This window comes from Leptosomus discolor, chromosome 2 (assembly GCF_034619465.1).
Source record: "Leptosomus discolor isolate bLepDis1 chromosome 2, bLepDis1.hap2, whole genome shotgun sequence".
Classification (NCBI taxonomy): Eukaryota; Metazoa; Chordata; class Aves; order Leptosomiformes; family Leptosomidae; genus Leptosomus; species Leptosomus discolor.
This window is the reverse complement of record NC_141392.1, coordinates 99,997,179-100,141,357: the sequence shown is the minus strand read 5'-3', so window position 1 is coordinate 100,141,357 and position 144,179 is coordinate 99,997,179. Positions and strand designations below refer to the sequence as shown.

The 144,179-nt window shown below is 37.6% G+C and overlaps 1 protein-coding gene across 2 annotated transcripts; it reads right to left on the bottom strand.

Annotated features, from left to right (window-relative positions):
* Positions 1-53,822: 53,822 nt before the first annotated feature.
* Positions 53,823-141,790, bottom strand: COL21A1 (collagen type XXI alpha 1 chain). 2 transcript variants are annotated; one of them, XM_086461514.1, is made up of 29 exons: positions 141,703-141,790; positions 139,715-140,266; positions 135,245-135,413; positions 134,898-135,114; positions 131,809-131,982; positions 129,748-129,825; positions 127,364-127,372; positions 125,788-125,871; positions 123,418-123,480; positions 111,890-111,943; positions 110,927-110,980; positions 108,330-108,383; positions 107,734-107,787; positions 106,044-106,097; positions 105,912-105,965; positions 102,054-102,107; positions 81,020-81,064; positions 80,616-80,669; positions 71,510-71,563; positions 70,129-70,182; positions 69,536-69,607; positions 63,338-63,373; positions 62,598-62,642; positions 60,501-60,533; positions 56,535-56,681; positions 56,383-56,437; positions 55,888-56,088; positions 54,725-54,802; positions 53,823-54,010 (listed from the first exon to the last, which is right to left on the bottom strand). In XM_086461514.1, exons 1-29 carry the CDS (start codon positions 141,788-141,790, stop codon positions 53,823-53,825), a joined length of 2,874 nt encoding a protein of 957 aa, XP_086317640.1. The 2 variants fall into 2 exon arrangements, with proteins under 2 accessions (XP_086317640.1, XP_086317641.1); XM_086461515.1 differs by lacking the exon at positions 127,364-127,372.
* Positions 141,791-144,179: the final 2,389 nt, after the last annotated feature.

Genomic DNA, 144,179 nt, shown 5'->3' with positions numbered 1-144,179 from the left:
ACACCATGATTTACATTTCTGATTTCAGCTCCCATTTACAGCAATGTGAAACACCTGCTATTTTATCTAGATTATTACTAGCTAAATAGAACAATCTGTGAACATTGCTCATGACTTAAACCCTCTCTACTTTCCCGTGGAGGTGGTTAAACAACTGGAAACTGCTCTCTGTTATTTTTTCTTAACTTCACTGATTGTGAAGTGCCCAATTTGGCTTGACAGAAACAACCCAGTTCCCTGATGGTGACTATTAGGGAAGTTTTCAGGACAGACAGCAATGCCCACTGCTTGATCACCTGGGGGAAATGTGATTCTTGTCATTGAACCACAAGTTCTCCAGAGGTGGCCTGGGGTCATATGCATCCTGCCTAACAGCAAGGCTCTTGGTAGTCAAAGGAGAGAAACAGGTATAGCCAGGATACATTTCATGCCTTGGGCATTGTCACTTTCTCAAGAAATTACAAATCCCTAAAATTCTGTGCTTTGTAATTCTCCTAAAAGGACAGCACTGCTCCCCAACACTCTTCAGCTTTTCTTTTTAACAGGAGGTAGGTGTGTGAATGATGATGTAAAAAGAGTTGTGCATGGATTTCTATCATGTGATTCTTCCCTAAGTACAGAGAAAAGTGAACTAACAAAATACACCGTGTCAACAATCTGCAGTAGCACAATGCATCTATCTATCTGACTTTATCCAATACATCTAGAGGTCATTTTCAACACACGTGTGCCGTTTATTGCTCACAGTACAAGTATCAATGCATTGTTCTTAGTTAAAATAACCATGGTACACTTACAAATTGGACACTTCTAGTAGACAGGATAATACTGAAAATTAACAATCTCTCATAAAAGTCACTGACATTTTGATGAAATTAGTTGAAGAAACTATTTACCAAATCTCTCAGTGAATTATTAAACCAAACACATCAAATATTTAAAATCTATAAATACTGCATTTTAAATCTGTCAGAGTACGGGTTAAATATTTATAAGATAAATATTATTGAGCCCTACTAATAAATTTTCTTAAACAATCTTAATCCTACTTGCTGGTGTAATATATGGCAAGCACTGAGTTTTTCCTTAGAGCTTAGTTTTGTGTAATAACAAAACTCACCTTTTTTTGGAGAAACAGAGATTTACTATCAAGGAGACAGCTATATGACAACCTTGATAGAGAAGCTGGTCTTACTGTGGGCAAATTTAATAAAGAAATAAATCAAACATTAAAATAATTCTCTAAGGAAATGTACTTCATTTGAGGGGAGAAATAAAGGTTCACTAGTAACCATAGTGAGTTCATATTATTGCCATTGTTTTTATAAGTTGTTGCCATGACTTTTTTGACTTTTGGGCTAGATTGGACTTAAAACACAACAGATGGCTACAATTATGTGTCTGTAACTTTTTTTTAGAATAACTAAACAGAGCACAATAAAATAAACAGGCTTATATTCCAAAGAGACTCTCACAGTTTAAGACAGCTATACGTGGTTATTAAAAAAAAAATCCAACCAAAACCAACAAAAAACCCAACAAAAACCCAACAAAACTCTCTAGACTCTATACAATAGGAATAATGCATAAATGAGAAATTAGATTCACAAATGTGTGGTATTCAGTAAGTATGTGATTCATTCTTAGTATCTAATTTCTTTGATTAGTGATTTCAGAAGCACCAAATAAAATGAAATCACATTATAATTTTGTGAACATTTGGGGTCCAAGTGTGCATTCCTTTCAGCGTCACAGCTTCCACTGGATTTTGTCTCAAGAAGAAGTGCTAACTTGGGCTTTTTGCAGGGTAGTTAAAAACAAAACAAAACAAAACAAAACCAAAAACAAAAACCAAAAAACTGCCTAATTGTAATATTTATTATCTAGAATGAGTGTTGGAGAAGACTTTGGATCAACCGCTTTTTAGAAAAAGAAATTTATTTAATTACCTCATGGTACTTTGTTTTGTGTATCAGTGGACTTGGTAAAGGGCGAACTTTAATGAGAAGGAAGTAGACGTGGAAAGGAAAAGAGTACTGTGTGAACAACACCCCACTAAATCAACCACACAGTGTGAGGTGAGCATCGTTGTGTCTTTAAGGCTGTGTTACATAACATAGATTACTTTAATACAAGGTACTCTGAAGAGCATAAATGGCCTCAACTATTGCAAAAAGCAGAGTATAACTGCCATGGAACATCAGCTTAACCTTTGAACTTTCTAGCATTGCTTTTTCATGTTTATTTTTAATGAGGCTGTTAATTATTTCTTCTCTACAACTTTTCAAGTTACTAAGGAATTTATAATCATACCTTTTAGACACATGTGTAGGTTACTCAAGACTTCGGATATTATTAGAAATGTCTTGGTCATTCTCTGCCTGTGCAGGTCAGCAAGGAAACATTCACGGCATGGGAATGGCCCTTTCTGCTCCTGTCACACCTCAGGCTGCTAAGTCCAACCCGTACAGCACCATCCCACAGTTCAGTTGCTCATCTATGACTGAAGTAGAAACTATTTTTGCAGAAATCACTTGTAATCTGTTCGGTGACTACACGACCATATCTGCAAGACTGACATGTTGAGCTGAAGTTGTGCAACATAAAGTCAACAGCTTTGCCCTCATTAACAACACAGTCTAGTTAAACTTCATGATCTGTGGATCCTGTAGACAAATGCAGAGCAGCAGAGACTTGGACAGATCAGTCCGATGCACTCATGCTCTGTGCATGTAATCTTCTATTTCTCTTATAAAAGCAGCCATAACTTGCCCAAGAAGTGTCCTGTGGGGCTCTGGATCCCTAATGGTGCAATGTCTTCATTTCTGCATGTTTGTGGAACTCTGTCCTCATCCCTGAGTGTACATTTCCAAAACCATCCAATAAGCTTTGAATGGACCACACCAGATGATAGTTTTTCACATGATGGTGGCAGCACGCTGAAGGATTGAGACAGTTTAGAGTAAAATGCTTCCTTATCTCAGAAGAAGGTGACAAGCACGAGAAACTTAGAAAGCATAATAAAAGCATGATAAATCACAAGACACAAATAAGATGTCCAGTTCAGCAAAGCCCCCCAGCGTACGCTGACCTTTAAACACATGCTGAAATTCACTGAGGCCAATTCCTCTTAAGTACTTTATTGGATCCAGGATAAACTGTAGAACACAGTAAGTAACAAAAAAGTCCAACAGACATGTCATGTATTTCAAGATTTGTTTCTAGGCATTCACTAGACTTCTGTATACAAACAAGGTAATTTTGCCTTCATGGTGTCCACAGCTTTCAATTTATTATGATATCAAGCTCACATTGGCTGTGACACTTTAATTCCAGAGTAAAATTCTTGGCAAATCTAAACATAGACATAGACTTATAGAACAGTTTGGATTGGAAGGGACCGCTAAAGGTCATCTAATCCAGCCCCCTGCAGTGAGCAGGGACACCTTTAGCTGGATCAGGCTGCTCAGAGCCCTGTCCAACCTGACCTTGAATGTTTCCAGGGATGGGGCTTCTACCACTTCTCTGGGCAGCCTGTTCCAGTGCTTTGCCACCCTGTCTTCCTTATATCCAGTCAAAATCTACTCTCCTTTTGTTTAAAACCGTTACCCCTTGTCCTATCACAACAGACCTTGCTAAAAACGTTGCCCCCATCTTCCTTATAGGCTCCCTTTAAATACTGAAAGGCTGCTATAAGGTCTCCCAGAAGCCTTCTCTTTTCCAGGCTAAGCAACCCCAACTCTCTCAGCCTTTCTTCATAGGAGAGGTGTTCCATCCCTCTGATCATTTTTGTGGCCCTCCTCTGGACCTGCTTCAACAGGTCCATGTGTTTCCTGTGCTGAGGACTCCAGAGCTGAACACAGTACTGCAGCTGAGGTCTCACCAGAGCAGAGTAAAGGGGAAGAATCACCTCCCTTGACCTGCTGGCGACACTTTTGATGCAGCCCAGGATATGGCTGGCCTGGACTGTGAGCGTACATTGCCAGCTCATGTCCAGCTTTTCATCCACCAGTACTCCCAAGTCCTTCTCAGCAGGGCTGCTCTCAATCCGTTCATTCCCCAGCCCAAATTGATACTGGGGATTGGCTCAACCCAGGTGCATGACCCTGCACGTGGCCTTGTTGAAGCTCATGAGGTTCACCCAGGCCCGCTTCTTGCGCTTGTCCAAGTCCCTCTGGATGTCATCCTGTTCCTCAGGCGTGTCAACCGCACCACTCAGCTTGGTGTCATCTGCAATCTTGCTGAGGGTGCACTTGATCCCACTGTCATTGAAGAAGATATTAAACAGCGCTAGTCCAAGTACGGAACCCTGAGGGACACCACTTTTCACCAATCTCCATCTGGACATTGAGATGTTGACCACTCACCTCTGGATGTGACCATCCAACCAATTCCTGACCCACCAAACAGTACAGCCATCAAATCCCTCTCATCAGAGAGAACAATGTTGTGGGGGACTGTCAAAGGCCTTACAGAAGTCCGGATAGACAACATCTGTAGCTCTTCCCTTGTCCACTGATGTAGTCACTCCATCATAGAAGGCCACTAGGGTGGTCAGTAGTGAAGCCATGCTGGCTGTCTCGAGTCAACTCTCTGTCCTCCATGTGCCTTAGCATAGCTTCCAGGAGGATCTCTTCCATGCTCTTCGCAGGCACAGAGGTGAGGCCAACAGGTCTATAGTTCCCAGGGTCCTCCCTTCCACCCTTTTTAAAAATGGATGCAATGTTTCCCTTTTTCTGGTCACCAGGGACTTCACCTGACTGCCATGACTTTTCAAATGTCATGGAGAGTGGCTTGACAACTATATCAGCCAATTATGCATCCCATCAGGTCCCATAGACTTATGTGTGTTCAGGCTCCTCAGGTGGTCAAGAACCTGATCTTTTCTTACAGCGGGAGGGATGCTGCTCCCCCAGTCCCTGCCTTGCAGTGCATCCACTCAAGAGGCGTAGGAAGAGAGGCCAGTGAAGACTGAGGCAAAAAATTTGTTGAGTACCTCAGCCTTCTCCTCATCCATTGTAACCAGTTTGACACTCTTGTTCATCAGGGGGGTACTCTTTCTTTCACCTTCTTTTTCTGGCTGACGTACCTGTAGAAGCCCTTATTATTATTCTTTGCACTCCTTGCCAAGTTCAGCTCCAGCTGTGCCTTGGCCTTCCTGACCCCACCCCTACATAACTGGGTACAGTTACTATACTCTTCCCAGGACACCTGTCCCTGCTTCTACTGCCTACGTGTTTCCTTTTTGCCCTTAATTTGACCAGTATGTCTCAGCCATGCTGATCTTTTGTCTTCCTTTCCTGAATTCTTATGCCTGGGGATCGAGAGCTCTTGCACTCTATGGAAAGATTCCTTAAAGATCTGCCAGCTCTGTTCTGCTCCCTTGTCCCTGCGGACAGTTTTGCAGGGAGTCCTATTGACTAATTCTTCAAACAGCTGGAAGTCTGCTTTCCTGAAATTCAGGGTCCTGAATTTAATCTTCACCTGACCCATATCCCTCAGGACTACAAACTCCACCAGTGTCTGATCACTGCAGCCTAGGCTGCCTCCAATCTTTATGTCACCAATTAGCCCACTTGCATTGGTGATCAACAGGTCCAGTATTGCATCCCCTTAGGTAGGGCTGTCTATTACCTGGCTTAAAAAGCTATCCTCGATGCATTCCGGGGGTCTCCTGGGTTGCCTGCAGCTCACCATGTTAATTTTCGTGATGTCAGGGTGGTTGAAGTCCCCCAGCAAGACGAGAGCCTGCGAGTGCGATGCCTCTTGTAGCTGGAGTAAGAAGGCTTCGTCCACAGGCTCCCCTTGATCAGTGGCCTGTAGTAGACACAGACCACAAGGTTCCCTTTGTTGCCTTGGTCTCTAATTCTTACCCATAAGCTTTCAACTTGCTTATGGCTGTTCTTCAGAGACAGCTCTTCACACAATTTGTTTAGTCTGGCTATATGTACATTCAAAAACAGAAAGGAAAATTGCATCAAATTTGCTGGGCCACTGACACTTGTTTCTGCAGTGTCACAGAGAACCGCAAAGGGTGAGAGGAAATAGTACTGTTTAAGGCCAGCTAGACCAAGACTGAAACGGACACTGATTAAGTTCAATCACCAGTAAACACTAGAATTTATAATTTGACTGACATGTTGTGAGCATGATTCATAAAAAAGGCTTGCTGAAGGATATTCACATACAGTGTAGAGAGTCATTTTCTGTATTCAGTGTTCCTTAAATTACGAAAAAGTATAGCTTTTGCTTAGTTTGGTTCATTTTCAGTTTAATACTGATTTCTGATGTATGGAACATGTTTTGTTTTGTACTTCAATAGTTCCTCTAAAGTCATCTCTTCATTTTAATTCTGGCTAGTTAAATGTTTCCTAAGAATCTTTATAAGCGGTTGAGGACTGCATGAAAAAACACCAAGCACACCACATGAAAAGGAAAACTCTACTCCAGTTCTTTCAACCAAATTCCATCAGCTTCTGTTGAAATCATGAACTCACCACTTTCTTTACGAGAGCAGAGCTGACACTCATGAACCCAAACACTCTCCAGAAGTTTGATTTTATAAGATCTGATGAAGGATGAAACAGTGAGGTCTCAGGTTTAATAGGTGGAGAGATATGACCACATCAAAGTGTAAATGGGAATTGCCAGGTTGGTGCAAAGAGTTTGAGTTCAGTCTTGCAGTGCTATTTATATGAGAGTTCTCTCTCTCCTACAAGAAAACTGATGGGTGAGTTTTCTACAACTTGCTCAAACACTTCATGGAAAGGAGATTAGTTTGGCTTTAATTTAACCAACTAAATTGAGTGTTATTACTGGAAACAGCTCTAAGCTTTTCAATTCCCCTAATGAGGTCCAAACTTCTATGGATGCTATCACCTGAGACTACTGTAATATTTTATTTGGATTTAAATCTTTAACTTGGCAGCACTGCTACGTCTCCATGGACACCTCTCATTTTAGTTTTATATTCTCCCAGGTGGTTGATTACTTATCCCCGTAACAGGATTCCTTTTCATATCGAGGAAGCTCTGACCTCTATTCCAGCACCATACTGAAATTTTAGCAGACATGGGATGTTGTTTTTGTTTGGTTTGTTTTGCTATCAAGACCAAACAATCCATTATATTGGATTTATTTGACAGATTTTTCGAGGCACCTTAATTTGCTGAGCTGCTTTGATTCTTAATGTCATTTGGAACTAATCTCTTCTGCTAACATGAAAGCAAATCAAGAGCCAAGATTTTTATGGGAGACAGGAAACGTATATTTAAAGGAGTGCTGTGTTATCTTTTACAGCAACAACAAAGGCAATATAGACCCAAATATACCCCCAAAAGACACAGTCGATTTTTTAACCGGTTTCAAATTTAAGTCTTGGAATATTTATACGGTATCAGCAAAAGCATTAAAACCCACTTAGAACCACAACCACAAAGCAGCGTTACCAGCTACTTTAACCTGCCCAGAGCTCTAGTGGGTCTCAGATCAGTTGGAAATGTCATCAGAAGAAGCTATTTCACAGAAGGAACTATTAAATTCCCTTTGTTTAACAGTTTCTCTCTGTTCTATATTTAAGAAAAGTACTTTTTAGAAAAGTAGAAAAAAAATTATCTAGGCAATCATTTATAAATGTATATATATATACATATATATAAAATTCTTTATATGTATATATAAAACCAACTTTTCATACACAAGAAAGGATATTTCTAGACTGTGATACCATTCTGTGTGACATACTCCACTGGAACTGCTCCCTAAAGCAGTGTAGAGGCATTATACTGTCCAGAGAATCTTCCTCCAATATTGGAATAAAATATGTCTAGTTAGACTAATTGGTCTCTATGAACCGTTGATGACAAGCTGATTTCTACAGTGCTATTGAGATACTGACACAATAATTGTTTCTTGAAATATATAGTTTGTGAAATAGTAGATCTGAAAATGCTAGGTGAGAAAGCAAGGTTGAGCTCACTTAAGAGACAGAGTTAACAGACAGCATATTGCTTCTACAAAAGAAAAGAGACATCAGTTAAAACAAGGGAAACCAATTTCACAATGTTTATATTTTCGGCCTAACAAAAGGATGAAGAAAGGAGAGCATAAAAACACTTAAACATCCGAAATAAGGTGCGAACTCTAATAAGTTAAAAAATAATCTGCTTGCATCAGCACATGGTTTCAGTAAAGCAATACAATGGACTTCTGCAAACTATGCAATAGAGGAAAGAGTGTCCTTTGAAAAACCATTTGTGTTCTGTTCTTCCTTGTGCAAGGTAAGAATTTAGAAGTTTTGGGGTAGCATTAAGGTAGTTTTTTCAGGCTTTATTCTGCATGAGACAATTCTTGCAAGAACACATTCTCCTTCCTAAGGCTCATGACAAGGCACAGAGAAAACAGCTTAGTTAAATTCCAGCAGTGTATCATTGTCCTGTCTTTTGGTAGCTGTTTCCTTTCATCCAAATGAATCCTTAACCCTTTATCTTAACAGAATAAAAGACTTCTTCCATTTTTAAACATTTGTGGTAGTTTAGGAGTTCTTAGGGAACAGTGAATTCTTGTTCAAGGTGGACCAGCATACTCCAAACAAGCCAAGGAAACTGCTTTTTTCAGGAACTGGGGAAAAGGATCGTCACTAAGCTGCAGGAGCTACTCTAGTGACTGTGCCTGATGCCAAAAGTTCAGAGGTGCCTTTGGGTACTGTTAGAGTCTCCTCTGTCAAGCAATCCTCAGTTTATGCCAAGAATATGCACCCTCTTTATGCTCAGCCACCCCTAGTTTCCTTCTCCAGAACTGCATATCCTATTCTCTTGCTGGAGTCATCAGATCAGATTCATCCAGATTAGAAATGCATATATTTCAGCACCCACTGGCAGCAGCTCATCTGAAGAGTTTAAAACAGATGGTATGTATTGTGCCTAAGAAAGCCTATACAGGGAGCAGCACGCAGTGGCTGACACAGATGTAGGCATCTGAAATGAAGAGCGATGAATCCAGCCTGCTCCGTTCCTACCTCTAGCTGCAGTCCTGTGGACTGGCATATGCCCAGTTGCAAAACGTTACACAGACCAACTCGACACATGCAGGAGCAGTGATGGAGGGCAGTGTTCTCATTCATGCTGCACATGCTCCCTGGCATAAGTATGATCTCTGGAGACATTCACTATAAAAACCAAGGGAGATTATAGCGCCTATGTGCAAGGACTGATTTTGCAAAGGCCTGTAACAGATTTTCCCATGAGTAGCAAAGGTCATATTCTGACCCCAAATTGCCTTTTCTTACCCATTCCTCCCCAGCGTAATTTCAAATTCTAACTTCAGAACACCAGACAGCAAGAGTCATTCAAAGAAAAGATCTCAGATTTTTTTTAAAACATGGAATAAAGAACTCATTTTCTCTAGGCTTTCCTGGAAACGGCTGAATCTTCTCAGCCAAAAATTTCCAAAAAGTTCAGCCTGAGGCACAGCCAGAATATAAAATACTATGCTGAAGAAGTGTTACAGTTCAGAAAATCATAAGGGGCTGAAAACTGGGGGTTAGAACTGGCAACATTAAAAGTAGGGGTGATTCTATTAGTCTCAATAACATACAATTTACATAATATCTAGGAGATATTTCAAGTCACAAGGGCAAGTTAACTAAGTATAAGCTAAGGCAAATTGAGTTCCGAGTGTTTTTTTCATTTGGAAACTTTCTATTGATGCTCAGAAGTTCATCTGTTTTGTGGATATAAAACAATAGGGTAAGTTTTGCTAGAGTTAAGGTCTTTGACACCCTTTTGCTTTCCACCTAATGTTTCAGAATATATTCTATCACCCTCCACCTGAGAGGCAGCTGGATTTTTCAGTGTTTCCAGCCTGCAGATGTTATTGCAGACAAACTTGTGTGGAAAACATTCACAGTAAACAATGGCATTAGCAACTGAGGCATTTTCATGCTGGTCAGAGAAGCACTTAGGGAAAAATAAGTCAAAGCATAGATACATATTTACATACACGTGTGTATGCTAGAGAGAGGGGGATTTCTATGTGTATGTGCAGTGCATACTTGCTGCATTATTCAGTGAAGATTCCAGCTGCTGTAACTGCAAATGCTCTAGGAAGAGCTGGCAAAACAAGGATTATTGCTTTGTCACAGTGTTGTACCAAAACCACATTAAATTGAACATCCATGAAAATGTTAGGGAAAACTATTACTGAGTAAAAAGCTTGCCATACGGCAACTCAGTATGCTACCTAATATAAAGCACTTAAAATATATATAGTATATTACATATACAGTATCAAAACATGATACACATTATAATGAAAACATTATAATGATAGTATTTGCATCAGTTTCATTGCACCTTTGCAGCTTTTTTTGGATAAGTCAATTTTTCTATGTATTTATGTCATACAGAAATTTCTATAGCCCATGTATGATTTCAATGCCATGTAAGTACAAGAGAATTCTGTAATCAAACCTTTGTGATGTAATTTTAACATTTATTTGCCAGGAGAGTGGGCCTACATACTCAAAGGAACCTGGGTAATGTATAACCAGATATACTTTTAATAAATAAAATCTCTGTAGTTTTGAGCAGAACCCAGTATTTAAATTTTTTGTACTGTAATTTTTGCTATAAATTGCTGAATATTCTGGTCCAAAGTATCTTCTGCCATCTAGTGAGCAAATTGTCTCATAGGCTGTCTTCAGGCAAAGTTCTTTCACGCTGCTCTGAGAAGATAAAAAATACTTGCACTGATTGGAAAAGCAATTGTAATTGTTATGCAATTAGCAACAAAATAGGTTCACTTCTGAAAACTTCTTTAATACAAGTATTTCTCCAGAAAATTTTTCATCAGTTTTGGATTCTATGAATGAAGACTTTAAACATTGGCTGTGTTTAATATCATAACTTTATCTCTAGAAGTACTTCAGGGTATAATTAATGTTAAGCATATCAGGTACATATCAAAGACCAAAGTGTCATAATATCAGGCAATCTGATGGAGGAAACCAAAGTAATACTTTCAGCTTCAAGTAAAAGCCTGAGGTGGTTTGCTGTCAAAATACAAAGGACTGAAAGACACTGTACGTATATACTGGTTTAAAACCTCTTCCAAATAATGGTACAGTGCTGTCAAAATTCCTCCCAGTTACTTGTAGATTATTACATCCAGGATGCCCAACTTAGAAAATATTTACTCCGGTACATAATGAGATGAGAATCATACAACATTTAGTCCAAATAAAATCAGGAGACATCATAAAAGTACTATAGCTGATCATTAGTTTTCCTTTTAGCTGGACTTCAAAGGAATTTAACATCTCACATGATAAACAAATCAGAACTGTCAGTCCTAAAATGCAATATATGATTGTATTTACAAAGTCACAATCCCAACCTGGGGACTTTGGCTGTGCTGGGCACTTTTGTTGGATGAAAGTGACAGGAATCCAAGAGAGCTCCTGCAATGTTCCTCTACATCCCCACAGTCAAGCAATAAAGGAAGTTACAGCTTAAATCCACAAAGAATGTGCACAGAGAAGGGCCAACACTAGGTTCAGGAGCCCCAAATTCAGCAGAGAAGTCGCTCTGATCCACAACCAAATATGAAAAACCACAGCTCAGGCCCATCCAAATTGGACATTTTATCCTCATTATGCCACTGACTAGGTAGATATTATTCCTCGGAAATCCCTCACTGACCTCAGAACTGGGCCAAATTCTGGCCACAAAGATCACGTTCAGGATCATCGTGTAAGAGACCCTCGTTTCACAGTAATGGTCGTTAGGAAAGGGTTTGTGTGGTATGTTGGCCCTGGCTGTCAACTAAGCTCCCACACAGCCGCTCGCTCATCCCCCACCAGTGAGACCAGGGAGAAAATAGGGCAAACAGGAGTGAGAAAGCTCATGGGTTGAGATGAAGACAGGGAGATCAGTCACCAAGCACTGTCATGGGCAAAACAGACTCAACGTGGGGAATTTAATTTACTTTCAAATAAAATAAATGTTTAATTACTGATCCAGGTATTGGGAAACAAAAAAGTCAAACATCAAAGCACTTAGGGAAAAAAACCACCCCTCCTCCTTTCCCAGACTCAACTTCACTTCAGGCATCTCTCCTCCCCCACATCTGGTCTCCACTCCTTCCCTCCAGTCACTTCTCCTCCCTCCTTGTTCTTGCCACACTCAGTCCCTTTGGTGAGGTGATGGGTGGCACAGGGGATGGGGGTCAGTGCATAGTGGTTCCTCTCTGCCGCTCCTTCCTTCTGTCACTTTTCCTGTGCTTCAGCGTGTGTCCTCCATGGGTGACAGTCCCTCTGGAGGTGTGTCTGCTCTGCCATGGAGCACCTCCTACTCCTCTGACCTTGATGTTCCCTCTGTTGTTCCTTCCTCGGTTCCCTCCTCCTCACTCCCTGTCTTTCTCTGCCCCTGAGTGTCCCCCAGTGCTTTCGCCCTTTCTTAAATACATTTCCCCCGGAACCCCACCACGGTGGCTGTGGGGCCCAGCGGTGCCCTGCGGTGGGTTGGAGCTGGCTGGGACCGTCTGTGTCCGGTGCGGGGCCGCCCTGCAGCCCTGCACAGAGGCTGCCCCACAGCCCCGCCACCAGCCCCTGGGCATCTACATGCAGTATAGCTTGGGGTCTAGCGGAGCTGGCTAATTTTAATCTAGGTTTTAATTAGTAATTTTTTATAATATTGAAAGTAGCAGTAAAGGAAATCATACGTCCTACATTGGAAGATTATTTATTACAGTAAAAATAAAATTAATACTAGAGTAAGGTTAACCACACATGTGTTTGTTGCATTATTTGTTTTCCCTCCACAGGGTCCCTAGTAACTAAAAGCATCAGGGAAATATTTATTTACTGTTCTTGTCTGGCTCAAACCAACATTTTTTCAAGTGACACAATGGTCTAAGCATTTACACTAAATCTAGCAAGCAAATGTAAAAACAACAACAACAAAATCAAATACACTCACTGAACTAATTTCTACTGGGTGATAAAATATGTCTGTCTTGGGTACAAAAGCAATATTCAGCCCTCTCATCTGTGGCCACCTTGTGAACTCTCTCTAATCCTGAAACAGAGACAAGAAATACACCTGAAACTCCCGTTTTGTCTTTATGTCCCTGTATGCACCACAGCTGCTCCTTCCAGGAGCAATCCCATTTCAGGTGGCCAGGTAGGGCTGGTGGACAAGCGGATTCACTAGAGGCACACCAGAAGATGGCTTTGGTTAGCACTGAAAGCTAGCAGTTGACGTTCAGATGAGGAATAGCCAACTGCCCTGCATGTCAAATGGAAAGAAAAGATGAAACAAACTGTTCTATATTCACATCTGAACTTCACATCATATATTTCTCCTAACAGAAAATGAGCAGCAGAGAAAGGAAGGGATAGCCAAAGTTGCATTATCTTAGGCCTCAAAGCTGCCATCCTCTCAAGTCACACAGGAAGGTACACTTTCCACTATGGAGCTTCTCAAGCAATTTACAGTTACTGTCATTCACAGATGTGACATTATAGAAAACACCCAATTTGTTAGTGGGGCTCAAACCTACAGACTTGTTCAGAGCGTACTTACAGCCAAAGGTCAGCACAGAAATATTTGGGAGATTCATCTGACATGTGAATACCTGCTACAGCTGGTACAGCTCATGCTTGATTTAGAGCAGAGACTCAACTGCTGATCTTACAGTGGATGTTTACTACTATTCGCTATTTTTTCACTGGCTGGAAAAAAACTAGACATCAGCTACCTAAGCAGCTGGCCTGAATTAGGATTTTAACTCCAGAAGAAGAAATACAGATGAGGAGAGATCTAGATCTGGCACAAACACAGCAGATTAGAAACAGCACTGCAGTATTAAAGTTCTTAAATATAGACCAAGATGAATTTACAGCTAACTCTACTAGCAAAACACAAAAGGGATTCCAAGTTTAGCATTAAGCCTGCATAACAATTACTATTATTTTCTTTTTAATATTATCAGACTCATTAAGACTTTTATTTGGTTGAAAATCCAAACACAAATGAACTGAACTACCTTGCCATTCAAGGCTGATTACAAATATTTGACAGAGAAGCACAAATAGCCACTATTCACTGGTAATATAGCGAAGTGAGTAGATTGCCCCTCTGAAAAATATGTAGGAACAAAATAATAACAACAACAACAACAAAAAAAAAAAGAGACTGAAAAGAATAAAAACAACTAGTTTATTCCAAGATCTGGAAGCTTTTTCAATTTATGAAACAAGATTCTGGATGTGTAATTTCTGGACATGTAATTTCAATTTTCTATGCCTCTGAGACCGTTGTTAAATGTAGGTGTTGCAACCATGTCTGATACATTGCGAAGCCTCATAAGGTAAGACTTTACAAATTTATTAAAATTGACAAACAAGAAAAGGGTGGAAACAGAAATCAAGACTTCATGGCTTCCAGCCTTTAGCCTCTGTCCCAGATGAAAAGCCAGTTCAGTGAGAAAACAAAATGCATCAGTTTATCCCTTGATTAACTTGCTATGATTGCACGGGTATATTGGAAAAACATAGATTGCTGTCTTATTTAAAAATTATGTGATCATAAAATTAGAGATAATGTTGCAAATCATCCTGATGAGGAAGCAGAAATAAAGGTCTGTACTTGATCTTAAAACTGACATTTTTTCTTGATTCTTTTATCTAATCAGAGCGCTTTAGCTTTTCCTTACTTACATTTGTAATCAAACAACCCTCTAATTTGTAGCATGTTTTTTCCTTATTTTCCTGACTCACCAGCAATCAGGTGCAAAGCATAGTTTAACAGGGATAAGATAGTGTCATAGTGAGATGGGGATCTAGGGAGTCTTCCCTCTTTCATTAGGGGGTGCAAACGTTCACTGTCTTCCCACACTTGTGCAACCACATCTTTATATCCTCATACACAGAAAGGACTAGCTTCCTTTGAAGTATTAGTTATCCCAAAACAGAATGTAGAAAAATCAAAGCAACTCTAGCTTTCTGCAGCATGTGCCAAAACATTTCTCTGTGCTGAAAATTACTGTCTTTTTTAAAGGTCAGCTTTCTACTGAAAGTTTCAACCTGGCTGCAGTGAGCAGCTTCAGGATGAAAAATGGGAAGAGTTTCATAATGCAATTCACTAGAAGTTTACTTTAGACAACAATTTTTTGTAAAGGTACTGTAAGAACTATTTTGTAGTTTTTCACTTGTGCCGTGCCTACTTTAACATACATGTAATAAATAGTAATAACCACACTAAGCAATAGCATAGACTGACCTTTAAGCTCCACAAGAGTCATACTGAACAAGAGCTGGTTATAACTGTATTTTTAACTACATTCTTTTTTTTAATAACCATTTAATCAAACAAATGTCTTTTATAATACTGCCCACGTCCTCTTAAGCAATCAGTGCATTTTTTTTAATATACAACCTTACCAGAAAGGTCACAACACAAATAAGCCATTAAGTTATCACAGATAAGCCTGGAAGTAATTATGTAAAGCCAAACAAATCCTGACAGAGGAATTAAACAAATCAAAGTTCATTGTTAGAAGGACTAGAGACTGACCCAGTAACCTCGTGTGTTTGTTCCTCAGATTCCATGAGAAGAGAAAGAAGTCCTCAGAAACCCAAGATAAGAAAGATTAGTATTAAACATGTTTATTAGCATGGCAGTCCTTCATGACCAAGGAGAGTTGGACCCCATTGTACTAGACACTGCAGAGGCACAGAGCAGCAAGTATACCACCATTGTCAGAAAGTGACTCTAACAGTTGACCTAAAATTCACCCAAGCTAGAAATCATCTGTTAAAAAAAGGCAAGTTTTTAAAAGTTCATTAGAATAATTATAAAAATTCTCTACATGGAAATTCAGAACCAATCTCAAAACTGAGTTTGAAATAGGGACTGCTACATTTCTCATCAGACTGGATGTAACTGTGGGTGGGTATAGAACAGGCTGCGAGGGATGGTGTGGGGTTTTTTTTGCTTTTAAGACACTTTAGATTTTTATTTACACTTCAGAAAAATGTATGCATTTAAGAAGGCCATCGTTGGTTTGGTTTTTTTTCAGATTGCCTGTATTTTTAGCAAGAAAATAATTGTATGATGCCTACCATGTGATAATTGTAATATTTGAGGAGCCAGTTTTACTAGCTTTCATAATACCATGATGACCGTTGATCAACCCTTACAGAATAGTTGAAGACATATTCTAAAGAGCTAATACAAACTCAGAGATGCTTATTATGAGACCAAATGAAAGTAACTATTAAAAATCTGCCACACTTTTAAACTATTTTTAAACTATTTTTAACTATTAAAAATCTTAACCACACATTTTTGGACACAGATGCAGTTTAAGTAGACACTAGGAATCAAACTTTTACTTAGTTTAAACCAGTGAAACATACCCTAAAATCTGCAATCAAGATCTGCCCCTCTATTTTTAAAATTCCCTTTTGCACAAGGTACAACCAGTAAGGATACTGCACCTCAGTGCAGTGTCTGTCTTTATTAATGTAAGCTTAGAGATAAAATAAGAGAGATATTTCAGTTACTCAGAGAACCAATAGACCCTAAATGTAACTAGTCTCTGTAACAATTTAAATGTATTATTTCCATTACGTGAACTCACAAAGCTTCAGAAAGCCTTTACAACACACTTACATTGAAAGGTACAATGAGTTTTCGTTCATTGAGGTCAGTAGGTTGATTCCAGGAAGTTTGTTTTAAGTGATGGAATATTTTCTGCTCAAGGACATTAGATTTTAAATAGTAGAAAAAGATACTCAAAATTTTGTACACCAGATGGCAATGTATTCTTAAAAATGGTTGAATAAACTGTTTCATGGAGATCACTAGATCTTCTTATTTCTGAGTAGTTTATCTGTAGGACTATATTGATTAACCCATCACTGGAAGTGAGACCAGCCCAGAAGACATTGATCCAACTGGTCTGATGAGCAGATCTGACTCTCCACCTGAAACTCTCAGCAGAGACCTTCTTTTCAACAGAGCAGAATTTCAACTTCCTTTTTTAAAGGGCAATTTTTAGTATTATATACTCCAATTGCTTGAGTTGAGATTTCAGATTGACATGAGCAGTTGTATCACAGGCACTTTTTCATTTGAGAATTTTTAAAACTGTCTGATGAAAAATTATGCTCAAAAATAAAAGCTGTATTAAAATAGCATTAGTGTTGATCTGCAAGTCAGAAAGTCTACAGGGGTTCATCTGACAACGTTCAACCTTGTACTAAACCTTGTCATCTCTAAACAGTTGTCAAAGGTGTCTAGCAATGTTCAATAGAAGAAGAGGTCAAGGCATATGTGAAACCCTCAAAATCTCCTTCTATGTAAAAAAAGAAAAAAATCTTGAATGTTTTTCTTAGATTTTTCTTCTCAGCAGTAACATAACTAACAGCTAAGCCACACTGGCACAAACTTTGCGCAGTGATTGTGTGTTTTAAAATCCTAGAAACAGAGGCTTAATTCTAAAAATCATATGAGTACTTAGCATACCACCACAGAAATTAAAACTGTTTCTCACAAAAACTCCTTTCTTCACCTCCATGCAGGGAATTGTTTTTATCCTTGTTCTTCTAGTAGGGAAGAAAACTGAAATGGGTCTTCAAACATAGTAATGAGAACTACACCCTTCCCCATGCAGAGAAATCCAAACAAATGTTTGTTCCAGCAACTGAAGTTTCACCATCCCAGACACAAACATTCCCTTACAGTTCATGTGATCTTTGCCTCTCAGTAGCAGCGACTTATGTGTCATCAGATGTGCAGTGTGAATTCAAGCTCTCTTCCAGGGTCTTGGTCAGATCTCAGCTTTCTACAGCGATGGCTGTGAAACTTCCTCATCGTCTCTTCCAAAGGTCCCATCTTAGTTGCCCAGCTGGACGCCAGTATTAATCCTGCTTATCACAACAGCTCTCTTTCAGTGCAATTTCAGGTTCCTGTCTTCTACCACCTTTTAGCAGCTCCACCCAGCTAGAGCACAGCCCTGCTCACCACAGATTTGCAGCTTATTCTTATATCTAAGAGTGTATGCTTACCTCTTTTCCAAAGCCCCTGAGAAATAGATATCCCAAAAGTAGATAGTCATGGCGGGGGGGGGGGGGGGGGGGGTGAAGGGGGGGTGTTGAGGGGGGTGTTGATCTCCACATTGCCCACACTGTTTAGAAGCTATGTTTCTCCTGACATAACTTTGTGTAGACTTCCAGTTGGTGTAGGAATGCTGCAACAAAGCATGGGTGGGACTCCAGCAGTTCTTTCTGTCTCTGCATGAAATAGTTCTAGATCCATTGAAACTACCCTTCAACAAATAAAAAAAATAGTCAAAAAGTCTGCTGACTTTCAAAATATATCAGGTACCCTACAAATGCAAAATTTTGAGACTAATCTAAGTCATGATTGAGTATGTCATTAAGCCCATCTTCCTTTCAGTAGTAGTCCATTCCAGGAGTAAAATACTAGGAACTATTGTTAGGGTCATGATGTACCTCTCTCACGTTATGACACATTTTTAGGAGTAGCAGTTTACAAAAAAACAACACATACCTTTAAAATGAAAAGCTATGCACAAAAATATCCACTATTTAAAAAACAAACAAACCAACGAACCAACCACACTGCCAAGCAAAACTCTATGTTTTCAAAAACGGTTCATTTTTTTTCCATTTTTGGCACATATTAACTTTTCTTTTATTACTGTTTGTCCATCAAAATATCACTCTCAATTATTAAAAAACTGGGCTCAGAAAGTGAGTTGTATGGGATGCCATCTCAGTTTTGCTAATGCAAGTGCTTATTCTTCCTGCTTACTTTGGTCAATAAACAAATAGCTTTGAGTTTCACTGATATGAGGAATTACATCTTACAATTATTGGCCTAAAAATGCATTTACCAAACAAATTTTATGTGCCTGAACACTGGAAACTACGTGTTGTTTTCAGCTAATGTATACATATGTTGTCCATATGGCTAGAAGTTTTAAGCCTGTCCTGAAAACTTACAAATATTTTCCAATAAATCCTCTGTGTTATTCACCCTCCCTACTCTTCCTAATATAGGGATTTCCTGACTTTTATTTAAAAGCTAAATATTTTTGAAGTGTCAGTTGTACCTACCATTCCCTCTATGCTGCAATATTTTTAAGGGATTTTGGATATAATTTTGTCTTTAGATGTGCAATCAGAACTCTACCAAGCCTCAAGGGGAGTCCAGCTTTTGTTTTCATGGAATAACAAGTTCAGTTGTTCATAGATTTGATTTTAATGGGACAATATGCATTGCAATGTTTATTTATCATCTAGGTTATTTTCCAAAAAGGGAAACAAATATCTATTAACAGAAATTGAAAAACCAAGGTATGTGCAGTGAGCATCGTGTGCAAATTGAATGCAATTCTACTGATTGTGAAGGATGTGCAAAGAGTCTAGGTCAAAGAAATAAAATCTGCAACTATTTTTAACCCAGCTCCAACTCCTTTGTCCTTATATACTTGCAGCAGTCCAAAATAAAATTTGACCTATTACATAAAGGAGCCAGAGCCCAAACCAATGGTATTTTCCTCCCATTTTGCAACGTTTCTGACCCGATAACTTTTTTCATCTAGCCTTAACAAGCATAGCCATTGCTACAGGTATGTTGGTATATTGAGATGAAAATACTGTATAACACGTAGAACACTTTTATTATGCCTACCTTTGCAGCTATAGGTAGGAAATTCCTGAGTCTTAACCTAACCCACTCAGGTAATCATGACAGTCCAACCATAAAGACAGGGAGCTTAACTTAGATGGCAAAACCTGGCTGGGAACCTGCTTAAAAATGTTGGCAGCTGATTCACACTGCCATCTCTGCTGACATCGCTGACATGAATAAGAGGATCCTATATCCTTTTTTTGCTGCATAAGTAAAAAGCCTAAGTTCTAAGCAATTAGCAATTCCAATTAAATCAGCATATCTGGTAAAGATTTTATTACCAAATAAAACATCTTTAGTAACAGAAGTATTGATCTTGATGCGCAGGGGCATGGTTTGACAATGCTATCCTGACTCAGCTGCTAGTTCTGAGCTCTTGGCCAGAAAAAAATTACCCTGAAGTCTGTGGCACATTAAATACATTAAGACAACAATGTTTCTATGTTGCAAACACAAGTGTTTAGCGCATAATATATTAACTGTACATTGTTAAACACAGGGAAATGGAAACTTGCATCTCACCACGTATAGTAAGTTAGAGTTTATATTTCAGTTCATTTGCAAAGTAGGGTAAGAGGAAGGGCCTACAATAAACACTTGTCCACTTTCTTAAACATCATCAATAAATGACTTAGAAGTGCAGTTCCTATTTAAGGGTATAACGTTCTTACATATGAGTCTTATAACAGAACAAAGTCAAATAAACTTGGGGCCACTACACACTTCTGTCCTGTCACTCTTCTCACTGATGTCCACATATAACCACATTGGCCTACTGCTGGGAACACCTATTGTCCAGGGTGCGATTGATTCTCAGCACAGTACAGAAATCAGTGTTATCACTCAGCAGAGAACACACTTTGCCCATAACAAGTATTTAAGAACCAACAAAAGGAAGTACTTTTTCACACAACACGTAATTACATTTTGGAACTCATTGCCACAGGATGCTGTTAAGGCCAAAAGCATAAACAGAGTTAAAGAAAAGACTAGACAAATTCATGGAGAAAGAGTCCACCAGTGGCTATTAAAATACGATGGTCCAGATGCTGCCTCTAGCTCAGGAAATCCCTAAGCCATTGATTGCCAAAAGCAAGGAGAGAGGAATGGACATATAACAGCAAGATAAGGCTCAGTACTGGTGTGTTATTCTTTTGTCTGGATACTTATGAAAAAAAAAAAATAAATCAGTGTTATGTAAGACCTACCCTGTCAGTCCTACCCACAAACTTTTGATCCTAAGTTAACCAAAAGTTAACCAAAGTTGGCAAAGAGCTCATGAAGTTGGTGGAAATAGGCAGATCAACAGAAGACAAATTATTTTTAATGCCTCAAAGCTGCAGCAGCAGCTCAGGTTTTATTAAATATCTATCCAAGACACAAATATGCAGGAGACCTATTGAAACTCTGTTCATAGAGTCTTGTGCTATTATAGTTTATAAATATTGCATAATGTATTAAAATAGTTGCAACTAAATGAAAGCTGTGGTGAAGCACATAATGAATACTTAACACTCAAGGCAGATTTAAGGTCACATAAAATACCCGAAATAATCCAAAACCCAGAGTCAATACAGCTGCTGAAATGCAATCAATACATGTCATGAAATAATGCAAGGAGAGAAACCACCCTTAAAAACAATAAGAAACAAATTTGTTTATATTTGATAGTCAAAATGTACATTTTGCGTTACCATTCATTTTCAGTCACATCTGCACCAAATGTTCTACTCCCTCTCTTTGAACTCCTTTTAAATGTTTCCTTGGTCTTTTTAAAGGAGCATAAAAATGGACTTAGACAACTAAGTCAAGATCTGTTTTGTTTCTTGCCAAGATTTCCTTCCAGATTGTTAAGAGAGCCTCAAAATTTAGCTAAACAAAATAATAGTGTTGGAAAAAAGAATAGTGATTCATTTGAAAAAAACATGCTTCTTGGCAAAAAGGAAAGGAAATTAATTGGAGACAATGGCAATAACTGAAGTACTTCCTTATAGAAATAAGAATGCATAAATGTCAACACCGATTCCTTATAGTCAGCACACTTGATGTGAAATTGTATTAACTCTTTGTGTGTTGTACAGTATACATGGCAGACCACTACAGACAAAATCATTTGAAAAAAATCAGCGCTGGTTCACGACTTAACCTTTTATCCAGCAAAACATCTTCACGGCATTCCTGAGAGAGCTACAGAGTCTATAAAAGACAGGAATAAAAATCTGTCTTGTTAGAAGTTATTGCCCATTGGGGAAACTAAACCTGAACACAAAGCGTCAGTATAGAAAGACTACAATGCTTGGCCGGAAAACAAACATGCCTATGGGATTGCTTTTTGGATTGACTCTGACTTCAGTATATTTATTTCTGAATCTAAAAATTTCTAGTCCAAAACCACAATTTCATCTTTTAATGTTACATCAGAAGTGTTTTATATACTGCCCAACTTACAGCGCGTTATAAACAGAAATAAATCAGCTAGAAATCCCTGAAGACCAAACTTACTACAAATGGCTCAGTCCTAAAGCTTTTACTTGTAGTCTCACTGATTTCAATAAGGCAGTTCGTACGTTCAAGCGCGAAGGCTCAGAACACCTTGGGGAAAATAAAGAATGGATAATTGTTTCTAACTTATCATTCATATGTTGTGAGCTATTCCCAGATGGCCACAGGGAAGTCTGCACTAATTCATGGCTTCAGACACAGAGAGGTGAGGAGTCTGGATACTAACCTTGCATTCACGGAATACAGAATGCTAAGACTTGCTCCAGATCATAAATTTTGAAAATTTTTTTACAAAGTAATGAAAATTACATCTGCAATTGTCTATGTCAGACAATCAATTTGTCAATACAAAGAAACTCTTTTAGAGGAAATGCAATGCTGAAAATATTTTAGGAAAATAAGGGGTCAGTGAGCATATCACTGTGTGTGCAGTACCAGCCAGTACCAGCACGCCAGTACCAGCTCCCTCATACTTCTACACTGCAAAGTTTGCATCCCTGCCTGACTCAGAAGGAAATATTTGATTAAACCTCGAGCCTATTCACTCCTTAATATTCAGCAATGGCAGTACTTCTGGGAAACTGCACATATGTCACTAAGATGAATATCTTCTAAGATACTCCTGTATCATTTTACACTGATTTCAAAAGAACTTCTACTTAAAGTAAAACCTCATCAATTTACAGTCCTCCAGCAATCATATAATTGCCTGATGTAAGCCTGTTGGAGTCTACTGGAGTCTTTCCAAGTGCTTTAATATGTCTAGGGATCAAATATATCAACTGAACTGACTAGGTAGTAATGCTAGGGCAGATTGCCTAGGACTCCAGATGAGCTTCCCATCAGTTTCCCACAGCTCTTCTCCCCAAACAGCTCTCTGATCAGGAAATAGCAACAGCTATACTCCACTGACTTTGGATAAGGCAATAAGGCTCGTGACTACTGTGCTTACACTGTGAGATGAAGGCTTCCTCTTGATAAGTGTTTGAAGGATAGCAGCTTAATTATTTTCCAAGGGCTTATCTTAAGAGATGAAGACATGGGAATAAAATAAGTAAAAAAGTAAACATGTTTTACGTGATTCTGTTTCTGAAATAAGACATGTCTCTAAAATAAACAAAAACATTTTCATTCTTTTCACTAGTACAAATGGTTCAATTCACTTGTCTTCACACAGGCATTTAGTGCCATTTGGGATATTCAAAAGTCATTGTGTGGTCTTGGAAGCAGAGGAGTATTCTTCCTTTTGGAATAAATAATGCATTTACAATAATCAAATTCTGAATTACAAAGAACAAATGTCAGAGTAAAGTTTAAGTAAGTAACATCATCATAAATAGGTAATCTCATCATAAGTACCATTCATTTGACACTGACATTCCTGCGACACATGCTGGAGAATAACTGAAGTACCGACCATCTGTACTTTCCAGCATATTAGTGCTGAACCTGAAAGATAATTTCAGCGGAGGTTATTTGTAAACTGTATTCTAGAGAACAGAAAATTTCTCTCACTGCTGAGCTTACCTGGTCAATTATAAAATTTTACCCAAGTAGTCTCTGTGGATTCCTACTTGGACAAATCCCATGGGTTAGGGCTTTAGAAGGGGGGGGGGCGGGGAACACCAAGAGAGCTGGTTAATATTCAAGCACCACTTCCTCAAAGCTCACGATCGGTGAATCCCTATGACAAAGATATCAAGCAAAGGAGACAGGAGATCTGCATGGATGAGCAAGGAGCTTCTGGAAAAACTCAAATGGAACAAGGCAGTTTAGAGCACGTGGAAAAAGGGACTGACCACTTGGGAGGAATATAGGAATGTTGTCAGAGTATGCAGAGATGCAACAGAGAAAGCTAAGGCCGACTTGGAATTATGGCAAGGGATGTCAAGGACAAGTCTTCAAAAAGGCGAAGAAGGAGGACCCAGAAACCACAGGCCAGTCAGCCTCACCTCCATCCCTGGAAAGGTGGTGGAACAGCTCATTCTGGATGTCAACTCTAAGCATGTGGAGGAAAAGAAGATTATCAGGAGTGGTCAGCATGGATTCACCAAGAGGAAATCATGCTTGACCAATCTGAGAACCTTCTATAATGGCACAGCTGGCTGGGTAGATGAGAGAAGAGCAGTGGATGATGTCTACCTTGACTTCAGCAAGGCTTTTGACGCCGTCTCTATGCTATCCTCATAGGTAAGCTTAGGAAGTGTGGGTTAGATGAGTGGACAGTGAGGTGGGTTGAGAACTGGCTCAAGGACAGAGCTCAGAGAGTTGTAATCAGCAGCACAAAGTCCACCTGGAGGCCTGTGGCTAGTGGTGTTCCCCAGGGGTCAGTACTGGGTCCAGTCTTGTTCAACATATTCATCAACGACCTGCATGAAGGGACAGAGTGTACCCTCAGCAAGTTTGCTGATGATACAAAACTGGGAGGAGTGGCCAACACACCAGCAGGCTGTGCTGCCATTCAGTGAGACCCGGACAGCCTAGAGAGCTGAGTGGAGAGGAACCTCATGAGTTTCAACAAGGGCAAGTGTAGGGTTCTGCACCTGGGGATGAATAACCCCATGCACCAGTACAGGCTGGGAGTTGACCTGCTGGAGAGCAGCTCTACAGAGAAGGACATGGGAGTCCTGGTGGACAACAGCAATGTGCCTTTGTGGCCAAGAAGGTCAATGGTATCCTGTGGTGGATTAAGAAGAGTGTGGCCAGCAGGTCGAGGAAGGTTCTCCTCCCCCTCTACTCTGCCCTGGCAAGGCCACATCTGGAGTGCTGTGTCCAGTTCTGGCCTCCCCAGTTCAAGAGGGACAGGGAACTACTAGAGAGAGGCCAGCAGAGGGCTACTAAGATGATTAGGGGACTGAAGCGTCCCTCCTACAAGGAAAGACCAACAGACCTTGGTCTTTTTAGCCTGGAGAAGATAAAACAAAGGGAATCTTATCAACGCTTATAAATAACTAAAGGGTGGGTGGATGTCAAGAAGATGGGGCCAGGCTCTTTTCAGTGGTGCCCAGTGACAGGACAAGGGTCAACGGGCACAAACCAAATCACAGGAAGTTCCCTCTAAACATGAGGAAAAACTTGACTTTGAGAGTGACAGAGCACTGGAACAGGCTGCCCAGAGAGGATGTGAAATCTCCTTCTCTGGAGATATTCAAAACCCACCTGAACATGGTCCTGTGCAACCTGCTGTAGGTGAACCTGCTTTGGCAGTGGGGTTGGACTAGATGATCTCCAGAGGCCCCTTCCAACCCCTATCGTTCTGTGATTCACATAAACCAGCAGATTAGGTAACGCCTTCAACAATTACAATGCATTTTAATTGCACCCTCAAGAAATCGTCAGTTAGTTTCTGAGGGCCCAGTTGAGGCAAAGTCATCTAATGTACAGTTTGGGTGTGAACAGGTGAATAACAAGGTAAAGTCATCTCCACTAATGGGGAAAAAATGTAAATGATTAATTTTTTTCATCCTGATGGGACTCCATACAAATATTCAAGCCTATATGGACCCCTGTATGCATCTGTAAACCTCTTTCCAAATTTTCACTAAGATTAAGTGCCATTGAATTTTAGGCTTCTAAAAGCTTATGTCCCTTTTGTAAGGAAAGGGTTAATTTAAAATGTTGTAATAGTTCATTTCAACTGTGCTTGTATTCATTTTTTTTTAGTTTGCATCCCAAAGATTGACTTTAAATAAATGCTATAGAATATTGATTGAAAGCATTTATTAATTACAATCCCAAAGCCTCAAAATCCTATTATATAAGATATTTTCAAAGAAACAGACCCGTCATCCTCTGAATTTAAACTGAAGCAGCTGTTAATATCACACACTGTAATCATTCTTGCAAAAGCCATTGACCAACATTAATTTTACAAAACTACTGAATAGGTATTGCATCTACATCTGAGAAAACAAATTTTTGCAGGCTACTTACAAAGCAAACTGAGAGATAAAATTTGCATTTAAAAAAGAATTTGAGACATTTTCATTGTCTTAAGTCTGTTTCTGAATTAAACTGTGCTAAATCAAAGAAGCCTGATCTTGCAAACTGACTTATACTGGTAGACAAGAATTAAATTATCATTTACGTCTATACTACCTTCTTAACCCTTTATGCATGTTTTGGACCAGACAATGTCTTCCCTCTACACTAGCAGCACCCTCTGGTGTCTACTGGCCCCAGCTCCACAAGTCATTGTATCTGCTCACATCCAAGCCTCTTCATCTTGCTTACACTAGGCATACCATGGGCTTTTAGACTACAGACTACATTTCAGACTTCCAAGATCTATTTGTTATTTCAGGAACTGTTTTCAGGCTGAGCTGAAAATCTCCAGTGAGAAGCCACCCAGCAACATACCCATAGGTGACAAAATTGTGGACTTCCGCAATTGTACACCCTCCCTCAGATGTAGGCCTTCAGCCATACTGTCTGTGGCTGGGCTGTGTGACCTCTCTCTAAGCAAGAAACATTTTAACATGAAAGAGGTAAACCATTCCAAATGCTGCGTGTGAGAGAACTACATGTTCCACTCCAAAATAGATCTCACGTGGTTTCTAGCATGTGTGCTACATTATTTCTAGATAATGTAGAAGGATCATGGAGAGATTCATACTGGCAGGGTAGGTGTACAATACATATGTTTGCCCCTATAGACACAGAAAATTTTAAGATCACAGTGTGATCCTATTAGAACATCATCTCAGTTTGCCAGAAAACGATTATATTGCAACAGATCCCTGAACCTTGTTGATTTTACAATGGAAGAAAATTACTCATCTTACTCTGCTTCACAGAAATAGGCAAAACCAGCTAGTACTTTTAGTTAGGCTAAGCATTTTTTTTTCCATAAGCACTCATCAGCATCAGATTCCAGTTACACAGATCTATTCAAATAGGATATAAAACTAGAAATACATCTCATACAAATCCATCAAATTCTGGCTGAATCAAAGTAAGTTTTATATAAATATTGTCCCAAACTATAAATTATTTTAAGGTTTGAACCAAGTCCAGTTTCCAGATTACTTAAAGCTTGGCCCTAACTTGATGGAACCAAGAAGACTGGCAAAAACTTGCGAACCTGGCCTGAGAATATAGTAAAAGCCAAAGCCCAGAGAGGTTCACATTGACAAGGCATCAGTGCATTTTAATGTCACTGAGCCAGTGACTGCCCCCAAATACCTGCTTTCTTTATCATATTGTAACTGCACACCTGAAAAACATTAATGGAAAAGGATTGCTGAATGTTATCATAAAATACAATGCATAATCAAAACAGGGTAAAGGCATTCGTCTCATAAAAATGGGAGGGGGTGCATTTATAATTATTTTCGTTACAAATGAAAGTGCCATGTTTAGAAATACAAGAAAACACAGCACACCTGGGATCTGAGTTACTTCTCTGTACACAGCAATTTTAATAGAAGTTCTGGTTCCGTTGATTCCCACAACTCCTTCTGCACAGGCCTCTGACTGACAGCAATACCCAAAGCAGCTGCAAATCAGATGACTCTGACATCTTTGTTGTGTCACACAAAGCAGCTGGACATAGAAATCTCATTTCTGTATGTGTGAATTCTGATAACCAGGTACTTGCATTACTAACCTATTAACATCTAAGAGGTCAGGAAGACATAGCATAGCTTTAGTAGTGACTGGGTCAGACGATGTCTAGAATTTCTAGCAATTAAATGGCAGGTTTTAATTCTTAGATTAGAAAAAATCATAAATAAGTACACTGATTTTAGACTGAAGAGAGGAAAGTAAAGGTGACAGAGTAATTCCAGAGTGGAAATTTAACCAGAATATCTGAAATTAAAGTCATGCACTAGTCATGGAAATTGCCTCGTTAAGGACATGTTGTGTACATATAAGTACAGACTCGCTTTAAACTAGCCCAGTAGCCAGAAGGACTGGCTAGCCAGAAGTCCCACTAATTTGGAAAAGGAATAGAGCCATAGTAATTTTAGTGTGAGCTATTATCATAAAGAGCATCATCACCTTCACCGTTCCATCATTACATATTCATGCACATCTTTGAAGAAAGATATGAAGTCATTTTAATGCAAGATGAGATTACATAGTCTCTTCAGTTTGGACAGATATAAGAAAAGGGAGATGTACTAGAGGTCTACAAAAACATGAAATATGTGGAGAAATTGCATAGAGGAGCACTATTGACTCTTTTTCTTAGTATAATAATCAGAGAGTACCCAATTTATTTACCAGGCAGAAAGTTTAAAACAAACAAAGGAAGTCATTTTTCACACATAATTAAATCTCATGCAAAATTAAATTGTAGAACTTATTATCACAGGATGTTGTGAGGTCAAAAGTCCAAAAGGCATTAAAAAATTCTCATGGAGAATAGATCCATCAAAGGCTACATAGCATAATAGTCCAGATGAGACCCACAGTTCAGGAAATGCTTACAACTGCTGATTGTCATAAACAAAGAACTCATTCTAGGGAAGTGAGCAGGTTAAGCATACTCTATTTCTATCAAATTTATATTCAGTGTCTGCTACCGGTCACTGTGAGGCACAAAATTAACAGGCATGATGGACAGATGATCTGATTCAATATGGCATTACTAATGTTCTTTTCTGCTTGTTATTTATATGAATGAAAAGGAAATACGGAGTGACTGCCATTTTGACATGGTAGAATCTTAAAAATAAATCAAATTGGATAAAAGGCAAGGTGCATAGTAATGATCAGTTGTTCCCTGGAGCACCATGACTAGAAGAATGCAGAGTTCCAGTTTTGCTCTTGGTTACAGTTTTCCTGTTGATTAAGAATTCAAGAGATAAAGCTATGTTCCTTTGATGCTCCTCAAAAGCAGCACATTCTGAATTACCTATGTATTTCTCTGCTTAATTCCACATGATCAGCTTCCAAAAGTATTGCATGTATTTTTCACTCTACTAGTAAGGATTTGACAAATTATCTATATTATTATGGATTGCATCATCCAAATAATTTTCTTTAAAAGCAAATTTTCCTCAAAGATCCTGATGATATTTATGAAATACTGACGCATGTTGGAGAGCACCAAAAAATCAAAAATACAGACTTTGCTGCATATTGTCATTATTGTAGAGAGTGTTTCAATTGCAAAGCAGTATATTTATAATTACATGTTTAAAAAAAAAAAACAGTATACATGAGAGCACATCATGTGAAAATATAGCCCAAGGCTATAATAATGTGTCTTAGTAAGGAAATTTCCAGTTCTTCTTACCATGTTTACAGAAAGAAGTGCTATGTTTTAACATTAGGCTGAAAAGCAAGTTTCCATAGGCAATGACAGCAGCAAGTAACAAGATGCATTTTGGTAGCCAACACATGTGGTAGTTCTATTAGCTCGGTGTTTTCAAGTCAGAATCCCCAAAGATCAGCTGCACACGGGAGCTGCTTAATTTTGTGTCAGCTACATGCACTTTTTTCCAACTCAGCAAACTGGGCAGATAATTTGGCTAGAAATTAGATGGTTCCTGGCAATTTTAAGTGTCTGGAAGAACATATGCTAACTTTCTAGTTTGTTTTACCATCAATGTATTTGAACAATTAAAGAAAAAGAAAAAAAAAAAAAGAGGAAAAGTATCGAAGAGTAGAACACATTACAATAAAACAATCTTCAGTGTAATAGCTAATAACCAATTCTGATAAGTAAGGTTATTTACAAGTTCCGAGGACTTGGATGACTATAATGTTGTTCTGAGATCACCTTTTGATTACGATAGACTTACGATATTTATGTTCCTTCATAGTTAATTTGGAATATTCTAGGATGGAACTACACTACAACGTAAATTCTTGCAAATTGAGTAGGATTCACTTTGGTTAATAGAGGTACGAAAAGAAAACCAGAGCTTTTTGCTGCTATGTCACATTGCTTTGAACAGCAGCTATCAGTTTCAGAAGCAGATCTGAGTATCCACTATATTTTCATTTGATGTCCTGATCTGACAACAACAAAGATGAAGTAGAAGGGAACTAGCTGTACAGCATTCAGTGCAACCAAAAGCATAACTGGTTCAACCAGCATCAAACATGAGCATGCTCCAAATGAGTTTGTACAAGCTCACAAAATACAGATGTTTGTAGCAGTTCACATACCCCATGGCTGTTTTGATGTACATTTTGTACAGGAATGTGTGTTGTGTATGGAACCCTTCTAGTTTATTTATTACTTGCCCAGGGCTAGGCTCAGTCTAGCCCTTCCTATTTTCTTCTTCTCTCCCCTCCTCAAGAATAACACAGCTAGAAAATTAGATTTGTGTGAAGGAACTGTGCCCTCCAACAATGCAAAAGGTTAATAAAGGGAAACTTTCCCAATCCATTATTTCCATTACTTCTGCCTTTATTGGTGTGCTGGTGATGAGTGGGTTTATGGCAGTAACAGCTTTTCAGTTCCTACCCTTGTCTGTGCTCCTGGCCATCTTTTCTGCTTTTGTTTCTGGTCCCTTCTACATCAATGCCTTTAACATATCCAGCATTGTAGCCTCTTCATCAAATGACAGGAATCTATAAAACATCTATAAAAATATACTGTTTGGGTACAGAAGATTAATAGAAAATAATAGCTTCTGTCATCACATGAAACAGGAAGAATTGTCCATCACCAAAGGGCCCTAATAAAACTCCTCATCTTAGGGATCAGAAACTTAATCTAACTTCAAAGTTGAATTTAACTTCAAAGTTGGCCCTTCTTTGAGCAGAGAGACCAGATGACTTTCAGTGGTCCTTTCTAATTTCAATTTTTCTGTATTTCTCTGTACTGCAAAGAGATTCTGGCTGCTAACATTCACTAAAACTCCCAAAGGAGAGATCCATTTATAAACACCACTTATTTGTATGCATGTCCATAATCACTGTCTTGTAGGAACATACTCTAGAATCCAATAAGTGTTTCCCTCTCTGTACCCACCTAAAGAAAACCATGGAAAAAAGGAAAGTGAAGAGTTACTTGCAGAGGAGTTTCCCATCAGAGTTACAGAACAGGAATATGAAGATCACAATAATATGCAAGGACAAAAATGATGCACCCTCAATGTTTCATTACAGGCATCTCCTTGGCAGATCTTTCACTGCTTCTGTGAAAGCTGTATGCAAACAGGGATTCCAATAAATATAAGCATGTACTGATCTGGATTTTTTAAAGACTGTGTCTTATATCCACTGGAAGTCAAAAAAAAAAAAAGGAAAAGAAAAAAAGTCCATTACAAGAGTTGCTGTTAGTAGACCCTTTCAAGAACAGCTGGAAAGCTTGAGAAGGAGGTGGGCAGACTGAAATATGAGACATATATATTTGCATGAAGCAGAAGATCTGGAAGTGTGAAATCTCTAGGTTATCTAGGGAATCTGAAGGAACTCCACCAGGAAAGAAGGAATGTGGCTGCTCCTTGGGCAGGAAATGCTGCTTGCTCAGCCCCAGCAGCCAAGGCCAATAACCGATTGCTATCTTGGTTGGAATGTACCGTACTGATTAAAAAAAAAAAAAAAAAAAGTCGTAACGACTCTGCTTCTTCTTTGTAGTGCTGCTTATACATTTCAAAGAGCAGTGCTTCTGGGACTCAGCACTGAGGAAGCTGGAAGAATGGATCTACTGACTTGTGAATTACCCAAAAGTGCTGCTGCAAAGGGCCCCAAATCCACTACAGAAAACCTGCCAGGGCTCATCTGAATCACAGACTACTCTCCCACATTACTAACCCACATATGCACTGATGGTTCCTCTGGGACTAAAAGTGAGCAGATCAGAAATTACTAGAGCCAGAGGCTCAGATTATATTCTCCTCAACATTTTCACATGCGTGAAAAAGATAGACAATGACTGACCTCTTTTGGATAATATGATATATACACGCACTTTCAGGGATAGAAGGACAAAATAAAAGTGGTTAGCAGAGGGAAAAGGAAATATGCTCTCTTTATGGGCATACTTATTCTGGCAGCATTTCGGCTTCTTTCTCCATGCTGCAAAGAGACTGCTGCGTAGAGAAGGTCATCCAAAAAGAAAGGAAAGAAACTTTTTGGATACAGCCATCTGAAACTCTTGAAGAAATTTCAGTCATTGAGGATTATTGATTAAGGCAGCATGAGAATTGGGGGGACAAAAAAAAAAAAAAGGTAATTTGTCAACCTGCTGAAGATAAAGCGGAAATTAACACTTCTATACTATTAAACTATGATTTATTAACTTTCTGAGGCAAATGAGTTAGTGACTTCCCCAGACAGCGAGGTCAACTGGTAAGGAGTTGACTATGTCTACACCAACGAACTCATTTGTTGTCTAAAAAAATGGTGCCTACATGAGCATGGCTTAGTGAGAAGGTCTCTGGAATTCTAAGCTGTATCTGGCAATTATTTGGGACAACATCAGTCATCATGTCAGGGAGTTTTCCAGCAATTCACTGACACAAAAACATTCACTGGCAGTGCTTCACTTTCTAGTACAGATTCAGCCAGAGAGAAGGATCCATCTTGCCTGTTTTTAATATACCTCCAATGTAGATGCTACTCTCAACATAGTAATCTTTGGTATTCAGTAGAAGAAAAGAGGCATTTTTAGAAAGGATTTAATCTAGCCTAATTTGGATGTTTACTTTAAAATCATAAAAAATCACAGCCTACTTCTCTCTCCTGACTATGGATTACAAGTTGAAATACAAATGCATGCAATGTTTATGTCTACATATGATGATGAGATGAATTTCACACAGAGGAGAAACGATCAAAGTGTAATGAATAATTACTGGATACAAAAAAGAATTACTATTCTGTTATATTTGATTCCTAAAATAGGCAGAAGTGAGTCAAGGCTGAGAAGGTCAAAAGCAATTCATGTTAAAGTGACCGTGAAGTTACTACATCATCACTCATTGTATTGATTTCAGACTACTGCAATTTAGCAATGCTGTTGCAGTCATGTTTTCTCTAACCTCTGCTAGTTGGCTGTCTTCTGCAAATATCTTGGTTTTCTTCAGTGCCAAGTACAGGTCACACATGAAAACTCAGAGGGGCAGTAGCTGCAGAAGAGGCTGGTTTCACCTCACCGATATGCCACTTTAAAAGCCATCTACCAGAAACACTTTTTTGACTATAGGTCTCCATACAGTTTTGTGTCCATCTCAGTCAATTATACTTCCTAATTTGCTCATGACAGTCCCATGTGGGACAGAACAAAAGCCTACATAAGATAAGTTGTATCATAAATGCTATTTCCCTTTGTCCATTAAACTACTTGGTCTATTACGGAAGGATATTAAATTTGTTTGAGAAGACGTTTTATTGACAAGCAATTATTTGCATTTTTATCAATTTACTATTTTGTCAGCAAACACACCCCACTCAAAAATACTCTTCCTTCTATGTTAAATATAATTTCTTTGCCTTTTGCCGGTTCTCAAGGATTCCGTAGTCCTTCATGAGTTCCCCAAGAAGAGCACAATTATTCAAAAATTGTTTCATCATGTTCTCTAAGTAAACTCTATAGTCTCATATCATGCTATACTAACTTACCTAAATATTCAGAAACTGAGCTTTCTCCTTTCATGTTCCATATTCTTATTAACATTAATGATAATAAGAATTTTAATAAAACATTTAGTTTTAGCCAAACTTTCTATTAACCTAAGTTTTCTTTTTCATCTCTTGATAATTTTAACTCTATTTGAATCTTCACCTTTCCAATTTTACACCTGCACACTTATGCCTCACACTTATGCCCCTTCTTAGAGCATATAAATATGCCTTTTCCTGCTTTCAGTGGGATTTCTTCAGTTTTCCAGTCATTGAGAAATGCTTTGTATTTATTGTAATCTTACTATAGTTCCCTTTTTCCTCTGCATCAGAATATTATTAGGCATATCTTAAAAGCACAGAGAAAAATTCTTATATTCACAGATAAAACTGACACACCTTAAATGTATCATTTAAGGTGTTTCATGCTGCACATTGAAATACATAAGAAATATGAAGTGTTACTTGTTTAAAGATGTTCTCCGAGACACTCACAATGTATTTGACTTGGATGATAAATTAATACTTTATAGTACATGTGGACTGTGTAACACAGAGGTCTCAAAGTACTCCACGGAGAAAATCTTGTTTACTATTTTCATGCTTCCAACAACTTTATATAACTTAAAGCACATTTTTGGGAGGAAACAGAAAAAATACAAAATTTCAGGCAAAACAAGATATGACTATTTGACTGCCAAAATCTAGGCAAAAAAATCCATAAAAAGTAACTATAGAGTTTCATGAGTAATTAATAGGAAAAAAATCAAAACACAGGTACAGAAAAATGGAACAAGTACAGTGTATATTCAGCATCCTTACAGAATGGAAAAATCCCTCTCCCCTTCCTTCAGATCTCCTTCTACTTTAACTTTATTGAGGAGAACAATTAAACAGGAGGACTCATTAAAAAAATAAAATAAATAGCTAAAAAGGCTTGCAGGCATGATGGAGACATTTTAAGCAGCAAGTTAGGAACTTACGAAAAGAAAGAAAAAATAAGTATATATAAATAGCAGAAAAGGAGAAAATATAAATAATCAAAGTAAGAAAACGGTTTAAATAACTAAATCAACAACCAACCAGAGGGAAAAATATTAAAACTGTAAATGTAAAACTAGAGCAAGACAACCAGAAATCATTACTAAGAATACAGATAAGGATGATCATTGGAATGTACTATGCCTGATTTTTCAAATCTTCTCAGCAAAATCTCTTGCTAAGCTGAAGAAAAGAAACTATCACACACTAAGAGAAAAAGTCTTCTAGGAGATTAGTAACTGGTTAAAAGACAGAAAGCTAGGCAGAAATAAATAAATACATTGACATGGGAAGAATCTGCTCTCATGTCTTTTTTGCTGCTCCACTTTTTCAGAAATTATGTGGAAAATGGAACAGATAACAACTTCACTAATGTGCCAAGATCACAGATGACACAGATGTACTTGGGATCATCAAATCTAAAACTGGCTGAACAGAGCAATAAAACGTTTTCACTAGAAAGAGTTACCAGGCAATTAAATTGTCTGAAGACGAAAGCCATTATCTAGTAAGTGAAAAACTGTGTATGTAGGGGGGAAAAAATTCCTAAGCACAGGTACAGAAAGGTGTGTCTGCATTGCTTACTGCTTCTCAAAGACCTCAGTTATTTTGAATATACTTGTGAAAACATTAACTCAAAGCTCAGCCACAGTCAAAAGTCAAATATGATTTGGAATTACTAAAATAAAAGAAGAAAACATATCAGAAAACAATAAACATAATACAGAAAACATTAAACTGCATCATGCCACGACATCATGCCTTTCAGGATATCACACAACTGGGAAAATCTCAGGGAAAGCAGCAGTGATGATATGGAAAGACTCCTGTAGAAAAGACCATTAAGCATATTAGAACCTGAAAAAGAGATATTTTAAGAAGGATGTGGTAGTGATCTAGAAAATCATGAGGAGTATGGAAAAGTTGAGCATTTTAAATCACAGATTTTAGAAAAGATAAGTTCATTGAGGAATCCATATCCAGTTTGAAGAAAATCTGGGAACTGGATAAGGGAATGAAACAGCTGAGTGAGAAATTGGGCACAAGTAAAACACTCTGCAGTTTCCATCACAGAAATTATGTGTTTCATTGTCATATATCTATTACTTTGCCAAAAAAAAAGAAGAAAAAATTAAAAAAGACAGAAGAAAATAGCAATCGCCTCCAACTACTAAATCCATTTTTCATTTCATGTAGGCTGTCTCATAATTACAAGTAATAATTAAGTATTTATCTATGTAGTTAGTTTTTTGTGCTATGTAAATAACAAAAGTTTTGGCTGAAGCAGAGAATAAGGCTTTGAGCCTTCTGACTGCCTGTTTTAATATCTCCCATTTGTATACGCATATGCATTTTATTTGTTTGATTGTAATGGGTTTATCTGCATTGTTGGCTTCCTCACCCCCTTTTTCTTTCATATCTTTTTTTCTCCAAAAGCTTTGTTTAACTTTTCAGGAATGAAAAAACATACTAGGTTGTGAAACAAAGGAAACATAACAATTTAATAGTCCTTCAGGATGGAATTGTAGGAAGAACTTTATAGGAGGACAATTATAAACCTCAGGGTGGAGGTTTTTGTCTTTTATGTGTATAGAAATTTAGCTCATTTGGGCCCAGGACCAAGACTGGAACTGGCCAAACCCACAAAACAATTAATTGAATGTTTCAGTCAAAACTCACAATCCTGAAACCCCCCTTAGCCAGCCACTGACTGATGCAGAGAACATCCCAGCCTCAGCACTGCCACACCTTCTCCTTTGAAGTTACTCAAACATTTAGCCAGCAGCAGGACCACTTCTTAAAAGCAGATGTGAAGTTGATCTGGTGCCCAAATTCAAGCCCCATCTTCACCGTCCATGCGTACCAATAAGAAGGTTTTGACACAAAACAGCCTTGCTGGCCCTGCGGCAGTGTCTGCCTCACATACCTACCTCCAAACACCTCAGGTGCCCCTAGGAGGGGTATCATGCTCTCAGAGCTCCCCACTCTGCCCCAGGATGGGGACAGAAACTGCCTCCTGCTTGACTGCACATGCTGTCAGTTCAAACTGGTTATCTGGGAGGGGGAATGAATGCAGCAGGCTCAGCCTGAAGGACTCAGCAGTCTCCAAGATGCAGGGTAGCAGTGGCAGGGGACATGCCAGGAGCCCTCTGACACCAAAAAAGCAGAGAAACAAGGCATATGGATTATTTCTCATGTAAGAGAGAAATTGGGGCAGGATTCCTGGGCTAGGTTGTCCTCTGCAGAAATCCTACCCCAACCCTCAGTCCAGGATCCCCACTGCAGCCAGGTCTCCCACTCATAATCTCTTCCAAAGTGTAGCAGCCCACCTGCAAGAGGACTGCAGCAGCATCCATCATGGCTCAGGCACTAGAGGAAACATCTAGAAATCAGGAAGGAGTTTCAACCCTCTTGGCTTGAAGACACTCAAGTTCCCAGCCAAAACACCATCTTAAAGACTATTCAGGAGCTCTGTCACTTCTTGTTTAACTCATGCCACTCTGTCACTGCTTGTTTAACTCTTCCCACTCTGTAAACATTTGCACCAGGGTGGGAGCACAACACTGTGGTCTGACTTTTAAGACATTTAACTGCTAGTACTGCAGCTGGGTCTCTTTTCAAAACCTGTTTCTGTAGGCAATGGGCATCCAAATATGTGTAAACTTCTCTGGGAGCAGGAGTAGGATTTCCTCATTTCCACACACAAAATCTGGGTAGGTGCCCTATCGTCTGGGCTGTGCAGTAATTCTCTCCCTCCTGCTCTTTCTTACAGCCCAACCAAACCCTTCAGTCTTGAGCAGGAATCAAATGCTCTCACCTGTATTTGGGATGAGTGCTTTCAAAACTAGACCACTTTATAGGAAAGGGAAATTATAGTCATATTGGTAGGTACCAAGAGAAAAATCTTCACATGCCTAACTTAGATGTGGTTAACAGGATGGATGCTTTGCTCCCCTCCTTCAGCACAGAGAGAGGTGCCTCCAGGACAGAATCCAAGGCTGATCCCTTCCTAAACCTTTCCCTCTCAGCTCACTCTCAACAGCTACTTACTTGTTCAGGAAATCCAGGAACCTCACCCAGGGGTCTGAAGCCAGCTTTAGGGGCCACTGGCTATACTGGATCTGGCTCAATTCCCTTCCGCCCCTTAAACCCCTTCTCGTCAGCTCCCTGAGCAATTATACGGACCCTGAGTGGTGCAGTGAGTGAGTCCAGAGAATTTTCACTTCTTGGACGAGCCGTTTTACTGAGTGTTCAGTGTCACGATGAGGGGAATTTCAAGTCTTGTCTTCAGCCAGTTTGGAAGAAATCTCTCTTCCAAATTAAAGCCAATGCCTGCTTTCTTTTACCTATAGCATTAATTAGGGACTGAGGATTATACATCTACTCACAGCATGCAAAGATTAATTCTTATTCCAAAGAATTAGGATATACTTGGTTATTGATTCGTATCCTCATGTAATTCGAAGAAAAATCAGTTAGAAAACGAGCACAATAGCTTCATCTAGAAAGACAAGTACCCCTTCAGACCTGGAATTTACTCTTTCCTTACTGGACAGACACATGTTCTAATGAGGAACAGGGGAACTACAGATCTGCAGTATTCCTTCAGCTGTAACTCTAGGAACACTTGAAGCTCTGTTGTTTCTGAATAGCTTTTAGCATGTGCCTTTCCTCTCCAAATTCTGCATTATTTTTTAATATGAAAGAATGCACTCAGTCCTAAACAACATGGAATGGCAAGTTGCTACTGTCTTTCAGCCAACATGACTTCACATGCATTGATTTGGTTATCATCTTGTGTTAAATAAGCTTTCAAATAAGTCAGATATTGCAGAGAGAACTTGATCGTGCACATTAGCACTGAATATATACTTTTTAGAGCTGAACTGCTCAGAAATGTTTGCACTTTAAATTAATGAGCTGCATCTGTTTTCTCTTCTGAATTAAATGAAAACTTAGATAAAGCACAAACACTAGATAGTGTCTTTGACTTTGTGCAGGACCGAACTTCAATCACCTTAAACAGTTTGAAAAGTGAATTTCATGGCAAAATATGTAATTCACTTTCAATAGAGTTGAAGCTGAGCTATTCATTCCCTAGTTTGAGCACAGTAAAGAGGAGACAGAGATGAGGTCCACCTCATCAAATAGTATTTTCAAGAAATGTGTACAAGTGCTCCTCATGGTACCGAAGTCTCTTGAATTGTAAGTATGTTTTGTCTGAACACATTTTTAAACAGAATATCATGTTTTAGATCATGAAGGAATTTCTCCCACAATGAGACAGGTCGTGACCACTGCTGGGAAAAGGGGAAAGGACTCTCCCCTCCCTATTGCATGGAAAATTGCTCACTAGGAAGTTGTTCCTAGCTTTTATCTAGGAATGTCATCAAACAACTTTGCAGCTCCTTCAGACATCTAAATCACTAAGGACACTTTTGCTTATACATCCCTTTTTTTTTTTTTTTCCTGTGACTATTGGCCTGCAACATTAAGCCTAAGGCAGAGTGTGAAAGTAAAAAAGATGGCATCAAAATATAGTACTAATAGCTGTATTGGGATGTTTTCCTTTGTTTTAGAAACGTTGTAGTAAAGTAAATTCACAGCTTTAGTTTCAAGCAACCTGTCAAAGGCAATGTCAGTAATTTATGAACAAAATTATTCACAAAACCCCAAAACCAGTGCTTCCAAGTAAACAATGTATTTCTAATCTGCTGTTTCTAACCTTTTTGATTCTTACTTCCATCATACAGTGTGTTACTTTTCTTTAAAAATTAGTATGTAAATATGGTAAGAAGTAAAAAGTGGTTAAAGGTGTAGTCATTCCTAAAATTGTTTCTTTTGTATTCTTCAACTTCAACACTTATTTCAGAAAACTCATCTGGGGCCCACTGAAGTCTGATGATTTGTATCTGGTTTCTTTACCACTGAAATACTAAGCACCATGTGATTTGGTTCACTAGGAATATGACAGTGACTGCTCTTTCCTCAGAAAAGTTTTAATAATTTTGTCCTAGTTGTTGCTCCAAAGCAAAACTTGGAAAAAAAAAAAAAAAAAGAAACAGTAAAAGTTTACATTGACTGTTAACATGCTAGTATACGGGATCACCTCCTCATGTTCTAAGTCTCAATTATTACCTTTGTAAAAGCTGAAAGCATTTGGAAATGTTTCTTTCAGTTCCAGAATTATTTTTCTGTTGCTGATCTGAATAATCTCTATATTGACCAGAAGTTCAGAGATTTAGGTTTGTTGTTTGGGTTTTTGTGGTTTTTTGGTTTTTTGTTTTTCTTAGAAAAGTACCTGGGACTTAACTGCACTGTTTAAATTGATATTTTGGAAGAAAAATATCTTTTCATGCCAAATATGATGTCTCAGCTATATCGGTAATTGAACAATCTCACATAAAGAAAGGCCTATACATGGGTAGAACATAATTTGTTAGTGAAGACCACATGATAATTTCATTCCAGCACAGAAGTTTGTAAGTTTGACAAAGCTGTTATTAAACACTGCTTCCTGTGTACAACTCTTGGAAAATTTATTCCGCTATTCAGAAATGTGTTGGGTTGGAAGGTACCTCTAAAGGTCATCTAGTCCAACCCCCCTACAGTAAGCAGGGACGTCTCTAACTAGGTCAGACTGCTCAGAGCCCCATCAAGCCTGACCTTGAATGTCTCCAGGGATGGGGCTTCCACTACCTCTCTAGGCAACTTGTTCCAGTGATCCACCACCCTCATAAAGAACTTTTTCCTAATGTCCAACCTAAATCTACCCTTTTCGAACTTAAAACCATCACCCCTCGTCCTATCGCTACAAAGCCCTGTGAACAGTTCTTCCCCTGCCTTCTTATAGGCCCCTTTCAGGTACTGGAAGGTCACTACAAGGTCCCCCCTGGAGCCTTCTCTTCTCCAGGCTGAACAACCCAACTCTCTCAGCCTGTCCTCACAGGAGAGATGCTCCAGCCCTCTGATCATTTTTGTGGCCCTCCTCTGGACATGCTCCAACAGGTCCACGTCCTTCTTGTGTTGGGAGTGCCAACACAGGAATGCCACAAATAAATAAAGCACTTACACATGTCTAGTTTAAAGCTGACAAATACTTACAGGTCTAATAGCCCCAAGGAGTTTACTCATCTACTTGCATGTACACATGTGGTTCACCAATTCAGTGATCCGATGGATCAGCAATAATGAAAAAAGGAAAAGAAGTAATTTGAGGGCTCAGTGACAGAAGACCTCGTTCCAGCATCTCACACAATCTGCACACTGGCCCAGATTCAGATATCTGCAAGCCAACCATATACCACATACACATAGATATTGTGTGCAGGCAAGTGAATTGAGCCTCAGCTGGGCCATGGACTATACTGCTTTCTCAACCTGAATGGATATAAAAGACCTGCTGGAGGCCAGACTGGTGCACTCCACATACACAAGAACTGCAAAACAGAAGGTAAGACTGACAGAGAAGAGAGATCAACTGACACCACTTATAATGCAGATGTGAAAGTAGAGAAATCCTTCATTTAACTTGGAATTTCTCCCACAGTCTTAAGGCAAGTGACTCCAGAAATGACCTGAAGAACTTGGCAGGGGGGAAGTGGAGAAAATATGCCCTTGCTGTTATGTGTACAAGGAAAATAAGCAGATGAGGTTGCCTGAAATGAATATGCCAAAGTGTGTCTTTGTTTTAATGATCCAGCATGGCAAACAAGGTTGCTGACCATCAGGGATATGCTGGAAGATCTCCCATACCATAAAAGAATTCATATTAGTATACTTGCTATAAAAATGAATTCACACTTCTCAACACCCAGTGCCCAGGGATCTTAGGGCACTTTAACAGATGATAATTTGTTTAAACATTTGTTTTAAGCATTTAGATGGAGAAACATTTTGTTATGTATATATAAAGTTCTGCAGAATCAAAATACTCTTACTAGAAATTCAAATTTCACTTCTTCCAAACACAGTATTTCTTTACTTGGCATATGGGCACAACAGGTGGAGTAAATATGAGAAATTGCTATAACAGAAAAAGTTCTCAGTTTTGTAGCGTTTGGAACTGATGTTAAGATTTTCCTGCTTGACTTCCTTGAAGTCAATGGTACATAATGCCATTAATGCATACACTACAGAATCTTGCAAGGAATAAGTGTTCGTATCACCTTCATTGATGCGTAACAGAGTACTCTCCAGACATAATGAAAGTTTCTCCTTCCTAGGCATGTCAGTATTAGGGTTAACTACTGAGCTTGACCTAGAAAGTTCTCTAAACTGGGATGTCCACTCAGGTTATCTATCACTCCCATGGTAATTAACCTCTCTTTTTGCGTAGCTTGATACAGTGACATTTTAGTTTGAGGATGAGAAAAGGAACAACCACCCCACTATCTCTCAGATAATCCACATTATATGAAAGGCATCTGCATTACCAGAAGTGACAGCATTTTAGGACTACATTCCTAAAAAGATTTATTTAAAAGCAGTAGAACTTAAGTATAGAATTGCACAGGAAATGTTTTTAATTTCAGAGATGTAATATTTCAAAAATAAATTGCTTCATTTTCAGGTTGAAGTTAAGAGTTTACAAATTGAAAGCACCAGCCTTTGCCTACCATAGCTTCATCAGTACTACAGGAACTGGCATGGAGAAGCAGAGAACTTGCACCAACTGAATATCCTCAGTGATTTCAAAAACTCACATGAGAACTCAGTTCCCACACAGCTGGGAGTTGCTGGCTTGCTCTTTCTTACACACACACATGAACAATACCATTCTTCATGCAACTGGTGAAGACCTTCCCATTCAGATTCCATTTTGTCAAGAGATCTTATTTGAACAAACAAACTAAAACCTTTCATTCAAAAATACTTGCCAACCTCTGCTCAGGAGTTTACTTTGGTATGGCTCAGTTAAATATTAGTAGAAGAAATTCTACACATATGAAACAAAATGTTCAAATCCTGGAGAAAACCAGTAGAAACATTTGTATACATAATGACAGGACTTACTCAAAGAACTACAAGGAATTAGCAGGAGCATGACCTGGCGGAGGAGAGCAGACGAAAAGAGGGAAAGCAAATAAAAATAATGAAGCTTCTATGGATTACACTTTGCAGGAGATTGCCATACAGATACCATCTGGCCTTTAAATGGCAAAAAGCAAAAAAAAATCCCAACCCAAAAAGCAAGTTGTATCTCCATAGTCTTAGACTTCACACTGTAACAGTATTAACTGCATAAAATTTATTATTTCAGGGGAATTTGCCTCTCTCATTTTAACATTGTCCCTACTGCCTTCTACTCTACTTAAAAGCTAAGAGTTAATCCCTGAAAGGCAGCAGATCTAGGTAGCAGCTCTTTTTTACCACATCAATGCTTCTTCTCTAATCATATTCCTATGCCACATGTAATTAGGAGAGGAGACTAGGAGGCTTCAGTTATTTTTTCTCCAGTTGCCTCTAGTCAGCAGGACATACATTTCTACATCAGGTATTTAGTTCCTGGCTAGATGGCGGCACAGCACACCCACAGATATAAAACCGATACTGTTTCGGCTACATATATAAAAAATACCCATACAAAGTCCACAGGCAGAAAGACAGCTATCATTATTAGCTGTAATCCATTTTTTCTAATTGATCTATAGTCAACTAGTAAGGTCAACTAGTTTGCTAACAACTCAGGCAAAAACTAACTCTTCCACAAAGAGAACACTTGTTGAAAGCAAACCTGTCATAAGCCAAACATGCATCCAAATTTTCCACATGTAGCCTTGTCACAGAGCTGTTCTTTCTTGTCAAAAACTTTTAACATCCCAGAATGCTTAGTTCTGACACCTATTTTCCAGTTTACTGTATTCTCCCTTTTCCCATTATAGCTGGGAACTTAGTTCAGCTGCATTACATTCAGCAGCAACACCCCTCAGCCTTCTGGGAATTAACCTTTCATGACCCTTGTCACATGCAGGCTCAGTAAGGGCTCCAGCCTGTGACAGACAGGAGCTGGAGTCTCCCCCTACAAGTCACCAGAATGTTCACAGACATTATCACCCTCCCTTATCAAGCACAGCTCCAGGTTACTTCTTGTCAGCTGATCACCAAGTATACATTAAATATTAGCTTACTCAGTCTTCATCCAGTTTTTAATAAATGACGTTACAGTGGTCAGGGCTATGCGGTCAACTTCTCAACCAGTAAAACTTATCATAATGATTCACTAGTGAGTTACTATCAAAGAATTATTCAAGCTTTTGACAGTATGCACATAATGCAAAGGCATCTTTTAAGCAATAATGTAATTGCGAGGAGATACGATATTGATCTACTTCCGTATCAAGCTTTAAAAAATTTACCTTCTCATGGCAGACCCTGCTTGAGTTTATTCACCAAACAAGTGAGTTTTCCTACTTACTATCTACTACATCCTCCTGTTAATGGAGCATTGACAGTAACTTCTAATAGCGACCTACTTTTGCCAGTTCATACTCTGCAGGTACCACCAGTAGCTGCCTACATATCAGCTCAGACGTATATATGCCTGTTGGTATATGGCAGGCACCTCCATCAAACACTAGTCTGCACAAAAGGTTTGATTCCTAACTTAGCAGCGATCTGTTTACAGTGAATACTATACATGAACACTGAACTCTGTTTCTGTTAGCTTGAGTAAGAACAAACTGCCCTTGAGAAAGCTGCTGGATTCCTGGGTGTAACAAATGTTCTGGTGCAGGGGCACAAAAGAAAGTATGGGGGAATTTCATGAATGCCAGTTCAGCCACTTCTTAGGAAGGCAAACTAACCCAGTTCCCCAGCACAGATAGCTTTGGATACTCAGTACAGGATTTATGTGACCACAGCACGCCAAGCCAGATTCTTTTTCCTCAGTTCTAGGTTTGGGGCTGCTTTTCCAAGAAGCATTGTAAAAGGACTTACTGTGTATATAAAAAAAATCTTTAAACTTTCATAACACAAACACTGTTAAGTGCTAGCATTTGCTTGCCAATTTCCAGAGCAGGAGTTAGATAATATCAAGGTGGAACAGTTGTTATGATCTCTTGAATTCTCATCCAGAACTTTGGTCCCGGCTGCCAAAGATTCCTGGTGCTCAGCACTGACAAATTCGCCTTGAGCTTTCACCTCTGGGAGGTCTGTCACTTCATATCAAGGGGGGGTTATATCCATGGTGTACTTTCTCATAATCTTTTTTAAGGAGGACAAGGAGAAGCACAATTCATTCAAAACATATTATATTAGAATGGAGGAATAAAGTGAACTACTTTTTCCTTCACTTTCATTTGCTATCCAGGCTACAGTACTGATTAAGCCAGTCTTTTCTCCAGGCTCTCTCTTGTCTACTTTAAAGTTAGCATTCACTCCCACATCAATAAGAGCTTCACATCTCTTGAAGAATCATGCCCCAGTTACAAGACAGCTTTTCCTTTTCCTTCATCTCTCAGGTAGCATTATATTTTTCAACAGTTCAAGAAAGTTATTTCTTTGAAACAGTTTCTAGGCATTATTGCCTTTCTACATCATATTGAATATGCAATTTCAATGTGTCACAGAGATACTACAAATTTTTTTTGTGCTTTAAAAAAGGAAAAACTGAAAACAACAAATGGAACATTTTCTGGAGTTTACAAGGTTCCAACATGAGAAAGATACTTTTTGCAGGCAACATGGACATGTGATGCTGGAACAGTCACACAGCTAAATGTTCTGATGAATTCTCACCTACCTTTTCCTTAAGTGGAAGAATACTATGTACTTTTATGAGTGACAAGAGGAAACCTGACAAAAAGTGTCAGAAAATCAATACAGAGCTCTTAAATAGTTCTTTCAGCCTATGGCAGACGACCAAGGAGTCTCCAACCTGCCAATATACCTTCTGGAGAGCCAGCAGAGTGGCCAGACACCACTTGTGGAAAAGTATCTTCTAATACTTGCATCTTTTGCCAAGAATAGAAAGAATAATAGAATAATATAATATATTGGATCATCACCAGAATATTTTTTTATTATCGAAAAGCACTTTATGCAAATATAGTAAATACTGGGAGGGGGAAGATGGCCATAAAGAAAAACTCAGGAATCACATAGCAATGATTTCCCCATTGTAAAAATGGACTTAGATTCTCCAGGATACATAGATGATGTTCTCTATGAGGAAATCTTGCTTGTCAACAGAAGAAAATAACCCACAACTATTTTTTAGATTAACTCAAGTTTTAAGCATTTCAACAACATCCCAAAAGGCAATAGTTCTTAAAATGGTTTACTGTCTCTGCTGAATGTGGATTAATAAAATGTAATTTGATTTATCATCTATGTTTTCCCACTATAGGAAAATATTATAGTCTCTTTTCATAGGGGTTTGATTCAATTTGTGTGAACTATAATGACAGATCCTGACAGTGTTCACTGCCAGGCCAGTCAGATGCACTGATAAGGAATTTCCTTTTAATGTACCTTTTCTGAGAAATGAAATTCTCTAGTTCTGAAAGATGCAGAGCTAATGATTCTCAGCTCCTCCTCTAAGAGGCCAACCAACCAGAAATACACTGGCTGCGCCTGACAATTACACCTTGGCTCTGAAGCAGTAGCAGGACTGTGACAGTTCAGTTCTTACAAGACAACTAGATTTCATTCCTTTGCTTTTTCATTTTCAATTGGAAGACTATAATAACTTTCAGTTAAACAAATGAACAACTGAGAACCAGAAATATATACATATACACACACACTATATATATATATTCACCAAATAAATCTGCACATGTGGAAGCCATCTGTGACATCTGGTCTTTTACTAAATTATACATATGTATACACAGAGAGATCACTCCGTATGTGTTTACTTCAAACTTCCCTAAGGAGATCATGATTCTCAGAGGTGCAAATTGCTGAGCTCCATACACCACTAAGCTTTCACTAAGAAATTCAGTTCCCACAGTAATACTTTAGAATTCTGCCTCTTTATGTCCAAGTACATGCCTCAGTATGTAAGAGGCAATAGCAATCAATGACCATAGTAAAACGGTAAATTTTACATCTGTTTTACACACGCAGAGATACAATGAGCTGAAGCCATATTCAAAGTTTAGTGTAGTGAATTAGAGTTCCTCTACTGACACCAAAAGGCACTAGACCAACCAGGGAGTATATTTTTTAAATCAAGGTCTCACAAGAAGATGCTACTAAAAAAAGTCCAGAAATTCATTTTCCATCTTACCCTCTGCTTAAAAATTAGCCCAAGATCCAGTTTTTAAGATGATCATCAGAAGTATAAGTAAATAAGTCAGTTAACAGTTTCTTGTAACTGTTTCCAGACAATATCTGGTAGTTAGATGGTAACATGTTTCACAGTGATTTTTTTTATTCACAGCTTCTGATTGCAGATCAACACCCATAAGAACCTCATATAGTTTGCATGAATAGTAAATACAAGTCTCTCTCCTCTAGATCATTAATCTCATAGTACTCAAGTTTATACCATTTGCTTAACCTCTTGCTTTAGAATTAGTTGAAGATCTGGGAAAAATATTCATATTCTCAGTTAAAGGATCCAATCAAGATATGATCTTAAACACACCTACATTTACTGTATAATCCCAATCTATCAACTGAAGTCAGAAAATTAAATGATTGTGAAGTCAGCTAAATTCTGGCTTGATAAAATCTTATAAGGAGCAATAATCTAAATCACAGGCTCCTAGGCTATAATGTATGCATTTCAATGGGATACAAGACATTTGCTAATAGTTTCTGGCTATTTAATCATATAGAACTAGGTTTTCAAAGCGTTTGTCTTCATTTAAAAAAGATACATTGCTATTAGCTTTCAGAGGCACCTGCACAGGTTAGATGGTTAGCATTTCCTCTGGAAAATTCCAACTTGTCAAAACCAAATTCTCTTTGTAGAAATGTGACAGGTTCACAGACTCAAATTCAGAGCAAAATATCAAAGACATAGCAGTACTGAAGCTAAAAGTATCCAAACAGCTCAGAAGTTAAGGCAATCAAATAGATTCATCTTCAAATCTCCTCCTTTTGCAGATCACAGAATCACAGGGTTTGAAGTTTGTTTTACATTCAGTGAAGACTCTTAATTATTTAGTTTTCAAAGTCAGTCTTTCTTATAATATTACACAAAGTGAAATAGCTCCAACATGAGATTTTGCTTTAAAGCTGTAACAAAGACATACAGTAGCTGAGACGGTACTCTTTGAGCAGCACTGTACTGAAGTACTCATGCTAGGCCAGATGAGCTACCTTAGATACCAGAAGGAGTAGAGAAGAAGTAAAAGTCTCCCTTTTATTTGTACAAACAAAAAAAAAAACCCAACCCAAAACCCAACCTAACAAACAACAAAAAAAACCACAAAAAAACAACTAACCAACCAACCAACCAAACCCACCCCACTAATGTTCCTTAGTAGCCTCCCAAGATAAGCGCCAGAAGACCAACCACCTCAAGTGTACATATACCAATGCACACAGCCTGGGGAATAAACAGAAAGAACTGGAGCTTTGCACGCAGTCAGAAAGTTATGATATCATAGGCATACCTGAAACATGGTGGGACAACTCATGTGACTGGAGGATTGCGATGGATGGCTTCTTTCATAAAGACAGGAAGGGAAGAAGAGGAGGGAGATTCGTGCTGTGCGTTAAGGAGAATCTTGAATGTATATAAGTCCATTAAGTCAATTGTGGGAGCCCTCTTGAATGTCTCTGGGTCAAGATCAGCGGGGTCATTTCCAAGGGGGATCATACAGTAGGCATCTGAGTGACTTCAGCTACCCAGACATTTGTTGGAAGGACAATACAGCAGCTCATATGTCATTCATCAGGTTCCTGAAATGTGTAGAGGACTGCTTCCTCATACAAACACCAGGTGTGCCAACAAGGAATGAGGCACCGATGGACTTGCTACTCACAAACCAAGAAAACTTGCTTTGTAATATCTCAGTTAGTGATAGCCTTGGCTGCAGTGATCACCATATTGTGGAGTTTGGGATCCCGGTGAGCACACTCACAGTTAGTACTAGGATAAAGCTTTTAGATTTTAGAAGAGCCAACTTCAGTGTGCTCAGAGATCAGTTGGGAGGGATTCCGTGGGAAGCTTCCATGGAGGACATAGGAGCTAGCGAGTGCTGGGAGTTTTTCTGGAATGCTCTCCTGGAAGCACAAACAGCTCATCCCCTTTAAAGGTAAGGGAAGCAGGCAGAGCAAGAGACACTGGCTTAACTGCGAGCTTCTGAGTCTGCTCAAAACCAAAAGAGAAGCCTACCAGAGATGGAAAAGCAAACAAATACCCATTGAGAACTACAAGGGTATTGCCAGGGTTTGCAGAGATGCAGTTAGAAAAACAAAAGCTCAACTTGAATTGAAATTGGCCAGAGATGTCAGGAACTACAAGAAAGGGTTCTTCAGGTATGTAAGCAACAAGCAGAAACAGAACGAAAATATTGGCCCACTGGTAAACAGGAGAGGTGAATTAGTCACAAACAATGCTGAAAAGGTAGAGGTTCTCAACACTTTCTTCACCTCTATTTATCTTTTCCAACACTGTTGGGCCCCAGGCCCTGGGAAAAAAAAATCCAGGTCTATGCAAACACAGACCCCCATCAGTGAAGAAAGAGTTGGTACGTTTGACAATGATACCAAAGTGAATGGAGAAGTGGACACTTCAGAAGGTAGAGCTACCCTGCACAAGACCTGGATGGGCTGGAAGAGTGTGGGCTAACAAGAACCTTACGAAGTTCAACAAGGATGAGTGTAAGGTCTTGCATGTGGGAAAACAATCCAGGAGTGCAGCAGGCTGGGATTTACCCAGCTGGGGAGCAGCTCTGTGGAAAGGGACCTGAAAGTCTTGATGGACAACAAGCTCAATATGAGTGAGCACTGCTGCTGCAGCAAAGAAAGCCAACAGGATGCTGGGTTACACCAACAAGGGCATCACCAATAAAGACAGAGAAGTCATTACCCTACTCTACTCAGCGCTTGTCAGGCCACACCTGGAATACCGTGTTCAGTTTTGTTCCCCGCTGTACAAAAAAGCTGTGGACAGGCTGGAGAGGATCCAGAAGAGGGCCACAAAGATGATCAAAGGCCTGGGAAGCCTGCCGTATGAGGAAAGGCTGAGACAACTGGGTTTGTTCAGCCTTGAAAAGAGAAGGTTTAAGGGAAACCTTATCACCATGTTCCAGTATTTAAAGGGCGGCTGCAAAGATAATGGAGACTCCCTTCTTAAAAAGTCACATAAAGATGATGAGGAGTAATAGGCACAACTTACTCCTGGAGAGATTCTCATTGGACACAAGAGGAAAATTTTTCACAAGGACAAAAAACAGCCATTGGAATAATCTCCCCAGAGAGTGGTGGATTCCCTAGCATTGTACACTTCTAAGATTCAGCCGGACAGGGTACTGGGCCACCTTGTCTAGATCGTGCTTTTGCCAAGAAAGGTTAGACCAGATCACCCTTGAGGTCTCTTCCAATGCAGTATACTATGATTCTATGAAGACAGAGGTTTCCAGTTAAGAGAACAATAAAATATGTAAGAAAACAAGGTAGATGAGAGGTATTCAAAGGGAAATATTGATATAGGTAAAAAATTGATTGCTTTAAGAAGTGGTTTTTGGATCAACAATACTGGTTTCTGTATTGACCTTGACACAAGAAGTAGGAGCATGCTAATGAAGACTAGATCAAAAGAAAGCAGGATCAGAACACAAGAAGTTTATTTTGGAATTAGAACAGTGAAAGCTCCGAAATGCAGTGCTATGAACTGCAAGCTCACAAACTTAAGAGCTAACAAGCATAGCTATTTCAAATTGAGCTCCCCTCCAACCTGAATTTCCCTATCCTATAGGAGCTCATCAGCTACAAAAAATAGAAGTAACAGATCTGGGTAATACTAGTTCATCAGAGAAGACCTAGATGACTCTTATATAACTTAACCAAGTGTCTACATTTCACCTGTACGAGGGACTAAACTGTAGCAGTTATTCTATCACTCGATGGCCCCTCCCCAGTTGAGAAGGGGAATTGGGAAAAGGAGATCTGAAGGTTGAAGCAAGCACGGATTTAACGAAACAACAGAACAAATAAAGCATACACAGTTATACTCAGCCTAGAATATCTGGCCCTCACTGTCCTTATGAGTAGGAGAAGGAAGAGAAGGAGCAGAAGAAACCTCAGCAAGAACCCCACAGGAACTCCCCTTCCTCAGCAAACCTTCCCCCTTTATAATGAGCATGACGCATACAGCATGGGCTACACCTGTAGCTCACGCAGGTCAGCTGCCCTGGCTGACTTTTGAAACTGCTCACTGTGATTCTGTCCCAGCCAAACCAGAACACCAAGAATTACAAAAATGAGAAGCTGAACAGAGCTACATGCTTTGAGTAAGTACCAATATCACTGAGGCACCTTACCTAGAATTATGGACATACTTCTAGAATGACTCATTCCCTCTCAAAAAAGTGAAGCAGAGAACTACAAGGATGAACAGGGAGTGGAGAGCCTTTCAAACAGGTGGAAAATAAAAGGTTTGTTTGCCTAACCTAGCAGATGACAGGCTGTCAGGGAACACTGGTTTTCTAAAAGATGCCAAAAGAAAAGGAGTAACTCAAGCCAAAGACAACATTACCATAAAAATGATGGTATATAAAATGGTCATTAATAGATGCAGACTGCAAATTACATATAGAGCCTCAGTCAGAGTCATTCAGAAACAACCCTCCAATAGGACTAATGGGGTGACTAAACAACCACTACTTTTAAAATTGAAGCTTGGTATATGTGTGAATTCAATCAAATGAAACCATAACCTAAGCTACCAATCAGACTGGATGATAAATCAAGATTTTTTTCCTGTCAAATGTACTACGCTAAAATTTTTCTTCCTCTTGATGAAACTGAAATGTTCAGATACAGGAGGAAATATTTTGCCTAAAGGAATGCAAAACCACCACGAAATATTAAAATTATCCAACCTTTCCACCACGTTTCTGACGTGGAAGAACTACATGTGTTATTTTAAATTATAATGAAAACAAATACTGTGATTCTCTACAAGTAAGGAATTCTGGTTTTCTGTTTGTGTTTGATGCAGAGGTCCTTCTGACTTGCTCTTTTTCTGTTGTTCTTGATTCGTCCCAGGTTCACCAGCCACACCACCATACATCTTATGGCAAAAGGTGTCTTAAACATGGATTTAAATTAGCATGCATCGTGGACAGCTTGGAAAGGTTCTACAAACACACTGGGATCCTGATGCCTCCCTGACCTAGCAACATGTTTCACTTCCAGCTCTCAAAAAATAAACAGGGTGAGATTGAACACAAGAAAATAAAAGGTTTCTAGATTCTTTCTTCTACAAATTCATCAATGCTTGTTCACATGTGCAAAGTCAGTCCTACAGTGTGAACCAAGAAATACTTGTCTGGGGAGAAAAATTCATGCACAGCTTCATTTCTCAGGTCCATGACTAGAATCATCTTGGAGGTTTTTAGACTAGGTTTTATGAGATGGTAATGATCGCACTCTGCTATAACCATGGCTGTGGTTTGGCTAAGCTACTCACTGCAAGCACCCTTCTGTGGGCCGCAGCTCTGGGTGCTGCTCTCACGGACGGTGCTTTATCTAGAGGAAATGGAAGGATGCTGAGGGGAAAAAAAAGCACAGCTGCAAGGTGGAACCATCCCTCCATGTATTACAGGCATCACTCTCTTCTGTGACATAGGCAAATCTTGCAATCGCTCATCAAACTACCACCAGTTCTTTAAAAAATTTTATTTTACCTTGAATGTCAAGCATTTACCAATCTCTGATAGTCGGACAACAGAAAAACAACACATTAGAAAAAGCCACTTATAAAGCGTCGGTTAAGTTCAATACAAGACTCTGCCTTAATTTAAGAAATGGATTTTAAATTCTCATGGGAACTGTGCCTTTGATTTTTATGTAAAAGCAAGCAATACACCTCATTAGCAAAGCATACAATGAAAATTACACATAGCTTGCTTAAAATGAAAAAGGAAACAGCGTAACAAACATCGCGGCTAGTCAGCCAGCAGTTAGACCTTTCTCCTTGTAAATCTGCTTCTTCAATTTGGCAACTGTGGTCCTTGGGGAGAAACAGGAAAGGGTCTATAACTTAATTATGCAGAACTGTTACATTGGGGTTGTGCAAACATTTTTTAACTTTTATTTTTGTCAAATCATAGCTACAAGCCACCTATACCACTTTTTTGTTCTTATTTTTTAATGCTATTTTCATATAAGTTGAATCACCCACAAGGAACCTTTTGACCATTTGTAACTGACAGTACCATCTTCGACAAAACCTTGGTCCTCCTTGAAGCAGTAGTTCTACCCCTGCATTTCACCTCAGTTTTAAGCAAAGAGTTGCATGGCAAAATAAGTGATATTACTTCCATAAGTCCAAATATTTATTTTAATTTATAAAAATCTGATATATACTTCCACCCACAGAACACTTGGAGCTATGACATATGAAATGTGCACAAGCCAATGAGATTCACACACATATGAAGTCAAAGTCAGCCACATTCTTTCAAAATCAGATACTGTCTATGTTGGCTGCATGTGAAAAATTTCACAGTAATTTATACCTGACCAATACCATTTAAGGCCTAATCTTCCTCCCAGTGGCATCGCCAGCAATTTTGCAAAGGACTTCAGTGGTAACAGGAGTATGACAGGGCACTTAAATACTAAATATCAAATATTATAGTTAATTTTATTCCTATTAAAACTGATGATCTCTTTAAAAACACTTGAGATTCAACTGATGTAAGTTATGAAAACAATATTGGAGTTTCTTTTCTAAAGGAACATATAACCTTTGGGATAATTATTTATAATGTTTATAATGACAGAGGTACTTTTGTTCCTGCTTATGGGATTATTGCTGGTCACCTTCCTGAGACTTGAAAGACCATAAAAGACAAGCACCATACCTGTTCCTCTAAATTATTGTATCACAAATCAATAATTTGGTCCTTTTCTAAATGGATCTCTCCCCACAACTACACTAAAACATAGTGATGGGTCACAAATTCCAGGAGGTCCAACTGGTCCTGGCATTCCCGGACTGCCACGATCTCCATCTTTACCAGGCTGCCCACGCTCTCCAGGACGTCCTTCTGAACTCATACCTGGTGGACCTTCAGGACCTTAATGACACACATGCAATAAAAAATACATTACAGAGTATTTTTATTAAAATCAAAACAAGAGCAAGTAGGGACCCACAAATCCCCTGCTCTTTTGTCAAATAGGCAGATAAAGAAAACTTCATTTTCTGAAAAAGACACTTCTTGTCACAAACTGCTTAAATGTTTATATAAACAACATGATACCTTATTAAGATTTTTTTTGTAAGCATGTGGAAAATATTTTAAATAAAAATAGCTTTTAAAAGGAAATATAAATCCTACTTTAGTACACTGTTATACTTTACCATATAATCGGGAACCACCATGGCATGAGTCAGAGTCCTATATCTATTTGTCTCTCTGGCTTTGGATCAGCCCCTAATATCTCTTCCAAACACTCAACTTTGCATTTTGCATGAATGTACTGCCGTTAGGAATAAGGTTTTCCTTCAGTAAGTGATGCTTGCTCAGTTTTCAGGTAATGGCTGACTTCAAGATCCATCTATCAAGAAACACAGCCTAGGTACCAATCTCTACAAGACCTGTCTTGTATTAAATAATGTATTCTACAACAATTTAAAAGGCATGCAAGAGACAGGCATTAGTCATAAAACATACATGGTAATTAAGATGTATAAAAACTATTTAAGTATTTCAAATCATATGAACATTTTTTCTAAGCAGTTAAATTGTTAGCATGCACTGAATCTGCCCAGATGAACCATCCCTCACCTGGAGGTCCTGGGGGGCCTTGGATCCCAGGAACCCCAATTCCTTGATTCCCTTTTGCGCCATTTTTCCCTGGCAGTCCTGTGAATTAGCAAACACATGTACATCTTTGCACACTAAGAATATTTTCATCCAATGATTCAGGAAGTCAGTAATTGACAATACTTATTGAATACAAAATGTAATAGTTCAAAAGGAAATAATGGGATGTAGAATAAGCATTTCCTTGTAATTTGCACAGTGTAACTGGGTTCTAAATTACCCTCATTTCTACTGAATTAAGAGCTGAGGTAGCACCTGTTTAGCAGACAGACAGCCACTATGAGTTGAGGGAGCAGATGATGGGCAATTAAGACATTTGCTGTCATTGCCTTTCCATTGGCAAAGTTTTTAAGAAGTTGTATGAAGGAAGTGTAAGATATTCACCGTAGTCCCTGTGGAACACAGAATAGATAGATAATCTTCTACAACATATGGCAGAATGAAATCTCCACCAAAGAAACACTGAGGGGGACAAAATATGTGCGCTTTCACACTAGTACAACCAAATAAATTCAGTTTCTTCATAGAAATGGAGATACCTTTTTTTCCAACTCTTACAGAATAGCTGGAACTGTCAGTGTCAGATCCAGAGGAAAACTGCACATGCTTCTATTGGAGGTGAAATTATAAAAGGACTACAGACAAATCATTATATCCAAAATCAATTTGATGTGCTAGGTCACAGTTAATAAGTCACAAAGAAAGGAAATGATTACAAACCATTTGCCTGCCTACCCTTGGCACATGACCAGTTAGCTGCATTTCATATAGCATTATTATTTTGATGCCATGGGAAACAAAGGCGTTGCTGGGACCAGTTACCAAATTACAGACTTCTCCCAGTCTCTTAGTCTAGTTCTGGACTATATATGCATACTTAAAGTCTGCAAATATATCACAGAAATCAGTTGGAATACTTGGACAGATGAGTTACCTGAAAGCATAAACCTTAGACTATAAAGAAACCAGAATGTTTAAGAAAAGCATAAAGGAAGGAGTAAAAATCATTATGAGATAAAAAAAAGAACAAAAGGAGAAAACCCCAGGAAATCAGAGGGACTATAAAGGTTGTCACATGCCAAGAATCAGCCTACGGGGTAGCAGACAGTAAATGCATGCAGTACCTCTTGTCCCACGAGCCCCAGGACGACCGGGGATGCCTGTCAGCCCTGGAATGCCATCATTTCCTGGTAAACCAGGAAACCCTCTTGGGCCTTCAGGGCCTCTTGGACCTGGTGGTCCTGGAAGTCCCGGGGAAGCACTTTGGGATTGACAGTGGTTACAGTTTTGTAGCCTTCCACTCTGGAGGATGGCAGGCAACTGGGCTGGAAGAATTCAATTAAAAAAATGCTCTAGAGGGTTGTCACAACAAAATATGAAGATATTGCCCCATAGCCACTAATACAAAACCAGTTTCCTCTCTTTAGAACATATGATGATGCCTTTAGGTAACAAGATGGTAAAGCATGGAACCTGTGGTGTGGAAATATCACTGTAGGAAAAGAAGTGATAAATCAGAAATATTGATCTTGCTTTCAAGAAAGCATCTTTATAATAATCAGGAAACTTCTTTAGCATTTTAAACAAGGAAAGAACAGTAAAGAGGCTTTCAAACTTACTTCTCAGGACATCTGAACACACCTGTCGAATAAATTCTTCTGTATATTCTCGTGCCTGAATTGAACAGAGAACAGTTGAAAAACCAGAAAGCATGCATTTTTGGGGGGGTTTTAAGGAACTCAAAATGACAAGTTTGAAGCCCTATACATACTGGTTTTCCATCTGATCCAGGTGGTCCGGGGGGTCCTCTGTCTCCTGGCTGACCTCTGAGACCAGGAGGTCCAACCAAACCCTGAATACCAGATTCTCCTTTTTGCCCATTGATGCCTCGAATGCCTGGATCTCCTTTCTCACCTTTCTGGAATGAAAACCGACAAAAAGCTAATCATATTTTCACAGACCCTTTGGAAACTACGTAGCACCAAGCAAACATATTGTGAGAAAATTTTCATTACTTATCTTCATAAAGTGAATACAGGTTGGCACTGAAAATTAACTGGATACTGATGAGATCTATTTTACTAAAATGTACTGAAGTTTTCAGACTCTAGTAACTGTTTCAGATACAATTATTTACCAAATATAGCTAGAAATAAATTACCATTTTTTTTTTCTTAACTTTAAGGTCCCTTTTTACTTACTAATTAATATAAACCAAAATAGTTTTCCTTAGTAACATATGGAAGGAAAGGCTCTATTCACTTTTTCATGACAATCAGATAATTTGTTACAGTACACTAAAATCCTTACAGGGCTGGAAAAATTACAGGTGAAATTCTGGCATCACTGAAGTTCTTGGCAAACTTACTATAATAATGAAGATTTTTACCCTATGTCTGTAGTGTACAAGACAAAGGAAAAAAATTGTTTGATTTCAGTTAGGGGGTTTTCGTTGGTTTTTTCTGACTTCATGTATTCTCCATACGATTGATAACAACTGTAGTCCATTTGCTTCACTGGAAAAGGTTAAAATAATATTGAAAAATATTTTGATATATCCTCATCAAAACAACGGTTCTTCTATGTACGGTATTACCTACTGCAATAGTTCATGTCTTTCCCTATGCAGAAGCCAACAAAACATCAGTACAATGTAATTTGGCACGTGCCCAAGATTAAAGTTAGTATACTATGCTTGCTCCCTGATGGGTTTTTTCCTTCCATTTTGCACAGCTTCTGCATAATGTTATCCGTTGCTTCAAAATTTTCTTTCACCCTTTCCAACTATTTTAGATGGAATTATGGAAACAAGGCAGCAGGATTACTATATATGACAAAACTTATTGGACCAAATAATGAAGTTAAGCACTCAGGCATACAGTCTTCATAGACTTACACTGGATTTTAAATTATGGTATTTATATGACTTTGTATCATTCTACACGGTACTTATCAAAATTCTTCACATGAGAAAAATTCAAAACTTTCTGGCTTGGTTTGAATTAGTAACAATTCCCAGAGATCTCCACATGAATTATTACAGGGTAGCAAGCTTCAAATTCAGTTACCAGATTACTCAGTTTTATGCAGAGAGCTAGCCACTAAAATAAGGCAGGTAGTTTTTCCTCTTTAAAAAAAACAGAGAAATGAGACAAAATGTGACAGGTGTCAGTCAAGTGCCTAAGAGTACTGTTGGAAAGACGGCCCACCAGTAAGATGCCATGCATGAACCGAACAGCAGTCCATACCCTGTTCCCACCATAAAAGTTATACAATAATTCAAAAGTTACTTTTTCCAAGGTTGTAATTATATTTTATTCTCTTGATACTGTCAGCCTGAATGTTGTAGTCATAGTGAACTGATACTCTTAGTTACATCATGTAGATTTGGACTTGTTCATTTCTGTTACATAATTGCAATTTTTTTTTCAGAGATAAACACAAGGAGGATACGTAGCTGCCTGTGTCTACACTAGAAGCTCTATGTGCTGGGATCTGAAAACCATGCTGTTCTTGTAGCTAGAAGTTATTTGTTTAAGTTTTAATTACTTTTACAGCTATGGACTATGTTTACATAAAAGATATCTGACTTACAAGTTGATTTATTTGGACTAAATGTTAAAGGTGCTAGAAAGCATGAAGAACCAGTGAAATATTGGGAAAATGGCATTTATTGTAGAAAAACATTACAGGCAAGAAGCCAGCATAAAAACACCAGGACAAAACGTTGGAAGCACAACTGCCTGCAGAACTTGCCAAAAAAGCAAATGAAACTGCTGAGGGAACATTTTCTGCAGTATATCTTGGTGTTGTAATGCTCAGCCACATCCCATGTGTGGCCTTGTTTGTTGACCCTTGTTATTGGCAAAGAACATTTTTTAAAAAAAAAAAAAAAAAAAAAAAAGAAAAGAGCTCAATGAGTGCTGAGAATTATGAACTGAAGAAACTTTTTATTGAGGAGTCACAGTCTAACAAAATCACAGAATCATAGAATCACAGAATGGTTTGGGTTAGAAGGGACCTTAAAGATCACCCATTTCCAACCCCCCTGCCATGGGCAGGGACACCTTCCACCAAACCAGGTCGCTCAAAGCCCCAACCAGCCTGGCCTTGATCACTGCCAGGGAGGGGGCAGCCACAGCTTCTCTGGGCAGCCTGTGCCAGTGTCTCACCAGCCTCACAGTAAAGAACAATACAAAATAGAAAATAAATTAATTTTACGGGTCTGACAAGTAAACACAATGACATCATTATATCTTAGTGTATGGTAAGAATATTATTAAAAGGATTTTTCAGAAGAAATATATTATTACCATTATTACCAATATAACATTACCAAAACAGTATTTAACGAGGTTAGTTCAATAGTGCACAAGGAATCTTTTACCAATTTTGGCAATGATTTAGCACAACACCTATAAGCTAAACTGTGATTTTAAGCATTTCATAGAACCACAGCAGCATATAAGGCAATTTATATGTTTAAATGCATAAAATAATTTACTTATCAGAATTGAGCTTCCAATGAATATGTTCAGTTATTGATATGCAACACTGCTTTAAAGAAAAAGCGTTGAACAAAGAAATCTCTAAATAAAGTTGAGGGAGAATTATATTAATGGGACAGTGTATACCCTGATTTCAGTAAATATTGAAATAAATAAAAAATAACTAACGAAGTTATTTTAATCTTTAAATACTAATTTTTAAGCAACATGCAACAAAAAGAATAAAAGGTCTGGCCATAAATATATCTCCACTACCCAAACACAAGGGAAAAAAAAAAGGGACTTCCAAAAATATCCTGGAAACAACAAATGCAGTTTCTGACAGACCAAGAGCAGTCCAAGCAAGCTTTCCCTTATGCCCCTCAAGTTTCAGGCTGAGCTGAATTATTCCTTTATAACCTTAGTAGTAGAGAGCATTTTCTGAGTCAGTCTCAAAGACAGAATCCTCAAAAAAAAACCCACAACAACTCTTTGTAAAGGCTTCGCTATAGTCCTCTTCTGTAGTTTTGAAATAAAGGCACACACAGAAATCTCACTGGTGAAGGTTAAAAAACACAAGACAAATAGTTCAGCTGTGTAAGTCCTTACCACAGACTTTTATGGAAACTGAAAGTACAGTGTATCAGCACAGTTCAAAAGGAATTAGGCAAATTCAAGACTGACATTAACTGCAATGGTCTTGATCTCAAGCTTAAATGCCTCTAATTTGTTGAACAGCCAAAAAGAATGGAGGTATACAAGAAGGATCTTCTTGAATGGAGGTATACAAGAAGGATCTTCTTTGTGTATCCTGTTCTTTATTTTTGTATCCTGCTATTGTTGTCTGCTGCTGAACAATATGGAACATTTTAATCAAGTATTCTATGTTCTTTCATGAATATATTTTTATTTTTCAATTAACCTAGAATCTCTATTTTTTTCTTTAATTATTTGCTTTCTTCAACCAGCTCCTCCTCATTTTTTTTTGTTTGTTTAATTCTGTTGAAGTATATACTTGGCTTTAATTTTTTTTTAATCTTTCACTTCATGAAATACATATTTCACTATGTCTCTTTTCAACTAATAACTCTTTTTCTTCTCTGATATTTCTCAATTAATTTCTTTTCTGTTGCTTATAGTGACTTGAGTATGGAAGTAAGACTGTAAACACACATTTTACAGATCACATAGCCTGCAGAAACAAATGGAATAATTTTGTAATACTGTCTTTGTCATTGCAAAATACTTACCTCTCCTTGTTCTCCACTCAATCCTTCTACTCCCTTTAGGAATCAACATGGAAAAAAATATTAAAAAAGCAAATTGAGTCAGATTACTTGGAATCAAAAAATAGTGGTTTTGTCCTTTGTTTTCAACAATTAATCATAAATGTCACGTTTTTTAAATATTCTGTGATCGCTATCTGTAAAAAAAAAACAAACTGCATATAAGGACGAAAAATGGATATCACAGCGAATTAGCACTTTAGTAATACCTTTAATATCATACACCAAAGGGTAAGTTTGGAATATATCATACATATTAGAAACAAATAGACATAATATAGACATATAAAGAAAACCTTATTCACTCTACAAAAGAAACAAATTTTTGTGTTCTAGCAAAAGGAAACTCCTGATTCTATCTGTTTAGTATTCTCTTACTAGACAGAAATCAAGTTCAGAGCTTTTGAAATACAAACTGAGTTTGTAAGCTAGATTTTGCCTGTTGGCAAATGGTTGTGGTGTCATTTCTGCCAAACAGTTCAATGGTGTTATTGATTATTAAATTCCATGGCAAGACGGCAGTTCAGTGCAGGCTTTTTCACTTTTCTGATGTACTCTTATGGACAAGGGAATCTGTATTGTCTTTGAGAAGTCCTGTAGGCTCAAGAAGCCTTGGAAGGACCTAGTGCTGTCTACCAGAAGTATTTGAATGACTGATCTTTTGGGTGCTGCCCAAACTAGATAAGCATGGGAAACAATTTTAGACCAAGCCCGTATTTTTTCAGCTTTCTCCCCCCCAAAAAGCAAGCAACAGCAATTCAGTTGCATCGTTCTATCTGAAAAAGAATTGTTTTCTTGCACTATCACTTGTTTTACTCTATGATTAAAATAATAAATATATTAAAAATTTGTCCTTTAGTTGCAAAAGGAAAAAATAGAAAGTTTAATTTGTAAAACGTTAGAGTAGGACATTACATTTGGTTAAAACCAATGGTCAGCCTTTTAGTTTAAACTATTTCTTTTCAAAACTATCTGCTCAGCTTTACTACCGGACTCCTGTCCACCTACACACCCCTGAGAGTGATAAAACTAGGCTAACATACAATCTAGATCTCCTGCGCATGGTCCACTGGAATCAGCTCCTTCTGGCTAGACAGGCAGCTGTATCAATGTCGTAATTCTGAAAAAAGCAACTGTGACTTCCTTCCAAGTTTAGTTTTAGATATGTACCTCTAACAAATACTTCTCTGTTTAGACACGAAAGAGATTATGTAGTTAACAAGTATTTATAAATACTAACAGTTATTTTCTGTGCTATAACAAGATAGCCAACTATGACACAATTCAGCATACATTGGCCCAGAGTTAAAGAGAAACAACTGGATCTCACTGATTTGCAGCTGAAACAGGAAACATCTGTAATTTATGAGCACAGAAGGTGTCAATAATGACTCCCAGTATTGTCTAGGAGTTAATGAACTACATGAAAGTATGGCATGGTACATGCCAAATCTTAATATCTCAAGCATCACTCTTACAACTTTTACACAAAAGCCACTTTGTGCTGTTATCGGCATTTCATATTATTTATGTTTCATGAAAATTTTCCATAATTAAGGATTTAATAAAATAATCCAGAAAAATTTATTTCTCATCTGTTTCTCAAGATATAATATCCCAGAACCACAGAAACATGTAGGTTGGAAGGGATCTCAATGGGTTCAACTTCCTTTTCAGAACAGATCCAGCTAGAGCAGGCTGCTCAATGCCCTGTCCAGACAGGGTTTGCCACAACCTCTGTGGGCAGCATTCTCCAGTGTTTGACCACCCTCAAAGTATACCGAGTTGGGATTTCCTGTGTTCCATTTCATGTCCATTCCCTCTCACCCTTCTCCTGTGCACATCCAAGAAAAGTGTGCCTCCATCTTCTCTATATGTGTTAGATTTGTTATTTTAAAAATTCTAAGGTTATTTAAGAGGTATTTTATATAACTATGTAATCATGTTATAAATAAATATATTTCATCTGATCCAAAAAACTATCCATGTTGATGGAAATAATCTTATGAAACAAATATGAATCATGGCTCTCTTGAACTGGGATCACTATTTTAACAGTACCTGTAAGCCCGGGTTTCCTTGTCTTCCTTTTTCTCCTTTCAGTCCCTTCAGAAAAGAAGCATATTTTCTTAAAATATACATTTATTTGGGAGATGTAATAAGTTTAATTAACTATAAAAAATAACACAAAGATGTAAACCCTAAAATCTCAACCAGGCCAAATCAATCTGAAAAGTCATTCTTCAAGAGTTCAGAACAGCAACTGTGCAGAAGGACATAATCTCTGCTCTGAACACAGAGGAGTCAAGTTAGGATCTCAGTAGTGACATGACACTCTTCTTTCTCTTGTAGGTATTTCCATGACTTTTAGATAATAAGGAAGAAAAACCCACTTGTTATAATACAGTAGGTAGGCAGAGGCCAGGTGGTGTTACTTCGACTACAAGCCCTTATGTGATCCCACAGTGCCTGGGGCAGGCAGGGACAGAACTCATCCCAGGACAGTGCTAGGTCATGTCCCAGCACCCTGGGGCAGCAGCACAACCCACACCTCCGAGCCTGTACCATGGTTAGGACCGCACAGCTCTGCACCAAATGTCAATAGCCTGCTCAGCCCCACAATCACAGCTGGAAATTCATACTGGGCAGTTTTCCTTGAAGAATAGTTAGAGCCCACTGCTGCTATTCTTCAAGCAAACCTCTGTGGAGGTTAATCTTAAAAAAAAAGCTCCTGAATTAACACCTAAGACTTGTACTAATAGTGTTGCCAGACAATTTCATTAGAAACAAAGTTGATATACCTGAATACCACTTTCACCTTGGTTTCCTTTGTCCCCCTGTAAAATATTAGAAGAGATGTCTCCATTGGAACACGATTCATCCCAAAGACCCGTAGTCTGTGTTTTAATTTAGCACAGTAAATACAAGAGACGCATCTAATAGCTTTTACTGATACTGAATGAAAACAAATCACTTTATCCCCATGTACACAAGCACTGAGAAAAGTACAGTTATATTAAGAAGGGAATCTGTCATAGAAAGAACAATCAAAAAGAAAAGTGTATACTCATATATCAAGTTAAAATTAAAAAGTAAAACATAATGAGGTGGCAAAACCAGTGGGATTTCATCCACTCAGTGTATGGGAGTGGAGTGGATGTAGGCAGGGAGTGTGACAGTATTTCTAATGGGTTAAATTTCATCTGAATGCTAACTGTTAAGTATGCTTGCCTTCAGCCACAGAGAATAAAGTATAAATAATTTCTGTAACACTTATTATAAACCTATTGAATGCAGAAGTTATACAACACACACACAAAAGTATTTTTTCAATCAGAAAAAAAAAAATTAAATTTAATCAAAACTGTGTAATGACTAAATTCCACTTCCACCCACTCCTTTTGACTTATAGTAAATAAACATTAGTAGAGTGATTGGTAATCAGATAGATCAAATGGTACTTAAAAGGCAGGTATCTAGGTTTATCAAGTTGTCTGAACACCTCTAGTTGACACCACAGAGAAACAAGCAGCTCTTGAAAACCATTCAAGCCAACTAACAGAGATATAAAACACATATTCTCAGAACATGTCTATCGCTCTTCATTGCCTGAAAAGGAAACTTATAGGAGATGGCTCCTGCCCTAACTCTACCTCTGAAACCAGTGTGACACTGTTTAAATAGACCTGAATCAAAATGTTGGGCCAAGAACACAGCAACTCATGAAACAAAAGACAGATCTGTGTCTGCATTTAATAAAGAAAAGAATTAGGATGAAGTTTTTTGAATGAGTTTTGCCAGTTTTCTTGTAAGAGCCAAATGTGTGTGTTTGGTTGTTTTTTGAAAAAGAGAATGGTAGTTAAATGCTAAACAGTAGTAAAGAGGAGATTTTGGCCATGGCAAATATTTTCCTGATTGAAAATCACAGAACGTAAGATGGTATTTATGCCAGCTGTATTTGATTGTATTGTACTCGAATGTAAAAGACTTGGTTTGGTTTCAAGTTTTAAAATAAGCTATAGCTGAAAGGCTTCACTTTTGCTGTCAGATGCTCAAACTGCACATTTTTCCTGAATAATTCAAGAGTTTGTCAAACTTATGACCTGTAACCCCAGTTAACCAGCAACATATATTCTGACTTGTATCTTCATATAAAATTAATATTTTGCAAAAGCTTCTTCAGCTTAAAATTTAGAGAGGTTCTATAAATTTTAACAAAATTACCCTTCTTAAAACCAGTATTACTGTCTTGGTACATGTACCTTACATGACCCTTAGATATTGAAACTGACTATATGGTGCTAATAAAACTAATTAAACTATTATTATGACACTCACTCATCTCAAGTCACTCTCCCATTGGCCTGCAGGACATTCTGAAAGACTTAAGCCAAGAAATCTTTGTCCTTACGTGCTCTGGAAATCACTGTTTTGAAACTGGTCAGAAGACTAATTTTTCTACGTCTTGTCTTGGAAAACAGAACTCAGGTTTCATTATCTCATTTAGCTGAGATAACCTCATCTAAATTTGGATCACTCTCTACCCTCCATTGACCAGAGACTTGCTTCAGTTGTCTAAACACAGGCATTTAAGATGCTCTAGGTAACCCAAGGCATCCCCATGTGTGTCCACTGACATATGAAATACTCTAGCATACCTAAGACATCCATATATGGCTGGTATATATGACACTGGACATACAGGAAACCTGTGCCCTTCTGGAGCAGAAGTTGAAGTCTAACAGAATACCTCTGCATGGGATTTTCATAAAACTGTAAATATAACACCACCCTTCTAAGTTATTTCTTCTTTATCCTTCAAACTTTCTTTCCATGGTGAAGCACCTGATTCAACTCTGTTTCTGTAATGCCTTTTTATGAAGGTCTTCATCCTTCAAAAGGTGGTTCTCTACATTGCTGGTAATACTACACAGATGCATTACCATTTTTTTTACTAACTGCATATTTCTGTCTGACACCTTACCTGAGCTTCCTTTGCTTTTACAGGATTTCCTGTTTATTCTGAAATCTGTAATTTAAATATGTAATGGAGGAAATTTTGCCCTAGTTGAGACCCCAGTATTTCCCAGGAAACATTTCTAGATTTCCAACACAAGTTATCAGATACATTACCTAAACACATTTGATTTATTTTATATAATTTTTTCTATATATTCAAATTTGAAGTTATAGCAAGATAAAAATAAGTCAGTATTTTAAAACAAGAAATATTCTAGGGGCTTTCCAGCTTCCAGTCAAATAAAAAGTTCTGCCTTATTGGCTGGGACAAAACTGACAGGTTTCAAGCATACAAAAGATTTTTAGTAGAATGTTGTCATCTTACAGAAGAAAATCTCTAGGAATGCATTTAATATCATGTTAATTACAGCTTTAAGTTATGCAAAAAGCTGTCTGCTTGAATTTCAAAACATATATATATGCCTATAATCTTTTCAACCTGAGACTCTTTGAAGACATGTGACTCAGAAAATCCTACATATCTACATTTTAAAAATAAGGATGACTACCCAGGTTAAGTCAAATATCAATACAAAATTTTACAATGTGTTCACAAAACAGTTCTTCAGCAAAAAAGAAGTTCAGCCCAAGCATGTCTATAGCAGTGTTTGATAGATGTAAGGCTGCACCAAGCAATGGTGAGATCCTTGAAGGCATAATCTTTATGAGAACTCAATTTGCAAGAGGAATAAACATAGGTTTGTCTGAAAAGAAAAAATAATTTTCAACCTGTACAGTAGAAGTAGGATTCATCTAACCTAACTTTTGCCACCTAAAATTTCAACATTTAATTTAGCTAACTCGCTAGGCTTCAGCTACAGTCAAAGAAAGGTGTAGAGATGTGAATTAATTACTCCCCAAGGAGCTCAGACTCTCCTGGCTAAATATGGAGAGAATCTGGACAGCTTGGTTAGATCAGATAACTTAATGGCTAAGGCTAACTGAGATGAATCTGTCCCAGCTGCCTAGGGTTCTTATGGGAGCTCCACAAAAGACTTCGTACAATACACTTTATAGATATCGCACTTGCTATAGATACAGAGGGTGTCACCCTCTGTGTCAGTGACCAGCTGGAGTGCATGGAGCACTGCCTGGGGATGGATGAGGAGCTGACTGAGAGGTTATGGGTCAGGATTAAAGGGAGGGCAGGGACAGGTGACATTATAGCGTGGGTCTGCTACAGGCCGTCTGACCAGGAAGACCAAGCGGATGAGGCCCTCTATAGACAGACAGGAGAAGCCTCACAATCACAAGCCCTGGTCCTCATGGGGGACTTCAATCACTCTGCTATCTGTTGGAGGGACAACACAGCAGGGCACAAGCAATCCAGGAGGTTCCTGGAATGCATTGATGACAATTTCCTTCTCTAAGTGACAGGGGAGCCAACGAGGCAAGGAGCTATGCTGGACCTTGTTCTCACCAACAAGGAGGGGGCTGGTGGAGAATGCGATGCTAAAGGGCAGCCTTGGACACAGTGACCATGAAATGGTAGAGTTCAAGATCCTTAGGGCAGCAAGGACAGCGCACAGCAAGCTCACTAGCCTGGACTTCAAAAGAGCTGACTTTGGCCTCTTCAGGGACCTTCTTGGTAGAGTACAATGGGATACAGCCCTGAAGGGAAGAGAGGCCCAAGATAGCTGGTTAATATTCAAGGATCACCTCCTCCAAGCTCAGGAACAATGTATCCCAATAAAGAGGAAGTCAGGCAAAAAAGCCAGGAGGTGCACGGATGAACAAGGAGCTCCAGAATAAAATCAAACAACAAAAAAAGGAAGTCTACAGAGGGTGGAAGCAAGGACAGGTAGCCTGGTAGAAATACAGAGAAAGTGCCCAGGTGGCCAGGGATCTAGTTAGGAAAGCCAGAGCCCTGATAGAGTTAAATCTGGCCAGGGACATCAAGGGAAACAAAAAAAAACCAAACTTCTATAGGTACGACAGCGATGAAAGGAAGACTGGGGGAAACATGGGCCCTCTCTGGAAGGGAATGGGAGATCTGATTACCCAGGATATGGAGAAGGCTGAGGTACTCAACCACATTTTTGCCTCAGTCTTCACCAGCAAGAGCTCCAGCCACACGGCTCAAGATGCAGAAGGCAAAGGCAGAAGCTGGCAGAATGAAAGACCACCCACTGTAGGACAGGATCAGGTTCAAGACCATCTAAGGAACTTGAAGGTGCACACATCCATGGGACCTCATGACATGCATACATGGGTCCTGAGGGAACTGGTGGATGAAGTTGCTAAGCCACTATCCATAATCTTCGAGAATTCATAGCATTCTAGTGAAGTTCCTGCTGACCAGAAAATGGGAAACATAACCTTCATTTTTAGAAAGGGAAAAAAGGAAGACCCAGGGAGTTACAGGTCAGTCAGTCTCACCTCTGTGACCAGCAAGCTCATGGAGCAGATCCTCCTGGAAGCTTTGCTAGGGCACATGGAAAATAAGGAGGTGATTGGTGACAGCCAGTGTGGCTTCAATAAGAGCAAATCGTGCCTGACAAATTTGGAGATCTTTTACAACAGGGTTGCAGCATTGGTGGATAAGGGAAGAGCAACTGACATCACCTACCTGGACTTGTGTAAAGCATTCAGTATTATCCTGCATGACATCCTTGTCTCTAAATTGGAGAGACACGGATTTGACAGGTGGACCACTTGGTAGATAAGGAATTGAGTGGATGGTCACACTCAAAGAGTTACAGTCAATTGCTCAATGTCTGAGTGGAGACCAGTGACTAGTGGCGTTCCTCAGGAGCTGATATTGGGACCGGTGCTATTTAACATCTTTGTCGGCAACATGGACAGTGCGATTGAGTGCACCCTCAGCAAGTTTGCCGATGACACCAAGCTGTGTGGTGCAGTCGACATGCTGGAGGGAAGGGATGCCATCCAGAGGACAATTGACAGGCTGGAGAGGTGGGCCTGTGCAAACTTCACGAAGTTCAACAAGGCCAAGCGCAAGGTCCTACATCTGGGTCAGGGCAGTCCCAAGCAGAAATACAGGCTGGGTGATGAGTGGATTGAGAGTAGGCCTGTGTAGAAGGACCTAGGTGTCTTAATGGATGCAAAAACTGGGTATGAGCCAGCAATGTGTGCTCGCAGCCCAGAAGGCCAACCGCATCCTGGGCTGAATCAAAAGTACGTTGAGGGGGGTGATTCTTCCCCTCTACTCTGCTCTCCTGAGACCTCACCTGCAGTGCTGTGTTCAGCTCTGAGGCCCCCAGCATAAGAAAGACAGGGACCTGCTTGAGAGGGTCCAGAGAAATGCCACAAAGATGATCAGGGGGCTGGTGCACCTCCCCTGTGAGGACGGGCTGAGAGAGTTGGGGTTGTTCAGGCTGGAGAAGAGAAGGCTCCAGGGAGACCTTATAGCAGCCTTCCAGTACTTAAAAGAGGCCTACAAGAAAGATGGGAAGGGACTCTTTATCAGGGAGTGTAGTGATAGGAGAAGGGGTAATGGCTTTAAACTGAAAGAGGATAGATTTAGGTTAGATATTGGGAAGAAGTTCTTTCCTGTGAGGGTGATGAGGCACTGGAACAGGATGCCCAGAGAAGCTGTGGCTGCCCCCTCCCTGGCAGTGTTCAAGGCCAGGCTGGATGGGGCTTTGAGCAACCTGGTCTAATGGGAGGTGTCCCTGCCCATGGCGGGGGAGTTGGAACTAGATGATTTTATGGTCCTTTCCAACCCAAACCATTCTATAATATGAGACTAAGTAAATACAGATTCATGGATCATAACATTATGTACCATAATTCATAATGGAAATTTCATTAATACGTATATCATAGCGTTTTACATATGTAAGTTTCTCCTGTTGTTATCAATTGGTTTTCTAAAGAATGGGCTTCCAAAATATACCAACTATTCTTTAATAATAATGATGTATTTAGAAAATGGAATTTCTTTAATAATGATCACTTATAGTAAAAGCACTTCCAGTAAAACATGCCATTAATGTAAAACTGGAAAAAGTACTTACCTTTATACCCTGGGTACCAGGAATGCCTGGGTAGCCTGGTTCACCTGGAGCACCTGGTACTCCTAGTTCTCCCTGAGTAATACAATAACTCTGCATCAGTCATGTGCTGTGTGTAAAAACACATATTGCATGTTTTCTCAAGGTCACACGATCTGCTTTGTCTATGGTATTTTGAAATTGTATCACTGAGGATAAATGAAATGTCTGGAGAATTTGTGAAGGGCTGTTGAATACAGAGAAGCCCCAAAAGGGACTTCTAATTCTAAACCTCAGTTTTTCACTATCTATCTTTTTTAATTGCCTTTTATCCATTTGATGTTGATTTTTCAAAATTACACAAATAAAACTACCTGAAGTAATGGCAATGTTTGCAAGTTTGAATTTCATGAACAGTTGACTTAAATTGCCTAAAATCTTGTAAAAAAAATTGTAAGAATAAGCCATCAAATGGATTCTGATGCAATTTTAACTACTGTTTTATTTTGAAACAAATTGCCTCATAACTAATAATGGAAAATCATGGAAAATCAGTAAATCATGGAAAAGTAAATCAATCCCTTCCTTAACTAGAAGACTTCCAGATCCATATTTACCTTGGCTCCTGATAGTCCTGGTTTCCCCTGTATTCCAGGTTCGCCTTTATCACCCTATATAACAATATAAGAGTGTGGCTGATATATCAGTGAGTTTTGTCAGATGTCATATAACTAGCAAACATAAACAGACACTGCTGTGAAATTGTCTCTTAAAAACAGGTACAGGTAGCTTTACTGAAAGGATAAAGTTCTGCTTCCTTACAGGAAACCTGAAGTTTCAACTTTCTCTCAGGAAAGATGAGATACTGATGACAAAATGTGGTCTGCCAGCTTCTGCTCATCTGTCCCTTCCCCACCTGCCTAATTTCCCTTGACCAGTTGTACCATGTTTGTGTGTACTGATTTCACATTTCCACGATGTTATTAATAAAACTATGAGAATCCTTGGACCTGTCTAAGCCAGAATATTTATTTATGTTTTGTTTTTAATATAGCTCATAGAATTACGGATATATTCACGCACGAAGATTTTCATTAAAATCGACAAATTATTGATTATTTCATGACGCATTTCTGTAAGAATGAGCTTATTAAGAATGATTCTGTAAGAATCAGCTTATATTCTGAATGAGAGATAAACGTAAAAAACAAAAGCCTTTTTCACAAATTAAAATAAAGCTATTTCAATTTTAGTCATTTCATAGGTATTCAATCTTCTTGAGCATAGTAAACACTGACCACTTTAAAAAAATGTTACCTTCAGTATACAATTTTAAATAAATACATATGTACTTTTGGATATAAAATAATGTATGGGTGGAAATGGAGCTAAATGTAAACAGAAAGTTCGGGAAATGGATTCTATATTTCTAAATATTCTCCAGGACATACAATTCAGTGCTCACTGGCCAAAACTCATCTTGGATTAAATTAAAAGGTTATACAAACAGATCTGGATTTATAGTATCTATTTTAGTTTCTGGGAGCATGGGTCAAATTAATTCTTGCTGTAGCTGCAGTGCAATCAATAAAGTCACATCTGAAATAAATTTGGCTCCTCGGGTGGAAAAAGCAGCACGTAACGTTATTTAACACAATTAAAACATAAATAAATGTAACATGGGCAGAAAGTTCTGATGTATACTGAGAATTATCTGGCTCCCAGCATTGCAGAATGTTTTCCAGGACTGCGAAGCTGAAACGAAGTCTCATGAGCATTTCTGCAATTGTTCCAAACCTCATGGGATGACAGGCACCATTTACTAAGCTATATTAAGCTCTCTTGAGACTGAACTATCATATAAGGTAATACAGAGAAAATCATACAGCTAATCACCAACATTCAATGTAACAAAAAATTAGCTGAAAATCCTGGCATTTTGTCATCTATAAAACAGTCATTTATCAAAGTCACAAGCAAGTTAATACAAACACTTACCTTAGGCCCAGGAGTTCCAGGCAGACCAAACGAGCCTTCTGGTCCCATCAAACCCTATTTATTTGTGAAAAAGGCAGAGGCATTTCTGTACTTAGTTAGAGGAATAATGGCTTGAGTATAGTGTATTAGTATTATTAGTATTATAAGTATTACCATTTTATTTCTATAGTGAAAGAAATAGGATAGGAAATACAATCATAGAATCATAGAATCATTTTGCTTGGAAAAGACCTTTATGATCATCAGGCCCAACCATTAACCTAACACTACCAAGCCCACCACTAAACCATGTCCCCAAGCACCACATCTATACGTGTTTTGAACACCTCCAGGGATGGTGACTCCACCATCTCCCTGGGCAGCCTGTTCCAATGCCTAACCACTCTTTTCAGTAAAGAAATTTTTCTGAATATCCAATCTAAATCTCCCCTGTCGCAACCTGAGGCCACTATCTCTTGTCCTGGCAGTAGTCACCTGGGAGAAGAGACCAACCCCGGCCTCACTACAACTTCCTTTTAGGTAGCTGTAGAGACCAATAAGGTCTCCTCTCAGCCTCCTCTTCACTAGGCTAAACAATCCCAGTTCCCTCAGCCGCTCCTTATAAGACCTGATTTCCAGACCCTTCAGTAGCTTTGTTGCCCTTCTCTGGACACACTCCAGGACCTCAATGTTTTTCCTATACTGTGGCACCCAAAACTGGGCACAGTACTCAAGGTGTGATCTCACCAGTGCCGAGTACGGGGGCACGATCACCTCCCTACTCCTGCTGGCCACACTATTTCTGATACAGCCCAGGATGCTGTTGGCCTTCTTGGCCACCTGGGCACACTGCTGGGTCATATTCACCTGACTGTTTACCAACACCCCCAGGTCTTTTCCCACCAGGCAGTGTTCCAGCCACTCATCCCCAAGCCTGTAGCGCTGCATGGGGTTGTTGTGACCAAAGTGCAGTTCCCAGCACTTGAACTTGTTAAACTTCATACAATTGACCTCAGCTCATTGATCCAGCCTGTCCAGATCCCTCTGCATAATGTCTTTCATCAGGCTGTAGCTCTGATACAGCACAGTGGATTATTTAGACCTTCTATGGTCTAAGGAAGAGCTACTGTGCAATGGAAAAAAACATGCAGGAAAACAGCACAGCACTGTCATGAAATATTCCTGAGAGAAAAAATTCTGCAACTCAAAACCCCATCTGTGTGATCTAATCTTTAACATATCTTTAATATGTCCTTAGATATATTTGAAAGTGACACAAGAGTTTCTTAGTTTCCATTTAGGGTTCCCAAAACCAGCAAAAGTATACATCACATTTCATAAGTCTCTTCCTTCTTTCTGACTGTGTGTCTCTCAAAGGTTGCCATGCTTTGACTCCTTTGGGGAGATTTATCAGGAGCAGTTAAATTTGGGGCCAGATATTTGCAGCTTCTGCAGAATCTTCAGGACTGAACTATTTATTCAAGAATCCAGTAGTTTTCCGCCATTTCAGATCATGACCCTTCAGCGCAGGTACAAAGCCAGGGCATTGCCAAAACAGTCCCTTGGACTCCTCTCATGGAAATGTGTTGGTAAAGGCATGTTTAGTTGTCTTTTTGTTCCATACATAAAATAAGAGCTAAGGGGTGTTAAATCATCAAATAGATGGCTTTCTTAATTTCTGTTTAAAGCTACTCTCAGGTATACATTAGAAAAGAAATCTTTTTTTAAATTCATTCTTTCCAGGAAGGAATTCCCATTTATAGGATTTTCCACATCTGGTATTAATATATGTCTTTCTCAGCACTTCATCACATTTCTCTTTGACTCTAGAACCGCATGTGTCAATAAAAACAATATATTATTATAGTTTTATTTGGACTTGCATATATACTCAGAAATATGATCTACTGTAACAGTATACTTAAGACAGCATAAAAGCATAATAATACAGAAAGTCAAACCATTAAACAGGAAATCTAACTTGTGAGAGATTAAGTTTTATTAATGATTCTAATTGATACTATTTAAAAAAACTACTGTTATTATTGTTATTTAATCTTCGCTTTCATATAGATAAAAATGACCCTCCTTTTAGTACTAAATGTTAGGAACTATTCAGTTCCATGACATTATCTCAGACCTCCCTCAAAAGCTACAAGTGACCAAAAATAAACATACATCTACAGTGATTTGTTACACAGATTGTAACCCAGTTTTGTCAAAAAAAAAAAAAACCAAAAAAAAAAACCAAAAAAAAACCAAAACAAAAAAAACCTTTCTTTGCTAAAACTGAAAGGATGGCTTGTCTTTGCAAATACAAGAGAAAATTCAGAATATTTGGAACAAGATGTAATTCTTTGTAGCCAAGGTTTTCAGCATTTCATCAATTTTCTGGTATTTCGCCTGTGCTTTACTGTTAACTGAGGCAGCACAGACTAACTTAGGTTTCTTTCCTGTTGTGTTGTAAGAAAGTACTGGTCACCAAAACTTTCTATCAATAAACATAGCAACTTGCTCTTTAGGCCACAGACACAGGTCTGTGAATCCAAATAAATGGTATCAATCACAAGACTAAAACTTGAGTAACTTCGCTGCCAATTTTCCACAGTCTCAGACTTCTTGTTCAGTCAACTGCCCATGAAAAGTCTTCTATTAAACTTCGATTTTTCTAAAATAACTAATAATGTCATACATCAAATGATTTTCAACATTTCCCTGAACTCTGAAGATTAGATCTGCTTGTTCTTACTTACATAGAAAATCAGTCATCTTATCAAAGACAACACAGTTAATTACTGTAATCTATCCCCTATGCCACTTCTTTCATGATTTTGGAATAGAAATTACTAATTCCTCTCCAGCTGGAGTGAAGTTTCTGAGGTCTGCTTCCACTCATTAGCTAAGAGACAGTGTATTCCTATTAACCATTTGCTTATGGCCTAAGTGCAGCACCAGCTTTGTTACAGCAAGCATAAGAAAATACTCATTTGGTTTTGGAACCAAACCTTGATTATATTAAGACTGTCTTAATTCACTTGCACACCAGGCCTGCTTCTTCATTTTTTCTATTTTTATTTACATGGCAAAATAAGATTTTATTAATTTTCATTTGACTGTAAGGCTTAATTCAGTTTGGCTCCTTTAAATCAAATTTCACGTTATCTATTGACCTCCTCACTTCTGAAATACAGCTCTCTTCATTGTGTGATCTTTTTTGCATTCCTTGAAGACTACCTTCCTTTTCCAAAAACCATTGTGAAATTATTATTTTCTTCTCCTCAGATTCCTGTTCTGTGTTCATTATTAGCGCATTAATCAGTAGAGAAAAGCAAGCACATGTCTGGGGAAGGATAGTGGAAAGGGATGAGAAATGTAACTGGAGGAATTCTGGCTCCTTTCACATTGCCACCTCAGTGTAGCCCTGGGTTTCAAGCCATGTAACATGCTGAGAGTCTATCCTCTACCAGCTCCACACTACATCACTTCTAGTCTATGCCCACATCAGTCCTTGGATTACAGAAGTAGTAAATGTTCATCACACATGTCCCTCATTCATTTTATCTTATACAAAGTGGAAATACTATGTGTATAGAATAGCTTTTTATTATTATTTTTTTAATCGGATGTGTGTACATATCCACATTGACCTGCAAACATATACTAGAGAAGGCCAGTCAGAAAATATGTTTAGTGTAACTAAAGGTCAGGCATACATCTGCAGGAAAGGGAGAAATAAAACCCAGTTGTCCTGGCTTCCTTTCTTGCATGTTTATTACTACACCATATTAAATATATTTCATTTAAAAAATTACAGGAAGATGACTATATGAAATCAGTATGCTGCAAGAAGAAAATTTTCAGATGCAATACAGGAAAAGCTTTGAGAACATAATCTGAAAATGATGTCATGTAAAATTAAACGAGAAAAGCACGTCCTGAATAAAAATAAAGAACAATTTGAGGACATAAAATGCAGCATTACTCCCCCATTTTCCAGAGCTGACACTATTTATGTGGCAGATAAATTAATAAATTACTGATATTGGCAATGTAATAGGGATAGTTCTTACTGAAGCAGAACTTGTTACTGAATAATTTTCCCAAGGTATTAATAGACCAACCACAAGCTTTCGGTCTGTTTTTTTTCCGGAACAAACATATTCACTGTGACTAATACAAGGAAAATCACACTATCTTTTCTGGTTGAAATTCCCTAATGCCATATAATGTATTCAAATATTCCATGCATCAGTTTCCTACTTATTTTATCAGGTGACAAAAGATACATTAAATGAGTTGACAGGAAATGTGAATAAATTAATTTCAAGTGTACCAAGAACCAGATGTTATTTATCTAAATAAAATGTAAAGAAAAAATGATAGGTGAGTAACTTGAATAAAAACGTACACTTTGGAATCCCAGAAGGCTTTATTATAGCTGATGATACAGCCTTACCTTCAGCACTTTGTTCAACTTTGCTCAGAAAGAAATGGAGAAAAAATTTGCAGCAATAGGGAATAAAAATTATTAGAGGCACAGGTGACAGACCAAATGTGCATGCATATATTAACTAGGAGTAGAGACGTTTGAACTTCCAGTTCAGGCAATGTTTCATCCAAATTTGATCTAAACTGCAATAACTGGTTGTCAAGGAAATTTATTCTTTCCAGAGAAGTTCTTTAGGTGGCTGAAAAAGTGCTTTAAGTTCATGAAAAGAAATTAACCAGTGTACTAACTTTATACAAAAGGGCTTCTGACATCTGTAATGTAGTGGTGATGCCTGTGGTAGAGTCAGGAAAGGAAGGGCTGCTGGGTGGATGCAGGGTAGCTGCATATTGTACAGGAAATTCTGAATGTATTGGGTGAGAGAGTAGCCCAAAATTTGTAAAACCCAAACTGGTTTCAATCTTTCTCTCCAACCAGGACTGCATTGGCTTTAATTCATCGTATATTTTATTAAGGAACTGTGAGCATGGAGAAAAAAGTGAGCTCTTCAATAAATTTCTAGACATTCATATGCCTATATATAATCTTTGTTATCTGGAAACTAGTCAAGTTTTTTTAAACCTACCATTATTCAGAGAGCAAGTTCAGGGCTCTCTCCTTTGTCTGAAGTTATCTACAGAGATATAAGAGAAAGCACAAACCACACCCTCAGTTCTTCTGGATTTTCTTTGATGAAAAACAATAAAACGAAGTGAAAAATTATGAAAAGAAATAGGAAAGAAGATGACATCTTTGGACTGTACAGGGAGAGGGCAGTGAGAGTTACAGATACTGAAAGGACTTTAACTAAACTGAGGCACATAATCAAAACTTCAACACTAAGATATAATAAAATATAGCAAGGATAGACAGGACTCAGATTTAGATAAGCCTTAGGCCAAGTACATGCTCCATCCACCCAGGTAGGCATATATTGCTCTTATTACCAGAAGTAATTGGAGAAGAACAGACTTTTTCTAGAAATAAAGAACTATCTAGCATACACATGTGTTGCAACTGGAGCACACAGTCTTCTCTAAATCCTTTTTGTCAGGTCCGCTGGGTGTAGGAAGAGGATGGGTCTCCTTACCACCAAGCTCAGAAAATCCACAAACCAAAACTGTCTTAGCTGGAGAGATGTAAGCAAAATCTGGTAAGCTGCATCTGACTTCATCTTTTGGTGATCCTTAGACAGCCATGGAAAAGGCATAAACCATTATCTCTCTCTGTGACTTTAACTCCTAAAGTTAGAACTCTAAAGAAAGTAGACTGTATTTCCAATTGAACGCAAGAGAGACAAAATTTTGGAAAACCCCATTCATTAAAATGACATTAAGAACAAATTTCCCACTGATGATTCAATATTCTAAAGTGAATGATAATGTCTGACATCATATTCAAGACTCATATGTGACTCAGATATTTGACAAAACAATTGCAATATCTTCCCAGAAAAGAAGAAAAACCCTTTAATTATGTTGCTTGGGGATGGAAACTATGCTGGTTTTAGTCACTTAACTTGGGCTCCCCATAAATGAATCCCTCCTAAAGCTCTGAATTCCAATACATCAATGTGTATTTTCTTTTTCTCTGGAGAAAAAAAGACTCCTGGTTTCGGGTACCCTTTCTGTCTTAGGCGCGAAACATGCACCAGTAACAATCTGGACAGAGAAGTGCCATACCCTGAAGAACATTCCAGCACTAGTATATAAATGACCCTTATGCTAGGAATTACCTTCATACTCAGATGACTAATTTGGCATGCAACAACACATAGTTACACAAGACTGTATGTACCAAGATGGTCAGACATACATGTTGCTAACCTCCATCCAAACAAGGATTCTCTTTAGAATGGGCAATGATGCAGCAGGATGTAAGCCCCAAATAATGTTGATATCAGGTCTGCCCTTATGTACTTCAGAAGATGGTAACCTTAACTAGGATTTTAGAAAGATTCAGCAAGAAAGACAGAGGACCAAAAGGTCCACAACTGAGATCCTTGGCATCCTCTTTCTTCAAGGTGCCTGTCACCCACCAAAATGAAGAGAAGCTACCACAACAACCCATGTAAACACCTCTGGAGTCATTGAGAGCAGAAAAGAAAGGTCCCTGAAAAGATTATTCCTGTCCTGCAACGAAAAGTAGATACTGACAGGAAGATGGCTTTAGCAGGGTGACAGCAGGGATCCTGATGACTGAGGAATGAACATCAAGCCCCTTTTAGAGAGCCTCTGACTATCCTGTATTTGACCTTGAAGATGTAAGTATGGATTTCTTTAAGTTCAGAATAAGCCCTCTCCCTTTCTTCTACTTTTAACACTACAAAGTGGCATCTGAAACCCCTTTGTCTTTTGGAATGGATGAAATCCAGCCTCATGGCTGGATGTCAAGAGGAAGTTCACTACTGATAAAGCATTTTCATGGGGAAAGACCTTGAAAAGAGATAGGGCAGATAAATTGAGAGACAGGCAAGTTATGAAACTGAACAATATAATGCATTAGCAATTGCCAAAACCCAAGAACATATAGCAGTGCTTTCTCACCTGTTGCCAAAATATCAAGAGGCTTAGAGTAACAGCAAGGACAGCAAAGAGAACAGTTTACATCTTTCACCCTTGATTTCCTCATTTCAAATATGACTCTGGGCTAAAAACTTACATTTGCCATAGCCTTGTCATTTGCTGCTGATAGAAGGAATATCACGACTTCTAACCATAGCTTCCCTATCTAGGAATAAAATTGTCAGGGCCATTTGTACCGACAATGCAGGCATCACTATCTAAACTTCTCAGTCTCTTCTTCTGTTTTATGAATGCCATCTGCTTATTTCTAATTATTTTTCGGAAGCTCTATCCAGAGCATTTCCTTCTTGCTGCTGTTCAAATCTCTCAGCTTTGTCCAGATAATTTCATTTACTACTTCCTTCTACCCTTCCATTTCAGACAGAATTAATGAGCAAGAGAATTATTGCTCTGAGATTAATTTTTGTAACAAGTGTTTATCTGTTAGTCTCTTACGTATCAAAGCAATGCTATCACGTTTCTCTGTTAGATATGAGAAAACTGATCACCGTTTTTATTAAAATCAGACAGAGTTGGACTCCATTATTATTTATCTTCAAATGTGTATTCCAAGCTAAAGAAATTAAGTAGTATCTTACAATTTCCCATGTAACCATATAACAGTAATAACACTACAGAAATGCTGAAATTTCCCAATTAAACATTTTCACTGAACTCCTTTCTTGGCTTCCCAAGAAACTGAAGTTTCTTCTGTTTGGACTGGGCATTATCAAATTCGTTACAAGCACAACATATCAGTGAATCTCAAGATGAGCCAACAAGGCAAGAAAAAAGCAGGTGATCTCCCATTGCTGTCACACATTAAAATATTTGCGTACACCATTTAGGTACAAAACAAGAAGTGTAATCTAACACTGACAGGTGTTACTAATTCTGTAGCCTGAACACAACTGCATAAAATCTCTTGTATGGCTATATACACTAAGAATAAATAACAAATTTCTTAGAAGGTTAAAACTGCTTAGTCATTTAGTGTTGCGTTGTCTACAGAGATAATAGATCAGTCTTAATTCCGTACTTAATTCTCTACAGTATTTACTTAATTCTAGCAGTAACAATATATATTGATCTGCTTGAGGTTGTATATAGGGTAAAACATAGGTTCTATAACTAAACAAGTCACAGTAAACAGCTTATTTATGATGCTAAGCCATGTATCTCTCAGGAAAGTCAGAAGCATTTTTGTCACCAAAGAAGATAAAATGTATCAGTGAGGAAGATAAAATATCTCAAGCACAAAATGAAAACTGCAAAAAGACATGTTAACAGTGAGGATGATTAATAACGGAACCATACAAACTTCGCTGATCTTTTCAATAGAAAAGGTATTCATTTCTTAAGGCATCATACGTGCAACCAAAGAAATTCCAACTAATTAATGAAAGACCTCTAACTAGTTTTAAGCAGCTGTCCCTTTTGACTTTAAAATTTCCTTTTTCTTTAAAGTCTATATATACTTGCATCAACTTTCAGAACAATTATTTTACTACTATGATTTCTAAAGGATTGTACAAAACACAGAAATCACCCTACTCAGACAGTAACAAAGATGTGGTAACCTGGATTGTCCAAAAATAATGAATTATTTTCAGGTTCCTACATTCCAAAATAAGAATCTCTCTTTAAACAGTTTGGGAGTTCAGTGATCTCAGCTATTCTAAGTCTTTGTCAAAAGAGTGCTATCACAAAAGCATCCTGAAATTCATCTTCAGAAATCCATTGCACGCTATGACAATATCTAAGTCAGTATTAACTTTCAAAATACATTTACTTGAGTACTTTCAAAGTTAATTCAAAGTTAATTAATTCAGAGAGTAAATTCAAACTAACATGTTTGTTAGATTTGTCTATCAAATGTGCAGTCAGGAAATCATCAATTTTAAAAGAAAAGTGGGTATATTTTGGGGGGAATTCAGAGATTAGACTTAGTCTTATCATATTGTCAACCTGAAATGCTAGTTGCTACTGTATTTGCCATTGCCTGTTTGCTTATTACAAGTAGAGAATGACGGTATCAGAATTATTTGTTCATAATAACACCATTTTGCAAACTTACAGTATCCCCTGGTGACCCTTTTGCTCCTGGTTGACCCGGTGGTCCAATTTCACCCTGTTTTTTTTACACAAAGAGAAGAATTCTGTGATTAATGTATGTATAGTTAACAAATTTATTAAATATTCTTTAATAATGCAGATTTATTTAGTTAGGATTATTTCTCAGAGTATCATGAAATTAACTTTGTTACTTTTAAATTATTCATTCCTTCTGGAATAGTTGAAATAAAACCTAATGAGAGATTTTCAAACATGCAATAAAGAATCTGGAGCATGTCTTCATTCATTTGCAGCATGATTTGATGTCGTTAAGTCCCCACTGTGAAAACTCTCCTCTAAGCACAGAATGAACCCTCACTTTCAAATGGGTATATATATGCACAGGTTTTGAACTATTAATAATACCTTTTGTCCTTTCGCTCCTTGATTTCCAGGGATTCCAGGAATTCCCTGAGGGGGAAAAAAAAAACCCTTTTAAATATATACAATAGTTTCTCTGGAAAATAATACATGGCCCCTCCCCTTCACATCCTCATAAATTTAACATTTACCATATGATTTGGGTTCAAAATATGGGCAGGAAATAGAAAATTAAAAAAACACAAAAGAGAAAAGAGCTTCACCTGAAAACGTGCCAACTATTTAATCTGGGGATACATTGAAACACTAATGTTCAGTTGCTCCTCAGTGCTTTCATGCCAGGAGTCCATGTCTGCCGCTGGGCAGGCTCACATGCTCCTAGTGGCCCACCAAGGGCTAAAGTGCTTTACTGAAAACCCGGACTGACACAGGGCAAGAAACCACTTTTCATTATCCATAATATTTCCCACATAAGAGAGAGCAATAGGACCATAAGTATGACAAATTCTATTTTCCCATCTAAAATACAGTGATTGTAACAGAACACGAGATAGCTATAATTATATTTGATGTATGCTAGCTTTCACCTCCATAAATACTTGAAGAGCTCTGTTATTTCCTCAGCATCATTGCTCATTTAGCTTTACAGTATATCTCACAGTTTTCTTACAGTGATCATTCAACTGAACATAATTCAGTAAAACAAAACTCCATATATACTTAAAACTGTAGTCTACATTCAGTTAATCTGTTTTTTCTCTTAAGTAAAACTATTCAAATTTATTGGACAGACACTGTTCTTACTTGTATCGTCATTAATCTTCAGCAAGAATTTGGCTTACAGACTTTACATTTTAATCTAATATTGATATTAATATGTTGCAGTGAAAACAAAAGGGATGTTCTGGACACCACCAAAACAAATGAATTCTGTGGGAAAAAAAAACTAACATGAATGTAATAACCAGGAATAACCTGACGTTTCCCATATGGATTACATTTGTGCAATGCTGGCTTGGAAAAGATAGGTCCGTTGTTTTGCAGTTTACACCCAGCTTCTTGTTAATAATGACCTCATCAAGCAGAAACAGTTCATTGGTCAATGGCACATGAGTTAACAATGACATCCTGAGCATTTCACAGGTCATCAAAATTCCAATGTATCTATCGTTAAAAGAAGAGACCAAACAATATAATAAAAAGAAATGGAAAACAATGCCTCATTCTGAGATTTCTACTCGCACTGTGTAACATAACTCTTCTTGCTAAACTTTTGTCCAAAATCATCTTAGATCTCTTGCACAAATATGAGATGGGGAACAGGGCATATTTATCACCACATCTAGGAACTTCCAGATGTGTCCATGAGTTCTTAGTATAACTATTTAACAGTTAATTTCTGTAAAATATAAAACTAAATTATAAATACCTGTACCTATATTACAAAACAGAATTTCATATATACCTAAAAAACCTCTCACTAGGCAGCAACCTTCTTGTACTGAAAGGATACCAAAGCTTTCATGGTTACATTTCTATGCTATTTGCAGGGCTGAGAGAAGATGGTTGCACATACTTATTCAACCCAGGGAATGATTTACTATTACAGAAGCATGCCTAAAAGAAGAAACACAATGTCCTGCTGAACTGTGCTGAACTTTCTTGGCTAAAAGAAATTGCTGATACAAGACATTCATTTACCTTTACCTTTATATCAGTGGCAAAGAAGGATAAAACTCAAAAAAACCCCAACAATTGTAAAACAAAACCCAACAATTGTAAAACTAAGTCATATTTCCTTTTTTTTTTTCTCCTTTTGCTTTTTCTTCTGATTGATTCTGCACTACTGAAGTACACAGACTTTAGGCTTCTATTTCAGTGGGAGCTGGTCCAGACCCCCAAAATTCTCTAATGGCTCCTTGACATTCACTCAGCTAAGAATAAATCTACCGCTTATGCTAATGTGAGTGATTCCCAGAGTACATGGGGTAGGGATTTTCAGTTATTCTCCACATGTCAGTTGGCACAAAAGAAGGAGAACGAAGTGGCTAATTTGGTCACAAAGAATGAGTTTTGCCCCTAAGAGTTTATACAAAGACTAATTTCTGCAGGATCAGCTCCAAGATGCCTAAAAACTTAAATCCGGTTTCCTTTTCATTATCTATTCCCAATCTATTACTTCCTTTTACATGGATAATCTCTGGTTATGTCCATTAGAATTATTTGCACTTTCCCAGAAGACAAGGTTAAAAAGTAGTTTAGATATCTTGAGTATCTTCCCTAAATTCTAGGTCAAAAGCCAAACCAAGTTTTGGAAATGTGTCTTGTTCCTAAACAGAGATTTCACATGCACTACAAATCCTCAGAATCTGAGCATTTTTTATCCACCACAAGTAATAAGGCACTTTTAATAGGAAGTTATGTTTAATAGGGTGACATAACAGTAACTAAGCTATCGAAGAAACTTTACTTTACTTATCAAAAAATGTATTTCTACTTTAAAACATGAGGTGAAGCAACCAGTTTTACTCCATTTGTAAGATAAAAATGTAATTCTTGTGAAGAGTATATTGTAACTAAAATTATCACAAACGCCTGCGTTTAATCAAAACTTAATATGAAACAGATTCATCACGCAATTTTTCTGCCACTAAGGGAAACACAATGTTTGGAACTACTACAAATGTGAAAACTGCCACCCACCCGGAGTAACAGAATCAATGCTATGGAACAATTCATGATTCACTGGCCTATGGAAAAAAATTGCCTTTGGGGATGTCCTTCACAAAGCCATCCATCAAGCAATATTTTGTTCATATGAAATAAGAAAAAGGAGTTGTAATTCTAGATTTTCTTTTGTCTTTCCAGAAAACTTATTGTAAATGGTTCATATTTATCGCATATGCAGTTATAATACCAATAAAATATAGCATTACATTTCTAGCCAGAATAGCTAAAAATCAAGACATCTACTGCACTTTAGTGATTTCTGTCTTTAAATGAGTTGGACCTTCTTACACTTCTGAATCAGTTAATTTGTTCCCCTTCTTCTTTTACATCAAATTTTGTGTAAGGTTTATTCAGTGTTTCTTCAGATTTAAAAATTAAATTCATTGCAAGCCTTACCACTGCCTCAGTTCTTTCAGTATCATCAATCTGACTTTCTCAATTACCTTGATATCATTCAAATGTTTTCCTCCTTTCTCTGAAATTTTCCCTTAAATGAGAAGCCTTCCCTTACCCCATAAAAGCCTGTAATATTATCCATTATCTTAGCTTTCATCAGCAAGTGCTATAATCACATGAAGTTTAAAGCCAGCAAGAAGGCCTAGTAAACCTAAATCCTTGGTTTAAAAACGTGTCTGTTCTAAAGATTCTGAACTGCAGTTTTATCACACACCGCTGAGTTTGTGCCTAAAAACGAATACAATCATGTATCAGTCTGGCAGCTAACCGAATTTCTTTATTTATTGAGTCACTGCTGTCCTTACCCTTCATTCAGCCTCATTTGCCTGTTTAATTATTATCTTCCACCCTGTGTTGTCTACGTGTACCTAGAAGCCCTTTGATTTACCCTTTGAAAAAGATGCCAGTTTGCTCTAAGAACTGCGTCCTACGTGCCAGGCATTGCAGTTGCTCTCATACACCTCAAATGGCTCTCGCTGCCAATGCCTAGGCAACCAAATCCCACACGCCTTGATGCCTTGTTCTTGATGCCTTGTTCTCTGGAGCAAAAATTATCTTTTATTTTTCCTTTTCTTTGCTTGTTTGTATATGCCTGGTGTGATAGGTCTCTATAGGCTCAGATAGCAAAAGCTTCTGACAAAGTCTTCACACTGGCTAGGAATCACAAGACATGTAAGTGTAAACTAGGATATCCAAAGGTCAAAGGAGCTACTGGTATGCTTTACTTGCAAGAAATAGCAAAGCTTAGCCACAGGTCTCACAGCTTCATCACAGAATGAAGCTCATCTGGGTATGCAAATAAATCCCCTGATGCAGTCTTCTGTAGCTTCAGCCCCCCCAGCTGGGACTTCAGAACACCCAAAAGCATGAATTTGTTTCTATTGTGATGATTATACTTATACAATTCTGGACAAATATTCTATTTTATTCCAGTTTTAGCAATTTAAATAAATCTTCCATTCTTTGATAATACCTGGCAGATACAATGGATTTAACTGTAAAAGGAACACCGTTTCACGATCCCTGGAAAATCTTTCTTGTAGCTTTCATTAATCATGCAGTCTCTATTTTTGTATTGGATGATATTAAACAGCTAGATTCTTTTCCATGGAGCTCCACAAAAAATCCATTAAGTAAATTGCCTGAGGCCTTATATACAGATCAACTAGGCATAAGTATTTTTACTTAATCCACAAGCTGAATTTCTCAAAATATTTTTTGCACTTTTTCTAGATAGTATTATTGATTATTTGTATTTCCCTCATGCTTAACTTTATGCTTATGAACAGCAGCTGAAACCATGCATAAAAAATTTTTCCAGAACAAAACAAAACAAAAACTATTTTACTCCTAAAACAAATATTTACTAGCCTATTACTTTCTGCTACTTCCCCATCTCTTCAGGGCCTGACAGGACTTCATTCTTCAGTACTGGCTGATAGCCCTACTAAGGAAAGTAGGAGTTTCTAGACTACAGACAAGATACTCGTTATCATAAAACTCTTTCTCTGGAAGACGCAAAATTATAGAATATTTCCAAGAGGTTCTCTGTTATAAGCAAACTGTTTTGCAGTCAATTCCCCAAGAAGATGGAGAGGACATTAGTATAATTACCTTATTATTGTCTTATTTTCTTAGGGTAGGTATACCAAGCTTGACTCTTCCATCATACTGCTTTAAACAGGCTCCTCACTGAATACAGTACATCTGGACTTATTGTGTAATGTGTGAAACATTTGATAAATACTGCCTAAGACAAATCACCACAGAATAGTTTTTTCAAACTATCCATTCTTCTTTCAACATCAAGACAAAAATACCTGAAATAATATCATTTTTCCTACTCAAAATGATCATGATTTTGAAAGTTATGATAAAACAAGACTTCTGTTAAAAAAGTGAGACCTTCTGAAAAAACGAAAAAGTAGTAAAATGTAAGGTAAGCATAGGTTCTTTATTTCAGAGGTCATTATTTGGGGGAAAAAATCTAACCACTTCTCTACTATTATTGTTGAATATTGGTAAATATTATGGTTTATTTTATGGCTTAAGATAATATCTGCTTTCATATTTTTTTTGTCTCCTTCCACTCCGAAAAATCCACAATTCTGATTCGCGGAAGACACTAAAGGACATGACATGAATCATAGCAATAGAACAAGATTCACAAAAGACATCTATCTACCCAGATGTTCCCATGATCCCTTTAAACACCTGAAAAATATGACTGTTTATGTATTACTGATCCTTGAAAAAGCACACTTGATGATACATGAGAGATTTACTGGAGGCATGTAAAAAAGTACAAGTCAAGCTGTAATTTGGATAAAAGTACAACAGTCAAGATACTTCTAAAAAGATTACAGCAAATCCTTGATAATCCTAATAGAATGAAAGATTCAAATACAATTTGGATAATGGATAAAACTTTCTACCAGGGAAAGTAGCAAAATATATGTAAAAAAATTCAATCAAGCTGCATCTGCAACTACTGAGCAGTTGGAATTGATGACAAAGAAAAATGGGCTAAATACAAACAAGCATTCCCACAGACATAATGAGCATCCACTGGACTAGCATAGCAGATTTAAATTAAATGGAGGAAAGGAAAAAGCATTACCAAGATCTTTGCAGTTATAAGATCAGAGTTTGCAAACACTTTTTTTGGCAAATCAGGTATTAAAAATAAAACACACACATGTTAAATGTGGAACACAGTGACCCTTGTTGCATAGCCAACAACACAGACTTTGGAAAACTGAAAGCTGGAAATACTAATAGGAAATGAAAACTGCGTATATACCATCACAGGCTGAAACTGGTATCAGCATTTCTTGTCAATACCTTTCAAAATAATATGAGTATCAGACTTGTCAAATCTTTGTGACAAAAACCCAAGTCCCCAGCTCTACAGGTGACACAGCAATGCCCTCCCTCTGCCTGCCCTGCCAGGCACCAGCCTTACAGACTGTCCAAACCAACACCCAGTCTGTCTAAAAAGTTTATGCTGACTTCTAACAGCTGACAAATTAACCCATGTTCGACACTCACAGGTAAACACATTGATATTCAAGTAGTTACATGTTTTCAAAATGTTTTAAAATTTCTCCATTACTTAAATTATCTTGTCACAGGATGTAGCAAATGAACACAGTAAAACTGTGTTCCAAAAACGACTGTAAAATTACTAGAAAACTGGTCCATTGCTGGCTATTAAGTAGGATGGGCCAGCATGCATTTTTGACTAAGGAAATCCCAAAAGCTCTGACAGACAGAATCTGGCAGTAAGTAACAGGTGGAAAAAAAATAAAATATCATTTTCTACATACTCCTATCCATTGTCTAAGTTCTGTGATAATTCCTTTACTCTGCTTGGCAGTTCCTATCTGTGTTTAAGAAACAGCTAAGAAAAGTTGGTGCAGAGACTGGAATCAAATCCTGCCAGAGCACAAAGAAGGAAAATCACACCTTGACTCATGTAGCAATCACTAAGACTAAATTACTAAAACTAATCACTAAAGCAAAAATTAATTTGTACAAAAAGCGTCAAAGGTTCTTTCTTAAACGGGTTAATATTTCTGTAGTACATTTCTTCATCCTTGGTCTTAGTGGATCCAATAATCTTGGTTTTACTGGGCCTGTAGTAATTCTTTCCATATTAGTCCAATATGAGTAAAATGTGTCAAAATCCTAAAGCCATGGTTTTTTAAGCTTTACCTAAGAACAGGATCCCATAAGCACTGCATTCCTTGTGCTTCATTAGCCCAGAGTACTATTTGGTTTGTGATATTTAATCTTTTTAGAACAATGCCTAAGCAGAAATATAAAATATTTTTAAATTATTACCTGAAAAGAAACAAATGCTGGTCATAACCTACATAATAATGAAGACTTTCAGTACAACAATGTGTTACAAATGAAAAATGATGTATTTTTATTATTTTTTTTTCACTTTGGGAAGGAGAGGTCTTAGATCATCATGGTATTTTAATCTTAGCAGAAACATTAATTAAACCTTACAAATTTATTTAAATTCACTCTGAATAAAGATTTACATTTTTATTTCATTACGGATGGGAAGCCAGCCTGTGTTCAGACAAGAACTTCCACAGCTACAATTCACTGTAATTTTAATACATAAAGGTAGCAAAAATGAATACACAAACTGCATCGAATTCCCCCAAATTTGCTAGCACTCTATCTACTTGAGTATCAATCTCTTAATTTCAGGCTTAAAGCTCTTTGTGGACAGAGACAGTCTTCATTGCTTCCTGAATAGAGGAGAACCAACTGATCTTAGTTAAAAAACTATCTTTATCACCTTCTTTATACCAAGAATATTGAGTACAAGCAGTACTAATGTGGTTCCTCTGATAAAAGGACTTTTAAGGCTCGCAAATCCTGCAGAACTCCCTTATTTAATTTCACTGTATCTTTTGCTATTTTTACACTACAAAGTGTGTGACAATCTATCTTGAACAACTGGCATGACACTAACTAGGCATACTGCACAAGAATGATGAAATGCTATTGCTCATGAAGGACACACGGAAGAAGTACAAGAAACTAGTTACTTTGACAGCCCAGCTACCATTTCAACATAAAAATAACAAAGAAGCCCTGCTTTAAGTTGTTTCCTTGTTTTTCTTTTCCACATTTTTTGGAAGGGTTCAATTCAACTAACCTTAACTAATCTAAATATCTAAACTGTTTAAGCCAGTTAAAAAAAACCTCAGCAGCTTCAGAAGAAAATGACTCCTTTATTGGAGATAAGTATTTCATGACGGGATGAATAATCCAATGCAGATATTAGTTTTGTATCAGAGATGAACCATAACACAGAGATGGACTAAATATGCCTACTTAACTATTTGAGGTGAAATAAAAACCATTCTGGATATTTATCAGAGTATAGATTGTAGATTAGATGCCCAGATGCAGCACTTAGAGCCCTGAAGGAGTTACAGCTGGATTGCTTTGTATCACTATCCTGATCACAGTTCTCAAGGAAGCTGTAACTCAGACCTTCTGAGGACACAGGTACAGCAAATCTTTTCTATGGCTTGTCCCACATCTTGAAGAAGAATGATGATTAGCACTGGTGAGACCACCCCTTGAGTACTGTGTCCAGTTTGTGCACCACAGTATAGGAAAAACATCGAGGTCCTGGAGTAGGTCCAGAGAAGGGCAACAAAGCTGGTGAGGGGTCTGGAAATCAAGTCTTATGAGGAGCAGCTAAGGGAACTGGGATTGTTTAGCCTAGTGAAGAGGAGGCTGAGAGGAGACCTTATTGGTCTCTACAACTACCTAAAAGGAAGTTGTAGTGAGGTCGGGGTTGGTCTCTTCTCCCAGGTGACTACTGCCAGGACAAGAGGTAATGACCTCAAGCTGCACCAGGGGAGATTTAGATTGGATATTCAGAAAAATTTCTTTACTGAAAAGAGTGGTTAGGCATTGGAACAGGCTGCCCAGGGAGGTGGTGGAGTCACCATCCCTGGAGGTGTTCAAAACACGTATAGATGTGGTGCTTGGGGACATGGTTTAGTGGTGGGCTTGGTAGTGTTTGATTAATGGTTGGACCTGATGATCTTAAAGGTCTTTTTCCAACCAAAATGATTCTTTGATTCTATTCTATGATTCTATGAAAACTGGCTGCCCTGTTACTACCCTGTTGAAGCTGGATCAGAAGAAGAAAAGTCAAACATCCTTTTGGTAATCCTCTTTCTACCTGTGGTTAAGTAACTCACCATAAACACGTTGAGAAGCACAGAATAGAACAGCAATGTGTAAATTAAATCAACTGAAATAATAAATATTTATGGCTGCTACATTCTAACTGACTGCCATCTTCATTCATAGCCTACTGCCTGTGTTTGGTTTCTAAGTATAGGAATCAGCTGAGGGGAGTTTCTGTTTGGTTTCCAGACTCACTGGAGTCTGGTAGCAGATATTTAGCTAATAAGCTGTAAATCAAAATGCTGATTCCTAGTGTTCAGAGCGTATAAGGAAAGGAAGATAGAAATATTTAGGGGACATGTTAAAGGCATTCAGACATCTCTTCTTTTGATTATTCTCTAGCATGAACATTAACAGAGAACATATTTATACCAGGAAGAGGGTACTTTCCCTAGAAACTTGAAACACCACGTCCCTGTGCTCTATCAAGCAACATTTGAATACATCTAGGAATTTGTCCTTGAGCCATACTACTAAGATTTAAATCACACTGTATTTTACTGTTACATTAAAATGTAATGATACAAACCAGTGTTAATTGATAATGTGTGTCCCTAAAAATGAAATATGAAATTGCACACACAAACATAAATTGCATTGTGAAGCATTAGCTCCTATAGCACTGCCTGTGACTACATGGAATTACCAATGTACGGTCTTAAAAGCTTGGTCTGAATTTTGCATTTATACACCATTAATGGCGGGAGAAAACCCTACATACACTCTGCTTTTATTCACCATAAATTATGATCTTAAGACCTAAAACTTTACTGTCTGACAAACATTTAAAGATTCAAACCATTTCAATTCTGCAGCATATGTTAAAACAATGCCAAAAAATTCAGACCCATCTTTATTTTCCATAGCTTGCTTCTTAGACCTGACAAAATGAAAGACCACAGTAAGCACAGCGTTTAGTTACTTGTTACTTAGGACAGACACATATTAATTACATATTCATGCATTTTGCAGTCTAACATAGTCTAGCAGACATGACACTTTCTGTATGACTGAACACATCTGCAACAATCTTGAAAAAATTGCTGTGAATTACAGATGAAAGCAATGAAAAATTTACATTCTTATCTATAATCTGGTAAACTAAATATGTTTTATGCCTTGTATTTTTGCATAAAAATCAGTCTAAATAACCCTTTATTGTCACTAAAAATATTTTTCATTCTATTAGTATAGATACTAGAAACTGAGTTATTTTATACTACCTCTGTAATATGCATGAGAATGGAAGATTAGCATGACAAATGCACAAATAATAAAGCTGGAATTGCTGCAAATATTTAAACACAAAGAGAAAAAAATATCTTGCATATTACTTCTAACTCCTCTGCCACAATTAAAATGGGATGTTTACTCCACTGGTTGTCAAATATTTTCTCCTTTACAAAATAACTTTTCAAAATTTTTTGCTCTTTCTTCCCAATAAACTGCAAAAATGTAACTTCAATGATTTCAAATATTTTGTAATATCATATTTTGGTTAAAAGGTGATGCATATATGACTACGTCAAGCCAAAATCACATGATGATACTGCTGCCTAATAGGGTCTGTTGGGTATTTTGGCCATTAGAAGTTCATTCAAACTCATATGTATTTCATTATGCATATGTTTATTTTTCTGATCCTAGTCATAATGTTTCTGTTGAGAAATATACAGAATCCATTTTGTTAAAGAGGTAATTTCCAATGTGTTATCTACATTACTGAAGGATTTAACAGTGTCTCGAACTGTTCCTTGAAAACTGTGGGAGTTAAGAAGAAAACTGTAAGGCAAGAATAGATAGATGTTGCTGTTTCAAGACTAAACAGCATATGTGAAATATTTACTGGAAGTATAAACACCAACTTTCCTGGCACTAAAATGGGAGACGTCAGCCCAAACCAGTCCAAACATTCTCTTCAAGCATCCTCTACCTCAGAAAAGACTTTCTTGGATGCATGAAATTAGCAAGAATACCCTAAGAATTATTACTGACATCAGGTGGATCCAAAAGAATGCAGAAGAGTCCTTTTTTAAATATCATACGTCAAAGGAAGTGATTGTTAATCACTTAAGGCATACCTATTTTATAACAGTTTTACTATATAAATTTCAAGATCATTAGTGCTTATTCTCTTTTTAGCAGGGTGAATTAACCCATTATGCCCGAAAGTATTAGATCAGATCAAACTATATTAAACACTTAAGTAAACATATGATTCAGTAAACTTACAGGGGACTTAAAGAATGATTAAAGAATTTCTAAACCTTCTAACTCAGATCAGCTATCCAGAAAGAATGAGACTGGATTCACACACACACAGATCATATAGTTTAAATTCTTTAATCTATGCCAAATCAACACCTAATCACATTTTTAACTGAGATTTGAGAGTAAAGAAATTTCTGGCAAAGAATTCAGAATCAATTTACAGTTGTGTGGATTTCTCCACTCAACTCCTCAAAAATTTCCACTTCATATAATCATAGAATGGTTTGGGTTGGAAGGGACCTTAAAGATCATCTAGTCTCAACTCCCCTGCCATGGGCAGGGACACCTCCCACTAGACCAGGTTGCTCAAAGCCCCATCCAGCCTGGCCTTGAACACTGCCAGGGAGGGGGCAGCCACAGCTTCTCTGGGCAACCTGTTCCACTGCCTCATCACCCTCACAGGAAAGAACTTCTTCCCAATATCTAACCTAAATCTATCCTCTTTCAGTTTAAAGCCATTACCCCTTGTCCTATCACTACACTCCCTGATAAAGAGTCCCTTCCCATCTTTCTTGTAGGCTCCCTTTAATTACTGGAAGGCTGCTATAAGGTCTCCCTGGAGCCTTCTCTTCTCCAGCCTGAACAACCTAACCTCTCTCAGCCTGTCCTCACAGGGGAGGTGCACCAGCCCCCTGATCATCTTTGTGGCATTTCTCTGGACCCTCTCAAGCAGGTCCCTGTCTTTCTTATGCTGGGGGCCTCAGAGCTGAACACAGCACTGCAGGTGAGGTCTCAGGAGAGCAGAGTAGAGGGGAAAAATCACCCCTCTCAACCTGCTTTTGATTCAGCCCAGGATGCGGTTGGCCTTCTGGGCTGCGAGCACACATTGCTGGCTCATACCCAGTTTTTGCATCTGCCAACACACCCAAGTCCTTCTACGCAGGCCTACTCTCAATCCACTTGTCACCCAGCCTGTATTTCTGCTTGGGACTGCCCTGACCCAGATGTAGGACCTTGCGCTTGGCCTTGTTGAACTTCGTGAGGTTTGCACAGGCCCACCTCTTCAGCCTGTCAGTTATCCTCTGGATGACATCCCTTCCCTCCAGCATGTCAACCGCACCACACAGCTTGGTGTCATCGGCAAACTTGCTGAGGGTGCACTCAATCGCACTGTCCATGTTGCCGACAAAGATGTTAAATAGCACCGGTCCCAATATCAGCTCCTGAGGAACGCCACTAGTCACTGGTCTCCACTCAGACATTGAGCAATTGACTGTAACTCTTTGAGTGTGACCATCCACTCAATTCCTTATCTACCAAGTGGTCCACCTGTCAAATCCATGTCTCTCCAATTTAGAGATAAGGATGTCATGCAGGATAATACTGAATGCTTTGCACAAGTCCAGGCAGATGATGTCAGTTGCTCTTCCCTTATCCACCAATGCTGCAACCCCGTTGTAAAAAATCTCCAAATCTGTCAGGCACGATTTGCCCTTAGTGAAGCCACACTGGCTGTCACCAATCACCTCCTTATTTTCCATGTGCCCTAGCAAAGCTTCCAGGAGGATCTGCTCCATGATCTTCCCACGCACAGAGGTGAGACTGACTGACCTGTAGCTCCGCGGGTCTTCCATTTTTTCCTTTTTGAAAATGGGGGTTATGTTTCCCTTCATCAAGTCTAGTAATTTTTTAGAATGTCTTTTTTCAGTCCAAGCAGTAGTATGTTACCTAATACACCTGAAATGTATCTGTACATCATTTGCTCAAAATAACATAAACTAACTCATCAGAAATGGTTTTGAATGATAATCAGTTACAGTAAACTAACTTTTTCCCACTTAAAAATACATGAAAAGTCAAATAGTATAGCTCTAACGTTCAAATACTGATAATCTGTCTCTATAGAAATGCCTACTGCAATATTATTACTAAGAAAATCTAGTTTCTGGTACTCAGAAAAAAGGTACTGATGTTTGTAAGCATGTGCATATTGCAGTCTCTGCAACCAATATGAAGGTCTCCAATCTCCTAAATGCACAAGCATTTAAATGGGCAAATATTTATATGTGCTTTTGAGTAATATTACCACTAGAGGGGACATCTGATGTGTGCTGTATACATCCATACTACCAAGTTGATTCACTTTTAGTTTCATACCGGATCTCTACAATCCACCTTAGCCAAGGTGAAAACACAACAGCTGAAGGCTAAAGCTGCAGTATGAAGTGAATTCTTTCAGTGGGAAAAACCACTGGTGGAACAATGTGTGTCACCGCTCTTACTTTACAGACAGTATAAGCTTATGCCAAAGCACTTCATCCAAGAATTAAAGCTCACTTTCTAGTACAGATAACTAGTAAGTATAATATCAAGTCTAAAGTCTCTACATTAAAATTTCAAAAAAATACCCAATATTATTTTAATGCATAGAAGAAATTACACTTTTCAGAAGAGTTTGTGGTTTTGTGTATAAACAGGACTAGCTCATTGGAATCACTCATGGAATACAAATAAATAAGCACTACTACTAATTTTGTGCTTACAAGACAGCAACTGCACTCTTTAACAAAGCTGCACCTTCAACTGTCTGCTGCAGGACCATTTTTTCAGAATCACTTGTGCACAATTCACAAATTGTTAAGAGACATTTTAACAAATGACAAGCATCTGTTTATTGTAAAACAGCTCAGCAAGACAGTAGGGAGATTTTAAATTGGTACAACAGATTGGTCAGAGGTATTTCTATCACTATGTTTAGAAACCAGCCACAATGCAAGAGGAATGCTGGTATGCAACTTCTATTAGCACATGAATTAGTAAGAAAAGTGCCAGTATAGCCATAAAAAGGTCACTACAGCATACAAGCATAAACCAGACTACTCTGAGTACCGTATATAACTATTTATAGCACATGCTATTCATGTCCATAACAAGCTTACAACTACAGCTTCTTTTGTATTTCCTTACGTCTTTTAAGAAATTGCCTTCATTACAAAGTAGTCTTAAAGAAATGGCAGCAAGATATTGCACCTTTTCTCCACTTGATTCTCCAGTTATCAAATTTGAAATAGTATTAACTGGAAAAATCCAAAAATAATACTTTCCTAAGTCTCTGTAGCCAAAAGGAAAATAAAAAAGGTACTATATAATTATAGAAAATTAATATAATTAATGTAATTGCATAGTGTGTTCAGACAGAAAATTAAAAATCAGAAATCACGATGAACAGACAGAAAGTGAGAATTAGATGGGAGAAAACTGTTAGTTTTACAACTTAGAAAAGCAGGCATTATTTTCCAAGTTGCATTAAGTCAGTGGGTCCAAATTTATTACAGCATTTATTATGGCTTCAGTCCAGACTGAATTCAATGGGAATCTTTCCATTGACTTCAATACGCTTTGGATCAGCAACTATGCTGTTATGTCTTACATCATTTTGGTCAACTGGGAATAATAGAGTAGTTCAGACTAGTCTGCCTGAAGTTCCAGAAGTCTTTAATTACCTGTTTCTTTACAGCACTATTCTTATATTTATCTTCTTAATAGCAATTAACTCTGCTGAAAATGTTGTATGGAATGGATTTAGTCAAAATAACTTGTCAGTTAGAATGAAGATAACCTAGACTGCAAATAAAGTCTGCTAAAATTATATACACCTAAAGTGAACCTAAAAGCTGTAATTGACAGGAAAACCTGCATTCAGGCTAAACAATGTAGTTGAGTTTACAGCAAGCACTGTGTAATTAAATAACAATTACTGAAAATATTGTGCTGTCAAAGCTGTCATCTCCCCCTTCCTCAATTTGGAACAAGACTAGGAACATCTGTTATAGAAGCTTCAGCAATCAGAAGGACACCAGCAAGACTCTGACCTGCCTACTCCAACAATTCAGAAATTAGAAGAAATAAACAATCACTAAAAAACTAATTCAACTAATCAAACCCACTTGTAAAGAAATAATGATGTATGGCATATGCCTATCAAAGCCTTACTGCATCAGTTGTTTATGTAGGAAAAAACACCCCACCTGAATAACCATTTCACTTTATATGTAAATCTATTTACAGGTCCAAGTCAGAGTTTTCAACAAAGAAATATGGTATTCTTTTGAGACCCACAATATGTCATTTGCAGAGCAAATACTAGTCCTTACTTCCTTTATGACTGTAAAGCTGACACATCTGAAAAGCAGGCCATCAGTGTTCAGAGTTCAGCTGCTACTATCGAGGCATATCAGAGCAGTGGAAAAGCATGAATATTAGATTTGAAGCTAAGAATTTTGATAAACTCACACCAAACAGTTTGTTCAGTCTCCTGATCACTTTTCGCTTAAAAACTGACAGGAAATAATTTCCTCTAAATACATTACTTACAAAGAGAGCGCTATTTTATAGCAGTGTGTACTTTAAGGCAATATAAAACTTGAATGAGTATTTAGTACTCTGTGAAACATTTTCACAAGTATTAAATCCACACAACACATAATCTCTTCTGAGCACTGGAAATACAACAGGATTTTTATGCTTTAATGAGAGATTAAAAACAGAAATACAAGAATAATCAGACTGGATGCACTAAAAAATAAACTAAGTAACACTTTCAGAAATAAAGATACTTTTCACAAGGCCTATTGCATAGATATACTATAGAGTTTTTACATTTGTTTCTAACTGAAGTATTTCATAACTATGTAAATGAAGACATAAAATATAAATGTTGAGTAAATGGCATCTTATTAACTAAAACTGGTACAAACCAACATAACATCAACGTAAAGTGCATCAAGCAAAGCATATCATTGTGATCACTGAAAAACACATTTGTGCGTATGTGTGATATATTTCCCTCCCACTTATCTCAGCCAGTGGTCATCATCTGTTTCAGTCAACACTAACACACTGTGCTGTTCCTTCTATTTGTGAAATAAGAAGACAGGTCTCACAAGTATTCACACATGATGCTGCATTCTCAAATATGGTTGTCATCAGAAATAACTCTGCAAATACACAGTTGATAAATATGACTACTAAAAGCACAAAATTTGAGCTATTTTATTTAAGTTGAATAGTAGCTTTCCTCCTAAACAGACTAGCATAACTCTTACACTCCACTGTCTATTGCAAAGGTTTTGACTGTGAATTTTAAATTTCCTTCCATGAACAGTTTGAAACAATTACCAAGTTTTCCTTTATTCACAGTTCGATCCTATTCCATGGGTTACTGACTACCTTCCCTCTCATATGGTCTACCTCACTTAACCAAGTTAAATGTACAGAAATCATGTTAAAATTACTTTCCAATTCTGTTGTAGACTTGAAGGGGGACTTCAACACCTTAAAATTTGCACATCTTATCTAACTATATTAGATAATCTTATAAAAGATGTTCCTCTTTACACACCATTCATTCACTTCATATTTTTCACTCAAATATGGTAGTTGTGCTGTTAATATTTCTCTCCTCTGATTCCCACGAGAACATACACATGCCTAGAAGCATAAAAGGGTGCAACCAAGGTGAAATCAAATTTTGTTGCAGCAGGTAAATATAGGCAAAATATAATTTTTCAGAATTTCCTCTCTTCTCAATATATTTTCTCATTTATATATGTCAGAAGTGACAGTCAGTGATATAGTAAGTGTAAAGCTGTACTGAAGAAGAAGAAAGTTCATTAGAACCAGCTACATTTACTTTGTAATAAGTAAATATCATTATTTCCTATATCATTATTATTATGATTAGCGACCAGGCATTTGTTCCGAGAATAGGATCTCTAAGGAACATTGTCAGTATACAGATAACATAGTTGGTAGTAGTTCTGTGTTTTGTGTCTCATTTTTTCATAGTTTCCTATGCAAAGAAAGACAAGAGAGGCAACACTGAACACAAAAATATGTAACAAGCCATCTTGCCTCAAGGTTTTGCACTCTAAAGGTTCCACTAAAGCAAATCTGTTCATAGGGAAGAGATCTGGAAAACTCTATAATAAAGGAAAGGGGGAATATCACATGGCACACGGAATGAAAAAAACACCAAAAAAATTTTGTTCTGCATACTACCATATAACTAAGTTAGAAATTTTCTTTCCTTGTTTTCTGTTTCTATTAATCTCAGCTTCACTACAGATGCAGTATAATTACATTAGCTTTATGTTTGCTTTCCAAATATACAGGCTACCTGCCTATACCATTTTCTATGTTGTATTTTAAAGATTTCTGCTTTATGAAGAAAAATACAACTTCTGTTGGAGATTTCTGTATCCTCAGTGTATTCTGAACACGTTTCAAATAGAATTATGCTAGCATATCCTAGCATAAACCACATACTTTTCAGAGTATGCATTGATCTAGATCTAGCATTCCTGATGCAGATATAAGAGACCAACAGACAAACCAGGAGTATAGGTATAACAGTGGGAGTCAGGCCAGAAGCTGAGAGCCATGTTATGCTGCTATTGCTGGCACAAACGAGGCCACATCTGAGGTCTTGTGATGTGACCTAAATATCAAGGGCAAACTCTACCATTTTAAGTGTTTGCAGCTGTATATCTGAAAAATATGATTTCTGGAGAGCAAACATGAGCAGTTGCAAATGTTCAGACATATTACTTGTGGCAGGACAGCATATGCTAGTCCTGAAAGAGTGCTATAAATGTCCTGCCAGCTTCACCCACAAGCACTCACTTCAGAGTTCCCATCTGCATGACTGTAAACACAAGAAGTCTAACACAGCTTCCACTGAAACCAAACTGACAAAACTCAACCTATGTTAAAAAGGACAACCAGGCTGAAATTAAGCTCAAATAAATCTTGATTTATTCTACCCTTTAGACAGTTGGCCCCTCAAAAAACCACATTTATCAAAACAGCCTGCCATTGGTAAGACAGATGACTAGCCATTAATCTACTCAAGTGACAGCATGGCCTAGTTTTGTCATCAGTAAAATGATCTTGATTACTAGCTTTTTTTTTTTTTCTTTACTTACTAAATGCTATCTGAATTATTCTGTCCATTCTGTCAAATGTTATTCTTACACAGAGTGGGTAGAATTGGGATGGCCTGGCTAACTTAAGTTCCAAGTAGTACTATTGAGGGAAAACAACCACATCACTTGGAATTATTTACTTAGCTTTACAAGCTACTTTTTCCTGTTCATAAATTTGGGGATTAATAAGAGTAATAATATACCAGAAAGTATGTTGTCCAGAAAATAACCACACTTCTTAGAGGCTGGAGGCAATCGGAGTTCAGTTCAACTGTGCTCTCCATCCTAGACAGTAGCCTCTTAGATGTTGTCTCAAGATGTATTCTTTTGCAATCGTGCTCTTTTTATTTGCCAAAGCAAGACAGATCATAATATGGCTATTTTTAAAAAGACCAACTTAACAAATTAGGCTATGTCTGATGCTAATGTGGCTGAATGGAAGAAATAGAGACTGTCTGCATGTATGTTTGTGTGGGTGGGGTATCCATGCAATCTCCTAGGCTGTCCCAGGGCCACAGTTTCATGTGGCTGGTTAACATCATGGAGTCATAAAGTTTGAACAGTATCATCCAAGGCCTGTTTTGAGCTTAGGCAGCCTATTCAGCTGTCACAGGGAGGGCACAATAGAGTTCAGTCCCTCTCTCCCACATCAGTGCCCCAACTACTAGGGTATCCCACCAGAGATGATCACACTGAATTGCACAGAAGAGGAGCAGAGAGGAGGCGCTTACGTGTTATCCATCAAATACACATTGGATGAAAAACAGAAACCACGGAAGCAGTAAGTTGCACAAGGCATTCATCACAGCCCCAACAAACCAGCTCACTTTCCATCGGACAAAAGCCAACTACCTTTACTTGAATAGGAGAGCCCACATATCCCACAGCTGAGGACAGCTTTCATTCTGCACAGCCCAAACACACACTTTTTACCACAAAGTTGCTGCACAGAAATGCCCTTTGCTCCCCCTCCAGGCTCTAAATAGAAGGGAGCACCATGTTTGCACATGCAGTCTGGTGCTACACCAGCAATAGAGACAGACTAGCAGGCATGACTAGGTGCCTTACATTTCCTACTGGTTACCTTGAGGCAACTTCCTGGTCAGCACACAGACTTTGTACTCTTCAGAACCTCCACTGACTATAAATGAAGCATATAGTGGAATCTGGCTTGCCCTGTTAGGATTGTGTAAATCTTTTGTAGTTGTTTATATATTGGAAGTCTTCCTCTATATTCTTTTACGGTGACTTTTATTTCAAAGACTTCTTAGTGTTTTTAATGTCTTAAATCTCACACTTCATTTCTCTTTAAATAAAAAGTGTGGGACTTAAGCGATGAGTTTACATTGCTGTTTAAAATGTTATATTGTGAAGCATTTATATTAATTTTAAACCAAAATATATTTCTTTAGTAGGTATAGGTCAGATTTAACCAAAAGTATCAGACCAGTAAGACAGCTGTTAAAGTATTAAATACTTAGTTTTCCCTAGGTCAGAAATGCCTTCGCCTTCCTATTTTTCAGATTAATTTGAAAAAAACATCTCAATGACTAACTAACATCTTTTTCTAAAAATGAAAAAAGACAAAATAAGGCTAGGGACAATAACAGAAGTCTCGTTATTATCTCAACACATTTGCTATGGTGTACTAACACAATATACCAAAACTGCTTCACTTGTATTGGATGATTTTTAATTAACATTCACTTTCAGTCTTTCTTACTTCTGAAGATACCACTAACTGTGGAAGGTTAATACATCTCAGTTTTTTAGGGTAGAAAAAGAGGAAACAATAAAGCCAAGTGAGGAGTTATGTGTGTTCTTCACTCAAGCCAGCCAAGTGGGAATGACTGCCCAGTGTTTTGCAGAATACTCACAGTGTTTTATGAGGTTTTGGTGAATGTATAAGAAATTCAAATGAAAGAGCTTGAGAATTTTTCAGCTAGGAGTGCTATTTCCAATGCCTGGTTATCAAAACTGCCAGACTTCAGTACCATGTAACCCTACTGCCTCTCGTTACATTCAATACCACAAAAATTTTTGAATGCATAAAGCTGTATCTCCTGATCTTACAATTCAAAATGTAATTCAGAATGTAACTCATCTGGAAAGCAGTGTTCCACCAACTGAGCTGCATTTACTGCTCTTGGCCAACAGAAGAATTACTGATGAAGACAGCTGGCTCGCTCTCGGCACTTGAAGCTTTCAGGTATTTCTACAAATATCTTGGCTTCTCTGCTTCAAGCAAAGTCTGGTGGCCTTAAAGCGCCAAACAAGGAAACAAGGAGGACAAGGCCTAGCTATCACATATAAAGAGAAGGAAAAATGAGCTGCCCTGAGGAGCTGCCCAAACACCAGCAGAGGAACAACGTCTTTGCAAACAAGCAAAACATAAACACAGCAGCATGTTCCCCAGCTAAGTAAGAAGAACAGAGATACAGCTAACATGGACAGTCTAACAGGATGCAAGGAAGTAAAAGACCAATAAAACTGGACAAAGGAGAAGGGGAGGTAGATAGTGAAAAAATAAACTTGAAAAGTGCATTTAACAAGTACATGAAAGAACGTATACCATGTTGCAGAAATGACAAAGACACCCAGAATCTTTCCTCGTGTAAGTAACTATCACTATCTAACCATACCATCCTATCAATAGGAAAGAAGTCAATAATGAAAAAATTTTATAACATATATACAAATTGGTATATAACAGCATTGTAGTTTTCTTTTAAGGCATCTTCGACTTTAAAGGCTTGTTTATTTCTTTAACTAAATCCAAATTTAAAGATGAACACCAGAAAACAAAAAAAGCACTTTTAAAAAAATGGACATATTAACCAACTCAAATCAACATGGATGAAACATGAAGTATAAAATCTATTGACTAACAAAAAGAAAATTTAAAAAAAAGCCAAGAACAAATCAGTACATAAGGATATGTCAGCAATTTAATCACTTACTGGCTCTCCCCGATGTCCTTCTAGGCCTGGAGATCCAGGCTGTCCAACTTCTCCCTTTAAAATAAAAAAGACTGTTAAACACAATATTCAAAAAAAGACCTTCCTTTGCATAATAAAAATAATTATTTCAAATAATAAATTATTATTTTTAATATAAGTAAAATGTAAAACCAATACACATCATCAAGGCTTCATCAAACAAGCATCTCTTAAAAGCAGTTTCAAACACAGTAAGAAGTGTTGTCAATCTGATATTCCCTCATGCTGCATACAACAGACAGCTGTCAAACAGTTTGCAAAAAGATATTAAATAATTGTCTTTTGAATCAGAACAGCAATTACTGGTTGAAGCAGCACATAAAACAGTAAGAAGTTCCTATTGTCTAATTGTTAGTACAACTAATAGTCTGAATACAGCAGTACCAATATGATCAAATCTTTAGGTCCTTACTCAAAATGTGTATGATACCAAAACTATTTTGAAAATTTGAAGAATTCCAGAAATAAAAGCACATAAAACAAATGCAAAAATCAATTAATACATATACAAAACATTTTGGTAATAACTAGAATTACAAAAACTGGACCTGAAGTAACAACGGGTAGCATCTGGGTTTCAAGCTATGCTTTTTTTCCACATTCTTTCCCAGAATGAATATTGTAAGAAAACAGGAAAGCTCCAGCAGAAATTTCCTTCAAAGACAGCCTGTTTGTAACTGCTCTGAATTTGATTACAGACCCAGAATGAAGCAACGTTTTATAGCAAGCAGATGTTGAAGTCAAGCTGACAAAATATTTCAATGAAGAATATGGCTTCAATTAACTATTACATTATAAAATTAATAAAAACCAATTAATATGTCATATTTTTGTACTACAACAATTAAATTAAGAAAATAGTCACGAAAATGTCTTTCAGTTTAAATGTACACAGGTTCACACAACTACTATATTGACTTCTCTGTATGTTGTCTACAAGCATAAAAACATCACAATACTCTCCAAATTCATGCTTTTTCAACATAACACTTAATTCTAAAGGGCTGACAGTTACAATTTTATGTTAAACAACTGTGACTATTACCTGCCCATGTTATCAAATACCAGAGAGGAAAAAATCTAATATCTAATAATTTTTTTCTACTTCTGTAGTACCAGAGAAAGAATTTCTCCATCAGCTTGACAGAGATATCTGTGTGTGTGTGCCTCTGTGTATGTGTATATAAAAATAAGGCAGAATTCATTTGAAATAAATTCATTTAGGTAGGTGAGCGTCTATTACAGCCAACAGAAGTCTACTTAAGACAATTGACAGAGGCTTGATTCAGCTGACCAGCCACCAGGAGCTCAAGGTCATTACCCCCACATAGACATTTGGTCATATCTGAGATACTCGAGGATGTCTTGTCTGGGTTCCTACTCTCAGCCCAGAAAGGCACTGGATTTCCATAGGAGTTACGTCATATTCGTCAGCTCCCTTAGGATGCTTTGGACACTAATGCATCTCAAATGCACCAGACGCTTTTTATGTAGGCAACTAAACCGGCCTGCTGCCTTTAAGCTGAATTGGTCTCCAGACTCCACTGGCATTACTGGTTAGACCTCCACTGACTTTAATGGCAACACAGGCAGCTGCCACATCCATAGACACAAACTTACCTGAGTGTTTTAAGAATGTCTGTTAAATTGTCTTTGCCTGACATATTTGTAAGTGTCAGAGATATATGCTATTGTAGACATATACTAATAATGACAATTCGTAGGCAGGTATCAAGATCAAAATAAAATGAATGTAGGAGTATTTAAAACTAAACCAAGTAACAAATAAAGAAAAAGATCTTCAGTATCATAGAAATAATCTGCTGTTGGTTGCTGAAGTTAACTTCAGAAAACTGAAAATAGAAAGTTTTTTTTTTTCATAATTAAGATTTACAACTTCTTTTACTAACTTATTTTAAGGATGTAAACTTAAGGGCAGTTAAAAAATAGAAGTACATCAATTTGACATAAAATAAAGTTATCTCACTACCTTTTAGTAGTTTCATTAGGCGTTCCAAAGAGAACAAATAAAATAGGAAATATTAAGTTTACCTACTGTCAAAGTTCAATTTTATACATACTTTTAAAGGCTGTTATTTTAGATGTTTTCTCCTAATAAATTTTTGAATTGCAGGATGTTTAGTTATACATTGCAGTTAGGCAATTTTTAGAATAACAGCACTGTAGTGTTGTAAGTGATAACTCGCCCCTTTAACTTCAAATTAAGATGCCTACACATGGTTTTCTACCTGACTTTCTCCAGAGATACGTTAGGCATCTAAGATCCCATTACAGTGAACAGGGGCTTGATTTAGTTACCTAAACACAAATGCCTGGTGCTACTTGAGGTGTTCTAGGGAAGCCAAGGCTTCCACATTGGGCGGGCAGGTACCACCTACAGGAGACCTGTGTGCTTCTGAAATGGCACTTACAGTCACCTGGGGTACTCAAAAACAGCAAACAGGACTGCAAACCTATGAGTGATCTCACAAGTTACAGCCGTTAACTGCCAGCAGCTGAATGACACTAGAGGCTCCATTTATTATATTTACAAAAAGCATGATACAGATGTCAAAACAGACATGTAGAGCCTTTTCCTGCTGCAAATAAGGGTGAAAAATTTTTCACCATTAAAACAGTCAAGGATAGAACAAGCTGCTCAGTTGTGCAGCCTCCATCCTTGGAGGTTAAGACCCAGCTGACCAACGTGGTATGGATCTAGCGCTGGCCATTTATGAGCACGAGGCTGGTCCAGGAGATGCCCCAAACAAAGTCCCCTCCAGCCTGAGGGAGCCTGGGATCTTTCCAGATCCACCTTGCTGGCAGCTGCTGTCTGGAAGGGTTTAAGTCTCTCATAGGTCTTGTGTCAGAACTCCCTGCTCCAGCAGATGTCACAGATACGCTACGGTATCCCCAACTGCTCTAGACCAGCATGGTCACAAAACGGAAGAAAGACCCAGATCTCCAACTACAGTAACAGGAATTTAGACAAATGCACTTAAAAGGACACTTGCATTTTTGGACACTGAAGGAACATTAATCTTGAAGAGCCCTAGATCACTTCATTATTAGTAGTAGTAAGAAAATTATTACAGGAACAAGGTGCTGTTAAAAAGCTTCTTTAGATCAATTCAACTGAACATTTACATTGCATATTAATAAATTTTTTTTCCTGTGAACTTAAAACTGACACTGCTAAAGTCCATCTTTTCACAGATTAGAACAGTGCAAACAACAACTGGGTAAACAAAACATCCAGTGAGCTCACAGTCTGCAATACATTATAGACATATCAGATCCTGTAGTCTTTTTTACAGTAGACAGACACTTAGTCCACTTGAAAAATTGTTCTAAGTTAAATATAAAGGGCACTCCACAGTGAAGAGAATACAAACATAAACACGAATCTGGTACTGAAGGTGTTTTCCCCTAACTTTCATCCAGCTCCCTTCAGAAGCAGTAATAGTAATTTGCTTACTTCCTTCTTGACTGTACACAACAGGTATGTTCTGCAGTGTATGCTTGTACACAAATTTCATTAACAGATTCACAGAGTTAGAGAAACAAAAACAGGATAAGAGAGGTGAAGTATAAACAATCTTCGATGACCACTAATACACTAACAAAGCTTTGCCCCTGCTCACAAACCAACTGAAATCAATGAAGTCTGCTCATTGACTGCAGTAAATTTTGGTATTTGCCAGTATCATACACTATTTTAATTTCCAGTAACTCTCCACAGAAAAAAATGGGTATATTTAGCCCAATAGTAGTGCTATTAGAGATTTTGGCAAGATATGAATATACATTTGTATGTACCTTGAAACCAGGACTTCCCGGTAATCCATCTTTCCCACTTCTGCCAGGGTCTCCCTGAGGCAACAATTAACAGTCATCAGTAGGTGAATTAACAAGTGAAAATTAAAGGCAAATTGTCTTCACAAAACTTACGGATCGCCCAGGCATTCCTGGAAATCCCGTATCACCTTTCTCTCCTTTTGAACCCTGAGAAATATAGCAAATAAAAAGTCAGTAGTGCTCAATGTTTACGCTGCAAATTCAGTAGATTTAACCTATAACTCATTTATGTTATTTATTATTTCGAAAATAGATAGAAGATCTGTTTCTTTCTTAACAAGTGCAATGATAAATCAACAACTACCCCCTTATACAGAAACATAAATACGCTCCAAAATATAGAAATGTGAACACAGACCATCTTTCAAATTGCTTAAAACTCTAGACCAATAAATACATGAAGAAAATATAAGGACAGGTGAAAATGTAACTGTTAACATCAGATGACCAAAATATACTCTCTGAAATATAAGTATTTATATACAAGCACACCCTGCTTTATATAAATTACAGATTAAAACAATATCTCTCTTCCAGGCCGCTACCAGTCTCAACTCCATTTGTGTGCTCCTCTCCTCACTCCCCTTACTCCTCTCCCTCTCTCCCATTCAGTTATATGGTTCATGTACATTTCTATGTGTTAAAAAAGCACAGACTTCTTTGCAATATAATTACTACATACACACCATATCAGAGGCATAGACATATTTGCAAAAAAAAAGTATTTATAAGCATTTTGTGTTAGGCTAAAATGAGTCACATTGACCCATTAACAGGAGGATGAAGAGAGTTCTCAAAATATCCAAATAAGCAGAGCATGAGTTTAATACTACAAGACGTAAGTATATCCAGTTACTTCAGTGGAAATTTTTCTAAGTTAGGACTGTAGAATTAAATTCTCTGTGAAAACACACCTGTTAGAAAAATATAAATGACACTGTATCGGGTGCCAGCGCCCAGGGGCTGGCGGGGGGCGCTGCAGGGCAGCCTCCGTGAGCGGCAGCCAGGGCTGCCCTGTGCCTGACACAGCCAGTTCCAGCTGTCTCCAACCCACCTCCACAGGGCAAAGCTGGGCCATGCAGCCACGGTGGTAGGGCCTCAGGGGAAAAATATTTAAGAAAGGGCAAAAACATGACACAGGCAAAGTGAAGAGTGCGGAAAAAAGTGAGAGAAACAACCTTGCAGACACCAAGGCAAATGAAGAAGGAGGGGAGGAGATGCTCTAGGGCCTGGAGCAGAGATTCCCCTGCAGCCCATGGAGAGAACCATGGTGGAGCTGTGGTAGCCAAGCTGCAGCCCATGGAGATCCTATGCAGGAGCAAGTTTATCCTGAAGGACTGTAGCCCATGGGAAGGACCCACACTGGGGCAGAGGAGAAGCGTGAGGAGGAAGGAGAGCAGATAGGAACTGTTATGGACTGATCACCCACCCTACTCCCCATTCCCCATCCCATGAAGGAGTGAAGTTGAGCCTGGGAAAAAGCAGCGTGGGGGAAAGGTGTTTTAGTTTTTCTCTTTGTTTTTCACTATCCAAACCTATTTTAGTTGGCAATAAATTAAATTAATTTTCCCCAAGTCAAGTCTGTTTTGCCCATGACAGTAACTGCCAGGTGATCTCCCTGTCCTTACCTGGAGCCACAAGCTTTTCTATCTTATTTTCTCCCCCTGTACTGTTGACAAGGGAGAATAAGAGAGTGGCTGGGGGTGCATCAGGCAGGCAGCCAAGGTCACCCCACACATCACCAATAGCATTTTCTTTATTTTATGATTTTAAATTTACTTGCCTTTTTTCCATATATTCCTGGCACTCCTTGATCTCCTTTAGGACCCCTTTCTCCCTAGACATAATGTAGGTGAATAAGTTAATTTTTAAAACACAAGTAGTTATATACAGATACATATACAAAGTATACATGTATAGCAGACAGAAGATGAAGCAGGCAAAGAGCTCCATCTGATATGAAAAAATATGCTCAAGACAGAAAATGCAAATCTTGAATTTTCCAAGCTCTCCTAGGGGAGTGCTGTCACTCACACTGAATGACTTTAAGAAAATGATATCATTATTTTTATTTTTTTGACACTTTATTTGTGATGAAGAAAGTTCTAAGTCCTAGTAAAATCAAAGTTCAAAGTAATTAATATAGAAGTCCATAGAACTAAACAAAAATGAAAAAAACAGGCAGTTTCAACTGATTGACATGTATGTAATGAAGTCCCATGGCATGCACTTCAGTTTCAGCATCATATCTATTCATTTTACGAAGTTCATCAAATGCACTGACATAATAGTGTACACAAAACTTATTTCTACTTTAAATTAAACTATAGAGCAAGTTGAAACACAGGAATATTGTAACAAGAAATATTTGATTTCAACCTTTGGTGCTGGCATCCCATGTAATCCAGGAAAACCAGGTAGTCCACGGTCACCCTAAAAGATCAAACATATTTTAAATCCTTATACCTTAAATTGTAGTAATATACTATAACAACATTCACACTCTCAATGATCAACAAATAGTGGAAAGACATTATATATCATCATATCAACTACATAACATTGGTATGCTGACTGATGACAGTTTGCTGATCTTAACAAGACTCAATACATAAAAGAAAAAAAATTAAACAATCACTAGATTTTTGAGAATAAATTTTACTGTAAACCCTCAATAAGGCTTAGAGAGGTTCAAAAGTAGCAATTTAGCTTTGACAAGAGGAGAAAAAGCTTTGGAAAGAGCTTTGAAAATCTCTGTAGGAGCTGCGATAATTCTACCATCCATTCCTAATTTTCAACGAACAAGGAAATTCCCTAAATCTGGGATGGCTTTGCTCCTACCTCTTTCTGAAAATATCAAAGAACTACTGACATTATCAAATTTCTAACCAGCTTATTCTGGATGAGTGAAGTATTAAAAAATAAAGCATTAAGTACTTTCTCTAAAAAATAAACAAAATTAAACCAAAATACGCTGATAAAAACAACTCTGGCACTTTGACAAATGAAGTCTCATTTTGGTGGAAGGAAGAATCCACTGTGGTAAAAGCAGCTGGCAATTAAAAACACAAGCCAAAACATCAGGTTTTTTATTGTCCTCGCAGGGGTCAGATACCAGAAATTCCAAAACTTTTGCTATTGGTACTGAAGATACTTACCTGACAATTTTTCTGCAAGCTCACTTGAGCAGCTACAACCAAAGGCCTAATTATAACTTGGCACTACCTGACTTGAAACAATAAAAATAAGCTTAGTTTCTTGTTTCAGTACACAGGATCTACTTCACTCAAGACAGAGAGCTAATCACCAAATCCTTTTTGGATAATCACAATGTTTTCTCTCTGTTAATGTCTACCTTTATATTAAGCAATATATTTCAATTCATTTAATATATTTCAATCATAAAGGAAGAATAGTAAATTATGCTCAAGAAGTTATTTTACATAATATTTCAAGTTTTAAGAGAAAGGTTAAAAGAAAACATGTCTCAGTCATATTTCTCAAAACCACTCGTCTAAGCAGATTTGGAGAGGTCTGTCACACATTCACAGAAGACAGGAACATGACCACAGGAATGACAGCTTGTGAGTTAATGCTATCAAAATACCTCTTAACAAATAAATATTGAAAACAGGCAATGGAATAGAGTTCAAAAAATCAGCAAAGCTTATAAAATAAACACTTCATACATCCACTGCTTCTTAATGAAAATAATGGAACCTCGATTTCTGCTCGGAAGTGGTGATTCAATTATTGGATAAACTAAAACACTTGGCAATGGAAACAGTTTTAAATTAGTTTCTACAGAAATTTCACAAGTAATGGGATGAAATTAAGAGATGAAAATTTGGGCTCAATCATCAGGAAAAAAATTCTAATGGCAAGACCTATTTCACAATGGAAGAAGTTTTCTAAAACAGCAGTGGAAGACACATTTCTTGGCACATTTTAAACACAGCTGGACAGAGCATTAGGAAACACTCTGTCACAACCCTGCACTGCCAGGAGAATAGAGTTTTTCATCATCAATATCTTACTTTCTGCACATGGCCCAACAGTGACTGATCAATTAGATTAACATCTAAGATCTATTAGATTAAGTTGCCTAAAGCACAGAACACATAAGCATGTTTTTCAGCTCTAATCATGCACGTGAGAATTTTGCTGAACAGTGATGAGTTTAAAGACCTGCTTTTAATATCAGGAACTTTAGAAGATGGAAATTCTACAGTAAAGATGTTTGGAGAACTGGTGCTTGTTTTACAAAAAAGGCTTTGAAGTTTTAACAAACAAAAACCAAAATACGTTTTTAGCACAATGAACTTACAACTTTTCTAAACATAGGGCAAAAGTGTGAGAGAGGGTGGGCACGGGTATTTACACATCAATGAGACCTGCCAACAGCCAATGGCTAGTTTACTGACTGTGTATACAAGAGATCCAGATTCAAGTTTATCCTGATTACCAGAAGGGAATTATATATAAGCTTCCACATCTGTCTGCAGCTCCAAGCTACTGGCTACACCTCAGCTACAATTTTTCCACAAAAAGGTTTGGTTTCAATTAGTCAGTGTTTTCTGATAAAAAGTGCCATCCAAAAATTCCTATCTAGCTCATCTGGATCCTCATTCAAAGAAAAAAAGGGTGAAAAGGTAGAAACTTTTCTGACAGAAGTCTGTATCATGCTTCCAGGTACTCACATTTAGATATGCTTTCTAAATATAAATTATTCAGTGCAATAAAGGTGTTAGTGGCAGTGCTAAAGCCTATATAAACTTTATTAAATAAAGCAGACCAGATTCCAAATTGAAGTAATATTCTAAATTTAGGACTCTTACTCCTTCTTTATTACCTTTTTAGTAAACAATTCTCACAGAAGCCTCATGAAAATATTGATACTATTAACTGTACAACCAAAAATGATAAATGGTGAAAGTAAAATCTTTTTATCTATTACTCTTTTTTTTTTTTTTTACCTTAGCCCCATCTTTCCCTGGCTCTCCCTTGACACCTGGTAAGCCACGTGGTCCCTAAGAGAGAAAAAATTAAACCAGCTCAAATACTAACAGAATCAGATACAGAATGAGACACAGAACTGTAATATAACATGACCCAGGGACTGATGTGTCAGCTGGCTGATGACAACGTTTTGGTAACCAGATACGACAGCAGTATCAAGCATGAAATGTATCCAGCACCTATGAATATGTCACACTATCACAACCCATGACTGGGGAACACCAAAACAATTCTTTGCTCTAAACAAGGACCACCCCAGGAAAAAAGAAAGTCACATAGCCTGTACTAGGCCAGAGATGACCCTTTCCTTTCAAATGTCCATCAGACAGCCTTCATATATGCCATGTTGCAGGCTCGCTCTTGGCCCCAGCACACTCTTAGATATATTATTCAACAAACTAATAAATCCTTGACTATCCAGCCAGACTGGATCATGCCACAAGGAAAATACAGTTCTCAGTAGCTGTCTCAGTAAGGATTACTATATTAATACAATGAAAAAAGAAAAAGAATTCTCCATCAGTCTGGGCTTTATCTGAAACATTCTTTTGGACATGTCGGTAATCAGTCACCATGACAAGGCTTCAGATCACTGTTACTGATTCACAGAAAAGCCGAAGGAACTACTGTTTGGCTTCTGGATCAGGAGGAAAATGTCTAAGCTCCAGCTGAGTCCTGGTCCTACAAGCCTTACCTAGCAATGACTAGATTTGCAGTCTAATTGTCAGCCTACCTACAAACCCCAAAGATATGTGAGTTCCAAAGCAATTTACCCAAGAATGGCCCCTCACTTCATGTCATCCCTTGAGTCTTTTTCATTCCCCACACCTCAATTCTCAAAGACAAACAATGGATATTGGGAGAGAGTTGGCGGGATTTGTCTCAGATTTTCAAATTCTAGGAATGAAACCGAAACTTACTTGTATCCCTGGAGTTCCTGGGATACCTGGAGTTCCTGTTGATCCCTGATAACCCTAAGGAAAAGAAACCAAGACTTGTGACTTTTCATAAGTTATATTTACAAATTTCCAAACAATTAAGGAAAAAATAATCCTTCTGGTTACTAGAGAACTGTTGTCACAACCTTATAGAATCATAATTTCAGTTGGAAGAGACCTTCAAGATCATTGAGTCCAACCTTTGTCCTAGCTCTACCAACACCACTAAACCATGTTCCTAAGTACAACATCTGCCTGTCTCTTAAACACCTCCAGGGAAGGTGACTCTACCACCTCCCTGGGCAGGCTCTTCCAATGCCTGACAACCCTTTCAGTAAAGAAATTCTTCCTAATATCCAGCCTGAACCTCCCCTGGTGCAAGTTGAGGCCATTTCCCCTTGTGCTATCGCTTGTTACTAGGGAGAACAGACCGACCCCCACCTCACTACAACCTCCTTTCAGGTAGGTGTAGAGAGCCATAAGGTCTCCCCTCAGTCTTCTCTTCTCCAGGCTAAACAGCCCCAGATCCCTCAGCCGTTCCTCCTACGAGACATGCTCCAAATCCTTCACTAGCTTGGCAGCCCGCCTCTGTACCCTCTCCAGCACCTCAGTGTCCTTCTTGTAGAGAGGGGCCCAAAACTGGACGCAGTACTTGAGGTGCAGCCTCACCAAAGCCGAGTACAGGGGAATGATCACCTCCCTGCTCCTGCTGACAACACTATTCCTGATACAGGCCAGGATGCTGTTGGCTTTCTCGGCCACCTGAGCACACTGCTGGCTCATGTCCAGCCGGCTGTCAATCAACACCCCCAGGTCCCCCTCTGCCTGGCAGCTTTCCAGCCACTCCTCCCCAAGCCTGTAGCGCTGCTGGGGGTTCTTGTGGCTGAACTGTAGGACCCGGCACTTGGCCTTATTGAAACTCATGGAATTAAACCTTGTTACCTTGTTGTTTTACAGCACAAACATTAGTAACTGCTATCGCAATCACACATTTGAGATACAGATTTCAGCTTTCAAAAGCTTTCATCTCTGCATCTGAAGTTTGCAGCCTACAGACTTCATGCTAAAATCTGTTATTTTAGAATTGTTACATAGGAATGTAACAAACGTATTGTTTTACTTGCTATTGGGGAAAAAAAAAAAAAAGAAAAAAAGAGAACAAATTGACCCACATACATAGACACTTTTTTTTCCTTCTTTCTCTAGAAAAATAGCTGAAAAATGCCAGGACTTTTAAAGGCTTTTTTCCAGTTACAGGAATAAGCTTCAACAAACAAGGCATGTTCTAATGCATTATGCAGCTAGTTTTATAATATCTCTAAATAACAAAAATCCCCTTCTCAATATTAAGCACTTAGCTGTGAACTTAAAGGTATACAACAGGCTATGCAAGTAAAAAAATAATTTGAATGACTGGGACTATGAAAAGAAATACTAAATAATTCATGAGTTGAAAAGAGAATTTCAGGAATGCTTTACTAGAAATCAACATTGGCAGAATGAGAGAACCTTTAGAGAACCCAAAATATATGCCTGAGGTGTTTTGGTAGACTGGATTCAATGAATAGAGCAAAGATAGCCAGTTTTTATGCAAAACTAACAACTGCTTTAGAAGAATCTTTAACAGAAGCAAGTAAGTGAGGAATATGAATTTTACATAGCTCCATTAGAAACATATCATTCCAATGGACAAAATGAGCTACAAAGAGGATTTTTTCGGAAAACATACAAAACAAGACAAGAAATTGTCCTATAAAGTCTGAGGCTATTTGGCTCAGACCTTTCAACAGGCAGCCCAAACTCTGATAAATCCCATAAAATGGACTATCTGATTTTAAATACCCACCATTAGCCCTTGATTTGTACTCAGAGAACCCATAATCCTATTTCTAAATGAGTTTCAGTCTTAAAAAACTTAGCACAAAATTTAATGGAGGGATTTCCACACAGGTAAAAAGGAGCTAACAGAACGTTTTCAATATAAGGAAGGCAATGTGTGTGTCTGATTTCATCTTTAAATCAGTCAGAGCTGCCTGGGAATAATAAACAGAGCTAAAATTATTTGCTGGGTTAGATATACAAGAGAGTACTTACTGTGCCCTCTTCCCAAAAGACATTTGAGCAGATGCCCAATGAGCCAGCTGGTAATGTTTAGTACAGAAATAAACAGAATTCTAGGTCTCTGTCATACATGGATGTTTTATCAAACATTTCACTTTTAGGGCTCAAGGCAGTTCTAGCAAAATCAGCTTTAACTATAAATGGTGCAGCATTCCCAGATTGCTTATAGGCCTCCCAAGTAGCTGAAGCAACTCACCAAGCCAAAAAACACCTTTAAGAGTTTATCCTTTAATTTCTTTTCCAAAAAAAGCAAAAAGTTTGTATATCCTGTAAGATACAGTTCCATGTAAATAAAAGTTTATTTCACATTTTAGATGTCTGAAATGCAATTTCCCTTCCTTCTATTTCTAACTGAGTAAGGGAAGATGTAGAGGAGGACAGTTTCCTGGCTGCACTGAATTTCAAAATTCATGAGATGAATGGAGATGGCAGAAGAGTTTTCAGCTTATAAAACTGCGTATTTAGCTCAGAGCTAGATCTCATAATGTCATTTCAAAGCAAATCAAACACATTGTCAGTATGTTTGTTTAATGGAAAGCTGGAACAGAGAAGATTCAAAAGGAAATTCACAGAAAGTCACAAAAATGAGAAACACTGTCTGGTACTGTCCTGGTTTGGGCTAAATCAGAACTAATTCTGTTTTAGTGCTTTTAACTTTTCAGTTAAGTCTCCTCTAACTAACAGCATTTTCTGAAACAGCAGCATGTTTTTCCAGACAGTGACTGCTCCCAGCAGTGATAAGGCCTGATGTTTATAGCTCGTACCAAGGAATGGTGTGCAGAGAGGCCCTTGCTTATTCTTGTTCTTATAGCGACCAAGGTCACTGCTAAATCTTGTACTCCATGTTGGGGTGCCGGGAGTGAAAAGGGTCGCACCTACAGGGAGGAGCGAACTGGACAGGTGACCCAAACCTGACCAACAGAGTATTCCATCCCATAGACGTCATATTCAGTATAAAGCTGAGAGATCACGAGGGTCTTGCTCTCTTCGCTCTTCGGCTCTTCGGCTCTTCCTCTCTCTTCTTCGATGGCAGACATCTGAGGAGAACTCTGTCTGTTCTTCTGTCATCGATCCCGATCCGTGCATCCCTGAATCCAGTGCCTGAGTCCAGCTCCTGTATCCCATCCCTGTCTGCTGCCGAGTCCAGCCTGGGACTGCCCCAGTGCCAGCCCTGCGGTGTGCTGGTGACGTATTGTCATCGGGGGGGGGGGGAGTTGGGTTCGGTATTGGTTTTGTATATATTTGTACATATTGTATATATTTCATTTTTTCCTTATTCTTATTATTATCTTTTCTTTTATTGTTATTGTTCCATTAAAGCTGTTTTAGTTTTCTTTTCCAAACCGTAAAGTCTCTCTCCCTTGTTCTCTCTCCTTTTCCCTTTTGGGAGGGGAGAGGGGTTAGTAGAGAGCGTCCGTCATTCATTAGTGGCCGGCCCAGCCTCAAACCGTGACAGGTACAAACAAGGTAGCAATTGTCTGGACAAGTGAAAAACACCTTCTATAAATTAAGAAAACTGGCTTTCATAAAAACTGAGCATGTCTTTGTATCACTACTCCTTTTGCAGCACGGATCATCAATCTATACACTAGTACTTACCATTTTTTTGCACTAAAGTCAGCTCAAGTCCTCTTTCGCTAACCTCAAAGCCCTCAATAGGAGTACGTATGTGACATACATACATCTGCTCCAAGAACAGCTGTGCCATAGCTGACATTTTATGTAAAAGGGACAGAGATGAAAATTCCCTTTCCAATTGACACAGGAAAGTTCAGGACTGAAGGTTCGTTTTCAAACAAGGTGAAAGCACTAAATTTGCCACCAAAAAGATCTCTTTTTATTTGAACTTGGCCTTCTCTCGTGAACCTTTCAGAAGACACATAAATGGCGTAAAAAGTGGTATAGTTAACCCTGCATTTGATACTCAGTTTTGAATCCAGCTAAGTACAGGCAGCTCCTGCCTTTTGGGATTCCCTAGACTCAGTGTTAGAAGACACTGGCACAAAATACTTGGGAGGCATTCATCCTTTTCAAGTAGCAATTTAGGGAAGTCAAAATACCTTACAGCATAAGAATCCCATGCCTCTTGGGGTATATTAGTTAAATTTCTGTTGACTAATATGAGAATTTAGACACCCAGTGTGTCAGTACACATGTAAACACTAAATGTAGGTGTCTTAAACTGAATCCCACTTACAACATTTCGTCAATGTCAATCAGCATTACTCCACAGCACTTTGTTTACATTCTCATTCATTATTTTACATCAGTGCAACAAAAATCAGGATTATACAAAATTTCCCTCTCAATTTTTTGTGGGTGGGAACAGTACTGATAACTTTCTAATGCCTGAAGATGTGTAAAGGCAAAGCAATAAACAGAAGATACTGAGATGGCTGGGTATTTTAAAAAAATCATAGATAAAATTTAACTTTGGAATTTGAAGAAAATGGCAATAATTTACAAATAATTCTAAGTGAAAAAGTTGAACAGACTTCTAAGGACACAGACAAATTAGCAATATTGTCATCATCAGTGGATTAAGAGTCTTGCTGGAAAATGAATGTTAGTTTACCTGTAAGGGAAAAAACTGAGCAAGAACGACATATGACAAGTATTAATTCCAAAGAACTTTTAGGTGCAATAGCAGAGTAAACCTCACTTGCATGCCTAAAGGACAAAAGTTCAGACAGCATTCATAGGTGTATCACATCAGACAAATATAAAATAAAAATAGAGGAGCTACTGATAAGGAAATGACAACTGCAATGCACACTTCCTTATTGAAAAGCTTTTGGAGTCACTGAACATCATAAATGATAAAGGCATGACAACAGGACTACTTGGGAAAGACAAGGGAGAAGTAAACAAGCTCCATTTGGCTAAGAAATAACCAAAGATCAACCGTAATGGTCTAAAGATATTTAAGGACTGTAAACACTAAGTAAACAGAACTATTTAGGGTGATGTAACTAAGCACAACGGAATTTAATAGCAAAAGAAAAATTTAACTTGGTGTTAGGAAAACGTCCTGACAAAGAGGTCTGCAGATCTCTTGTGGAAGTCTCTTGCGGAAAATCTTTAGTACATTTAAAGCACAATTACCTAAAGCATTAGAAGAGAAGTCCTCAAACCCTTTTCATAAAATACATGACATCTTAAAGGACAGAAACTCTTATAGCTATTCAGACGTGTATTCACACGTACATTCAAATTTGCAGTCATGCTATGACCTTCTCCCTCACTGGCAATATCAGTAACTAAACTCCTACGAGGCAAGAGGAATTTTAGAAAGTAAATATTAAGTAAATTTTAGAAAGTAAAATTTAGAAATTTCAGTGAAATGTTTTAGCATTTCTCTGAGTAGTAGTTTATCATCTAATACTTTTGCCTCAGGTTCTTCCTCCTCTTTTTCCCATCCCGCCCCCAAATAACCTTCTCTAACACCTCACTATACCTGTACTCATCTGCATACTGCTTCTCATTTTCCTGCCCCTTTGGACATGTGGATCAGTCAGCTGGTCATCTCAAGCAGGTCTGTTTGGAGCCTATGCCTTACTCCTATCCTAAGCAGTGGTAACTCAGGAGCTCAGAACAAGTGTCATCTCCTCTCTCCTCCCTCTGTTAAATAGCACAACCATGTAGAAGGACTTCTCATGGCATCTGCTTCTGCAGGCTACTAGGACTGTCTCTGCAGTGAAGCCTCTCTGTCTATACACACCAAAATATGAAAATGAAAGGCAGACCCAGGATTAGATCACCAAGTAACTAAATGCAGATTTTACCCTCCAGCATAAATTTCAGGGTGACTTCTGATCAAAGATTTGTAATCATGTGAACATCATTATGGGAAAAGTGTTTTCATTGCCTTGTCTGTTACGTTGTTTTGCTTTGTTTTGTTCTTTCTCCATTTGATTACACTTCCTTCCATTGGCTGCTCTGTCATCTGCCAAGGTTTTCATCACGAGCGGTACATTTTACCTGAGCATGATGTTCTGGGCTCAAAGACCACAGAGGGGAAAAAAAGTCCATCAAGATTATTAAATAAAAGGTCATAAACCCAGCTTAAAAAGTTCTCAAGCTTCAGACTTCTGGGAGATGGGATGATGTACCAAGGGAGCATAACTTCCAGCTCACTTCTTAGATGTTCATCCTTATCATCTGCCTTGGCCACTGCTGAAGATAGTCATATGGTCTTTTGTCTGAAATGTATAGCTGTACGCAACACAACTCAGCGCCAGGCATCACCCTGATTTCAGAGTAGTAAGTCTCAGTGAAGCCATTACATGACTCTATTAGTCAGAACAGAACAAACATTTTTCCTCTAAGAACAACAAGGTCACAGTGTTACTGAGGAATATGTATTTTTCTGGAATAGAGAACAGCATTTTACAGCTGAATTATCAACTATATCTGTGAAAGTTTCCTGAGAAAAGTAGCTGCAGAGTTTATACCAACTTAAATCCCCAGGCAAACCATTCAATAGCACAGGCAATCCTATATATACATGAAACCGTTACCCATTTTCATTCCAAAAGTACTGTTGAAAGAGCTGGCCATTGCAACTATACTAAGTTAATCATAAAAGATTCGGCCTTCAGCTGGTCACCAAATATTATTAAACTCTAGGTAGTACAGTTGTAATGATGTTGTATAGTTTTTTAAAAAGAAATATTGGAATGATCAGAAATTACTTGTTGTGAAGCTTTTGATAACTTATGAACTCTCTATCTAGGTATATCAGTAAAGTCAGTCTCATCAGATTATTTTTAAACTGCTTATTGCTTGTGGACACTGTAAAGACAAGGCAAATGGTTCCAAACTTCCATGAATGAAACTAGATGGAATACTGGAAAATTGTTCAGATTTCCCAGCCACGTGGTTCAAAGTTAGAAATTGACAAATAAGTGTATTTTTTTCATTTCTTTTAGCAGACTGATAACCTATCACCTCTATTAACCAGAAGTGATCACTGCATAGGCTCTGTTCATTTATTTTTCCTTAACTTGAGGTTTTCCCCAATATGTATAAAGTATCCTTTGGAATGAAAAATGGCTTTGTGACCACACAGTCAGGCTGCTGAGCATTCTCAGGGCCAGCAACCACTTCAGCTGCTTCCTTCTGATGAATAATGCCCATTAAAAAGAGTTCCAGCAGAGATTCAAATGCTGGTTTCATCCTTGTGCTTATTTACCAGTGCTATTTCTCCTGCAAGACAATTTAATCATTTCAGCTCCCAAGTGACACTTTTGCTTGAAAAAAAATGTATTTTCGTTACTTATTATGTTTCTCACTTTTGTGCTTTTCTCCATTTACTTGAACTGATCTTTTCTGTATGTATCAGAGTATGGAAAATAAACAGAGGTGGCAATTAAAGGGAAAAAACAAAGAACCTATAAACAAAACTATTTAAAAAAAAACAATGAAAGAATGATTGAGAATGAGTCATATTTATGTTCACTTCCTCAAACATTACAGCAAACAATTTTACTGGGAAACATCAGGTGAACAATTATTTTCTGGTAATATTGAAGATATTCATGAGAATGGTTCTGAATTTTTCTGGACTAAAACTAACTTTAGTTATTACAACAATGTAGCCAGCCCACAAACAATAAACTAAATTTTCTTCGATGTTTAAAAATCAGTTACATATAGTAATATAAATGCATGCCTAAAACCTTTCTCAGAGGAAGAAACATTTTGTTGACTAGTTACACTGTTCCAAGAAAATGAATACCAGATAGGCAAACTGGAATAACTTTAGAGAAGAACATAAAAATGTGTTTGGGAACAGAAAAGACTGACTTTCCAGGAAAAACTTTTCATGTAAAAGCCATTTGGTTAAACAACGCTGACTACACAACTACCTGTAAGCCTATTGTGCTGTATGAATTAATAGCTTGCTTTTCAGGGTTCTCCAGCGGATACAGTTAAGAAGATTCATATGAGCAAAGTTATCTCAAACATGGAAAATCACTGACAGTACAGAAAACATGCAAGTCGTATTAGGAAATAAATAAGTAAAATGGAAAGAAAATCCCAGAAGGAGGAACATGTTTTCCTGTGTAGTGTATCTAAAGGGTCCCGCACCATTCATGGCTAAAAGCTAGCCTGGAAAGCACTCAAGAATCTACTGTAAGGAACAATAATGTACTGGCCAGAGCTGCACATGATCTAATAGGTTTGCAATTATGTCCTTACAAAGAACAAGTGCAAAAAGCTACAGCTGATATTTCAAAAAAACTAGTCAGTTAGTAAAGCTGTAGGATTTAACTGTAATCACTTCAAATCACATACGAACTTCAATTCAGCAAAGTCATCACATTTCTCCTTTAGCATGGCTTTTTGATACTCTTCTAATCACCTGAGATACTCTTCTTAATCTTTTTTTATATTCAGAGAATGCCCATCTATGCATGTTATGACTCTCCCGCAGGAAAAAAAAAAAAAAAAAAAAAAAAAAAAAACACATTAATTGTTATGTTAGAAAGTTACAAAAAGACTACAGCATCAATGTATTTCTCCTTCACGATTCACACTGTTACAAACGTCAGTGCTTATGGAAGGATATACAGCCTTGAAGCGGAAAGCTGTTAATAAAAATATGAAGAAGTCGTAACAGTTGTTACAACTGTTACAATACTGTTGCAGCTGACTGGACACTTCAGAAATAAAGTCTTAATCTATTTTTTAAAAGAGGAATGGAAATTGACAGTTCCCTACCAATATCCAGGCCATTCTGGCTTCACTAAAGCTTACACAATATCACTTTATTTTCAAAATATCAGGGTTAGCTGCATTAAAGACATCTCTTTACGATGCTTATCCATGCTGCAAGTCTACTAGCAATTGGCACAGTCAAACTGTAATGGACACCTTCTCCCATGCAACTTTGTATACGAGAACAGGACTGCTCTTCAGAAGCTTAAGCACCATCAATAATCAACTGAAAAGTTGTTCTGATTAGATTTCACTTCCCCAGCTCAGATTCCACCCATTCCTAATTTAAAACTTGTATTTTCATGATTGTCTGGAACCAAAAGGCAGTGTTTTATACCACTGACATTTTCAATTCAGATGTTTTTCTCTATTTCTAGTTCCAAAATACTTTGAAGGTAATAGCTATCGAAAGCTGATTAAGGCAAAAGCAAAAGTATAAAAATGGGTTTATATCACAGGAAAAATTATGACCTTTGCTTGTGGAATTACTGAAAAATTCATGTACTCATGACTCTCCTGGGTCATCAGGGCCCCCAGAGCCAGGTTTCAATATACCAAGTCCCATATTTTAACAGAGGAATTTTCAATTTTAGAAACAATTGCATTTCTTGGTTTCAGTGCCTATTTTTGTCCTATCAAACTAACTCTGCTTCCAAAAGGAAACACCACAGTTAAATGAACCAGCTGCTATCCCTAAGAAAAGGCCAACACGTAACTAAGCAACAAAACAGGAGAAATGTGAACATTTTATAATGTGTAGCAGGGAGCTTTCTCTCTGTAACTGGTAATATTTATTACCCTTACAGCATACAAACTTCCAAGTATCAGTCTCACTGTTTCCATCTTTAGCTAACATAGAAATGAAATGTATTACCAGTATTAAAAATTCTTAACAAAAATAGAACATTAGGTATTTTTATGAAGCCGTCGAAGTTGGTGGGTAGTGCCTCTTTAGTAGGAATAGCACGCTAGAGGTACTAAAACAAGGGCAGATTTGGGAATGATTTGTGATTAGTTACAATATCCTCATTAATCTTTCTGCAGGACAGAAAAATTACTAAAAGAGTGAAGTTGAAAGGTCCAATCCAGCCCTTTGTTGCCCTTCTCTGACGTTTCCCCAGTTTGTCAAGTGTGGACCAAAAAGGCCCAAAATAATATCCCTTCTAAGTCTCAACCAAACTCATAGATGGTTAGTTACCCAGTCCATAATCCAATGTTTCTTTCATAAATGATTCTGTCTTCTCTGCACTCATAGATGGTTAGTTCCCCAGTCCATAATCCAATGTTTCTTTCATAAATGATTTTGTCTTCTCTGCACTCATCCACTTATACTTTCTAATGTTCCGGGACATCTTCTTGTACTTTTATTCTCCATACTATTTGTGACTCCTCCCTGTAATTTCTGTGGATTGTAAGGCATGATGCTTACCTTCTCTTCTACTTCACCATGGAGATTCCAAAATAACACTACAAGGTAAGGACTCCACCATAAAATTTAGTCCTCACAGTAAGAATGAAAAGCTACAATGAATGAACAATTTCTAATATATGCATGCACTTTTGTTTTCCTGCTTTTGGCATCCATGCAGAGAAATTACCCTCTTTTCAGAAGCAAATTATTTTTAATGCTCCCAGCTGCCTTTTACCTTTTCCTTTTCTCTTTTTTTATTTTTAATATAAATAAAACAGCTTCTAATGAATAGCAAGCAATAGCAAAGGCCACATTCTTAGAAAAGAAACATGGTTGAGAAGTGTCCCAGCTTTTAGCCTACCTTCTGTGTTAAGACACATCAGAGGCAGATGCACACCACCACTTTGGTGACACAGAGACTGCAGACGGTTAAAAAAAACAACTTACTCAACAGAGAAGCTTGGCTGTCAATATCTTAGATGCTTCCAATTAGATCCAGAGATCTATCTTTTAATGAAACCTTAGGCTATTTTTACATACTTATTTGTGTTTATTACAATAAAAAATGTTAATCATGAAGATCAGACGAGCCACTGCCAAAGCTGTCATTTCCATTTCATGGACATACGTTATTAATCTACTTTCTTCCAGTCTTTACCATCCATATTAATGGAATGTCAGCTTAAAAAGTAAAATCTAGGGTAAGAGAAAAATATACGTATTTTTATGATGTATGTTTTAAGACACAATTTTTAGAACTGCAAAATATCTATATTTTTAACATTGTATATGTATACCTACATATTTTGATGGACTACTTGAGACAGCCTAAAAACAAATTAAATGAATCAAGCTTAAACATGAGAAACAATCCCTGAAACAAAATAGGCAGGATTTTAGCTGCCCTAAAGTGCTTTCTAATGCAAAAATTCTCAAGCAGTAAAGATTGAAGGTCAGAAGGTGATAAATGCTGCAAACTGATGCAAAGACCAACAGGAGCACTCATAGTCTATTCTCTGCTTTACGACAGTCCCTAACTCATGCTTTCATATTTACAATATTTTAGCTTGAAACAAAAATACTATGACTAGCATATACCTAGAATTGTTACATTAAGATAGAGATGAAGTGACACTCACAGTTTCAAAGAATGCAGACAAAATCATCTAAATTTCAAAATCTGTTATCAGTGGTACACGTTTTTTCTCCTGTTAGTTTTGTATTCACAATATATGACTAAGTTTTTAGTACTCACAGGCTTACCATCTGGACCAGGCTGACCAGGATAACCATGATTCCCAGGCTGCCCAGGGTCACCCTATGGAGAAGCAATATGATAGCACACAAAATACATGAAAGAGCATTTTAAAATTAGCACAGAGCAACCTTAACCCTAATACATGCCACATAACAGTGGCTGCAAGCCCAGATACCTGCTATTGAGGAGTAATTCCTACAGTAAAAAAGGACTGATCTTGTAACCCCCTCCCTGAGAAAATTCTCCCTAACTTCTTGTGGAGGACTTGGAGAACTGAGCCCATGCTCAGTAACAGCATAAGTTTGGCCTATCATCTCCAATGCTTTCAAGCTTTTTAACGTCTTAATCAACAGAAATGAAAACACTTTTCATCAAATAGATGAAAAAATCTTTATTAAAACCTTGTTAATCTAGCAGTTCTGTTCTGAAGAAAACTCTCACCTGCTTTGGCTGAGTCTAGTTCTTAAAGCAAAAGCATTGGAAAGGCAGAAGCCAGGATTAAAACCTGATAAATACAAAACTCATCTCCACAACTTATTGCTGTCTAAAAAAAGATATTATTTTAGATTTTTTCTTAAAAGGCCTTTGCAATTATTTTAATAACCTCTGTTATGACCACGTTAAAGGAAAAGGTGGTTCCCCAGGCTTCATGTTTACAGTAAGAAAGCAGGAACTTAACTTCCTACTCAATATATCCTCCTAGAGTATTAAAGTTCTCTGTTCATTTTACTAATGGACTTGATTTGAGACCAGCAAAATCCAATAAGACTTGATCTATAAAAACATTTTACTTCTACAGAAGGGTTAAGCAGGTACCACTTCCTTTAGCCTGAACCATCAACAGACCCGTGGGTCAGTTACAGCTGCAGAATTGTTATAAACAGGGAGGACATTAGGAGGGAATTAGGAAACTAGGTTTCAGTGTGACTGTGAAAAAAATCTTTTCACATATAAACCACAGAAATGCCATCAGAAAGGATGTAGAATAATGTCTTTAGAAAAGTATAACAGTTATAATTTGCTAAATTAATAACAGGTTATCCAGAATTATTATTGTCCAAATTAAGAAGTCCAGGTTTGAGATTTGAGCAAGAATAAATTTGCTTTCTTATGTACTACTTAAACTACGAAATTTTATGCCTTTAACTTGAAAAGGTGAAAATATCAGTTACCTGTACTTTGCAATTGTTTTAATTTAATTAATTTTATTGTACTCCATTAATATCACAAACACACAAATTAAGTTTAAATTTGTATGGTTCTACAGTCCAGTATTCAAAAGTTAAGAAATACTGTAACTAAAATAACCTATACAGTCTTAAACTGGCTTCCTTTTCACTCTTTCTGCAGTCTTTTGTGTTAGGCACCATCTTGTCACCTGTATTATTCAATTATCCCCAAACAAATACTATACTGCAATGCAACTGAAAAATTGCATATGAAGCAGGAATCTAAATAAAATTGTATGGGTCACCCTAATTCTGACATTTCACACTCCTTCATACTTTAGAGGATGTAGCTTTCAATTTTTTTTAAATGATAAATACTTTCTTCTCTCTCTCTCTTTTTTCTCTAATATGCTAAAGAGAAAAAGACTGTAAAAAACCACAAAAATTCTATTACATGAAATAATTACAATATCCATCTTGTGGATTCCAGTTCCATGACTAGAAACCCTCACCACTGTAGTAAAAATTCCTTTCACTTGAGGCAGCTGCAGCAGACTGTCAACCCCTTATATAATGAGAATAGAGGTTTTTTAATCATTTGCTTCATGAAAGAAAACGGTTTGGGGTTTTCTTGTCTACCCTTGTAAGGCAAGCTAGTAACTCTAGAAGCACTGCTTAGCAACTATTGAGAAAGGTACTACAGCAAAATACTAGAGATTTGAGTTTGCCTTGTTAGACATCTGAGTCTCAAGTCTGGTTCTCATTTTAATCCTTCACCAACACTGAAGGGAGGTCACTAGAACAGCTAAGGTGGAACTCTCCCAGTAAGCATCTAGTCCAGTCTTTAACAAAGAAGGAAAAAACTTCTCCATTAAAACACTTTTATTAGAAACCCATTTAATTCTCAAACAATTAACAGTGCAAGATTATTTGCTGAAGAGTAGCAAGGAAACACAATTTCACATCCATGAGCATTTTCCTCAAAAAATAGAAGATATATTTGTGTTACTAAGTGTCATGGGACCAAAACCTGGCCTTGAGGATCCTAATCACTATATTCATGCACTGGAAATGAGCATTAGGAGAACTTCTTCCCTACTTTTTTAATCTGCCTGACTATGACTGGCCAACATGAAATTTGGAAAAAAAAAAAAAAAAAGTCATATATATGCTCAATATAGACAGAATGGAAACTTACTTTGGGGCCTGGAGGTCCTTGTTTTCCTGGTGGGCATATGCAGGGGGCAGGCGTTGAGCCTACATCACTAGGACCGTTCATGCACTACCAAGAGGGAAAACAGCCATCAATACACATGCCAGAAGTGTTCAACAAACGTATCATAACGTTATAATGTTATATAAAGCCGATTTTCCTTAGGTTGCATAGATCCTGTCTTTCAGTCCTTTGCTCAGCTGGAACTCCTGCTTACCTGAATATTGCACTCCAACTACTTTCCATGCATTAATTCATTTTACCCAGAAGAAAAATGAATAAAAAATTTAAGTACTGATACTGGACGGATATCTGAAACTATTTGCTTTTCCACAAATATTTTGTCATATAGTTTGATAAATCTGGTAACATGCAAAACTCTTCTCCTAAACTAATCGATATTCATAATTTGAAGTGTGATCAACTACCAAATATAACTATAATAAAGTTTTAAAAAATAATCTAATAAATATTACGTATAACACAATGACCACAACTGGTGGGCATGCTATCATATGTAGCAAGCCTGAAAAGAACACAAAGCCCAAGTCTCCTGCCTCCTGGGCACATGTCCCAACTATGAAGCTACTTGAGGAAAGGTGGTGCATGGCTGCAACCACCGACTCCTACAAGTCATGAGTCCTGGCACCCAGGGCACCCATCCTCCAAAGACCATTAGGTGACCTCCTCCAAACTATGCTCCTTATACAAACAGCAGTAAACACTATACCTTGGCAGACCACATTACCCTCTAGAGAATTCTTTTGGTTTTTTTTTTTCACATATTTACTTCTCTCCATTAAGACCACATGAAACTTCAGTGTTTTACCAAGGCGGGCAAGGGAGGAGCTACTAGATCAAATCCATTTGCCCAGGGTCAGGGTATTTAGGTCCATCTGTACTAAATTTATAAGCTGAAGTTAGATTCAGTGAATTCTTTTTCACCCAGCAAGTTCTTAAAGCTATGGAAAGGCATAAATTTAAGAATCCAAGATATAAAAAAGCAGATTTCGTATTTATTATCTAAAAGACTTTCTATAACATTTTACTCATATTTCTAAAATAATGCAGACTTTTTACAATGATCTCTGAATGGAATTCTTTCTCCAGGTCAAAAGATTGATCAAAACACAAATCCACGTTTCCTTTGCAATGGTACCAAGGGGAGTCATGAGGATGGTCAGAGAAGCTATGATACTAAACCTTCAAACAAGCTCCCCTCCAGGGAGTTCCCATTAGCATGATGCAGGTAACAGCTACCTGACTGTGCATACCCCCATTCACTTTGCAAAAGCATCCAGCCCTGCAAATAAGAGCAATTGCATTGAACCACGGAAAAAAATCAGGCTGTTTATTCTAATAAAGATGGGTTTTTTCAGAAAACTGATTTTTAACTTGTCTGTTGACTAGAGTTCAATTGATGGAAATCCAGCGCTTTTTATCTTAGCAAACCTCCATCCACTTCTCAAAACAAAGTGTATATTCCCTAGAAGAGTAAGAAATTTATATAAAGTCAAATACTACCTTAAAGTGAGTTTGAGCAGTTTAGGATTGAGCCTACCTCTCCATTCTGAAACAAGAAGAAATGCAGTTTAAGAGTAGAGCAATATTTGTAATAAGCAAAATCTATTCATTTGTAAACACTCCCAAAACCAGTCATAAAATTTAAGGCTGTAACTGCCAAAGAATTATAATTCAAAATTTTATACTTTCTCAGACTTATGTGCAGCTGCCATCCATGCGTATGAATTTTTAGTTCATTTCATTTAAGGTTCATTTCAACAGGAGGTACCAGTTTTAGTTCATTTCAACAGGAGGTACCAGTAGCAACTCTTAAAAGGTGATGACAAAACTAGAACTAATACTGAACCATGTAAATATTTACATGCTAAATGTTTAGATTTGGGTCAAATCTTTTTGCTAGGAGTAACTTCTCATCAAAAAAATCCTCTGCTTACTCATTTATGTCAGAAAATGTAGCAAAACATTTCTAAAATCTCAGCTCTCTGCCTGTATCCAACATCTGGGAAAACATACAGCAGCACAGAGGCAAGGCTGGCTTTTTCTCACTATCCTGTGTGACTGCATTAGACTCTACTATCAATTGAATTGAGTTTTCCAATATCTGCAACACCACAGAATAATCCATCCCCAAATATTTCAGCATACCAACCATGAAATTGTCTGTCTTAATGGTTTAGTAGCCACCATTAGCTGCACCATGTACGGGAGTTTTCTAATGCACACAGTCACCACAAACTTCGTACACAGCCTGTGGAGACAGACAGCTTCCTCTGTATTCAATTTTCATCTTAGGCAACCTGTAGAGAAGGTTATCTTTCTCCACAGATCATAGAGGGAGCTTAAAATTACTACCAGCTAGGTATCTCTGGGAAAGAGGATGAATTCAAGCTGTAATTAGTACATACAGGTCCTGCTTAGGTCAGGAGCTCTGACAGAGCCACACTGTGACAGAATACAGCCATAACCACATATTCCTCCTTGGAGATCCTCCAACATTTTTATTCTCTGAAGGAATTCAGAATTTCATGGGTAAAGTCCAAATTTAATTCACAACAGCAAGTGAAACTAAACTGGTAAAACCCAATCTTTTTCCTTGGACTTGCCAAATAACAGAGAATGCAAGATACGATGGACTTTTTAGTGTTTGCTTTCTTTATGCAAAAATTTGTTTCATTTGCTTACTTTTCATGTCCTACTTCTATTTTGTAAAGAGCAAAAAGATATGCGGTGCAGTTAAATAGCAGATACTAAATATACTAAAAATAGTCAATTACAAACGTGTTCCTGACCCCATTAGTTCTTGACACACACAGTCAGATTTCAGAACAGCTAATAATCCAGCCACCCACTCACTGCTTAAATGAAAGCTGTGAGTTTTGAAAAAGCCCTAATAAGGGTGCTTATTGCAACAGATACACTGGCCCCAAACAAACAGAAGAGAAACAGACTACCTGGGGGTCTGTGCAAGTCTGACAAAAAATAAAACATCTGGATGTTGAAGATTCAGAGGTTCTATTGGCAAACTGGCAAAACGGTCCTAATACTAAACCAAATCATAATGTGAAGAATATGGGTTTACATAGTAAGACACTGGTGTCTGATTATCTTTAGCTCAGTTTGGTTTAGACAGCAAAGGAGGGCATTTTGAAGGAAACTGTACATACAAAACAATCTCTTGCTTATATTTTGAGATGGTAGCTGAATGCTTTTGAAAATCTGGCTCCACTGTGTGTCATGAATGGCTTTCAAATCTGTTTGCATGTGCTTTCAATTTCATTGCATAATTAACCGTAAGTAAGAGGGCAAAGAGAGGGTCAAAGGATCCCCGTAAGCTTCCTAATGGTGTAATGACTCATAAAATCCTGAACAGGATTTTACTTCTGTCTTATCCATAACATATTTCATGAAATCTTGGCGACATTTCAGTTAATGGGATGTTTAACAGAGACATCAGCATAGATACTTCTGATAGGAAAAGGTCATTTGCAAATATAGTTTCATTGGTTACGTACAAAACTTTCAGAAATGAAATGACCTGACAAGTAGCATGAAGCGTATCAGATAAGTTAAAAAGTACTATTTAAAGTATTTTACACTGCTGTAACCTAGTAGTTTCATTAATTTATAATGTTCACAATCTTCAGTTGTAACAGAAGATTCTGAGATTCTTCTATACTGCTGCCAAATTTCCACCATCAAATATCTAAACTAAAAAAAACTTTTAAAATATGTTTGTGCAAAAATAAGGCTGAAAACAGACAAGTTCTGTGTCACTTGATATTGCACAGGTAACAAGCATTTGTTTGCACCAGCTGAATCAATGTAGTATTATTTATTTTAAGAACTCATTTAGTCAGCTTTAAACAGTGATTTCTAAAAAAAATGCCAAGTAGTCCTCAAAAATTCATCTATCATACTCACAAATCCTGGGATCTCACAGACTGTTTCTCGATTATTTTGCTCTGGGTCACAGTAGATTCGCAGTTTTTGTATATCAAACTATAATTCAAAACACAAAAGACTTTTTTTAGAGAAAGTGTTAATAGTCTGACATTGTTAGTTTAAACTATACTTTTCTTAAATTATATCATCCACAAGTTTAAAAAAGGAACAAAATATTAAAAAAAAACCAGGAGAAACTGGAAGCTTTGTGTGTCCGCTACAGTTACAAATCAATTAAAGTTTTAGTTAGGCTGCTCACAATTATTAATATGTGCAAATAATTAAACATTCTGTAACAGAATTATCTAGAGGAAAATAATCAATCCAAGACTTTCTTTTCTAAAATAATAGAAATCACCACCCCTGATCCTTGGCAATAAATCCAAACACGCACAGCACGAATTACAGCAGCTGCCAATATCATTGGGAAACAGGTTGCAACTGCACAGGCAAAACCAACCTTTTCTTTTTTATGTTAAAAGTCCTGGGAAGACGTTTCTACACTGCCCTGTCCCTATTAGATGTAAGATTAGTAAGTTTTGGTGAAGCATCAGAAAGCATCCCTGAGGCTTGAAAGAATTTGGTTTAGAGTTTAGCTGCATAACATAAAGCTTTAAAAAGCAAAAGTCCACTATCAAAAGAGGTTCTTATACAATCTGATGTTCCTAAAGTGTTTTCATTTTTATTTTAGATAACATGTCTTCCTACAAACATTCTTTAACTCAGAAACTATTACTGGAAACCTATAAAAGTCACATTTCTGCAGTGACTTAAGAGAAAAAACAAGACACAACAACAACAAACCAACCAACCTTCTAATCCTAGAATGCACAAAACTACAGAAAAGCTATAATCCTGCACCAACCAAGAAAATACATGAGATGACTGATTACAATTCTGAAATCTCTACTTTCCTTGCAATAAGTGCGTGAAGTCCTACCAGAAATCTGTGACAAACATTCAGCAGTTTTCACAAAGGGGGACTTCAGCCTAGGGACAATGTTATCACCAGAAATGCTGAGTCACACAGACAGCTTGCCATCCAAGTTTCCACATACGCTTTTAGAATATGATAATAATAGAACGGAAGCCTGGCTACAAACACACAAAATTCAGGACTAACTGAGTAAAGATATCTGAGAAGAGTTAATGAAGATGATGCCAAACACATCAATGTATTTACTAGAGGCAGTTAAAGATCATGAAATTAGAGTACAAAAAAAGTATAGCTTTCAAAATAACTAAAAATAATGTTTATTTACGTAAAGAATTCAGTATTTCTTAGTATTGTTTCCATTACTATCAGTCTAAATAGTAATGTAAATACCACATTGCTATAAATGTAAGGAAACAATCTATTTAGCCAACGTTGGAATATTGCCAACATAATAGACTTCACCACTGGTCTACACAGCGTTCACCTATACAGCCTGAAGTTTTAAACAGCTTTTTGGTGTCTGAAAAGAGCTGAAGGCAAAAGGACTTTAACATTCTTCAGAACAGAGGAGAACCTTGGTACAGGATTTCCAGGGAGGGTTTCCAGCACAGCAGAATGAAACAGTGGCAGTTTGAGTATCAAATATTTGCAATACAACAGAAACAGAGTTGATACACCTTGTACTTTCAAGACAGCTAGTGATGAGAAAGAAACTTCATCAAAATTTTGTTCTCTCCCTCTTTTACCAGCATAACCCATACACTGATGGAAGGAAATGATACGCAAGTGTCAAACACATTGGAAATACCCTGCTTTGAGACGCTGTTTCCCAAATTCAGGAGACCACGTTGCATTAAATTTGTGTTTCAGCAAATACAATGCTCCTTGAGTCAGTGAGACAATTAAGCACTCACTGCACAGGATGTATCCGTTGTGCTGAGTCCTCCTGACCATTTACATTCCCTCTTAACTATTACAATCTTGTATATTAAATTTCAGCCTAATGTAAACTAGAAGAGTAAGTTCAAGAAAACAGAAGGCACCAATGCAATGCTAACCTACAGTAGAATTTCTGAATTATTGTAGGTTTAGTATATGCTTACCTGTACAGTTTCCTCCTTTCCAGAATACTTTCCTATTTGGGTTAGGCCACTGATGTAAATACCTAAAACAGGATGTAATGTCTTCATTTCAATTTCTTGGTCATCTATATACAAAGTTACAAATTCTTCTGTTACTAAGAGACGAATTTGATGCCAGCCTTCATCAAATAATGTCTAAGAAAAATGAAGAAAATAGAATTGTTTAAAACAAAATGTCTTCAATTTAAACAACAATAAATCTATATTTCAATACTTAAACTACTCTTAATGGTTGAGATGATCAATGATCCAGGTTTTGTAATACAAAAAATTGCAAACTGAACACGCAAAAAAGTATTTGCCAAGTAATATTACAATTGAGAAGAGAATATTTGGTAATAATTAATCCCTATTTCAGAATCATTTTATAATTCACATATATTTTTTCAGTCTATGATCTTGAACATGCTCAAACCTGTATTTGTCAAAAACTTGAAGCCAGAGGCCTTTATTTCAGAGGTGGTGTAATGTCTCAAACACTTCAGATCTTAAATCATGGTGAAAAGAAATTGCTACTTGAAAGTCTTTCTACTTAATCTCTTATCAAAACAGTCTTAAAGACAACATGACATTGACAGAAAGAATCTCAATATTGCAATGAATAAACCACATATTACATTCACCATCACACAAAACCTCAGGTTTCTAAATCTTAAGATTTAGTTTAAACAAATAGTTCTAGAAGTAATAGAAAATTAGATAGCTTTAAAGAAGTATTTATCTCACCTACTTTAGAAATGAAATTCAACACGGGAAGAAATGCCTTCTTCTTGAGCCTATCCATTAATTTCAAAAACAATCTAGCTCTTTAGCCTAGACTAGCCTAGTTGCTATCTTTTATATAGCTAAATTTGATAGAGATTAATCCCACGCTAAATTGGTACACATAAGAGTAAATTGAAACATACATCTTTCAGCATGTTATGTATTTTTGTTACCTTTTGCAGACATAAACAGAAAATAAGTTTACTTCACTTAATAGTATACACCCTTAGCACCTCTGTTTCTATTTTCATTTGTAGGTTGGGTTTTTATTTCCAGGTCAAGGGAGGTGATTCTGCCCCTCTACTCTGCCCTGATGAGACCCCATCTGGAATACTGCGTCCAGTTCTGGAGCCTCCAACACAAGAAATACATGGAGCTGTTGGAACAAGCCCAGAGGAGGGCTACCAAGATGGTCAGAAGGTTAGAACACCTTTCCTATGAGGACAGGATGAGAGATTGGCCTTGTTTGGACTGGAAAAGAGAAGGCTCCGGGGAGACCTTATAGCAGTCTTCCAGTACCTGAAGGAGGCCTACAAAAAGGCTGGGGAAGGACTTTTTACAAGGGCCTGCAGTGATACACAAGGGGTAATGGTTGGAAGCTGGGAGAGGGCAGGTTTAGACTAGATACAAGGAAAAAGTTCTTCACCCTGAGGGTGTTGTGACACTGGAACAGGCTGCCTAAGGAAGTTGTGGATGCTCCATTCCGGGAAGTGTTCAAGGCCAGGCTGGATGGAGCCTTGAGCAACCTGGTCTGGTGGAAGGTGTCCCTGCCATGGCAGGGGTGGTGGAACTCGATGATCTTTGAGGTCCCTTCCAACTCAAATCACTCTGTGATTCTATGATTTATTTACAATGGCTCTCATTACAAGATAAAATAAAGAACAGATCAGAATATATAACATTTCCATTTTCCTGAGTGAAAGTGATAAATTATAATAAAGGTTTATTAAATAAAAAGGTTCATTAAAAGCATAGTGACTTTTATAGTGTGTTTAGACATACAGCTCTAAAAAGGGCATAAAATTATTGTTTTCCATAATAGCAATACAAACATGGAGAAACACAAAGGAAAAAAAAAAAGCAAGTCTTCTTTCATGGTGAAGTTTATGGATCTCTGGGACTGCGGGAATAAGATTGATTTGTCACTGTAGCTGCCAGAAACAATTAAATACAAATTTCTGGATTGACTTGAAACGGAATTTTCTAACAACTTAGAGTAAATTAACTCCTTATTAAAGAAATAAAATTCTTTCACCCACAAATAATCATATAAAGGCAGAGGAAATTCAGAAATAAAAATTAAAATTCTCCATCCAATAACAGAAAAATAATATACTTCTCCCTCGCAAAAGCTTAGTAGTTAAGACCTTCTCTTGGACAGAAGTCCTTCCTTCTCTGAGGATTTATATTTCAAATTCCTTCAGCCTGATCTGGAGTAAGGATTCAAATGCAGGCCACTGTTTCCCAGAAAAGTTGAACCCACTTGGCCATGAAGCTCTCCAGCAGTAAATCTTTCCCACTCTTTGTCTGCTGAAGCATCCCTCTTTGTTCACTTAAATAATACTCCCTGAGGTAGGAAAGGGAATCTCTGGGCTGCATATTCTCATACTGCTACAAATGCAAGAGTAGAGACATTCAATCACCTTCCTCTGCCTCACCTACAACTGAGACAATCTTTCTTACAAGAGTTGAATATTTCACTGGAAATCACTGAAGAAAAACTGAAAGAGAACCTTTAGAGTACACTAGAAGACAACCAAATTGGTTTGCACAAAGAGGGGAATCCCTTCAGTGAGAAAAATAAGTAGCTGAAAGGAATTTTATGCAACAAAGAAGCAAACAAATTCAGATTGAATTCTCATTTTGTAAGTGGCTCTTTACTCTTCTGTAGAAGAAAGTAACTTCTGTAATTACATATTTTTAAAAAATTTAGACACTTAACAAAAAATATCTCTAAAATGGACTATTTTCATTCATATTCTCTAGTCTCCATATCAAAGGCAGAAAATAGTTTCCAGTATATGTCAAGCAAAGAGCTGTGTGAAAAAAGGTCTCTGTAATCTTCACAATTGCCTGCTGGAAACTACTGAGTAGAAAGCACCTGCAAAGCATTTATGGTGATGATCACTGTGGACACTCTGGAAACATAGGTAAAGTACTCCCCATCTATTTTTAAATGCCTAAGCAGCCAAAAATAAGACCATGCATTTTTACAAAACATAAAGGGCAAAGGAAGAATGCGTACTTAAATGACTATTCCAGCATGATGATGACTTACTCCTTACCTTTACACGAGGTGCAGCAAAAGTAATAACTTGTGTGCCATTTATTAAACTTGTTGTAGTGAATGATAATGTTTTCTCTTCTCCATTAATAGTGACTGCTATCTGTGGTCTCTTATCCAGACTTAGAATTCTCCACAAATCCCATGTCTTTTTCACTTTAAATCTTTGAGTGGAAACAAACACATAGGATGGAGGCAGACCTTCTGGAAACACATTCCTAAATGAGGGGGAAGGGGACAAAAACACAGTACTTGAACATTCCTATGAACCTTAAAATAAATGTCTCTCACTTTAGGCAAACAAACAAAAAACTTACTAAATTTAGAAGTGTTTATAAACTTAAATACCTTGTCAATTCTGACAGGTCAACACGTGAGGTTACTTCATAAGCTTTTGCATTAGTGGTTGGTATTTGAATTCTCTTTTTAACCTTTTTCTTCACACCTAATCCTACAAGAATGTCAAATCCTTTTTCATCTCGAGCTGCCACTGGAATTCTTGTTGGACAAACAGATTCTGCAAAGTAATAAATGCAAGCATAGTTCAAAATATGACTTAAAACTTTCAAAAAGTAACCTCCCACCTACCTAATTTTTTGTAGCTGACTTTCAAGAAATAAAAGAGAATTGAGAACTGCCAGTTAAGCATAACATAAGAGAAGTGACATGCAGAATCCTCAGAGACATGAAGTGAGAATACTGAGATGTCATATTTTACTGCAATTATGTTCACACACTATTTTGAATTAATACTAATTGCAGTTAAAAGGTATTACAATATCTGACTAATAATATCAAATTTAATTTCTAAAATTGTATTGTTTCAAAATGCTACAAAATTATAAATGTTAATTTTAATGATACACTAATTTAGATTAATCCAGCATCCCTCCCAACTATAAAATCAGGTTGAAAATGGATAAAGGTAGAATTATCTGCAACTATTTTTTTCAGCTTCTTCTGCTCAAAATGGACTCTGATCTATTTTGTCCGTTACACTGAAATCTGCTCGAAGCTATTCTCCCTGGACAAATATTCTGTGATATATTTTCTGTAGAAACTAGAGTTAGCTGAGTGTTTAATTCTCCTTATACAAAAACAATACTAGGCAGTGGACCAAAGTTGCCTCAAAAAAAAAAAAAAAAGTGAGATAGCAGAGTAGAATTTAATGCTAAAGCCAACATTGTATCAGACTAATAAATCAATTAAAAGAAAGCAAACAACTTTTTGTTTATTAAAATTACACTAAACTATTTACAATAAATACATTTTCATCATTCATTCCCCATTGTTTCTTCAGAAAATCATCAGTTCATAAAAAGGGAAGAGGTTAGGAATACATTCCAAAGAAGGGGTGGAGAGTTGTCTCATCTCCATGTGGACCAGCCACAGGCTGGAAAACTCATGTTTCAGTGCCAGGGAATTATCAGCTCAAAGGTCTAGACTGGCTTCTCTTTAGAATATAAGCAATGCTACACAGTTTCTCTTTCAACCAACCCAAGGGCAGTCAGAAGCTACCCCTTTCTGGTGGGCCAGCAGGATATACAAACTCCAAGAAAATTCAAGTAAGCAATTGCACAAACTACCTATGGTGGGAAAGGACAATCCACCCTAAGGGGACATGCCACAGGTACCTGGGGCAGCAGCAAGAAGCCCTGTACATTCCCCTTAAGTTTTCTTTTCCAGCCCACATCAAAATGCCACCTGCCTCCCAAATTAAAAATACATTAAAAGTTATCTGGCTGGTTCTACAAGAAAGAATTGCAAGGATTCTCTGCCTACGTTTTGGAAACTAAAATGTCTATCAACCAAATGTTTCCCAAAAAAAAAAAAAAAAAAAAAAAAGGAAATACAAAGTCCAACACAACATTCCTTCTCACTCTTCTCAAAACACAGATGCAGGATTTAAGTCAACATATTTATGATATTAAGTAAGAGTAATAACAAGTTATTTTTACAGGTTTCTTCACTGTGCATTCTTATCATGGAAACATTTTCTAAACTCATTTATTTCAAAGCTGAATAACAGTCATATTGCCACTAATACAAATTACAGATAATCATATACACTGACAAGAAAATGAATGCAAGAATCTCTGGTCAGTTACAGTATTAGAAATTTGATGTAAAATCAAAAAATAAATACAGAAATAGGATTACTTTATGTGAGAGGGCCATTATTCTGGATCATTGCCAAAGTAACTGTTCTAAACCAGTACAATACAAATTAAGCATCTGTAAAATTATGCATTAAGTAAGTATCCTTCATTTCCAATGGCACATTGAAGAACTACATCAAAACATTTCTAGTAAGGTAGATCTTTTTTGGGTCTTCTGTAACATCTTCTGGCAGGACTATTTTTAATAACTAACTGAGCCATTATACAGAATGCAGAAGTCAGTGGCAAAATAAGGACTGCCCTCCATGGGAAACGGGGTTGTGCAGTGCATAGTACAAGACACAGCAACTCTCTAGCCTATACTGAAATCTTGTTCCCTTTTAGTGTTTTTATACAGTTTTCAGATGGTTTATTTTTCCTTCCTGAAGCATGAAATAACTTTCTGATGTTAAATCCCATTATCTAACACAAAGGAACTTTTCTCAGCATCCTCCAGACATACTTCTGAGGTCTGCATTCAGTATTGTTTATAAATATGTTCCTGACACACAATCTTTTCTATATTTTTGCTAGAGAATATTAATACTACAGGAACATTTGACTACCAGAATAAATATTAAATATTCCTTAAATATTTGCGGACTCTTTTAGCCCCATTGTCCTCTCCGGATGACAGGTTCAGCAGGCTTTTTCATCCTGCTGTATTCTAAAACAAACACTAGAGTTATCATAGAATCATAGAATTGTTAGGTTGGAAAAGACCTGTAAGATCATCAAGCCCCACTGTCAACCCAACACCACCATGCCCACTAAACCATGTCCTGAAGTGCCACATCTACCTGTTTTTTAACACCTCCAGGGATGGTGACTCCACCACCTCCCTGGGCAGCCTGTTCCAACATTTGAACACTCTTTCGGTAAAGAAATTTTTCCTAATGCCCAATCTAAATATCCCCTGGTGCAACTCGAGGCCATTTCCTCTTGTCCTATCATTAGTTACTTCGGAGAAGAGTTCCTAAAAGCCCTCCATCTGCAAGGCTGTTTGTAATAGCATTGCCTGCTATACAAGCCACTAAACCTTACCCTCTTTTCTCCAGAAAGGAAATACTGCCCCTATGCTCTTATACCTGTGGTCACATAGTAACAAAGTTAAAAACGCCACAGAGTATAGGCTAGCATTCTTTTTAGACATTAAAACAAAGACAATCAAGACAGAACTGCAAAATTTTCACGCAGTTTCATGCCGTTGATCACAGGAAAACCATTGCTGCTTTGCCCTCATTGAACTTCCTCTCCCAGAGTCAAAGTGAATCTTAACAACACAAATAAAATAATCCACCACTCAGATATAAAGTTTCCAGTTTACTAGTCTTTCAGTTCACCTGCTAAAGACATTGCAGTTAGAAATGAAGCTGCCAACTAGCTCTGATCACTCTTTGAGAGAGGCAACTCAACGCTAACGCAAGGGAAGACCGCAACGTAAAAGAGTGGAAGCAAAAGGTCACTTAAAGTAAAACAGAAGTACACTTTCGTATGCATAGTCAACATTCGCAGATTACGGCTGTAAGAGTCCTGTCAAATATTGCAGCCAAATTTTAAAGGATACTATTAACTTAATTCTGAAAGCAGAAAATCCACCTTGATGAAATAATACGTCACTTCTTCTAATCTTTATTTAAAGAAAATATTGTGTTTACTTTGGGGAATTTCCCCCTGCATGAAGTTTTATTAAAGAATTTAGCTGCACTTAGCTGATTTAATTCTTGGACTGACCACCTTACTACATCAGCCACAAGGAATTATTATGATTTTCATAAGTGTATCAAGAAATAAACACTATTATCCTCAACATAAGTATCACCATATCTTTTCAATGAAGTCCATACTCAAAGTGAGAGCAAATAAAAACTCTTTTTCATTCTTACTAAGTGCAAAATCATGGAAGAACTGAATATATGACTTGCATCATTCTTGGTAATAAAACATGTACAAAATAGCACTTATAAATATTTGCTGTATAATAAGTCCTTCTGAGTGATGTATTTCAGAAGTAATTTGCTAACTTTTTATGTATATATGTATGGGAAAGCCATTGTTTCACAAAGTTACCAGAAAACTCAATGCAGTATGCTGCTAACGTTCTAAAGCTAAAAAGTCATTTTACAATGTTGCTCTTGGCAAATTCTTCCATAAAATCCTTCTAAAAAAGATTATAACAGCTTGTTACAATTCCAAGCACTTTTGCCAAGAGTCTTCTTCTGGGTTTTTCAATACGTACTAGCGGAAGAACTCCTGTTTGTAATGATAGGCTATCCTCTCAACTGTCAAGAAGAAATACTAGATTGTGGTATCAGCTGCACCTAGGAAAAGTATAAAGTAAGCCCTATGTTCTCAGCACTAAGAGAATTGCTCAATAGTTTAGGGTTTATAACCTTTACCAACGCAAAAAATTTGGGGCTTGGGGCAAAATGCAACATACTGAAATTAAACACACCCTGTGTTAAAGCATCATCTCTTTCCCAAAGATACTTCTTTGTCTAACAGAGAAAACTTTTGGGGAGTGATTTCCACAAAGAAGATCATAGTAAAGAATATCAAGTGCATCAGGCTACATTAATCATGCATTCTGCTTACAAAATACAGAAATATGGGAACAGAACTACATTCTGCACACTTAAAATATTTTATACTCACTTACCTTCACAGAGTTTCTGCTTTATAACTTCTTTAATTCTTGATATTGCAATATAATCTTCAACATAAAATACGTAAGTTGATGAAGGTTTGTTAGCAATAGCTTTAAGTTCTTCCTCCTCAATTTCTGAGCCAACACCAATAGCAAACAGAGTGATTTTATTTTTCCTTGCTTCTGCTGCTACATCTTTGACTTCATCTTGGGATTTTCCATCAGTGAGAACAACTGCTATTTTTGTTAAAAATCTTGAAGATTTTGCAAAAAGATGGTCAAAAGCAAACTGAATAGCTCTTCCTGTTCTTGTATTTCCTCCCAAATAATGTATGGACTCCATTTCCCTGACAAGGTTTTCGGTGGATTCATGAGTTCCAAGGGGAATTTCAAGTACAGGGTAATCACTGTACTGGACAACTCCAACTTGAATAAACTTTGGCCCTATGTCAAAATTTCTTGTAATATTGACAAGCCAGCTTTTGATTATTTCAAAGTTTTCTGGGCCAACACTGTAAGAGCCATCTAAGATAAAAACTAAATCCGCAGGGGCAGTTCTGCAACCTAAAAAAAAAAAAAAAAACACCCACAAAAATCAAACACGTATTTTAATTAATTTTTCCACTATCTTCTTCCACAAGAAATATTTTTCATATCAATTACTGTTTATATTAGAATCTATACTGACAGATAAATTTCATTTAAAAAAAAAATCAGCTGAGTTTATCACAGAGAACAAAGCTATTTCTGTAAGCCATGCAGATCCAACTTGGTATCTGAAAACCATACCATTTTCTGTTTTTTACATTATCACCAGAAACAACAACGAAAATTTCTGGAATTTAGTTCCTTAGCTGGCAATTGCATTTCATGCAATCAGCAGAGATGAATACATTTTGGTTTTTTCCATATTTTTTTGTCTGCAGAGATGATAAACATAAAAACTCATTTTTGTTAGCAAACCAAGCACACTGCAGAGGAAGGCTATAGTCTGAATACTCCAGAATACAGCAGCAATATCCAATCCTTTTGCAAATACATTTTAATCAACTTCTGACACTGCTACATGGCACTTATAGAACTAGTTATTAGAAAATCCTGAGTCTCAGTTGAATGTTGCTGGTAGTATATTCTGACTTTAGTATTAGAAAAACGCTCAAGGAAGGAGCTCAACCTCCAGACTAGAAGATCACGTAAGCATTTAACAAATATAACGTAACACCGTGATGACTTAGGCATGGATTCAGCTCTCCTAGCTGTAGTCACTTATAAACAGAGCTTTTAGGCTAAATTGCCAACTACAGGCCATGGACTGACATAAGCATTTCTACAGGACAGTCCCATCCATCTTATATGCACATCCTCAGATGGAGGGAATAACTCACTAGAGGAAAGAATCAACCTTCCATCAACTGCGAAAGGAGCTTAGAACGTGTCACTGTGGCCAGAGCAAAGTTTTCCATACTCTTTTTATTCAGCCATTTTGTCTTTCAAAAAGCTACTTTGCTTTAACTTTTTCCTTTTACATAAACCAGATTTAAAGTGTAAAACCTGGTTTAGTGGGGTTTGAGATGCTAATTTTGAAGAATATGCAAGAAGTTCTGTCCCAGAGCTGAGGTTATCTCAGCTTCCTCTCACAGAAACTGTATTTTTCTTATTTAGTTTCTCTCACATAACATTAAGCTATTCAAAACATGACTTGTGAAGAAATGAAAATATAAATACTCAAGACACAAGTTTAAATCAAGACTGGAGCTTCACAGTTCCATCTGCCCCCTTGGGCATTTCCAAGACACAAAAAGAAATAAAGACATTCCCTTCCCAAAGGAGAAAGAAGACACTTAAGTTACTTATCATGTATTATATGATTTTCACGAGAAAAATTATACTAGAAAAAAATCACCATCAACAGAAGTGTACATGAGGACAAGAAAATGGATACTATAATTTCAAGGCATGCTTTGAAGTTGCCCTCATCTGAAATAAAAATTAAGACTTACTTGCTCTTGTTTCCCCATCTTCAGCTGAGATGTAATCATGAAGTAGCAGAATTAATAGCATCTGAAAAAATATTACAATCTGTGCCATGTGTATTTATTTTCAAAGTCTTGAGGTTAAACTAGATGGGGAAGAAATTAAAAGAAAATACAGTATTATTAGATTACAAAACAAATTCAAACTTCTGTGTTTTAAAACACGGGCATGAGGAACAACTTCGGATCAAAGAAGATGTAAGGCCAGCCTGCAATGGACCATAGACCCAAAAATGTCAATCAGGCATGTAAGCCCGAAATTGAGATTCTAAACTCAACAACACTCACCAGCCTTTCTGTGGAAGCTTAGTTTTCACCAATGCACACTGATACATTTCTGCTAGGTATGTACATGAGCAGGTTATATTCCCAGTCCCAGTCACACTTGTCCAACCACTATCCCGTTCTGCAGCCATTATGCGAAGACTTGACAGCTACTGCTCCAAAATATGGTAAGTGTTTATGTATGCACTGGTGGGGAGATGTTACTTCAGTCTCAACCCACACACCTGGCTACTTCAGGGAGTCTAGGACACTTCCCATCCCTCTACCCCAGGGTTGAGACTGCCACCAGGAGTCAGGGTCTCAGTAAGCCCCAGCCCTCTCGCAGCAGAGCCAAGCCCTGCAGATTGTGTACCATAACATCCAAGGTTACATAAATTATGTGCATTTGCAACTTCTGATTTTTTCCTCTGTTTATGTATCATGATCTCTGAATTATACCCCCAAAAGGGTCCTGAAGGAAACATGCAATTTTGGTTTCATGTTGCTCTCATAAATATTTCTTGACAAATTTACTTAAATTTAGCCATATTTATTCCTTATGCTTATTGCAAAAAAAATAGAGTCATAATGGGAAAAGACACATTTTTGGAGTACTGTACTAGAGACCCATTCATTTCAAGACTCTGAAAAAGAAAGAAGTATACTGAATCTCTTTTGTATTCTGTCTTCTCATCCTCCAATGCAAAATGCAATTTTTCTAACTACATTTTATCCTCTACTACAAAACATGAACACCCTGACAGAAAAAGGGAGGATTAAATGCTGGTCTGAGTAAGTACATCCAATGGTGACAGAACTGGCATGGGTTGCCCAGAGAGGCCGTGGAGTCTCCATCCTTGGAGATACTCGAAAGCCATCTGGACACTGTCCTGGGCAACTGGCACTAGGGTTTGTACCAGATGACCTCCAGAGGTCCCTTTCAAGCTCAACCATTCTGTGACCCTTTGATTTCTACTAAACTATGTGAAGTGTACTTGTTCATGTAAGCGGAGATTTGGGCAATCAAATGTCATGAATATAACAGAGGACAGAATTTTACAATTACTTATATCTATCTTTGCATATTTTAACACTTTTTTTCCCCATTGAGTTATTTGGTTTGCATTCAGAACAACATTGTCTTTGTGCTGCTCAGTAGTTGGGAACCAACCCACTTCTAAATTTTCCCGTATTTATAGGAAAATCTCTAAACCATGAGAAAAAAAAAAAAAAAAAAGCTAAATTCAGGACAAATTTTCAGTAGCTGTTCAGCACCAATTCATTGCACTACCCTTCAGTGTCACTAACTTAAGTATTCTACATCTAGCCAGAAGACTAAATATTCGTCTTCCCTCTAAAGGCTTTGCTTTGTCAGTCATGTTAGTCTTTATCTCTTACACACTAGTTTATCACTAACATTCTTGCTGCTTTTTTCAGCCCATTTCCTAGAATTGAAATGTCTTCCTTGAATAAGGCCAAGACTCCTTCCCTTTTCATATCTTTTTCTTTAGTCATAAACCTTTACTTATGCCCACAAGAAAATGATCTCCACACTCACCAAAAAGTTCAAATATAAATGAAAATATTTATTACACAACAAAATTAAAAGTCAATATACTGGGGGGGGGGGGGGGGGTGTTTGTGTGTTTATGAATGCTGTGTGTATTTGTCTTTTTTATGTTGCTAATCTTTAATTTTGACCTCTTTAGGATAGACAAGGTGTCCACTACATTACCAGTAATAAGGTACTGGCAGATGTTCTGCAACTTCTGTAGTGCTGGAAAATACTATCCTCCAAAAATACACCAAAACACAATTCAGTATGCCTATTGCAAGTGCCTCTTAGGAGAAGAAAGAAGAAATAGGTAAATGGAAATACGCAACAATTTTCTTTTCCAAGAATACTCAAGGGAGTAAACTGAAGAGGATGCCATTTAATTACTATAACATACTGAGCAGCCTTCAAGCAGCCAGTAACCTGTTATCTGCAACAAAATTTGACAGCAATTAAATGTAGACCTTTCTCTTTATAGTTTTATATACCTGACATGATGTTTTTAGAAAAATTATATGGGAAATTTTTTATTATTATTACAGAGTTGTGGAGGCAAGACAATAACAAGTATAGAGTTAGTAATTTCAATGTCAAGTTCATTTCTGGTAGATTTACGATCTCTATT

Excerpts from the sequence above, each read along its gene's own strand:
- COL21A1 (XM_086461514.1), bottom strand. The coding sequence starts at position 141,790 with ATGGCACAGATTGTAATATTTTTTCAGATGCTATTAATTCTGCTACTT. Across the intron at positions 131,983-134,897 it reads TTGCTGCACCTCGTGTAAAG|ACATTATTTGATGAAGGCTG; the intron begins GTAAGGAGTAAG and ends CATTTTTCTTAG. Across the intron at positions 69,608-70,128 it reads CAGGACTATCAGGAGCCAAG|GGAGAACTAGGAGTACCAGG; the intron begins GTAAATATGGAT and ends TGTATTACTCAG.